General features: G+C 43.7%; 2 protein-coding genes across 4 annotated transcripts; both read right to left on the bottom strand.

Moving 5' to 3' along the window:
* Positions 1-32,170: 32,170 nt before the first annotated feature.
* Positions 32,171-113,903, bottom strand: peli3 (pellino E3 ubiquitin protein ligase family member 3). Of its 3 annotated transcripts, XM_057330131.1 has the most exons (8): positions 113,453-113,900; positions 73,296-73,375; positions 62,864-63,050; positions 48,618-48,747; positions 47,931-48,032; positions 47,613-47,828; positions 34,180-34,368; positions 32,171-32,961 (listed from the first exon to the last, which is right to left on the bottom strand). In XM_057330131.1, exons 3-8 carry the CDS (start codon positions 63,034-63,036, stop codon positions 32,344-32,346), a joined length of 1,428 nt encoding a protein of 475 aa, XP_057186114.1. In that variant the 5' UTR covers positions 63,037-63,050; positions 73,296-73,375; positions 113,453-113,900; the 3' UTR covers positions 32,171-32,343. The 3 variants fall into 3 exon arrangements, with proteins under 3 accessions (XP_057186114.1, XP_057186053.1, XP_057186194.1); XM_057330070.1 differs by lacking the exon at positions 73,296-73,375 and having other exon boundaries at positions 113,453-113,898; XM_057330211.1 differs by lacking the exons at positions 34,180-34,368; positions 73,296-73,375 and having other exon boundaries at positions 113,453-113,903.
* LOC130552148 (uncharacterized) lies at positions 97,977-100,227 on the bottom strand. Its single transcript, XM_057330340.1, has 2 exons — positions 100,080-100,227; positions 97,977-99,809 (listed from the first exon to the last, which is right to left on the bottom strand). Exon 2 carries the CDS (start codon positions 99,037-99,039, stop codon positions 98,203-98,205), a length of 837 nt encoding a protein of 278 aa, XP_057186323.1. The 5' UTR covers positions 99,040-99,809; positions 100,080-100,227; the 3' UTR covers positions 97,977-98,202.
* Positions 113,904-144,179: the final 30,276 nt, after the last annotated feature.

Raw genomic sequence — 144,179 nt, 5'->3', positions numbered from 1 at the left:
TCAACCATGTGTTCCAGTACTTTAGAATCCCTGAGGACATCATATCGGACAGAGGTCCGCAGTTTATATCAAGGGTATGGTGAGCCTTTCTATCACTCCTAGGTGTGACCGTCAGTCTATCCTCCGGGTATCATCCCCAAACCAGCGGGAAAACGGAACGGAAGATCCAAGAGGTCGGAAGGTTAATTCGTACATTCTGCCATGACAACCAGGAGTCCTGGAACCAATTCATCGGCTGGGCCGAGTACGCCCAAAATTGCCTTCGATCACCTTCTACCAAGCTCACACCTTTCCAATGCATATTCGGCTACCAGCCACCCCTGTTCCCTTGGTTGGGGGACCCTTCGGAAGTTCCTGCGGTTAATCATTGGTTCCAGGAGAGCGAGAGAGTCTGGGACGAAGCACACCAACACCTCTAGACAGCCATTCGTCGCCAGAAAATCTACGCGGATGCCCGGCAGAAGGAGACCCCGCAATACTACCCCGGGCAGAAAGTATGGCTTTCCACAAAGGACATTCGGTTGAGACTTCCCTCCCGAAAGTTAAGTCCCAGATTCATTGGTCCCTTTCCCATAATTCGTCAAGTTAACCCCGTCACATATCTTCTGAAACTCCTATCTAATTACCGCATTCACCCAACCTTTCACATCTCTGTTAAAACCATATCACTCACCGCCATCTGATCTCTCCCCAGAGCCTGGTACGACAGACACACCTCCTCCATCACTGGACATTACGGATGGCACCATATACTCTGTCCGGGAGATTCTGGACTCCCATCGCCATGGCAACCGCTTGGAGTACTTGATTGACTGGGAGGGATATGGCCCTGAGGAACGGTCATGGGTTCCTCGCGAGGACATCCTGGATCCCAACCTGATGTCCACATACCATCGCAACCATCCCATTGACCCGCACCCAGAGGCAGAGGCCGGCCATCACGGCGGTGAAATTTACGGCCCTCATGAGCGAGCCGTGGAGAGGGGGGTTCTGTCACGGAACAACCAGGCTCAGTCACCACACCGACACCACGTGACCCATCCCCAGACTTCTGATCACCATCACCTGACACTCATTTACCCTCCTCACGGTCTGTATATAATCCAGCACATTCCCTCACTCATTGTCTGATCTCGATTCAATGTACAGACTCCCATCACCTTCAGATTTAAGGACTTTCCTGAACCTTCATCTGTCTACTCTACGATATCCAGTTTTCCGTAGTCTTCAAAGTTTGTCCAGTCTTCCATGATCATCTCGAAACCCCTTTACACCGGATTACCCACTACCAACAAGAGTGTGTGCAATCTCCTGTTTCCAAGGACAGTAATACTTTTACTCATCTATCTTGCTCAGACTCTGATATCTACTAATGATATTTCACCTTTATCACTGTGTGTGTGAATAAAGCTCACTAACCATTCGTGCCTTCTGTCTGATGAATCATTCCGTTACATCAGATGCTTGTGAAACACCAACCTTTATGCATGCGCAGAAACCAGAGAACCTGAAATAAAGTTTAGCATGAAGCAAAATGTTTAAATTGTTATGAGATATGTAGTTTTATTTTTTCCTTAGCAAGCTATGTTAGAGATCGGCCTTGCCATATATAGCCACAAATCATTAAGGAGCGGTTTCCTGGACAGGTATCTTAATCTTATATTAACCAAGGCCTAGCCCTGGTTTAAGTCGTTTTTAAAAATATACTATACAAAAAACATTATTGTCTGTATCTTGAGACAAAACAATCGCACTGATATTGTGGCAAGGGGGGCGTGAGTCAGCGAGGTCTACAACGGGAGGGAGAGCTGGGAGATGAGCGGCGAGTAAATGGGGCAAGTGCAAATGACAAACACCTGTGTCTCATTTCAGTATGTGGCGTTGGGGAGCATAAAGCCTGCTGAGAAGCAGAGCAGGGGAGAGAGAGACAGGACTGCTACTGGCTGCCTGAGAACACTGGATTCTTCGAGAGAGACTGAAAGAATCTTTACCCGAGACTGTGGAATATATTTTTGATGTTTTTGTTGTGAGCGCGAGTGGCACAACGTCGTGTTACGCAAGTATTCTAATAAAAGAGCCAGTAGTAATCAAGCTGACCTCGTCCTCTTCCTTCCTTTTCTTGAACTTGTTGTAGATATATTTTAAGATATGTCAGTGCAAGTTGTTTTCGATTAAGACGCCTCTAACATTTAAGTTAGTCTGGGACTAGGCTTAAACCCTGTCTGGGAAACCGCCATTTAGAGGCCACTGCAAAATTGCTTTCAGTTTTGTGAATTTACTATCTATACGTACATGAAATTTTCGAGAAAAATTCTCATTTTTGTTTCATTTTGTGAACTACTGATATATTATTGACTCAAAGCCAATTTAATTAAACTTAAAAATGTAATGAAGTTTTTTAACTTAAGTTTTTTTAACAGTGCAGCTGAACAGTTTCAGATCTCCGCTTTGTAAACAATGTCTTATTCATGTCATTAACATTACAGAGCACCGGTCAACGGCCAAATCCTTTGAGCGGCAAGAAGGGCTTATATTTTCATTGGCTATTACAATGGCTTATATTACGTCTGCTCAGACCCTGACCTTTTTTATAAACGTTGCTGGGGATACACACACTCTATGATCAAATCTGTGCTCAAGCACATTTTATAAATGGCCCTGGGGGGTATTCCAGAAAGCAGGGTTAACTTACCATGAACTAAACTCTGAGCTAAACTCTGAACTCTTAAGTTACCAAAGCCAAACCTTGCTTACTCTGGGTATGTCGGTTCCAGAATACGGTGGCCCTGAACTGCAAGGTGAAAAAAATTCACTGTATGTAGAAAAATAAGAAATTGTGTTTTCAATCTTTCCTGAATCTGACGACTCTCTTTCTCTCTCTATCTCTGTCTTATTTTCTTACTCCTTGAAAAGTATTTTTTTTCACTCTTCAAAACTTTTTTCGCTCTTTAAAACAATCTTTTTTGCTCTTCAAAACTTTTTTTTCGCTCTTCAAAACTTTTTTCCCCTCCTAAAAACTTTTTTCGCTGACCAAAAACTTTTTCTTCGCTCTTCAAAAAAAAAATTTCTCTCTTCAAAACTTTTTTTTCTCACTTCAAAACTTTTTTTTGCTCTTCAAAACTTTTTTTTCGCTGTTCAAAACTTTTTTGTCACTCTTCAAAACTTCTTTCCTCCATACGGTGGCTCTGAACTGCAAGTGATTTGAAAAAATTGATGTTAATTCGTTATAACGAGATTTAGATTCCATCAAAACGAGATGTTAATTCGTAATAAGATATTAATCCATTATAACGAGATTTTAATTCATCATAACGAGATATTACAAGAGATTTTAATTTGTTAAAACGAGATATTACAAGAAATATTAATTTGCTATAACGAGATAGTAATCCGTTAAAATGGGATATTAATCTGTTAAAACGAAATTATAATTCATTAAAATGAGATACTGATCCGTTAAAACGAAATAATAATCTGTTAAAACGAGACACTAATCCGTTAAAACTGTTGTGATTCTGCCTCATCTTGTCATGTCTTTCTTGATCTTGTGGCAGAATCACGGCAGGATCCCTTGTTTTATGTGGCCTTGTTTTATGTGGAGAGAGTCATTTTGACCTTTTCGGCCTTCGATACTCTCTCCGGTCCTTGTCTGTGTTCCCACCCTTTTGTATCCCTCGTTATTGGTTGTTAATTAGTTCATGCCCCACACCTGTTCCCCTGTGATTTGTCCCCTTAATGCCCTTGTGTTCTCTGTCTTGTGTCGGATCATTGTACTCTGTCGTGTTTCGTGTGGGTGAGTTCTTGTCCTGTTAAGTGTAGCTTAGTCTTGTTTAATATGTTGTAAATGTTATTTTTAGTCTTGTTTAGTGTAGTTAGTCTTTGTTCTTATTATACTCTTGTTTTACTCCCTCGTGGTTTTTTGTTTTGTGTGTTTTATTATTTATTAAAAGTCTTGTTTAACCCCTTACCCTCTGTCTGCATTTGGGTCCTCTCTCCTTGTCTCACCTCACCCGAGATTCGTGACAGAATGTTCCGACCATTCTGGACCCAGCAGACAGAGGGATCTCAGCGGGAGGGGTCGATGCTGCCGGATTCCCTTCCAGGGTCGAAGCTGCCGGACTCCCTTCCAGGGTAGAGGCCACCGGGCTCCAGTCCAGAGTCGGGACCACCGGACTCACTTCTGGGGTCGAGACTGCCGGAACCCCATCCAAAATCGAGACCGCCGGGCTCCCTTCCAGGGTTGAGGTCGTCGGATTCCCCTCCAGGGTTGTGGCCACCGGTGTCCAGATCCCTGCCGGCCTCCCAGCTGGTACCCAGGCCTGTCGAGTCGACACCGTTTATGTGTTGTTCTTGTCCTTGTTTGCTGCCCAGCTGCCAGAGAGCACTGCCCAGCCATCGGAGATGCTGCCCAGCTGCCAGAGAGCACTGCCCATCCATCGGAGATGCTGCCCAGCTGCCAGAGAGCGCTGCCCAGCCACCGACATCCTGTCCTGTCATGTCGACATCCAGGTCTGCCCAGCCGGTGATAGCCGGCCTCCCAGTCAGCCATCCAGCCGGCGCCATGTCCAGTCCAGCCGGCCGTCCAGCCGGCGCCACGTCCAGTCCAGCCCGCCATCCAGCCGGCGCCATGTCCAGTCCAGCCGGCCATCCAGCCGGCGCCATGTCCAGTCCAGCCGGCCTTCCAGCCGGCGCCATGTCCTGTCCAGCCGGCGCCATGTCCTGTACAGCCGACCATCCAGCCGGCGCCATATGTTGTCCAGCCGGCCATCCAGCCGGCGCCATGTGTCGTCCAGCCGGCCATCCAGCCGGCGCCATGTACTGTCCAGCCAGCATTCCAGCCGGGGTCACGTACTGTCCAGCCGGCGTCACGTACTGTCCAGTCGGCCTTCCAGCTGGCGTCACGTACTGTCCAGCCGGCCATCTAGTCGGCGCCATGTACTGTCCAGCCGGCCATCCAGCTGGCGCCATGTACTGTCTAGTTGGCCATCCAGCTGGCGCCATGTACTGTACACAGCCGGCCTTCCAGCCGGCGCCATGTCCTGTCTAGCCAGCCTTCCAGCCGGCGCCATGTCCGGTCTAGCCGGCCTTCCAGCCGGCGCCATGTGCTGTCCAGCCGGCCTTCCAGCCGGCGCCATGTCATTGTTTGGACTTTATATTTATGTATCTTGTTTTTGCCATGTCTTGTATTGTTATGGTTTTTGTCACAGTCTGTCTTGTCTTGTTTGTGCCTTTTGGAGCGTCAGGATATCGCTCCTTAAGGCGGGGGTTCTGTCGTGATTCTGCCTCATCTTGTCATGTCTTTCTTGATCTTGTGGCAGAATCTTGTTTCTGTCTCACCCTCCTACAAAGTACATATATTTGTTTTCACTGTTTAATGTCTATTGTCTTACTCTTTTCTGTTATGTGAGGGCATTAGTTTGAGATTCTTCTTGACAAACAGAAGCATCTCTGCCTTCTCACACCCAATTCTGTTTCTTTTTCATCCATAACATTTGCAGCAGCAGAAAATAAATGTTCACTGTCTATGCTGGTGCAAAGGGCTGACATGTATTTCCTTGTAAGTGAGGCAAGGTCTGGGAACCGTGATTTGTTGCTTCTCCAGTATTCCAAGGGGCTCTCAGATCTAGGAATTGGGGGCTCTGAGAGGTACACATTTACTGTATCTAAAGTAGACCATGGACAAAGAAAAAACAATTTTAGGCTATATAACTTTTTGGTCTATTTTAAGAGACATTCAAGGCTTTATTTTAAACAATAAATGTAATGTGATTTCTTCGTACATTGCCAGCAAAGAAACATTGCCGCCATCTGTCTTGGTCTTCTTCACTTTCAGCTCATCCACATTCTCTGATCCAGATGCACAGCTCACCCTGGCAATTTTCTGTTACTTCTCTTTTCGTTGCTTGGTCAAAATAGCAGTCCTTATATCTAGGGTCCAAGATTGTGGCAAGATAAAACAGGGGCTCTCCGTAGATATGACTGAATCGTTGTTCTATGGCTTGCAGTAGAGTGGTCTTTGAAGTTTTAACTCCTTGATCTGTTGCAACAGTCTTGTTTAACAGACGGTTTAAGGCAACAATGGAGGGGATCACATCAGCTACTGTGGCTGTAGATGAGCTAATGTCTCTTGTCAGCTGTTCACATGGGTCAAGAATAGTCATCATGTTTTCAATTAATGTCCATTGGTGTATGCTGAGAAAAGCAGTTAATTGAAAATCTACTGCATATGCTGCAATGGCTCGCCTCTGCTCCAACAAACTTCTCAGCATATAGAACATGCTATTCCATCTCGTGGGGACATCTTAAAATTTTCATCCAACCACTGAGCCGTTAGGCTAAGCATACTGACCGGACTAACGTCAGATGTCCAAATGTCTGTGGTGAAACTTATGTGTAGTCCACTGTTCTCGATCAAATCATGAATGTGTGTGGCGACCAAATCGTACAAGGCAGGGAGAGAAACATTGAAGATGCGGCGGCTTGGAATGGTGTAATGTTCTTTATGGTCTTTAAAGGTCTTTATGTTTTTGATCATTATTCATTATTCACTATGTATTGCTCTTCGTTTTAAACACATTTGTATGAGATTCTGAAAAGCACCCTGCACAGCTGTGTTTTTGATGTCTGGCAGTGTTTATGAAATCTGGGGACTTTTTCCGGCCCCAACCCTACAGTATGACCAAATCTGGCATGTTCCGCCCCGTTACTATGACTATAATCTACATTGAGCAAGGCCACAGTTTTACCACAGGAGGTGAAGAAGGGGAAACAGGTCATGATGACCATTACATAATTGTGGTGGGCGAGGATATATAAAAATATATTTTAAAAATTAGGTAATAGCCAGCCTACCACGAATAAATACGCACCTTGTTGCCTGGGATATATTGGTGACAGAAAATAACAATTGGTTAATAAAAATAAGAGATAACGGGAATCTACCTGATTGGTTTTAGAAAGGACCACCTTTCAGACATTTTACTATAACTGTAGACTGAAAACACTTGGTTTTTAGATGACTTGGAACATCTCACTTTGTTTGACTCGAGCAAATAAAGTTAACCCCTTGACACCCGGACCTTCTTTGTCTGAGAGATTTTTTGAACTACAAGACTGATATTTTTCCACAACATATTTGGCGAGCCAGCCAGGAGTTGGAAAGAGGCTGAAGACATCTGACAACACCCGAGGGCATACCATCCGGCTGACTACACAGATCAAGCGCATTATAGGTGAGCATACTTTTGCTTATAGTTTAGATTTAACATCTGTGTGGTCTGCTGGAGGTGAGTTCTGGGTAGAGTTGGTGTCTATAAAAAGCCTCTCCTAAAAAGAAATCAAATTAATTTATTAAATATGCAGGAGGGTCCCGGATCTCAACGAGAAAAAGTATGAATGAGGATGGATGAATGAGTGCAGTAAGGAACTGCCTGTAGATTTAGTTTAAGAGATATAGATTACGCAGAGATGAATTACGTTAAGAGATATAGATTACGCAGAGATGAATTGCGTTAAGAGATATAGATTACGCAGAGAGGAATTGCGTGCCTTGAGACGAATAAGGCATATTTATTTTACGCAGAGAGGAATTGCGTATAGATGTAGAATTAAACCTGGGTCTTGTCTGTCTATACTGTCTGTGTAACGTTTTGTGTATCCAGCCTAGCTGGAGAACTTGTAAGGGAGGGAATTGTTGGCCACATTCCCAGAAAGTGTGTGTGTGGGAGTGTAACCATCCATGAAGGAAGCAGAGGAATGATAGAAGATTTTAATTTTTTTTAATACAGTATGTATCCTAAAAAATGAGTTCTAATACTGTTATGAGAATTTTTTGAGTGTTTTTCGCATTGAATAAAAGATTGCGGTATGGAAAATATTCAAAAGACTGATATTGCATATAATACATCTAATAATACCCCCCTGGATGTGATCCAGGCAAAAGGGCAGGAGGCTGATGGCCGTGACGGGTGAACCAAACAGCTGACTGCACAAAATAAGGGCCCTGAAAATAAGTTGAGCGTTTTGCTTATATAGTAGTGTTTTGTGCGATCTGCTAAAGGTAAACCCTGAATGCCGTTGGTCCTCGTAGAAAGGTGTGTGTGTGTGAGAGAGTGTGAGAGTGCATGAGACGTTCAGGTGATTACCGTGTGAGAAGGAGAGGTTTGGTGTGTAAGGCCTCTGTGTGTGTGCGAAGCTAAAGGAGTGGTTGAGAGAGAGAGGGAGAGCCAGAGGGGCTCTGTGTGTGTGCGTAAGTGTGTGTGTAAGTTTGTATGAGGGCTCAGAGAAATCTATGGATATGTGAGTGTGTAGCCAGGAAGTGAATGAGAGAGAGAGGTGGAATTGTGTTTGCCTCTGTGTGTTTGTGTGTGTGTGCGCGTGAGTGAGTGAGAACAGACGAGACGAGAAGCAGTTGATGTGAGTTTTGACTTAGTCCAATAATTTTATTTTCACTCTTAATTATATTTATATAGTTATATGGACGTCCTAGTATAAAAAAGAAATTAATTTAGATAATAATACTAATATAGTTCGCATTTATTTTCATGATTATTCATATATTGCTTAAGACATATTGATATAAATTATAATATAATTAAACGTTATTTGGAAATGATTTATGCACAATGCATATTTTTTCATATTAAGCCTATAATGAATTATGTTAACACTAGTGATAAGGATTGTATGATCTTTGAATAATAACAGCCTTTAAACATGAGATATTTAAAGAGCACCTGAAATATGAAGTGGGTTGGATTTGAACATAAATACAGACAAAAGAAGAGAGAATTTTGTTATTATTCTAAACCCCTTATCTAGTAATCCTTATGCTCCAGATAATAATTAAACATATATAATGTATGTTTTTGAGAGGTGCACCTTCTAAATCTCTCTTTAATGAACCATCATATGTAAATCAACATAATTACAAACTTGAGCTTTATTAAATGCTTACAGGCAGACTAATGCCATTATGTTATTGAAGGACATTTTTTGGAACAATTGCAAGATTGAACTAAGAATTGATATGAGACAATTAATTGTTGTGTATGAAGCTATATATTCACAGTAGCACAGACGAGGACCTCAAGAGAATAAGGAAGCCCCATGACCAATAGTTCCTGAGGTGGCTTTACCAACAATCGACTTCACAGTTGTGGAGTGACACCACCAGACTGACACATGCTATGGGAACTGCCCAAGTGTGAAAGACAGTTGACCACTGCAATTCATGATGAATGGTATACAGTAAATGTACACATTTCACAGTGAGTCAATTTGATCTAATTGTGTAATAAAGGGTTTGTTAAATATTGGGACGTCATGTTTCACGTCAAGATTTTTAATAAATGTTCTAATAGCTCCCTTAATCTTGTTAAATTTCAGAGAGCAGCACAGTCAGCTAGATCAAAATACCTGACCTTACCTGATTTCTACACACTTTCATAGACCTAGGAGTTTATTGTCAACAATACATTCAGTAATTAATCTGAAATCCCAGTTTTTTAGGGAGCCGTCAGCTGAGCTCTGTGAGAATTTTTTTACATTTTTTGTGGATAAAGTGAGTGCTATCTGTTTTTCTTTCGGCTCACAGCTCCCAGACCTGTGTTTGAAATTGCTGTCCAGTCCATTTATCTTTTACAATTTCCAACATGTTTCTTTAATGGAACTTTCTGATCTTGTTAGCAAGATGAAGGCAACCACCTCGTCACTCAATGATTTTCCATCAGATATGATAAAAGCAGCATTCCCAGTAACCAGCCCAAGTGTCTAGCTGTTGATGAACTCATCTTTGGGCACTGGTTTGGTTCCGAACTGCTTTAAGCATGCAGTTGTTCAGCCTTTGCTTAAGAAGCAAGGTTTGCATGAAAGCTGCTTTAATAACTTTTGACCTGTATCCAAGTTATCTTTTCTCTCAAAACTTTTAGAAAGTCATGCTGTCACAATTGACCCTGTTTTTAAATACAGCTAACTTGTTAGAACCTTTTTAATCTGGATTTTGTCTGCTTTGTTGAAAGTGTTCAATATAGTGTTGCACGATAGACCGGGGTTTTGACATTGGTGGGAATATAAAATTGGTCTGCAGAGTATTAAACAATATAATAATTTAATAATACTTAAAATAAGTTTGATTTGAAATGGTTTTCTACACATTGTTGTCACTCTCATTGCTACACTATTGCTGTCAACAAGATCAGTTTCCTCAGAAATACACCAGAATATACAATTAGCCACTCTGTATTAACTACTGTATGTTTAACAGCATCTACAGTCTGGATAAAACTATTTTTCATATACTTACATATTCATGCTTACATTTTTAAAACTACTGCATGTATGACTGAGTGCTTAATAGACCTCTATAACAGTGCAACCCTGTTGTAACTTTAATATAATGCACAACAAATAACATAATCATGTTTTAAAAGCCTAATCACCTGTGACCCTGACTCTCCACAGCATGACAGGACTGCTTCTGTCACCTGACCTGACACAATAATGAGTTAATGCATTCCATATGAGCACATTTATGGCTCAGATACAGCTTACTATAATCATGACAAATGCCATAAACAAAAGCAATTGAGAAAATGTTTAAGTGCTTATTTTGGTTTGTTTTACATTTATATCCTGTTCATGATATACATTCTATATTGCTTCACAAAGCAGAACTAATCACAGTTAGACAGAAACATAATTTGGATCATAATTTAATTTTTAGGTCAATTTTATTTTAATTTTAACAAATGCATATAAACAGTGGATTTTCATGATATTCAACTAAAGTTCAGTTCAAGATTCTGTTGTTTGGTTTTAAAGTTTTTAATGAACAAGCACCATCTTATTTGAAAGATCTTCTTATCCCTTTGTCATCTTCCAGACTTTTAAGATCCACTGACAAGGTTTTGTTATTTGTCCCTCGGTATCGGTTAAAATCTAAGGGAGACAGAGCTTTCTCTCTCATTGCCCGTGGTTTGTGGAACCAATTTCCTTCTGGACACCCATCTACATCTTCCATTATTGTTTTTAAATGAGGATGAAAACATATCTTTTCTCATTGACATTTTGATTTTTATTTTTTATTTTATTGCTGTCTGTTTTGTCCGTTTGTTAATTGGTATTTTATTTTACATTGAACACCACTTTGGATAGCTCTGCTATGCGGAAATGTGACTTACTTACTCCACTGGAAAAATCACTTTAACGGTTTTAAAAGATTTTATTAAGTTGATATAGCTGTTTATTTTGGTGATATTTATTAAGCACTGAAATATTTTTCCAGAGTGTGAAGATCGGTTTCTCTGGCTTCAGTTGTTCAACCATGAAATATGCCTAGTAAGATTAAGGTTGGATATGAAATTAAGTCTTGTTTTGAATTTATATTTGTTTGGACAACTTGAAAATAATACTATCATAATTATGTATTACAATCATCAGAGATTTTTTAATTTACTTATGAATGCACTAGATGCAATTGGAAACCCCCTTTGAAGTAAAATAACCTGGAAAATCAGACAAAAACTGTTTATTTGCAGAAAACAAAGTGTCTGTGTAATTGCTTGAGATTACGGCTGCACTACAAAACAAAGGGGATTTTATACTTGTCAATCTAATTTAAATATTTTAATACAACACAGTTAAGTTTGATTTTTTTTCTTTTTTATGTTCAGTCATTTAATGAACTTTATATCTGATGACATTTACACTAAGAATGGATATTAAAAGGGTTGCCATTTTCTTTTGATACATTTTGTTTTGCTGTTCGCTCTTTTTTTGTTTAGTTAGGGAGGCAGTGTATAATTGTATTTTTCTTTGTAAGTGTATATTTTCTTTTGGGAGCGCAGAGTGGTAAAGCCTTTTAGTGCCGGATAGGCAGGCAGATAGTTGTTTTTCTGTTTGTTATTTTGGCATATAACCCCTTCAAAGTTATTTCAATTCAACTGAACTACAATCAACTTTGTTGATAACATCACAGTTAATGTGGAAATATTATTCAGTTAAAAGTATGATTTAATTATCAATATAATCAATAAGTGTTTTCTTTCATTAAATCATTAAGCTGTGTGCTTTTATCATGTGCTTGCTATTTTACTCAGTGGAAAATTACTGGAAAAAAAAACAGAGTGTGTGTGCCAAGCAGAGTGAATGCAGGATAGGAGGGGGTGAAACCATAAATCTAACTAAGTCAACACACACACACACACACACACACACACACACACACAAACAGACACACACACACACACACACACACACACACACACACACACACACACACACACACACACACACACAAAGAGTCACACAGAAAAGAAATGTTATGAATCAATCCACTGCATATGTTTTAAGTATAATCATGAGTTGTGATGTGTTTTAATGAATCATAGGATTAAGAAACAACGCTACATAATTAAAAGCATTAGATGATTGAGTGTTTTCTTTTTACTAAAAGAATGTTGATATGTTGTCCGGCCATAAGAAACTGTCTCTAGGGAACACTCCCCGAAACTAGCGACTGACCACAGGATGTAAAACATGTGTTGTGAGAGATGTTGTTTTGCAGGAACTAACAAAGAAGGACGGAGTCAGATAAACGTGGTTCACGGTGATTGGTTGCTAAGGAGCAATACTCCCCAGAGAAAAAGGAGGAGTCAGAAGATGAGAACGACGTCAAATACTGAATAAATATGTGTGTTTTTTGAATAATCTGGGTTGTTGGCTTTTGAGAGAGTGTGGAGAGTGACTGACAACCCAAAGCTTTGTTACCCTTTTTACATCTGATAATAAAACTTCTGTTTAATTTTGGAGAACGTCTCCGTGCAAATTTTTGAGCATGCAGGACTGACCATTAAGTCCAACAATTGGTGACCCGTGACGTGATTTGACGAGAGATAGTGACGATTTTATGCCTTTTGGCGAGAACAGTCGGAACGGATTCATGTTCAACACACAGGTCGACCTAAAGATAAAAAGGTAAGCAGAAGCCTGTTTATTCAAAATTCTGCTATTGAATATACCTAAATTGCTGTGTAGAACTTGATGAACATTCCGAGTAAGTAAAAGTAAACTATAAAAGAAGTTTGAGAAATCAGATTTAAAAAGTAATAGTATAAGACGTTGGCTCGGTGGTACAGTCCACCAAGTGTGGGTTGGAGGCCCTTGAGTCAATAAACTCATAAAGTACCAAAGTGTGGGTTGGAGGCCCTTGAGTCGGTAAACTCATAAAGAACCATTGAAATTGTGTGCGTTGTGGTAATCGCGTCTGGGACAAAAAAGGCCAGGGTGAAATAAATCCCTTTGAGTCGGCGAACTCATAAAGGAATATTCCAAAATTGTCTGTTATATGTTTGAATGTTGTGCAAAGTGATGTGAAAACTGATTTAACCGTGTGAAAATAGATACTGTATAATTTTTGCAAACTGTGAATAGAATTTGTGCGTAAAATGGCTGAATTTCGGAAAGAATGTGATGAATATGGATGTCCACCAGTGTTGGTGCAGTGGCAAAAGGTTACATATATGCTTTTAGCACAGACAGAACCGAAAGATAAGAAACAGAGACAGAAAGAAATTGATAAGTGTTGGGTAGCATNAGCCCTGCTCTGGGTGTAGCATCATCAATGCATGAAGTGGAAATCACCAGATATGAAGTGATTTCGTTTATGAATGCCATGAGGATCATGATGGAGAGCATCAAAGAAGAACTACAAGGATTACATTTAAATGGCTGCAGAACCGTGGAGCAGCTAACAGCAGCACAGGGTGAAGTTTGTGCCACAATGGAAGAAACCAGCTGCATGTGCATTCCAGAGAATGACGTTGATGGACATATCATCTACAAAATAATAAAAAATCACTTTGCTAACTGGGACTTTCATAAAAAAAAGGGGTTGAATCAGAGACTTTTAATTGGTACTGGATTAAGAAATATATTTTTGCAAAAATGAGCAACTTGTTGTTGATGGTAATGTGTGTGCTGTTACAGATTCTCTTACTAATGTGCATTTAGTCGAATATAATGATATTAATTGATATCAGATGATAATGTACACAGTACCAGATAACAATTACAATGATGCTGTTGCCAATGTGGAGTAAAATGGTCTTTGGACCTGAGAAACATTGAGAGGTTTAAAATCAGAAGTTATCCGTGGTACGAGATAACTAATATAAGATGAGAAAGGCTTTTTACTTATCTAGCTTGCTGACAATTAAGTAATATGACAATTTAAAAGTTTTGGGCACCAATGATAAATTGCACACTATACGTTATATTTTTAAGCACTTGTATACCATATAAATTATGATACACATATTTTATTCCTGTTAGTTATAGTCTCCTGAGGTTATGGTATTTCGCCAATAACTGTGATAACAGTTATCACAGAAAATGAGAAGGTGTGGGGCCCCAAAGGTATGGGGAAAGGGGGTCCTTCGCCAGGGGGATCGGCCAGGGGGGAGTTGTCAAGAGCCTTAGCTCTAAGAACCAAGTCCGGTTGGGCTGATAGGGCGCAAATAGTACCACTTGATGCTCCTCTTCCCTGGCCTTGCACAAGACCTGTGCAATGAGGCTCACTGGGGGGAAGGCATACTTCCGCTTACCCCGCGGCCAGCTGTGCGCTATCCATGCCGAGGGGTCCCTCGGTCAGGGAGTACCAAAGCGGGCAATGGGTTGGAGCACGGGGAGGCAACAGGTCCCCCTGTGCCTGGCCAAACTGCTCCCATATGAGCCGGACTGCGTGGGGATGGAGTCACCACTCTCCGCGAGGCGTCGACTGACGAGAGAGCGTGTCGGCTGTCTGGTTCAGGTCGCCTGGGATATGTGTGACTTGCAGGGAGCTGATCACCTGCTGACTCCACAGGAGGAGGCGTCGGGCGAGTTGTGTTAGGTGCCGTGAGCGAATGCCACCCTGTCGATTGATATACGCCACGGCAGTTGTGCTGTCTGACCGGACCAGCACGTGCTCGCCCTGCACGAGAGGCTGCAGCCTCTTCAGTGTAAGTAGCACAGCCAACAACTCTAGGCAGTTGATATGCCAACGCAGGCGGGGGCTCGTCCACCGCCCCGACACTGCATGCCCGTTGCACACGACACCCCACCCCTGCAGGGAGGCAACCGTCGTCACACGACGTGCCTTGCTGCTAGAGGGGATCCTGTTCACCAAAAAGGTCATTGAAGACCAGGGGGTTGGGGTGCGTCAGCAGAGAGGCGTGATGACTATACGCCTGCTGCAGGTGTGCCACGCTCTCCAGGGAACCCGACTCTGTAGCCAGTGTTGGGGTGGTCGCATGTGCATCAACCCGAGGGGGACCACCCCCACCAAGGAAGCCATGTTGCCCAGGAGCCTCTGAATTGTTTCATGGGGACCGCTGACTGCCTGAAGTGCTTCAGGAAGTTCAACACTGACTGACCGCGCTCTGAGTCAGTCACGCTGTCATGGGGATGGAGTCGAGTTCCATACCGAGAAAGAGGATGCGCTCTGCACAGGGGAGAGTTTGCTCTTTTCTCAGCTGACCTGTGGTCCCAACCGATCTAGGTGCCAGAGCACTAGGTCCCTGTGTGTACACAACAGATCTCGTGATTGTGCCCATATGAGCCAGTCGTCGAGATAGTTCATACCCGCACACCTCTCTCCCCGAGGGGAGTGAGGGCGCCTCCCCCGATCTTCGTGAAGACTCGTGGGGACAGGGACAGACCGAAAGGGAGGACTCTGTACTGATATGCCCGCCCACTGTGTTTCTGCATAAGCATCCTGAACGGCAGCTTCAGTGGGTGCCTGTTCAGGGTACGCAGATCTAGCAACCCCCCTTTTTGGGGACGATGAAGTACGGGCTGCAAAACCCGTTGAACATCCCGGCTAGAGGGACGAGCACGATTGCTTGCCAGAGGGGTGGTGACCCTGGCCCGAAGCACAGGAGCATCCTAACCTCTGACTGAGGTTGAAAGGATGTCCTGAACTTGAGCGGGCATCTTGTAAGTTGTATCGCATAGCCGAGACGGATCGTATCCCGTAGTCACCGTGATGGTTTGGGGGCTCTAGTCAGGCTCCCAGGGACTGAGACAGGGGCTAGGGGTATGATCTGCTTCATCGACCTCCCAGGGGGTGGTTCGATGGCGAGCATTGCGGATCCCTTGCCATGGGGAGGCCCCCGGGGAGGAGATCGGCTCTGCTGCTTACCTGCCTGGCAATTATGTAGCACAACGCACTGTCGTTTGAGAGTGCTGAGGGCTACTGATTATCCTCAACATTGGGTCTCGCCGTGACGCAACGTCGAGTTGCCAAGCACCATCGTGTAGAGGGTGAGACCGGCTGTGATAAACACCCAGAGAGAGAAGAAATTCTTAAGAGAGTGGGCTGTTGGGACGGGGCAGGAACCGTCCCGGATCGACCACCCAGCGATGGAATGGCTGGTGTCGGGCCCGATGGCATTCTCGATCTCCCTGGGGTCTTCCCATGAGGGCCACTTCTGCTTTCGCCACGGCTGCAGATGGGGCGATGGTCTCCTCTTCGATGTCCCTTCCCGGGGGGCCGCCTGAGTTGGGGGCACCAGAGCCGGAGGGCGTCGAAGAGGACCAGGGCTGCTGGGAAGCAGATGGAGACACCGGAGATGCCGAGACCCTCCATGCTTTGGACGGGAGTCTAGGTCGAGCCCCCCAGGTGGCCGCCACCTGCGGGCACGAGTGCACCGCGGCGGCATGCTCCACCTGGGGAACATCGACGTATCCTCTAGCTGCCTCACCCTCGAGGAAAGAGAGGGTGACAGAACTTGTTTGACGTGAACGTGCCAGAAAGGGGCGTTCCAGGTCTTACTAAGTTCTTCATGCACTTCCGGTAAACACGGCACTGGGGGCGGGCGCGGCCTGGAGCCGCGCTCAAACCCGAGGCACCATGTAACCAGCCGCGAGCGCTGGGAGAGGCAGTGCGGGCACTGCAACCCAATGCTCACGGCGGTCCGGGAAAGCATGGCTGACATTTCGACTTTCGCCTCTTCCTGGGGACCCCCGAGGGAGGGAGCCCGAGGAATAGTTGGAGTCAGATGGCAGTAAGTCACCCCCCGATGCTGCAAGAGACATCTCATCACCATGCATCGTGTCCGAATACGTGGTTGAGGAACAAGACGGTGGGACCGTCTCCTGGGGAAAGGTCAGACGAGCTAGACGAGGTGCAAACGGTCCGTGAGCCAGTGGCTGGCGGATTAACGCTCACAGTAATCCTCATATCACCCTCGCTGCTTGCCGTAGCGGGCGGCAGGGCCGTAGTCCTGCCGTCACGGAACGGGGAGCAAACGAGGTGGTGGCTGAGTCCCGTGGGAACACAGCCACCTGTGACGCAACGTCTGAATCGTCAACCGCCCGCAGTGCGGGCAGGACGTAACCACAACGTCTGCCCCAGCGTACTGGAAGCAGACACCGTGTCCGTCCCCCTCCTCGATGAGTGTGTTGCACCCATGAGAACAGCGGGACATGCCACGCTGGAGAAATTTGCTCTTTTAGAGAAAAACCTAAACACTTCTGGAACTGCCGAGACGCTCAGGGGAAAGTCGCTGCAGGAAGGGACCGTCCACTGCACCAAGTCATAAGATTCCAGCAGTAATTCGGCGTAGAGTTTGAAGTCTCGAAGTCGATCAGTGTGAAGGCTCTGAAGAACAAAAGGTGAATGAATGCAGCACGCCGTCTCCCTTTTATACCCGGATGTCCGGGGGCGGAGTCCGGCATGCAAATTTAATTCGCCAATTTCATTGGCCATTTGTAAGCTAGTCAGAAGTTGATAGGTTCTCAAGAGCGAACCCCCATCTGTCGGCTCGACACAACGTAAATAATTTTAGTGTTTTGGACACTATAAGTGTTTCAGAACACTTATCAAATGCTGAGATGTGTATACAATAAAGTTACATTATAATTAAAGAGTTGGTTTTACTTTGTTTACACATCCATTGTAGGCCAGGGAAGGTCCCCTGTTGGATAGGTAAACATCAGTCAGGGTTGAAGGTCCCCACTTGGCATTTTTTATGTGACCTTTGTTTCTTCGAAATGAACAAAAACACTGGTCCCCTCTTGTTCAGTTTACAGCGACCGTCCCCTCTTAGTAAGGTATTTTTCTCTCATTCTTCCTCGTAGTTCCGTTACAGGGGGGTAAGCTTGGAGCTTGAGGTTTGAGCCCCCTCGGGTTCGAGCCCCCTTCAAGGACAGCAAGCCAAGTTTGTTTACCATTATCTGTTAAACTGAATGGGCAGGCGAACTCGTGAATCCTACGTTGGATGCTGCATTTTTATTGTCTTCATAAGTAGAGTTTCCAGTGGTCTCATTCTTAAGGTTCATAATAACGTCACGAGACAATGTTGTGAAGCAGTAATTATCCACTGTCTGTTATGGTATAATAACACCTGAGGACTCTTCTAGTCAGACAGTTAGAATGAGCATCTAAACACCACTATGATTTTCCACAATAAACTCTGCTCATTTTATTATATCACTTCGTCTCCTGCCTGCTGTTCTTCCCTCTTCGTCTCTGATTGTAGACACAATAGTCTTTTATTTTATATATGCATATTTTAGAATCTTTCAGACTGTAAATCTTATTATATTTTTATTGTCATTGTGTTGAATGTCTGTACTAGACGCTTCCAACACCAAAGAAAATTCCTTGTGTGTGCAAGCACACTTGGCAACAAAGCTCTTCTGATTCTCTGATTCTAAGTCTGCAGGATAGGTAGATCTATCATTTTTAGTTTCCTGATAACAGGATGGAATAACACTACAGTATTTGTACTTGCCCAAGAACAAACTAATAGAAGGTAAATGCATGGACTCAACATGGGTTAAGTTTAGGTTCCGGGTTAATACAGAGCTATTATCTAGTTAAGGTTATTATAGTAGGTACACGTTTTACATGCAGAATAATACTGGAAAACAATAAATGTATAGATATACCAGATCAAATATAGTTGATTCCATTTCATGACAATAATAATTGATTGTTATGCTGCACTATGAAAGCGGAATCATTTTTTGTGCTGCAATGTCATAACTTGCCTAATAGAAATATGTCTGTTTCAAAAATGCATAGGTATGACTGTTAATATTAGCCGCACTACACAGCAGTGCATTTTTTTAGTCTTACTAGTTACCTATACCTCACAGTGTCATGTGTGTACTACACTATAACCTAGGTGGTAATTTCAATGCAATGGTTATGTGAAATGCTACACTTTATTTTACAACCCTATTTCCATGCAGCATAACGGTGTAGATTGCTAAGTACTTACACTATGAGGTACTGTTTACGGCTGTATTTTATATCACATTTTCCAGTAAGTACTATACTTAGCATCTATATACAACTGCAAGTACAGTCCTTCTTTTCCTTTCGGCTGTTCCCTACAGGGGTCGCCACAGCGAATCATCTGCCTCCATCTAGCCCTATCCCCTGCATCCTCTTCTCTCAGACCGACTACCTTCATGTCCTCCTTCACTACATCCATAAACCTCCTCTTTGGTCTTCCTCTCGGCCTCCTGCCTGGCAGCTCTAACCTCAGCATCCTTTTACCGATATATTCACTCTCCCTCCTCTGAACATGTCCAAACCATCTCAACCTGGCCTCTCTAACTTTGTCTCCAAAACATCTCACATGTGCTGTCCCTCTGATGTACTCATTCCTGATCCTATCCATCCTCGTCACTCCCAAAGAGAACCTCAACATCTTCAGCTCTGCTACCTCTAACTCTTCCTCCTGTCTTTTCCTTAGTGCAACTGTCTCCAAACCATACAACATCGCTGGTCTCACTACTGCCCTGTACACCTTTCCTTTCATTATTGCTGGTACTCTTTTATCACACAACAAACCTGACACTTTTCTCCACCCATTCCAACCTGCCTGCACACGCTTCTTCACCTCTTTTCCACACTCCCCATTACTCTGGACTGTTGACCCCAAGTACTTAAAATCCTGCACCTTTCTTTACCTCTTCTCCCTGTAACCTCACTGTTCCACTTGGATCCCTCTCATTCACACACATGTATTCTGTCTTGCTGCGACTAACCTTCATTCCTCTTCTCTCCAGAGCAAACCTCCACCTCTCTAGACTTTCCTCCACCTGCTCCCTGCTCTCACTACAGATCACAATATCATCCGCAAACATCATAGTCAATGGAGATTCCTGTCTGACCTCATCTGTCAGCCTATCCATCACCACCGCAAACAAGAAGGGGCTCAGAGCCGATCCTTGATGCAGTCCCACCTTCACCGTGAACTCCTCTGTCACACCTACCGCACACCTTACCACTGTCCTACTGCTCTCATACATATCCTGCACCACTCTAACATACTTCTCTGCCACTCCAGACATCCTCATACAATACCACAGCTCCTATCTTGGCACCCTGTCATACGCTTTCTCTAAATCTACAAAGACACAATGCAGCTCTTTCTGACCCTCTCTGTACTTCTCCATCAACATTCTCAAAGCAAATATTGCATCTTTAGTGCTCTTTCTTGGCATGAAACCATACTGCTGCTCACAAATGCTCACTTCTCCCCTTAGCCTTGCTTCCACTACTCTTTCCCACAACTTCATTGTATAGCTCATCAGCTTAATACCTCTGTAGTTTCCACAACTCTGCATCTTGGACCATCTCCCTTGTTCTTAAAAATCGGCACCAAAACATTTCTCCTCCATTCCTCAGGCATCCTCTTACTCTCTAAGACCTTGTTGAACAACCTAGTTAAAAACTCTACTGCCATCTCTCCTAGACACTTCCATACATCCACTGGTATGTCATCCGGACCAACCGCCTTTCCTCTCTTCATCCTCTTCAAAGCTCTCCTAACTTCACCCTTGCTAATCCATTCTACTTCCTGCTCAACAATATTTGCCTCTACTACTCTTCTCTCCCTGCCATTTTCCTCATTCATCAGTTCCTCAAAGTACTCCTTCCATCTTTCCCTCACCCTCCTGTCACCTGTTAACACATTTCCATCTCTATCTTTAATCACTCTAACCTGCTGCACATCCTTTCCATCTCTATCCCTCTGCCTCGCCAACCGATACAAATCCCTCTCACCTTCCTTACTATCTAACCTTGCATACATGTCCTCTTAAGCTTTCTGTTTGGCCTTTGCCACCTCTATCTTAACCTCACGCTGCATCTCCCTATATTCCTGTCTACTTTCCTCCGTCCTCTCACTGTCCCACTTCTTCCTAGCTAACCTCTTCCTCTGGATACTCTCCTGAACTTCCTCATTCCACCACCAAGTCTCCTTGTCTTCTTTCCTCCTTCCAGATGATACACCTAGCACCTTCCTACTTGTCTCCCTGATCACTTTGGCTGTAGTAGTCCAGTCATCTGGAAGCACCTCCTGACCACCTAAAGCCTGTCTCAACTCCTCCCTGAAAACAACACAGCACTCTTCCTTTTCCAACTTCCACCACTTTGTCTTCTGCTCTGCCTTTGCTCTCTTCATCTTCCTCACCACCAGAGTCATCTTACACACCACCACTCTATGCTGTCTAGCTACACTCTCTCTTACCACTACTTTGAAATCGCTAATCTCCATCAGATTACAGCGTCTACATAAAATATAGTCCACCTGTGTGCTCCTGCCACCACTTTTATGTCACCCTGTGTTCCTGCCTCTTCTGAAAGTATGTGTTCACCACAGCCATCTCCATACTTTTAGCAAAGTCTACCAACCTCTGTCCTTCTGGGTTCCTTTCCTGAAGACCAAACCTGCCCATCACTTCCTCATCCCCACTATTCCCTTCACCAACATGTCCATTAAAGTCTGCCCCTATCACCCCTCTCTCACCTCTGGGAACCCTCTGCATCACTTCCTCAAACTCGCTCCAGAATCTGTCTTTCTCCTCTTGCTCACAACCTACTTGTGGAGCATAAGCACTGACAACATTCAACATCACACCTTCAATTTCCAGCTTCAGACTCATCAACCTATCTGACACTCTCTTTACCTCCAGAACATTCTTCACAAACTCTTCCTTCAGGATCACTCCTACTCCATTTCTCTTCCTGTCCACACCATGACAAAACAGTTTAAACCCTGCTCCAATGCTTCTACCTTTGATCCCTTTCCACCTGGACTCCTGGACACACAGAATGTCGACTTTCCTCCTCTGCATCATATCTACCAGCTCTCTGCCTTTACCTGTCAATGTACCAACATTCAAAGTCCCTGCTTTCAGTCCGAAACTCCTGCCTTTCCTCTTCTCTCTCTGCCTACGGACATGCCTTCCTCCTCTAACACACCTTCCTCCTCTCCTTCTTTGACCAACAGTAGCCCAATTTCCACCAGTGCCCTGTAGGTCAATGGCACCGATGGCGGTCGTTGTTAACCCGGGCCCCGACCGATCCGGTATGGAAGTCATGTTAGTGATTCGCATATTGAATTTGGCAAAAGTTTTATGTCGGATGCCCTTCCTGACACAACCCTCTCTATTTATCCGGGCTTGGGACCGGCACAAAAAGTACACTGGCTTGTGACCTCCTGTGGCTAGATTACAACTGCAAGTACAGTAGTGTTTGTTATTAGCTACCATGTACATATTGTACACTGTATGTGTCTATTATTACCTCACGCTCGCCTGTAAGTACCACATACCTTGTATACATACATCTGTAAGTACATTAGTGTTTGTTATTAGTTACCATATACGTAATGTACACTGTATGTGTTTTTAATTACCTCACACTTGCCTGTAAGTACCACATACTTACCATCCATACACATTTGTCAGTACAGTAATGTGCATAAACACACTACAAGTGCCCTGTACAAAGTACAATGTTACCTTGAGCTACAAATCAATTACAACATATGTACAATTGGTAAGTACAATAATGGTCGCTTGTAATTACAAAGTACATTCTCAAAAGTAAGTACCTTGTGTTAATACACATTTGTCTGTAAGTACACCACATTTACCATATGTACCAAGAAAATACACGTAAAAACATTGATAGCACTTTATTTTACAGTACGTGTATTTTAGGATCAGTTAGAAAAGAATATATAATGGAATAAGCCTTACTTTTTTAAAAAACTTTCAGGCATCATGGCATTCTCTCAAGTCTGTCATATTGCTGTTGGGTGACTATGGAATTCAACAGACACTGTACTGGAAATGGTCACAATACTATATGTTGATTAAAGGCAAAACTGGAGTGGTTCCTGCAACTGTTTATACTTAGGACTTTGAATTTGTTTTGCGAGTTATGAAACTTTACTTGACAGAGATTTTAGATTTACCCAATGTGATATGTGGCGTTGTATTCCATTAACAAATGTATGCAATTTGTCATGACGCACACAGATGGGCAGACTCAAATGCGGGGGTAACAAAGCTTCCCTTTCTGTCGAACCGACAGAATGGGGTTTGTCTTGAGAACCTATCATCTTCTGAGTATTTAGGAAAGGCCAATGAAAATTGGCGAATGAAATTTGCATGCCGGGCTCCTCCCCGGATGTCCGGGTATAAGAGGGAAGCCGGCGTGCTCATTCATTCACCTTTTGTTCTTCAGAGCCTACGCATCTGATGAGCTTCTCTACGATCTTGGTGATCATTCTTTCTGCTGGAATCTACGACGTAGACAGCGGACGGTCCCTTCCTGCAGTGACTCTCCCCTGGGCGTCTCGGCAGTTCCGGAGGTGTTCGAGCAAATTTCCTTTTCTAAAAGAGCAAATTTCTCCAGCGTGGCTTGTCCCGCTGTTCTCATGGGTGCAACACACTTATCGAGGAGGGGGACGGACACAATGCCTGCTTCCAGTTCGCTGGGGCAGACGTTGTGGATACGTCCTGCCCGCACTGCAGGCGGTGATGATTCAGACGTTGCGTCACAGGTGGCTGTGTTCCCACGGAACTCAGCCACCACCACGTTTGCTCCCCGTTCCGTGGCGGCAGGACTACGGCCCTGCCGTCCGCTACGGCAAGCAGCGAGGGTGATATGAGGATTACTGTGAGCGATAATCCGCCAGCCACGGGCTCACGGACCGTTCACACCTCGTCTCGCTCGTCTGACCATTCCCCAGGAGATGGTCCGTCGTCTTTATTCCTCAATCGGGTGCAACACACTCATCGAGGAGGGGGACGGACACAATGCCTGCTTCCAGTATGCTGGGGCAGACGTTGTGGATACGTCCTGCCCGCACTGCGGGCGGTGACGATTCAGATGTTGCATCACGGGTGGCTGTGTTTCTACGGGACTCAGCCACCACCTCGTTTGCTCCCCGTTCTGTGGCGGCAGGACTACGGCCCTGCCGTCCGCAACGGCAAGCAGCGAGGGTGATATGAGGATTACTGTGAGCGATAATCCGCCAGCCACTGGCTCACGGACCGTTCGCACCTCGTCTCGCTCGTCTGACCGTTCCCCAGGAGACGGTCTGCCGTCTTATTCCTCAATCATGTATTCGGACACGATGCGTGATGATGAGATGTCTCTTGCAGCATCGGGGGGTGACGTACTGCCATCCGACTCCGACGATTCCACGGGCTCCCTCCCTCGGGGGGTCGAGCCCAGGAAGAAGCGGACGTCGAAATGTCAGCCATGCTTTCCCGGGCTGCCGTGAGTGTTGGGTTGCAGTGCCCGCACTGCCTTTTCCGGTGCTCACGGCACCTCGGTTTTGAGCGCGGCCCCAAGCCGCGCCCGCCCCCAGTGCCGTGTTTACCGGAAGTGCATGAGGAACTTGGTAAGACCTGGAACGCCCCTTTCCGGCACGTTTCACGTCAAACAAAATTCAGTCACCCTCTCTCCCCTCGAGGTTGAGACAGCTGGAGGATACGTTGTTGTCCCCCAGGTGGAGTATGCCGCCGCGGTGCTCGTGCACGTAGGCGGCGGCCACCTGGGGGGGGCTCGACCTAGACTCCCGTCCAAGGCATGTGGTGTCTCGGCATCTCTGGTGTCGAGAGCTTACATTGCAGCGGACCAAGCTGCCTCCTCTCTCCACACTATGGCTCCTGCCAGACCAGGGCGTTGAGAGAGCTCCACGAGGGTAAGACCGACCCAGCGCGTATGCAGGAACTCCGCGCCGCCACCGACCTCGCTCTACGGGCGACCAAGGTGACCACGCGTGTCCTGGGTTGGACGGTGACCACGCGTGTCCTGGGTTGGACGATGTCCACACTTGTGGTACATGAGAAACTCCTCTGGCCGATCCTTGCGCAGATGAGTAACGCTGAGAAGGTCCGCTTTCTCGACGCACCCGTCTCGCAAGGGGGGGGCTGGTTGGTGTTACTGTCGAGCCACGGCGGCCCCGCTCACCCCCCCGCCCGTCGGGGGGGGGCGCGAGACCCGCATGCGCCCTCCCCCGGAGGGTTCTCGACAGTAAAGAAGCAGTCCTCCGTGCCGCGCCTCGGCCGTCGAGTCCCGTGCACTGTCTGCTTCCCGGCAGCCCTGGTCCTCTTCGACACCCTCCAGCTCTGGCGCCCCCCACTCAGGCGGCCCCCCTGGAGGAGACAGCAAAGAGGTGACCATCGCCCCATCAGCAGCCGCGGCGAAGCGGCCCTCATGGGAAGACCTCAGGGGGATCGAGGCTACCATTGGGACCGACCCCAGCCACATCGCTGGGAAGTCGGATAGGGACGGATCCTGACCCATCTCTCCATCTGCTGGCCCCCTCCGGGGGGCTAGCGCCCACTTACTCTCTAAGGAGAGTTTCCTCTCTCTCTGGGTTATCACAGCCGCTCCCACCCTCTGCACGATGGTGAATGGCAAACTCGACGTTGCATCATGGCGAAGCGCAATGTCGAGTATAAGCACCAGCCCTCAGCACTCTCAGTCAGACAGTGCGTTGAGCTGCGCAGTCGCCAGGCAGGAAGAACAGCAGAGCCGATCTCCTCCCCGGGGGACCTCCCCCGGCAAGGAATACGTACTGCTAGCCATCGAACCACCCCCCCGGGGGGACGATGAAAAAGATTGTGCCTTTAGTCCCCGTCTCATTTCTGGGAGCCTGTCCGGCTTCCCAGACTGTCAGGCTGGCTAGGGAAGACGATCCATCTCGGCTACGCGATCCAGTCGCCTCACGCCAGCCAAGTTCAGCATCCTATATACCTCAGTCAGAGGCTAGGATGTTCCCGTACTTCGGGCCGAGGCCGCCACCCTTCTGGTGAAGGGAGTGATCGAGCCCGTCTCACCAGCCGAGATGTTCAGCGGGTTTTACAGCCTGTACTTCATTGTCCCCAAGAAAGGCGGGGGGTTGCGCCCTATCTTGGGTCTGTGTGTTCTGAACAGGCACCTACACAGTAGCTGCCTTTCAGGTTGATCACGCAGAAGCGCATCCTGACGTCCGTCAGGTGTCAGGACTGGTTCATGGCAAATCGACCTGAAGGATGCGTACTTCATGTCTCGTCCTCCCTCGACATCGGCCGTTCCGACGGTTCGTGTTCGAGGGACGGGCATATCAGTACAGGGTCCTCCCTTTCGGTCTGTCCCTGTCTCCACGAATCTTTACGAAGGTCGTGGAAGCCACCCTCCTTCCCTAAGGGGAAGGAGGTGTGCGGGTACTAAACTATCTCGACGATTGGCTCAGTTTGGCGCACTCTCGAGATCTGTTGTGTACACACAGGGACCTGATGCTCCGGCACCTAGATTGGTGGGGCTACAGGTCAACTGAGAAGAGCAAGCTCTCCCCGGTGCAGTGTCTTCTTTCTCGGTAGACAACTCGACTCTGTCCTCATGAGCGGCCCTGCTCTCTATTCGCCCCTGCCCATTGGGAGTGAGGCACACCCCTCATGGGCACTGGCTCAGGGTGCCTCTCTGGCAGACATCTGCAGAGCTGCGGGTTGGGCTATGCCCAACAACTCCGTGAGGTTCTAATACCTACGCGCGGAACCGGTGTCAGCCCGCATCCTGGCAAGGTGTGGGACTGGCAGCCGGTAGGGCGTACGCCTGCGGAAGCCCTTCCCCCTCCGCCGGGAGCAGTGGCGATCCCGCCTCACTTCTTTCCCCTCGGGTAAAGAACAGGCATTCCATCCATCACTAAGCACCCTTCCAGGGGACAGGCTGGGCAGAGCAGCCCTGCCCCCTTAGGCCGGGGAACAGTTGAGTTATCTTCCACATAGCTCTAACCGGACCTAGTGCTTCAGACGTGGTAACCCCCCTCCGTGGGCTGTTCCGTCTGATGTATCCTCATGAATGGTTCCCACCTTGGCAACCCATGACCTCCCCAGGTGGACTCCCACCTTGCGGTTAACTCCTGCAGTCCGCACATTCCTCCCATGAGTTCTCCCCTGATGGTGAGACCATGTGGTGTCTCCACTTTTCCTCCATACGGTAGGTAGTGGCCTCTGCAGCGTTTTTCCCCCAGGGGGGAATAATGCTTACCCAGTGGCCCGTACGGTGCCGGGCGGCTTCTCGCCATTTAGAGAACTAGGCCTCCGCCCGTGACGGCCGGTGACAGGGGCTTCCCAACTTTGTGTAAAGCTCTGGGTCCCCCTTCCACTCAACTGAGAGTCATAATTTCTCGTTAGCGTGTTCGTCTGACTCGCCCAGGCCAGTCAACGTCGCTCCGCAGAGATTGTGACGCGGCTCAGTGCTGTGGCGTTTTCCATAGGAACCCCATTCTGTCGGTTCGACACAACGTCGAGAGACCGACAGAAAGGGAACGTCTTGGTTACGGATGTAACCTCGGTTCCCTGATGGAGGGAACGAGACGTTGTGTCCCTCATGCCACAACACTGGCCGCCAACCCCAGCGGTTGGGGGAGGATGCTTTAGGCTCCTCAGACCAAAGGTGAATGAATGAGCACGCCGGCTTCCCTCTTATACTCGGACATCCGGGGAGGAGCCTGGCATGCAAATTTCATTCGCCAATTTTCATTGGCCTTTTCTAAATACTCAGAAGATGATAGGTTCTCAAGACAAACCCCATTCTGTCGGTTCGACACAACGTCTCGTTCCCTCCATCAGGGAACCGAGGTTACATCCGTAACCAAGACGTTTTATTGCTTTCAGTGTGGCAAGAGCAATGCAAACAGTCCAAGACCCCTGGACTGGCAGCAAAACAGCCCTCGGGGAAAGAATCGACCCGGAAGGTTCCAGTGGAGAGACGTCACTCCCGTCCAAGGAGAAGCTGCCGAACTGGCGAGGGGACGAGAGCTGAGATTCCGTGAATAGCGAGATCCGGGCAGCCAATGACTGCTGCGGAGCAGAGAACAGAATAACAGAAACGGGGCAAAAAAGAGAAGCAAAAAGCAAACAGGCTTCAAGCAGCAAAAACTCTAATAGCTAGACATGACTACGACTAGGAAACAATGCTTCTATAGTACTAGACGCGCTAGCACTGGGAAGTCAGAGCTGGTGAAGAAACAAGCACGGTCTGACACAGGACAGGAGAACAAAGGGAAATAAATAGGAAAGTTAACTAAGGCTCCCTTTCTGTCGGTCTCTCGACGTTGTGTCGAGCCGACAGATGGGGTTCGCCCTTGAGAACCTATCAACTTCTGACTATTTTGAAAAGGCCAATGAAATTGGTGAATTAAATTTGCATGCCGGACTCCGCCCCCTGATATCCGGGTATAAAAGGAAGACGGTGTGCTCATTCATTCACCTTTTGTTCTTCAGAGCCTTCACACATGATCGACTTCAAGACATCAAACTCTACGCCGAATTACTGCTGGAATCTTATGATGTCATGCAGCGGACTGTCCCTTCCTGCGGCGACTTCCCCTGGGCATCTTGGCAGTGCCAGAAGTGTTCGATTTTTTTCTCTAAAAGAGCAAATTTCTTCAGCGTGGCATGTCCCGATGTTCTCGTGGGTGCAACACACTCATCGAGGAGGGGGATGGACATGATGTCTGCTTCCAGCACGCTGGGGCAGACATTGTGGAAACGTCCTGCCCACACTGCACGTGGTTGACAATTCAAACGTTGCGTTCACGGGTGGCTGTGTTCCCACGGGACTCAGCCACCACCTCGTCTACTTCCCGTTCCATGACACCAGTGGCTACGGCCCTGCCGTCCGCTACGGTGAGCAGCGAGGGTGATATGAGGATTACTGAGAGCGATAATCCGTCAGCCACTGGCTCGCGGACCGTTCGCACCTTGTCTCGCTCGTCTGACCGTTCCCCAGGAGATGGTCCCACCGTCTTGTTCCTCAACCACGTATTCGGAACTGGTGCGTGATGATGATGAGATGTCCCTTGCAGCATCGGAGGGTGACTTACTGCCATCCGATTCCTTGGAGCTCCCTCCCTCGGGGGGGTCGAGCCCAGGAAGAAGCGGACATCGAAATGTCAGCCATGCTTTCCCGTGCCACCGTGAGCGTTCGGTTGCAGTGCCCGCATTGCCTCTCCCAGTGCTCGCGGCTGGATACATGGTGCCTCGGGTTTGAGCGTGGCTCCAAGCCGTGCCCGCCCCAGTACCGTGTTTACCGGAAGTGTATGAGGAACTTAGTAAGTCCTGCAACGCCCCCTTTTCGGCATGTTACACATCAAACTAGTTCTGTCGCCCTCTCTTCCCTCAATGGTGAGGCAGCTAGAGGATACGTCGATGTCCCCCAGGTGAGTTTGCCGTCGCGGTGCACTTGTGCGGTGCACTTGTGGGAGGCTCGACCTAGACCGTCCAAAGCATGTAGGCTTTCAGCATCTCTGGTGTCGAGAGCTTACATTGCTGCGGGCCAAGCTGCCTCCTCTCTCCACGCTATGGCCATCCTGCAGGTCCATCAGGCCATGTCGTTGAGATAGCTCCATGAGGGTAAGATCGACCCAGCGCTTATGCAGGAACTCCGCGCTGCCACTGACCTCGCTGTACGGGCGACCAAGGTGACCGCGTGGGCCCTGGGTTGGGCAATGTCCACACTTGTGGTCCAGGAGAGACATCTCTGGCCGAGAGATGCAGCAGTTCTCGACAGTAAAGAAGCAGACAGAGGCGTCTGCTTCCCAGCAGCCCTGGTCCTCTTCAACTCCCTCCGGCTCCGGCGTACCCCTGGAAGAAGAAGTCGAAGAGGAGACCACCACCCCGTCAGCAGCCGCAGCGAAAGCAGAAGCGGCCCTCATGGGAAGGCCCCAGGGAGATCGAGAATACCATCGGGCCCGACCCCAGCCATTCCATCGCTGGGTGGTCGACGGTTCCTGCCCCATCCCAACATCCACTTTCTCAAAAAGAGTTTCCTCTCTCTCTGGGTGTTTATCACAGCCGCTCTCACCCTCTACACGATGGTGTTCGGCAACTCGACGTTGCTCACGGCGAGACCCAATGTTGAGGATAATCAGCAGCCCTCAGCACTCTCAGTCGATGGTGCGTTGTGCTACATCATCGCCAGGCAGGTAAGTCAGCAGAGCCGGTCTCCTCCCCGGGGGCTTCCCCAAGGTGAGGGATCCACACTGCCAACCATCAAACCACCCCCTAAGGAGGTTGATGAAGCAGATTGTACCCCTAGCCCCTGTCTTGGTCACTGGGAGCCTGACAAGAGCTTCCCTAACCGTCACGGTGGCAACGGGATACGATCCGTCTCGGCTACACGATCCAACTCGCCAGACGCCCACCCAGGTATCGGGGCATCCTCTCTACCTCAGTCAGAGGCAGGGATGCTCCCGTGCTTCGGGCCAGGGTCGCCACCCATCTGGCGAAGGAAGCGATCGTGCTCATCCCTCTAGCCGAGATGTTCAACGGGTTTTACAGCCCATACTTCATCGTCCCCAAAAAAGGTGGGGGTTGCTAGATCTGCGTACCCTGAACAGGCACCTACTCAAGCTGCCGTTCAGGATGCTCACGCAGAAGCGCATCCTGGCCTCTATCAGATGTCAAGATTGGTTCATGGCAATCGACCTGAAGGACACTTACTTTTATGTCTCACTTTCGAGGGTGGGCATATCAGTACAGAGTCCTCCCTTTCGGTCTGTCCCTGTCCCCACGAGTCTTCACAAAGATCGTGGAAGCCGCCCTCACTCCCCTCAGGGAGAGAGGTGTGCGGGTACTAAACTATCTCGATGACTGGCTCATATTGGCACACTCGCGAGATCTGTTGTGTACACACAGGGACCTAGTGCTCCGGCACCTTGATCGATTGGGACCACAGGTCAACCAAGAAAAGAGCAAGCTCTCCCCGGTGCAGAGCATTCTCTTTCTCGGTATGGAACTCAACTCTGTCTCCATGACAGCTTGAACTGCCTGAAACATTTCTAGTAATCAGCGGTCCCCCTGAAACAATTTCAGAGGCTCCTGGGACACATGGCATTCTCGGCGGGGGTGATACCCCTCGGGTTGATGCACGAGACCGCTCTGACACTGGCTACAGAGTCAAGTTCCCTGGAGAGCGTGGCACACCAGCAGCAGGCGTATGGTCATTACATGGTGGTGATTCTTACGGCCCGGCTACATGCCCAAAGTTCCCGCTATGGACCCCTAGAGAACCAGGCAGTGAACTTGCAGGTGCTCCCCACCGAGGAGGAAGACCCAACCCCATCTGTGTTATGTCCAGTACGCGCGCTGCGCCTTTACTTTGACCGCACGCAGAGCTTCAGAAGCTCTGAGCAGCTCTTTGTCTGTTTCGGAGGTCAGCAGAAGGGGAGGGCTGTCTCGAAACAGAGACTGGCGCACTGGATCGTGGACACCGTCGCTACGGCATACTGATCCCAAGATCGCCCGTGCCCATTGGCAGTGAGGGCACACTCTACCCAGGGGTAGCCTCCTCGTGGGCACTGGCTCAGGGCGCCTCTCTGGCAGACATTTGCAGAGCTGGGGGTTGGGCTACTCCCAACACCTTCGCGAGGTTCTACAGCCTCCGCGTAGAACAGGTATCAGCCCGTGGTCTGTGTAGCGCATTTTCTCAGTGAGGAAATAACGCTTACCCAGTGGCCCTTACGGTGCCGGGTGGCTTCTCGCTGTTAGAGAAACAAGGTTCTGCCTGTGACGGCCAGTGGTAGGGGGCTTCCCACCTTTTCGGTAAAAGCTCTGGGACCCCCCTACCTCTCCACTGGATGGTCACAAATTTTGCGATGGCGCTCACGTCTGACACGCCTAGGCCAGTCAGCGTTGCCTCGCTAGAGATTGTGACGCGGCACAGCGCCGTGGCGTTTTCCAGAGGAACCCCAGCTCGACACACAACAGAACACACAGAGGTAGGACACGGGAACCCAAGTGACCGAGATCATGACACAATTACCATTCACATATCCCTCTCCTGCGTAAAGGTGTTCTTACACAAATCAATCACAATTAATGTTTTTTACAGCTTTTATTGCATTTGACTTTTTTACACATTCTGCATCACAAAGCATATTCCCTTTTACCTCTGCCTTTTTACTAGCTCTTTTTTTTACTCGCATTCATTTTCCATATTGTGCCCATTTCTTAGAAATCCTGTTTCAAAGTCTGAATGGCAGTTAATCCAACTCAATCGACTGGCCCTTGGAAGATAAGTTTGATGTGGCCTTGTTCTCCAGTCAACCATGTTCCACAGAAAGGACAAGCTGCATGAAAAGCATGAGTTCCGTGCGGCAGTGGAATTTGACTCCAGCCTTGCACTGTCTTTTCTGAGCACACGTGACCGCAGGGGCAGAAAGCATGTGTCGGGGGCCCTGCATCCAGGTACAGACCCCCTTCACACCCGAGCCAGAGAGGTACGTAGGGGCCCACCCCCCTGCACATGGGGCACTCACGATGTCCGGTAGTGGCTGGAGCTGTCCCACCAGCCCCGATTAGTGCCAAGGCAGAGGATCCAACTTTCTCCTTACGAAACCCCCAGTTGTGGTAGCCATGGACATGGCCGCAGTTCATATAGACCCAGGGCTGTTTCTTGTCAATAGTGGCACGTTGGGCGAGGCTTGGGAAGGCAAGCGTGTTGAAGCCAACAGGGCACTGGGGACGGGCGGCATTCAGTTCTTGGCGAAGGGACTCTAGCTGTTTTAGAGTCGGGGTGTGACGAAGACCGCTGGGTGTCCGCCAAAGCAGAGTTGCCCCACAAAGATCGATAAGAGAACCATCTTGAAGCATGTTCGACTCGTTATCCACCTGTGAAGTAAAGAATCACACATTAAGGAATGTAAACATTAACTGGTTCAGCTAATGTGCATTTGGCTCTTTTTTAACAGCTGCCATACAGTTAAGAGTCAATCACTGTTTATGCACAATTATTTTTTTTTAAATCTCATCACCTATGGAGTGTTCACCAAACTCTTATGAGAGTTCAGACTTATGCGAAAGATCATCGATGTGATTTGGCAACTATAAATGCAACACAAACGTAAATTGTTTACATTTATTTAGCAGGGATGCAAACGTGTCACCTTTCGGCGAAATTTGCCGTTTTGGATCCAAAATGGGCCATTATTGTGATTCATCTAGATCTGATGAGTTTTTGAAAATGGGGGTGGGGGGTCTGTGAGTCTTTGGACGGGGTCGCGGACTCGCGGTAAATGAAATTATGAGAATCATGTCCAGATGTTGTGGTAAGGATGTTAAATCACAAACCAGTTTGCAAGTAACGTTTTAAATGCTGCACACTCAGATTGGGCGCACATACTCAACTCATGAATCAATATTAGATGTAGTCAAATTGCGCAGCACCTGCACATTTCTGACTTACTTCAACACAACATCACTAAGCAACAAGTAAAGGAGCGCTGGTTTCTTTGCCTTGAAAGGAATGGTGCCGACCTAAGAAACATAATATGGGGTAAGTTCGTTAACACTGTGACAACTGCAATCACCGCATTTACGGAGAAGCCCTGATGTGTAAAAGGAACCATACTGGACAACTAGTTGTTTGTCAAGTCACTCCATGTAACTGTGCTAATGAGTGCACAGAGTTGACGGTAAACTGCTTCGTATTCAAAATGTTTTGCACAGCCGATCTATCTACACAATAGCCATGCTACAGTTTGATGTGATAGTCTACAAGCTTTCATAGACACCACAATGTAATGCCAGATTTCTTGTGTAACATACTGTATGCACGTGAGTGTTGCGTTTAGTTTTTAGTACAACATTGCAGATAGGATCACACCTAATGTTGTTGTTACAAGGTCTATCCTAGACACTTAGCATACCATGGACTATTCTGATTATGTGCACTGAATAATATGAAATACAAATTGTTATAATTATTGTAATATATACATATACTGTATGTATGTATGTATAGCTTTGGGGGGGGGGGTTGGCATCATGGTCACCTCTTTTTACCCTGATGAGTTTGCATCCCTGATTAAGTGTGGACCTGTTTCTCACCAGTTTTCCTCTTTGCTGGGCAGACCTTGTCTCTCGAAGAGCAAAAACATTCCCACATACTGAGATCTCTCTCCACACCCCTGGAGCGGGTTCAGACACATACTCCCCCGCTGGATGCATTACCAGCACCCCGTTGGTTGTTAGTCCATCCATTAAACCATCAGATGTCCTCCATTTAGCAGCTCGCTCCTAAAAATCAGTCATATCGAGAGGCCTTCTTACTATTTTATGAATCTTTAATAACAGTTGTTTATAACATATGTTTTGCATTATATAGTATATACACTGACTATCAAAACTAATTTTAGGGTTATAATCCACAGATAGACATTGGTGGCTTTATGTTTATAGCTATAGGTATTACACAACACGCCTACTACTTGGAGCAGCATTATGAAATGTGAGTCTGAAATATTTATTCCCAGTTGAAATTACAACAGAAATTATTTTCTCTTTCTCTTACCACCTTCTCAGACTGGCAGTGGGCAGAGAGCTTTTCAAGGACATTTGTGTGATGCCACAGCCGTGCTTTGATAAGTCAAGCTTTACTACCCAGTACTGTCCTCAAGGCATTCATGTATTTTGAAAGTAAATGTGAAGGTACTGGACAATGAAAGTAAATGGGGACTGAGGATGTTTAAGTTTAAAACAACATGTTTGAATTGTAAAGGACTAAGGATCCAGTATCTTCTGTTAATAAAAATCAATTGGTGATTTATTTATTGTTATATAATAGCAAATTAATTATTTTCATCTTAGGCATCTTGAGCACCTCAGTTATATACAGGGGAAGAAATCCTACGAAACCTTAGCAATTAGATAGAAAACTACTCTGTTATAAACCACTCAAAACACTTTAGCAACCACAGAACCAACTTTTCCACAGGCGATGGAGCGCTTCCACGTGCCTGGCGCACTTGAATGCGGCATCAAGTTATTTATATCTATGGTTGTGCTGTTATTATTATTTGAATCAAACGTATTTAGTTTCTTAGCAGTTAATATGTCTTGTGCATGTGGACAGTGGTTGATTTGAGCCCCAAAACGGCGAGCTGTAACATGCATTTTCGAGTATAAGATGATCTTTGAAATATCTATAAAAAAGCCACCGTCACAGTTGGGTTTCACTGTCTGACATCTATTTTATGTCGTTTAGTTTAAAGATAGAAAGAAACAGCTATTCTTGCATTAGTGATCTTAAAACTTAGTTAAACTTAAAGTAGTAGATATGTGTCAGGTAAAATGCCAAAATAGATGGTTCCCTTTCTGTCGGTCTCTCAACGTCGTGTTGAGACAGAATGGGGTTTGAACTTGAGAATCTGTCATCTCTGACTTGACTTTTAAAAGACCAATGAAGTTGGCGAATGGCATGATCATGCCAGTCTCCGCCCATTACATATGGGTATAAAAGAAAGATGGCGTGCCCCATTCATGCACCTTCTGTTCTTCGGAAGCTGCATGCTGAGCAAATTCTTCTTTGACAGCATAATACTGCTGGATTTACAACGCAAACAGCGGATTGTCCCCTCTTCTGTGACTTTCCCCTGGGCATTTCGGCAGAGGTGTCTAAAAGAGCAAATTTCCTTCTCTCCACAGCGTGTCTCTCGACATGTCTCGCCGCTGTGCTCGTGGATGCGGCGGGCTTATCCTGGACGGGGACACACACGATACCTGCATCACATGTTTGGGTCTCCAGCATGCTGAGGTAGCGTTCGTGGATACTGCCTGCCCGCACTGCGAGAGTATCAAGGTGTTGTGGTCACGGGTGTCTGTGTTCTGTCTGAATGCTGCCACCACCTCGTTTGCTTCCCGATCGACAACGTCTGCCGCTTCGGCGAAGCCGTCTGTCTCGGCGAGCAGTGAGGGTGATATGGGGATTCCCATGGACGTTAATCCATCAGCCACTGGCTCGCGGACCTTTTGTGCCCCGTCACGCTCGCCTAACCCCCTCACGAGACGGCATGAGGATGAGCTGTCTGTCGCGGCATCGGAGGGCGATTCACTGGACCTCCCGCCTTTGGGTGGTCAAGCCCAGGATGAATTGGACGTGGAGATGTCGGCCATGCTTGCCCGGGCCGCCGAGGGCATCAGGTTGCAGTGCACGGTATCGCCTTCCTCTCAATGCTCGCGGCTGGATGCGTGGTATCTGGGCGCAGGACGCGGCCCCGTTGCCATTCTTCCTTGAGGTGCATGAAGAGCTCATGAAGATGTGGAACGCACCCTTCTCGGCGCGTTCCCGTCAGATGGGCTCTGTCACTCTGACTTCCCTCGACGGCAGGGCAGCTAGGGGCTATGTCAACCTTCCCCAGGCTGAGCGCGCTGTCGCGGTGCACCTTTGCCCGCAGACGGCCACCATCTGGAGAGGTCGGCCTAGGCTCCCCTTCAAGGCGTGTAAATTCTCGTCCGCACTTGTGTCGAGAGCTTACACTGCTGTGGGCCAAGCTGCCTCCGCCCTGCACGCCATGCCCATCCTGCAAGTACGCCAGGCCAAGGAATTGAAGCAGTTGCACGAGGGAAAGTCCGACCCAGGGGTTATGCAGGAACTTGGCACCGCCACTGACCTTGCTCTCTGAGCGATTAAGATGACGGTGCGAGCCCTGGGTCGCACGATATCCACCTTGGTGGTCCAGGAGAGACACCTCTGGCTGAACCTTGCACAGATGCGCGACGCCGAGAAAGTCCGCTTTCTCGACGCGCCCATCTCGCAAGGGGGGCTGTTTGGAGATACAGTCGAGGACTTCGCACAACAGTTCTCGGCTGCTAAGAAGCAGACAGAGGTGATTAAACATGTTGCCCTGCTGCGATCCGGCAGCCTTCAGGCCGTCGAGGTCCCATGCAGCGTCTGCTCCCCAGCAGCCCTGCCCTTCCCCAGCATCTGCTCCGGTGCAGGTACCCCCTCGCCAGGCGGCCCCCCAGAAGCATGAGACCCCGCAGAAGAGAGCATCGTGTTCCCGTCAGCATCCGCAGAGGAAGCAGAAGCGACCCAGATCGGATGAGCCCAGGGGGATTGAGAGCCACAGACCCGGCGTCAGCCATTCCATCGCTGCCGGGTCCGAGCGGGACGGTCCCTTCCCCGTCCCCTCCCTCTGGTGGGCCTTTTTCAACTCCTTCACAAAAAGAGTTTCCTCTCTCCCTGGGCTTTTATCTCCACAGACAGTCGCAGCCTCTCCCCGATGTTGCGTCATGGACTGTGGTACCGCAGCAGACCCACAGGCATGAGCGCTCTCAATCAGACAGCGTGGTTGCCCTGCAGCCTTATTACAAAAACTCCAACTGGTCCAAAACGCGGCAGCTCGAGTTCTTACACGTACAAAAAACTATGAACATATTAGCCCGGTTCTGTCAACCTTGCACTGGTTACCTATAAAGCACCACATTAACTTTAAAATCTTGCTTATTACCTATAAAGCCCTACATGGTTTAGCTCCTCAGTACTTGAGTGAACTCCTCTTGTATTACAGTCCTTCATGTGCATTACGCTCTCAGGCGTCCTGTCAGTTGGTAATACCTAGAATTTCAAAATCAAGTGCAGGTGGTAGATCCTTTTCCTATCTAGCGCCTAAACTTTGAATAATCTTCCCTGCATTGTCCGGGAGGCAGACACACTGTCAGTTTAAATCTAGACTAAAGACGCATCTTTTTAATCTTGCATACTCTACACATCCATAACATAAATCCTCTGAGGGTTTAGGCTGCATTAGTTAGATCAACCGGAACCAGAAACACAACTGATGTACTTGTTGCATCAAAGAGTGCAGAATAGTACTCTACTCTCAGCCAGTCTTGTCTCATTGTTCCAAGGTTACCACAGCGAGCAGGATGCAGTTCATGGCCAGACCTGATGGTATAGCGGAGAATGGGAAGCGGCGACCTGACAAGAGATGAGATGATAGAGCTGCATAAAGAAGGACGCGGTGACTTGACACGTCTTCACTAAAGACCAGACCGCTACAAGATGAGTGCACTCAAAATGGCTTTGACACCAGCACCCGGCACTACCCCTCAGATTCCACCTCAGAACATGAACATCCATGCTTCGCCGTCTGTCACCGCCAGTCCCATGGTCGCAACAGCTCCCTACTCTGGTCTGGCAAAGGATTGCAAGGGGTTTATTCTCCAGTGCACCCTCTACTTGCAGCATAACTCACACTTCTACCCATCAGAAGCTGCCAAGATCTCTTTTGTCATCTCCCTACTCACTGGAACAGGCTCTGCAGTGGGCGGATTCCCTCTGGTCCCAAGCCGGTCTACCCATGCAGTCATTATCACAATTCCGGCAACACTTCTGTGAAGTCTTCAGGCGGTGCCATGGAGACTCCTCAGTAAGTGCTCAATTATATTCTTTACGGCAAGCAAATCTGTCTGTTTATGACTATGCCATCAGGTTCCGCACATTAGCAGCCACGAGTGGATGGAATGAACCAGCGCCTCTTACCACCTACCATCTCGGATTAAATCCGCAGCTCCAGCTCCACCTAGGATTTGCTGTCATCATGCCCCATTTGTCCCCCTACATACATTGGTGAGTAGCATCCAAAATGCATATGTTTCTCAAATTCCTTTGCACATTAAAGTATGCTTGTCCATGACTGATTCTGCTCTCATTTTGACAGCCCTCATTGACTCTGGGTCAGCCGGCAATTTCATCATCGGCGCCCTCTGTCGCCAGCTCAACCTCAAATAGGAAAACATCCCCATCCACTACTAAATTCAGTCAATCCTGATTTCAATCCAAATTTCAAGTGGGCCCGGTGCAGCTGCAATGCTTGCCATGAGGAAGACATCCATCTTTTAGTCCTGGAGCAGGCCACCAAAGAGATCACTCTGGGTCGCCCGTGGCTCATAAAACACCAACCGGAGATCTGCTGGAAGACCGGAGAGATTCTTAAATGGGGCGAACAATGCTTTTCATCATGTTTTCCTACCCTGGCCTCTCTACGACTCGCTACATGCTATAGAGATCGGAGAAACTATCTGTAAAGATCCCAGAGTGTTATCGCCAGTTCAGAGATGTTTTCTTCCCCATCCGGGCGACCCAGCTACCACCTAACCGACTTAAAGGCGAGTGAGCAAGTGCCCCATGGAAAAATCGACTCACCTTCCATCCCGAGCAGAAGGCCATGGAGGAGTACATCTCCGAAGCCCTGGATGAAGGTTACATTCATCCTTTGCGATGCCCTGCCGCCTCACACTTCTCCTTCGTGGCCAAGAAGGATGGGGTTTACAGATTTGCATAGATTACCGAGCCATGAACCGTATCATGGTGAAGTTTCGTTATCCACTTCCCCTCGTCCCTGCCGCCTTGGAACAGCTGAGACGAGCCACCCTCTTTACCAAGTTGGACCTCCACACCACACATAACCCGGTACGAATAAGAATGCCATATGGACTTGTGAATTCTCCTTCTGTTTTCCAAGACTTTATGCACAATGTTCTCAGAGACTTCCTCCACAAGTTCGTACCCGTATATATCAATGACATCCTCATCTACTCCAAAGACCATCAGGAACATGCAGCTTCCACCAGCCATCCATCCAGTTTCTTGGTTTTGACATCTCACGAGAAGGAATCACCGTGGACGAGGGAAAGGTGGCTGCAGTACGGAATGCGCTCACTCCCAAGAACATCAAGGAGCACCAACACTTTCTAGGCTTTGCACATTTCTACCACTGGTTCATCAGAGATTTCAGTTCCACAGTCACCCCACTCACCAACATGTTGAAAGGCAAACCAAAATCCCTGTCCTGGTCTCCCTTGGCCACCGACGCCTTCAACCTGCTAAAGGATACATTTTTCTCGGCACCGCTCTTACGTCATCCAGAACCCTCACTGCCTTTTGTCGTAGAAGTGGATGCCTCATCTACCGGAGTAGGAGCGGTGTTGGAGCAGCGGCAGGGTAATCTGCCTATACTCCATCCATGTGCCTTCTACTCTCACAAACTCACCCCGGTGGAAAATAATTATAACATCAGGCACAGGAATTTATTAGCTCAAACTCGCCTTGGAACAGTGGAGACACTGACTGGAGAGAGCCAACCATCCGTTCATAATATACACAGAACAGTGAGACAATGCTTCGGGTGGTCCGGTATGGCAGCGGACGTGAGATGGTTTGTCCAGAGCTGTAGAGAGTGTGCAATCTCCACGAGTGCTTGCAAACTACCCAAAGGAAAACGTCTTGGTTACGGATGTTACCTCAGTTCCCTGATGGAGGGAACGAGACGTTGTGTTGAACCGACAGATGGGGTTCGTCCTTGAGAACCTATCAGCTTCTGACTAGTTTAGAAAAGGCCAATGAAATTGGCGAATGAAATTTGCATGCCGGACTCCGCCCCCAGATATCTGGGTATAAAAAGGAAACGGCGTGCTGCATTCATTCACCTTTGGGCTGAGGAGCCTGAGAGCCTCTCACGACTGTTGCAGTGGGCGGCACGCGTTGTGGAATAAAGGACACAACGTCTCGTTCCCTCTATCAGGGAACTGTGGTTACATCTGTAACCAAGACGTTCCCTTTCTGTCGGCCTCTTGACGTTGTGTCGAACCGACAGATGAGGTTCCTATGGAAAACGCCATGGCGCTGTGCCGCGTCACAATCTCTAGCGAAGCAACGGTGACTGGCCTGGGCATGTCAGATGTGAGCGCTACCGCGAAATTGTAACCTACCAGTGGATATGTAGGGGGTCCCAGAGCTTTTGGAAAGGTGGGAAGCCCCTGCCTTCGGCCCTCACAGGCGGCGGCCTTGTTTCTGTAACAGCGAGAAGCCGCCCAGTACCGTAAGGCCACTGGGTAAGCACTACTTCCTCAAATGGGGGACGTGCTACAGAGACCACTTCCTACCATAGGGAAAAGTTTAGTGGAAATACCAACATGGTCTCGCCATTTAAGGGAGAACTCATGGGAGAAATGTGCGGACTGAAGGTGAAGGGTTACCAAGGTGGGAACCAATCATGAGGATACATCAGACGGAACCGCCCGATTGGGGGGGTTACAACGTCCGGTAGCACTAGGTCCGGTTAGAGCTATGTTGTGGATAACTCAGTTGGTGCCCGGCCTAAGCGGCAGGGCTGCTCTGCCCAGCCCGCCCGCAGGAGGTGCTTGCTTAGTGCCCTGCAGGAGACCCTGCAGTATTACCCTTGGCAAAAGGTGTGGCTCTCTACGTGGAACATGCGGATGAAGCTTCCATCTAGAAAGTTAAGTTCCAGATTTGTTGGTCCCTTTTCCATCATCCGTCAAATTAATCCTGTCACTTACCTTTTGAAACTCCTTCCTAGTTTCCGTATCCATCCAGCATTCCATGTGTCCTTACTCAAACCATATCATTCACTGCCCTCTGATCTTTCAACAGCACCTGGTCCGTCTTAAGAGCCCCCTCCTCCTTCTCTGGAACTAGAAGACGGCACCATCTACTCTGTCCGTCACATCGGTACTGTTACGGAATCACCAGGCTCTCACACGACTCCCTCACTACACTCGCCCTCACCAGAATTCTGATCCCCATCACCTGCACCTCATCAACCATCTTCCAAGTTGTCTAAGTCTTCCAAGTCATTAAAGTATTCCAGGTCCGTCACGCCCTCACCCAGCACCCCCCGAATCCCAAGCCTGTCGTCCACAATCTCCTGCAACACAAGGACAGTATCATTACCCAGTTCATCCAACCAGTGATCTATACATATTAATACTTACCTGTTTACCTGCCTGTGTGTGTTAATAAACAAGTTCTTACCCATCGTCTGCCTAGTGGTTCTGTTACACTTAAACCCTTTTTCAGTATTTGCACCTCTGCTAAACTTCACAGAATAACAAACAGAAAAAACAAAAAAACTTTTGTGCTGTGTTGGAACAACTTGTGCCCAACTTCAGAGCTTGTTCAGGAAAAGTTGCTCACACTACACAGAAGTTCTGGATTTATGACCACCAGGTTAGTTGGTTACATTTCTTGATGCCTGATTAACATACTACAGTTAGTTTTGGATTAGGGTATCTTTGTTAAACTTTTGGGTGAGATAAAGTGTTATATGGCTTTGTGATTAGTATCCACAGTGAATAAAACCATCTCACTTAAAGGTACACGTTGATGTCCGATTCAGATGGGTCGATGTTCTTCGTGGAGTCCCTGCCTGTATATTTGAAGATGACTCTTCAGAAGATATGGTATGCAAGTGAGCTTACTGTTGAGAATTTATATGTCGGTTAGTCGTGGAATACATTTGATATTTTTCACAATTCTTGTATAATCTGACCTAGGGTCTTCAGAGCTTGATTTTGTAAGAGTAGGGTGTTAAATGACACATTATATGTCTTTGTGCAGCAAGATTATTGTTTAAAATGGTCAATTCGTATGCATATCAGGGATATTCAAATCTTTTGAAATCTATGTCACGCTTAACCTTTCCGAAGTGATTGCGTAATACGGAAGTCGTGGACGCGGATCCTGGAGGACCTCCTAGGCAGAGCAAGTATGTTATATTAAACATATATTTATGTTTAAAAAGTATATCATTTTTCAATTTTCTTGGAAAATGACCAATCGTTTTGCTAGACAACACCCTTATTCATCGGCTGGTGTCATTTAGAGCCTTTTGAAGCTGTGATGAAACGGAAATTTGGACCTTAACCAACAGCCCCCCCTCCCCCCTTTAAGTGCATTATATGGATAAGAAGCCTAGAAGCCTTTCCTCAAAAGCCTCAATTTGTTTTCGACAGATGAAATAAATGCACGGACAGCTTGTATGACATGTGGGTGAGTCAATTATCATGAAATTTTAATTTTAAAGTGAACTAGTCCTTTAATGTACGGAAGACAGAGGAGATGATTTTGACCCTAAGACAGTGTGTCACCTTAATTGAAAATGAGACTATTAAACAGGTTAACTCATTCAAATACTTGGGACTATTTATTGATAAACTTTTGTGGGAACAAATATGTACTTTCTGCGAAGGTCATGTTAATGTTTTATCTTGCTTGTATTGAAACTTTGCCGATTTTCAGGCATAAAGCATTTACCCTCCCAAGACCGCATTTAAAAGTGCATCAGGGACATATCCGGGACAAGCATTTACTTGTGTTGCCAAATCTTTCAAGAAAAAAAGCGCAAGCCCAAAATAAATCTAAATGCTCTGTAAAAAGAGACTAAAATATTGCAACACGCACTTGTCCATTTTATTTCTTTAATAAACTCATTATGAGCCTAAGTCCAGCAAGTCCAAAAGACAGGTTTAATACGAGAAACATGGTATGACTGTAAGAAAGCGCTCTGTGAAGCCACAAACATTAAACACATACAGTACAACATCTACTATATGCAGACGGTAGTTTTGTTAAAATTGCTGAACATAACATACTACTTTTGTTAAAACAGTCAAAACAGCGGATGCTAAACACATGTCATAGCAGATCTTTATTACGGTTACCCATGTCAGTTATCACAATGTCGGTGAGTGATGATGCATATGTAAACTTTGCCACCTAGTGGACATGAATAATAATGCAATTAAATGGAAAGAGAACATAACTGCATACACCCAAACACAAGGCTTTCCCAAGCATGGGGCTGGGCCCAGTGCGAGTTGCAGATGTGGGGCCCTACCTGGCTGGTGCTTTTTCTATCTTAATATCAAATCTTATAAACAATTTTAAGTGCAGTGTTTCATTGGTCAAATACGCAAATAGAATTTCAAGGCGCAAAGTCAATAATAGTATACATTTAGATACATTGCATTTGTGTGAAGGGAAACAATCTCAATCTCTCCTAAATTAATCATCATCTTTCAAATTACAAGTACAAGCAGGCAACAACAAATAAAGTGTGCAAAAACATAACACAAATCAAAGTTATATAGTACATCAGTAAAATAAGCTTATTTAAGAGGTTTTCCTCATAAATGTATTAAAAAACAAAATGTAAACTTGCGATCATTATGATGGTTGTACACAGGTTTGGAAGCCAAGTGCTCGAAGTGCCAGTCCGTGCCTGAATCAATACTGCACAGTACAGGACAGCCCGGTTTAAAATAATGTGCAGTCAGCGGTTCGCGTCGTGCTTTTCTTGCGATTGCCTCTTATGGGTTTTCTTTTCGCAGGAGGAGTGCGTTCAATGCAAACGCACAAGCATTTGCCATTGTCACTAACAACAAAACCTGATAAAAATATCCTGCATCAGAGAACTGAAAACACAAAACAAAATGCGCGTTTTTAGATGTTTTAGATCACGCATACTCTCATTTGCAGCTCTCACTCACGGTACACACAGTACAGGCACCCATTTTACTCCGCTGTGCAAAGCAGCGTCAGGGTTAAACACGTGCAACAGTATGACTTATATAGCGCAGATAATTATTTACTCATACTTCAAAAAACCAACTAAAACACTAAAATCAATTCAGGATTTGTAATTTTTTTAATTATTATGATTTATATTTTTTAATTTCCCCTTGCCGCAGGGCCCCCTAGAGGTCGCACCAATTGCACTGCTCAAAGGAAGGTCCTGCCCAAACAAAACAATAATTTTGGGGATTCGCTTCCGTATTTAAATGCAGTTGTCACTCCTGACACTTTACATTGTGTTCATGGCCAACAATCTGCGTGGTTCTGTGGGAGTTTGTTAGGGATGCACCGAAATCAAAATTAATGGCCGAAGCCGAATAAAAATTAAACACTTGGCCAAAGGCTGAATACCGAACACGGCTTTTCGCATTTCTTCAAAACAAGTAGGCTAAATTAAAGCAAAAATTAGAGTCCCCCTCCCTTCTTGAATAGCCTATATTAGGCCTTGTGGCGAGGGGGCCTTGGTTCGTGAGGTCTGCAGCAGGAGACAGAGGCGGGAAACGGACAAGTAGGTCAAGTGCACATTATGAACACTTGTGTCTCGTTCCAGTGATTGGTGAGGAGCCGGTAAAAGCCACCTGGAGGAGACGAACAAGGGAGAGAGAGAGCGGCTGAGAACTCGGCACTACGCTGGAGACAAACCAGCAGTGATTGGGCGAGCCTGATCATTTTAGTACCTAAAACGGACGGCTCTGTACGGTTCTGCGTGGAGTATCGCAAGGATAATGCTGTGTTGAAGTTCGATGCATACCCAATGCCGCGGATTGAAGAATTGCTTGATCGACTCGGTTCGGCTCGCTTTTATTCGACACTGGATTTAATGAAGAGATATTGGCAGATCCCCTTATCTCATCTATCTAAAGAAAAGACAGCTTTCACCATGTGGTTCGGATTGCACCAATTTGTCACCCTTTCTTTCGGCTTATTCTGATCTCCGGTCGCCTTTCAGCATCTCATGGACGGCACATGCCGCTGCTTACTTGGATGACATCATCATCTATAGTAATGACTGGCAGCGGCATATGCAGCATCTGAAGGCGGTCCTGAGTTCGCTGAGAGGAGCCGGGGTAATGGCTAACCCGAAGAATTGTGCAATTGGGCGGGTGGAGGTCAGGGATCTGGGCTTCCACTTGGGTCACGGGCAGGTGCGTCCCCAAATTGATAAAACGGCAGCAGTTTCGACTTCTCTGAGACCCAAGACCTGGGGATGGCGGGATATTATAGGAGGTTTGTACCTAATTATTCGGACCTCACCAGCCCGCTGACTGGCCTCACTAAAAAGGAGGCACCAGATCCGGTCCAGTGGTCAGAGCCGTGCCAGCAGGTTTTCACCAAGTGAAGGCTGCTCTGTGTGCTCTGCTTCGGTAAAATTTATTCGGCCATTTCACTTATTCGGTTGCCAAACATTCGGTGCATCCCTATTCCAACATTATCCACCAGTTTTTTCGTTCATCAGCTAGAAAAAAAGTGATCTCAACGATATCGTTCATTCTCTTTATCTTTATAGTTGTGATGTGAACCCCGCTTTCTCCTAAATGAAGAACTTTTTTTATATTTATAGACAGCTGTGTCTTCTGGTATTGTCAAGCAGCTTGGCCCCTTGTCATCTAATGTACGTGACCGTGTTAGAAACCTTGCCGTTGTCTTTGATCATACGTTGTCTTTTGATATTTTGGGTTGCCAAACATTCAGTGCATCACTAGAGTTTGTTGTTCAGAACGATTAAAAAAATTGAGTAGTGTGTGATCCTCAGTCGTGTAGTGTGTGATGCCCGTTTTTTTTTTTTTAAGTTTAAAAGACGTTTCTGTTCAGATTTAAAAAAAATTGTGTTCCAGCCTTTAATTTAGGATACTAAAGTTTTACTTACTCATATTTGATGAAATTTCTCAATCCTACAGTACATAATAATTTCCAACCTGATCTCCTCGATCTGCGTATAAATAACACAACTTTACGCTTTCCGATTGCGTGTAATACATAGAGCAACGGTCAATTTTGCGTGCATATGATATGCCAATCCTTTAGTTGCTTTCAGTCGTTTGTCTGGCGTCATAAGACGCGTTCAGTTCTTTGCAGTTCTAAACTTAATGATTTTATAAATACGGGTTATTCGTACTTTAATAAATATTTTAAAGCACTTAACCCCACTCCTACCCTAAACCCACCCGCTTCCCAACAATATAAAAACGATATATTTTGCAATAAGCAAACGGTTGCATTGCATTCCGAGTCTTCTATAGCCGTATGATATCGTTGAGTGAGCACAGTAGGTCTAAATCGCTGATGATGATCACACTCCGGGAATGCACGTTTCAGTCCCCATTCCGGCAGCAATTTTGAATTTGTGCACAATCGGGTCTGAGTTTTTACGGCGGATGGAGAAGGGTATCGCCTTGTTCTTCGGCCTCGAGAGCTCCGAATAATTGCACTTTTGGAATAAATAGCGTCTAACCGTATCTGCCTGTTGTGTTTTATATTGTATAATAAACAAACTGTTAGGTTTAGGGGTAGAGTGGGGTCGGTTTACGTGCTCAAACGTGTATAAATTGTGTGAACGAAATAATAAACTACGAAAATACGTAGTATTTTTTTTTACAAAATACGATGTCCGATTAAAACAACAATCATGCCTTTCACGTCATGATGGCAAAATTACACCACAATATACAGTATAGTTTCAACATGTCATTGGATGCGTGTGCTCTCCAGTGAAGTTAATGGAAAAGATTGCTGTATTATACGCAAGCAAAATTGGACTTTGGCATATGCATTACATGCAATCGGAAATTGTAAACTCGTGTTATTTATATGCAAATTGATGAGACAGGGTTGTCATTTCTGGGGCTACTCCCATAAAAACTGATCCCAAAACACGTCCAAGACCCAACACCTCTTAAATATTTACATTTTCCCCAGCATTCTACTTTAATTCTGGAAACTTGATGGTTAAATGAATATAACGCAAAACAAACAAATCAGTATGAAAATGATGTGCCAGCTTCCTCTGTGTCACTGCTCAGTTCTGATGTAAGTAGCCCAACTGTGCCATTGTCTCTTTCTATGTGTTGACAATGATCTTGCATTAAAAAATGCAGTTATGACTTACCCCAAGAAAGATGTTTTTGGAAGAATCAAAGCCTGCAGCATATATCCTCGCAGTGTATGGAGCGCTACGCTCACACATGATGCGGCAAGCGTAGCGGGAGATAGTGCTTTGTGCTGACTGTCCTCCCTCTCCGTTGGCTCCTCCCTGCCCTCCACCACCACTACTTGTTGTGTCTGTCACCACAAAGTCTATCATGCTCTCCGTGGAACGGCCAATCTTAAAAGACACAGAAATACAGGAATGTATTACACATCCACAAAAGCAAACGTAAACTGTAATGAAAGAAATGGTGATATATGATAGATTTTTCTTTTTTACCTGAAACATGTCTGTGTTGGGATCATGTGTATATTCCACAATAACAGAGTGACTTCTGGACAACGTGAATGAAATGCTGTGCTGGCTTTTGTTGCTTAGGGCCTGCAAACATACACACATCATTAATTAATAGGCCTTGTTGCACCTTTTCATTCATTTAAGATTTCATTCATTTAACAAATACTAAAGTCCCTAATGTTATGTAATATTTCTGCAAAGCTGAAGCAGATTGCTGTGTTATGCAATAACTCTCACAACATGGTGGGTCATAAGGACAGTTATGTTAAAACAGATTTTAAATGGACATTTTTTGGAAGCCAGGATAAAGCAGTTTGAGACAAGTATTATGTCTTCTGAAGTAAGGGATACTTTACAGCCAGCCATTGCAGAATAAACCACAACAGGGTAATCAGGGACTGACACAAGGCGACTGGCTATTTAAAGTGATAGTTCACACAAAAATGAAAATTCTGCAATTATTTACTCACCCTCTTGTCATTTCAAACCTGTATGACTTTCTTCCTTCCGCAGAACACAATAGAAGACATTCTGAAAAAGTTTATTGTCTTTGTAGTATTTCACAGCATCCAGCTATTCTCTCTCATCGTATTAATTCTTACTGCAAACTCACAACCTAAAACTATGCTAACTTTCACTGTAGCACCTCTGTAAAGTAAAAGCTGTCACCTTTGACACCAGAGGAGTGGAGACATTGTGGATAACATCGGGTTTGACACCATTGGCTTTGAGTCTTTTGTAAAGGGCCAGTCGACTCCTCCTGCGGCCCTTGTCCCCGCTAGCTAGCGAACCATTATGCCTGCATGTAACAAGACCACAAGAGTATGATTTATGCTTAGCTTTGTCTACACAATAAAATAAATAAATTGATCAAAAACATTAATTGCTTTAATTAGAACCTGCAAGCTGACTAATTTTGACAGAGATGACACATTGAGGACAGATTATTGTGGTTACGACAAAAAAAGGCAAGCGTAACTTGCTTTCACCTAAGATCAATGGCATGTACATAAAAAAATTAAATGGCAATAATCTAACTCTCCATCAATACTATTCACAAAATGGCTAATGCAGCTCTTTTAGCATGTCAATAAGGGAGCAAATGTTTGAATTCCTCCAGACAACAATCAATAGTCCAGATGCTCTATTTCAACACAAAATGTACTCTGTCCTCTCTGATTCTCTCACTTTGTTTAAAACAAGGGTTAAATTCTATCCCCCTTTGACTCTCCTGGCACTAGAAACATTCAATTTCCTTCTCTGTTTCACGGCTGTGTGATTTTAACAACATCTTTATTGTCAGTCAAATTAAGTGCAGCTGCAGCTAAATCTGTAGCTGAAATCGTCTCAGTTACGACTGTAACCTCTGTTCCCTGATGGAGGGAACGAGACGTTGTGTTGAGAGACAGACTGGGGTTTGATGTTGAGAACCTATCATCTCCGAGAGGAATTTTAAAACGCCAATGGGCTTGGCAAATGGCACACGCACGCCAGTCCCCGCCCCATGCATACGGGTATAAAAGGGAAATGGCGGTGGCCATTCACTCGTCTTTTGGGCTGAGGAACCTGAGCAGGGGTGACTCTACCAGTACTGGATTTGGTTACAACAGACCGCTCCACCCGGTCTGTTACCATAATTGCCAATGCTTAATGATGGATGGAATGCCTGTACTTCACCCTAAGGGGGGGGGGAGTAGGGAGGCTAAAATAGCATGCTAGACTCTTCTGGAGAGGGGAGAACGCGCTTTCGCAGGCGTAGGCCCAACCCAGTTGCTGACCTTACACGCCGGCAGCGGGTAATTCACGGGCTGACACTGGTTCCACGCAGAGGTTGTAAAACCTTGCGAAGGTACTGGGCATAGCCCAACCCGCAGCACTACATATGTCTGCCAGAGAGGCGCCCTGAGCCAGTGCCCACGAGGAGGCCATACACAGGTGGAGTGGGCTCACACTGCAAGCGGGCATGGGCGATCTTGGGACTGGTATGCCAAAGCAATGGCATCCACGATCCAGTGCGCCAATCTCTGTTTGGAGACAGCGCTCTCCTTGTGCTGTCCCCCAAAACAGACAAAGAGCTGCTCAGAGCTTCTAAGGCTCTGCGTGCGGTCCAAGTAAAGCGCAGTGCGCGTACTGGACACAGCGTGTTGGAGGTTGGGTCTTCCTCCCCAGAGGGGAGCGCCTGCAGGTTCACCACCTGGTCCCGAAAGGGACGTAACCTGGCCGGGGTCTCAAGATAACGTGAGTACTACTGGGCCCGAATTCTAGGCACCCATGGGACACGGAGAATGCCTGGAGGTCCCCCACCCTCTTGATGATGACACATCCTCCACGGTGTCACCGAACAGCCCAGCTTGCGAGATGGGCGCATCCAGAAGGCGGCCTTCTGGGTGTCGCCCATCTGTGCAAGATTGAGCCACAGATGCCTCTCTTGGACCACAAGTGTGGACATCGACCGACTCAAGGTACGTGCAGTGGCCTACGTCGCCCGGAGTGCGAGGTCAGTGGCCGTGCGTAACTCGCTCATGTGAGTTGGGTCGGCCTTCCCATCATCCAGGTGAAGGACCGCTATAGCGTGGAGGGCCGGAAGCGATCTGTCCCGCAGCATTGTAAGCCTTCAACACGAGTGTCGAAGAAAGCTTACCAGCTTTGGAAGGCATTCTAGGTCAAACCCCTCCAGGTGTCAGCTGTCTGCGGGGGGATGTCGACATAGCCTTTGGCCGCCCCACCATCCAGGGAAGTAACAGCACATGAGACTGCTAGCCGGGAGCTCATATGGCGCATTCCAGGACTTAGTGAGCTCCTCATGCACTTCTGACTCAGGGATGGGTCTGTCACACCCAAGGACACAGCTGCGAGACATGCTCGCAACTGTGAGAAATTTGCTCTTTTAGGTCTGTAGCTCGCTGCCGAGACGCCCAGGGGAAGTTCGCTATCGAGAGGGAGAAATCTGTTGCTCTACGTCGTAAATCCAGCAGTCTGGAAGAGTCTAGATCTCGAAGAGATCAAAGCGCTTGACATATATGTCACGCAGGTTCCAAAGAACAAAAGATGAGTGAATGGCTGCCGCCATTTCCCTTTTATACCCGTATGCACGGGGCAAGGACTGGCGTTGCGTGTGCCATTCGCCAAGCCCATTGCCGTTTTAAAATTCCTCTCGGAGATGATAGGTTCTCAAGATCAAACCTCAGTCTGTCTCTCAACACAACGTCGAGAGACCGACTGAAGGGGAACTATTGGCAAGTAAGGAAAACCAGCCTCAGGTGCACCAGAACAAAATACTGTGCCAGATGATGTGGAGCATATTTTTCCCAGAGTAAAGATGTTAAGTAAACTCATATTTATTTAGGGTAATTTTACCCTTGAACTCCAACTGAACTTCTGCATTCAACTTAAACATGCGAAACAGCTGCTGTTACGATTAAACCTTTCACAGGGAAGTTTAAACTTTTCAGAATAACCCCCAGGAATGAATTTTTCATTCAGGTGACTGTTAGAACGTATTACTTTAATATTTTCATGGCGATGTTGCAATGCTTATCATGTGACACACTGCAGAGCCACAACAGCTGTATGACTGATGTAGCTTATTGCTTTCACGTATTTTTCATTTTTTTATTCAAAATATTGACAAACTTTTTAACTATGTCATGAATTATCTGATATGCCAATTGTCATATATGTTTTTAAAGTGTCAGGAATTCTGAACATCGAGAAAACATCAATGGTTGGTATCACAGTTGTCGCTGAAATGGAGTGAAGGATTTTAACAACGGGGTATCACGTGTAGTCATCCACAATGACTAGCAGGTATTCACCAGATGGTAGTGGTCCATAGAAATCTGCACTCACATTTTGCCATGGAGCTTCTGGTAAAGGGGACATTTTGAGTGGTTCTACACGAGTAAGTGGCGTGGTTGCCTGACAAGCGATGCAGTTATTGATCATGACTTCGACTTTGTGATCCATATTGGGGAACCATACTTTCTCTCGTATCAGGCTTTTTGTCTTGGCGATACCTTGGTGGCTTTCAGCAAGCTGCAACACTCTTAGTTCTAGAGCCTTAGGAATGTTCCAGAACAGGAAGCCCTATTCTGGAACCTCTGAGAATAAGATCATCAGTAGGTGAGACAGTTAGCTCAGAGCAGACATTCTTGTAGTGCTTCATGGTGTCTGCATGTGGTGTACAGGTTGCAGCAATGTGCCATGAGTTGTTTTGTACATGCAAACATACCTGCTGTAGGATAGCATTTTTTTGTCTCTGTTTTGATCTTGTCTAGAGTCATAGCTCTTGTGTCGATTGCAATGCCATGAAGTTGATGTATTCCTTGGCCACTTTAGATGCTCTACTGTTATGCTCAGTCTCGAGAGGAACAGGATGTCTGGACATGAAATCAGCTGGATTGTCAGTTCCTTTCCTATACTGGATTGAGAAGTGCTACGGTTGAAGTCTCAAACCCCATCTTTCGATCTGGGGTTATTTCAAATCAGTTCCAACGGCTTGTGGTCGGTTACTAAAATGAAAGGAGTACCATGAAGGTACAGGTGAAAATGTTCACAACCCCACACGATAGCTAGAGCTTCTCATTAAGTCTGTGAATAGCGTTTTTCAGTGCACGACTGGCATACGCTATGATGTGTCTTTGTCCGTCCGGCGTTTGTGATAGGATGGCCCCAAGGCCTACTGTACTAGCATCTACCACGAGCTCTGTGCCTTTCGAAGGGTCGAAGTATGAAATGGTGGTGGCGTTGGCCAAAGTATATCTGAGATCTTGAAGGGCTTTTTGGTGCGTTTCTGTCCACTGCCATTGCGTACCTTTCTTTGTTAGTTCACTTAGAGGTGCGGTTATGGTTGAAAAGTTTTTTATAGACTGTGAGCAATATTTTGCCATGCCGAGGAGGCTTCAAATTTCTGCGGGGTCTTTAGGCTCACTCGCTTGTTGTATCGCTGAGATTTTTTTAGGATCCGCAGAGATGCCAGCGGCAGAGAAGATAAAGCCAAAGAACTCAATTCACTTTTAGCTTCGTCGTGAGCTTCTTGTGGTACGCCGTACACAATGATGTCATCGCTAAGGTTTCTTACGCCTCTGATGCCTTGTAAGGTTTGAGCTACAGTGTTCTGAAAAACTTCCGCAGCAGAAGATATGCCGAAATGTAGGCATTTATATCTCTGTAATCCCAGGTGTGTCGTGAATGTAGTGATGTACCGGCTGTCGGGGTGCAGTTCTAGTTGATGATAACCTGCTCTGAGATCAAGTTTCGAAAAGACTTTGGCACCATTCAAATCTTGAATTACATCATCAATAGTGGGCTGTATAAGTTGGCCTGACGCATGTCAACATGTCCTGACCTTGTTGGGGTCTTTTGGCTTGGGTGGAGTCCCATTGGAGAAACCCATGGAGTTGGACCTGTTACTGTTTCTATGATGTCATCATCTTCTAGCTTTTGTAACTCAGCTTCCACTTTCCGTCGAATGTGAAACGGCATCCATCTATGTGGCTGACATGTCGGCTGGACATCGGGATCAATGTGGAGCTTTACTTGGAAGTTTTTGAGTTTTCCGATTTCTTCGAAAAGTTCTGGATTAGCGTCGATAAGTTCATCTGCTACTGTGCTTTTACCTTGTTGCGGAGCAACAGTACCAATGATGTCAATCAGTCCAAGTTCCTGTGCTGTTCCGTAACTCAGAAGGGTTTGTCTGTCATTCTCGATAACGTAAAAATTGGCTTTTGTGCTTTTATGTGACGCTTGAACATTGGGTAACACTTTACAATAAGGTGCTATTTGTTAACAATTATTTAATGCATTAGCTAACATGAACTAACAACGAACAATACTTCTACAGCATTTATTAATATTACTACATGTTAATTTCAGCATTTATAAATACATTATTAAAATCAAACGTTGTCACTGTTAACATTAGTTAATGCACCATGAACTAACATGAATAGCTGTATTGACATGAACTAACATTAACAAGGATTAATAAATGCTGAAAAACGAAATTGTTCATTGTTAGCTAATGTTAGCTAATGCATTTACTAATGTTAACTAATAGCACCTTATTGTAAAGTGTTACCGAACATTGCACTGGAACTCAACTCTTTTTACAATTTTCATTGTTACAAAGCAGCTGTACATGATACATATTGACTATAAGCAAAACAATTAAAGTTGTACCTGTAAAAACAAGAAAAATGTGAAAACAGAAGTCAGACATACCCACATACAAAACACTCCACACACACAATATGCACACGTACTAACACACATAGACATAGACACACACACACACACACAGACGTGCTTGCACACACACACGTACACAGACCAGTACGCACACACACAAACACGCACGCACAGTGAGACCGCACATTTAAGATAAAGGAGAGAGAAGCACAAGTCAAATATAACAGACTATAAATTCCTATATGCAATATCAATTAAGTAAAACTTTAAAATTCTAATTCTAAAGCAGCCCCCCCGGCCAGGCAAATAGTGCAAAAAACAGTATGCAAACGGTGGCGAGGAACCCAAAACTCTAATCGAGAAAAAAAACCTCAGGAGAACCCAGGCCCAACCAAAAGCTGCTGCCTCTGCACAAGCTCGACAGAGCTTGCACAACAAGGCTAAATAAAAATAAATAAACTTTTACCTTACTAATAAGGTAAATTATAGTTTTAAGATTATCATTAATAATCTAATAGCATTTGAAGTTTTGTGGTGAAGACATGTCAAGAGACCGCGTCCTTCTTTATCCAGCTCTATCATCTCAGCTCTTGTCAGGTCGCCGCTTTCCATTCTCTGCTCTACCATCAGGAACACACCACTAATGGGCAGAGCTGCATCAGAGCCATATGCAAAGTTCTGGTTGCTGTTGGTTCAAGCTGAGGCTGAGGTGTGAGTGTGTTGAACACTGTTCTGCTGATGATGTTTACTGCAGCTCCTGAGTCTATCAAAACTCTGATCTTTGTTCTGTTTACATTCACATGTGTCTGAGGTTGTTGCTGACAAACTGTGGTATTCAAGACAAATACGTATACATCATCACTGCTTGATAAGTCCTCACGTATGTGGCTAGTGCTTGTTGCCGCGACTTGTTTGAGTCTCGTTGTGCTGTTGCGTTGTCTGCGCGCAAAATCATTCTGTTGTTTGAAGTTATTTCTTGTGTCGTGTTCAGGAGGTTTCTTGGAGCTTGAACGACACATCTTCGCAAAGTGATTTAACTTTCCGCATGCCCTGCATTCTTTTCCTTTTGAGGGACAGACGCCTTGATGTGGGTATTTCCCTCCACAGTTTCTACATTGGGTGTTGGATGTTCGCCTGTAGGTGGTTTTAGATTCACTCTGTTGCTTTTGATCACGTTGTAACGAGTTAATGCTAGCTGCTGAGTTTTGTTCAATGCCTGTAGCTTGCTGTTCAGAAAGTTCTAGAGTTCTGCCATGATCTAGGACAGCCTCTAAAGACAGATCTGGTTCTCTGAGTGATTTTCGGCGTAGCCTGGATGAAGTGCAGCTTTGTATCAACTGTGCCTTTATTTCTCGATCAACATCGGCAAACTCACAGTCTTTTGCAAGCATCCTGAGTCTGGTTTGATACATGTCTAGATTTTCACATTGTTGTTGCACAGCTTTTCTGAATTGATACACTAGATACTGCATGTTCTTTTTGAGAGAAGTTGCCGTTTAGTTTAGCTTTCATTTCTGCATAGCCATCATCATCATCTGGAAACGTGTCGTATATGTCATGTACTCGTTCGCCAGCGAGGTGTAACAACAGCGCTTATTTTCTGGGCGACAAGAAAGTTGTCAAACCGCTGCATCCACTTGTTCCACCGAGTTTCTAGCGAACTGGGGTCTGTTTCTCAGTCAAACGGCTGAATGGCTGTGTTGTTTAGCATGGACTGCATGGCTTCTTGCAGATTACTTAAATGTACTCACTCGGTAGCAAGCAAGTCGCTGGAGATGGCTTGAAAATACACTCAGAGCGCTTTTAAATCCTCGTCGCCATTGTAATGGTTGTTGTTTTATCCCTTTGCGTTGAAAGTAACCATTAAACACAGATGTACGAACACACAGTAATCTTTATTCCGCCATGCGCTCCACGTAATACGTCCTTACGTATACCCGCACGCAACGTATGGGCGTGGCTTTGCTTGGCATTAACACAGAACATTACAAACAGCATTGCATATTAGCTTTTAAAGCTAATAAACTGAACTGAACTAAAGCATACTTTAAGACATTGAAACTGAAAGGCTAATTTAAATGGTTATTATAATCCTCAAATTGGAGGAGAGCCAATGGTGTATGACGTTTTGACAAAAAAAACTAGAAATACAGGTCATTCGTAAAATTCAGTGGAAGTTAATAAATAAATGAAGATTATTAATTTAGACAGATGTGTCAAAAGCAGGCTTTGAAGAAAAAGTGACAAAAAGGTAATGGGGTCTGTTCACCAGTAGAGCTTTACTATGGAATTCCAGAATTGACTTAATTAAAAATAAATAAATACAAAAAAAATCCATGAAGAAATGTAAAAAAGCAAAAATAAATGAGTATTTATACTTTTATTTCCTTATTTATGGGTAATTATATATTTTTTCACGCTTATTTATTTTTTCATTTATTTATTTATACATTTGTTTATTTCCACTTTTATTTATTTCCACATTTATTCATGTATATATGTATTTATTCCTACATTTATTTATTTTTACATTTATTTATTTATGTATTTCTTTGTCTGTATGCTAATGAGTGGGGGCGTGTTTCTCCTCAGACATTAGCAATCGATCTCAGAGCGGCGGTGCTGAAGCTTTGAGGCCACAGGGACACCTTGTGGTGTGACCAAACAAAACGAAGTTGCATAGAGAAGGCAATCTAGTCATTTAATATCACCCTAACTGTATGTAGATAGGGTTACCACACATAACCTACATACTCTTTATTAGGGACATTGCCGTAAAACATTATCCGGTCGAGATTTCTGAAATGTCTTTGCACACATGAACAGAAACTGCACAACAACAGGTCTGCTATGAGACACTTGGAAGAATACACTTGGACATGGAAGCGCGTGAAATTATCCACTAGTGATCACATTTATTGTAAATGCGCTGGATGGAGCTGATAAGAGCTTGAGTTGTTTGTCGATGAGACTCGCACAAACGAGCTCAGAACACCGAGAGAAACCAGCGCATTTCACTGAAGTCTACGCAAGCATTATGATCAATGCGTTTGAAACGCGTCTGCAAATACAGTTTACATTCGCGTTTCCTAACTTTGCAATGCATAACACGTGGCATTTAGAATGCTTAAATTATAACGCATATTTCCATAGGAGTAAATTGCAGGTGGACGGGTGGGTCATGTCCCCACCACTTTTTGCCAAAGTCAATTTTGTTGCTTTGTAAGCAGAGGCAATTTCTAACAACTCCGCCCATCAGTTTCAGATTGGAATAGACAAAGTGTAAGAAACGCACAGGAACATTAACTTCTCCAGTGGCGTAGAGCGTAAAGCGTGTGTTACCTACTTCATGTCATCGTGGGTTCGGGACTGCTGTCCGCTGAACTTTTTCCCTGTCACATATCAGATTGTAAAGGTATTTATTTGTAATAAACGATGAAAATATTTGAAAATGGCTGTTCAAGTCATACATGTACCAAACATTTTGCGCTTAATTGCACTTTGATGCTATATATTCGTCCTTATTGTTCTCGACATGCCGTTGCTATGGTCTATTGCAAGATTAATTACATTTTGATACTTGATAGAAAACTCAAATAAATGGAAAAAGTCACAACTTTGTAGTTTCATGAGTTCAAAACAAAATTTAGAAAGTTTGTTGTATATTTGTAGCCTATCTGGCAATGCCCGTATAATAAGTGAAAATAAGATTTTTTTAAAGATATTATTTTTCCATCTGTTTCCCCTGTATAACTTACTTGAATGTTTGTCCTTATTAGCAGGGGGTTACCAAATGTCTCAATCCTTGACCCAGCAACAGGTAATCTGTGTCAAACACACATTTTTAACATGGGGAAAACACATTTGTTTCAATAGTTTTTATTTTATCACAAATTAATACGTTTAATTACGTACGGCAACAGCCATCCTTACATATAATAAAGCACAACATGCTTTAAATCAGGGGTGTCCAAAGTCAGTCCTGGAGGGCCGGTGTCCTGCAAAGCTTAGCTTCAACCCTAATCAAACACACCTGAACAGCTAATCAAGGTCTCACAAAGCAGACTAGAAACTTTCAAACAGGTGTGTTGAGCCTAGTTGGAGCTAAACTCTGCAGGACAGTGGCCCTCCAGGACCGACATTGGGCACCCCTGCTTTAAATGATCTATTAATGAAAACATGATATAGTTTAAAAACAAATGGAAGCAAATCTGATATGTGGAAATTTAGAATAGTGAGTTTAGCAGATTCGTACGGTGGCGTATTGCTGCCACGTATTTTTCCACTCAATTATGTCGTTAAAACGAGATATGTCGTTAAAATGAGATAATATGTCGTAACGACATATTATTTCGTTTTAACGACATATTTGAGTGGAAAAAATAAAATGTAAGTGGCAGCAATACGCCACCGTAGTAAAGGGATAATATGACGTCTCATAATAATTACACATTAATCTATTACGTGAAAGTGACATGTTTTCTAGCTGGACATAGGTAAAATGTCATGTTTTCGAACCACGGCCCGCTGTACGGTACACTAAAAAAATCCGTAAAAATAGGGCACTATATACTGTATTTATATGAAGGAATTTTCTGTATTCATTTTTACAGTTGTTTTACTTGTATTTTACATTTTGCACTGCATTAAATTGCATTTTAGCATTAACGGAAATGTCCATAAAATAAAGGAAAATGTACTGGTAATTTTCTGCAACTACTTTATCCGTTTTTTTACGGGATTTCTTTTTTACAGTGTAGCCAAAAACAAGAGAGCGATTTCTCTTCTGAGTTGTGCTTACGGATACAGAATATTTAATAAATGTTTGACTGACAACAAATCCAGCCTGAATACATTTCAGATGTAGTAGTTTATATCCACGAAGCTTCCCATAACGGTCTAGTTCATCAACGAGGAATAATGCCACTTCCAATGGGTCCGCTCAGCTACCACAGTAACGACCGGACCATATTCGTTGCCATGACGTACCAAATAACGTTTATGGGCCATGACGAGTACATCCCAACAACCAAACAGTTAAAATCGTTTTTATAATTGTATTTAAACACATCGTCCCTCGCATGGAGGATTAAATTAATTTGTGATTTAATCTGTGAATTAAAGATTCAATTTTATGCATAATTTAAATAATTTTCTAGTTAAATATGTATTATACAAAATATGACGATTAATAAAACTTAACACAGCACTGTACATCAGCATCAGACACTTCATTCAGATACGCTACTGAAGTAAATGACATAAATAACCAAGGACTTCAACTCAATGTAGAGGATTCAAAGCAGATATTTATTGACAAAGATTAATAAATATTATCTTTAAGCTTAATATTACATTCTTGTTTTACCACAAGTTTAGCGGGATGTCCGTTTTTTAGATACAACTATCAAAAGCTTCTACAGTCACACTCGCAAACATCAGGGTCCGTTCATTTAAACGCGCCAAATCGATCGAAAATGTGTTTACTCTCACATCTGTGAGGTATAAAGAAAAAAAGTTAAATAACCGTTAATGTTTTAATGATGCCAGAGTGTAGCTCTTTGCAGAACAGAGAACGCGCGTGCTGGACAAGCACGCGCATTAAATAAATAGGAACAGTTTTAATTGTTTTAAATTATTAAACTCCAGTTTAATAGCTCAGTTAATAGCACCAGTTCAGTTAATGAACCATCTCGTCAAAAAACTGAATTAATTTACCGAATTCATGCAATTCCGTTTGAATTGTCTATTAATGAAACCAGTGAGAAAAATATGTTGTTTAAAATGATATAATATCTCGTTAAAACGGGAAAAATATGACGTTTACACAAGAAAATTATTTCGTTTAAACGACATATTATCTCGTTTTAACGACATAATTGAGTGGAAAAATACGTGGCAGCAATACGCCACCGTACGAATCCGCTAAACTCACTATTCTAAATTTCCACATATCAGATCTGATTCCATTTGTTTTTAAACTATATCATGTTTTCATTAATAGATCATTTAAAGCATGTTGTGCTTTATTATATGTAAGGATGGCTGTTGCCGTACGTAATTAAACGTATTAATTTGTGATAAAATAAAAACTATTGAAACAAATGTGTTTTCCCCATGTTAAAAATGTGTGTTTGACACAGATTACCTGTTGCTGGGTCAAGGATTGAGACATTTGGAAACCCCCTGCTAATAAGGACAAACATTCAAGTAAGTTATACAGGGGAAACAGATGGAAAAATAATATCTTTAAAAAAATCTTATTTTCACTTATTATACGGGCATTGTCAGATAGGCTACAAATATACAACAAACTTTCTAAATTTTGTTTTGAACTCATGAAACTACAAAGTTGTGACTTTTTCCATTTATTTGAGTTTGCTATCAAGTATCAAAATGTAATTAATCTTGCAATAGACCAACGGCATGTCGAGAACAATAAGGACGAATATATAGCATCAAAGTGCAATTAAGCGCAAAATGTTTGGTACATGTATGACTTGAACAGCCATTTTCAAATATTTTCATCGTTTATTACAAATAAATACCTTTACAATCTGATATGTGACAGGGAAAAAGTTCAGCGGACAGCAGTCCCGAACCCACGACGACATGAAGTAGGTAACAGATGCTCTACGCCACTGGAGAAGTTGATGTTCCTGTGCGTTTCTTACACTTTGTCTATTCCAATCTGAAACTGATGGGCGGAGTTGTTAGAAATTGCCTCTGCTTACAAAGCAACAAAATTGACTTTGGCAAAAAGTGGTGGGGACATGACCCACCCGTCCACCCGCAAATTACTCCTATGGAAACATGCGTTATAATTTAAGCATTCAAAATGCCACGTGTTATGCATTGCAAAGTTAGGAAACGCGAATGTAAACTGTATTTGCAGACGCGTTTCAAACGCATTGATCATAATGCTTGCGTAGACTTCAGTGAAATGCGCTGGTTTCTCTCGGTGTTCTGAGCTGGTTTGTGCGAGTCTCATCGACAAACAACTCAAGCTCTTATCAGCTCCATCCAGCGCATTTACAATAAATGTGATCACTAGTGGACAATTTCACGCGCTTCCATGTCCAAGTGTATTCTTCCAAGTGTCTCATAGCAGACCTGTTGTTGTGCAGTTTCTGTTCATGTGTGCAAAAACATTTTAGAAATCTCGACCGAATAATGTTTTACAGCAATGTCCCTAATAAAGAGTATGTAGGCTATGTGTGGTAACCCTATCTACATACAGTTAGGGTGATATTAAATGACTAGATTGCCTTCTCTATGCAACTTCGTCAACTTCGTTTAGTTTGGTCACACCACAAGGTGTCCCTGTGGCCTCAAAGCTTCAGCACCGCCGCTCTGAGATCGATTGCTAATGTCTGAGGAGAAACACGCCCCCACTCATTAGCATACAGACAAAGAAATACATAAATAAATAAATGTAGAAATAAATAAATGTAAAAATAAATAAATGTAGGAATAAATACATATATACATGAATAAATGTGGAAATAAATAAAAGCGGAAATAAATAAATGTATAAATAAATAAATGAAAAAATAAATAAGCGTGAAAAAATATATAATTACCCATAAATAAGGAAATAAAAGTATAAATACTCATTTATTTTTGCTTTTTTACATTTCTTCATGGATTTTTTTTGTATTTATTTATTTTTAATTAAGTCAATTCTGGAATTCCATACTTTACGTCTAAGCAAAGCCATTGTGTCATTATAACAACTATAAAGAGTGAGATCTCACTGTCTGCTGCCAACTTTGAATTACGTTCACTGAAACACGCTCCAATTTTACCAATAACATGATCCAACAGACAGCCCAGATAGACAGCCTGTATCTCCACTTTATCAATATGCACAGAAAAATTTCCCGGTCCGCGAAATGGAAAACAGTATACGCTCGTTTCTTGTTAAGCAATGCCTGTGGATGCAAGCATCCTTTGTCAAAGACATTTAGCTTGTGTTTTTGATCAACAGTAGTACTGCGCAAGACACTGTTGTCTGTCAAGTCTGTCGACAAAAAAATGGAATTTGAGAAATTAAACAGACCCTACATTTTTTAACCTCTGCTCTTGTTGCTTCCTTAATCAATATTAACCAAATTAAAATTTCTAATGTTTTTAAAATTATTTTGTTTATTATCATTTTAAATAGTGAGGGGACATAATGACTGAAGTAGCCAGGTTATGCCCTCTAGGACCGCTTGTGGTGTCGACAGTGGCTGCCAAGTGCCACGACTTCCCTAAAGGGAATCCTAAAGGGAACTTCGCAATTTTGTTTTAATTTAATCTTATTTAAACATGTACAACGTTTAAGTGGTATGACTAGACTTCTTGAAACACTCTGTATTTAGACATTTTCATGTATTTTTGCAACTTTTCAAATGCCTTTCAGCAATAGATTTACAGTTATATAATTGTTCCAGACATTTTTTGTATTTATTAAAATGTATTTAATTGTCAGCGAAGAGCATATTTATTATGAAATATGAGACATAATCTACACATGTGGAAATCGACAAAGCTCTCTTTGACCTCACAAATGCTGTCACTTATTGATCCAGAATGTTCTGTTTACCCTTAAACTTGACAAAGCTGTGATTACATGCTATTTAAAAAATATATATGTATACTTATACACTACTTATAAAAAAGGAATTAACCACCTTTTTTAAATATTACAATATTTCAGTCTGCTGGGGATGTTCACTTACCCCAGTACAATCAGCTCCCCGTACTTGATGGGCTCCTTGTCCTCAGGGCAGAGAGCATTATGGGACTGGGATCCTGAGCCCAGAGTAGGAGATGGCTGGCTTTTATTGCAAGATGGCCGCAGCTCTAAAGATGGGGAAGGGCAAAGAGCTTCAGAGCTCCCTTCCAAAACCATTTCCACCAAAACAGCTGTAAGTGGGTAAATAAGAAAGATGTTGTTGATGATTACAACACATCACCTTTAGTTTTTTTTTCTCACACACTGAACTGTGCTCACCAATTTTATCTAGGAAATTCAATTCAATTTTATTTATACAGTGCTTTTCATAATTCTTATTGTTGCAAATCAGCATTACATACATCATAATAAAATAATAAATAAATAATAACAATATCAGTAGTACATGAAAAGATAAAATATAAAGATAGTATATGGTATTAAAAATACAAATTTTCTCTATGCAATGTACATTGATGAAACATAACTGAAGTAAATACTACAGTGCTGTGAAAAATATTTGCCCACCTTCCTAATTTTTTCTTTTATTGCATTTTTGTCACACTCTGACAAAATGATAATATTTGACAGAGATAATATGAATAAATACAAAATGCAATTTTTGAATAATGATTTCATTTATTAAAGGAAAAAGCTATACGAACCTACCTGGCCCTATGTGAAAAAGTAATGAAAGTGAAAGTGACCTATTAGTCAGATATGGTGACCCATACCCGAAATGTGACCTCTGCATTTAACCCATCCAGAGAGTAGTGAACACACGCACAGCAAGTGGTGAACACACGTACACCCGGAGCAGTAATTGCCCCCCCCATTGTAAAATCATGAATAAACTGTGAATAATTCAGTTCAAGTTTATTAGCCACACCAAGGCATGATTACTGTCAGTACTGTCAATGTTCCTCAATTAAAACAATTCTGCAAAAAAAAAGAGTAGGCTAAAATTCTTCCACAGCCAAGGGTGGCACAACCAGTTATAAGGTTTAGGGGGCAAATACATTTTTATCATAGGGCCAAGTAAGTTTGGATAGCTTTTTTCCTATAATAAATAAAATCATCATTTAAAAACTGCATTTTTTATTTGCTCATGTTATCTTTGTCTAATATAAAAATTGGTTAGATGATCTGAATCATTTAAGTGTGATGAAGTACAGTATGACACAATAAAATACTATATTCATATATTGACATCCATTTACTGTAAATAATAATTTGGAAAAACCTTTGGGAAAAAAGACCATTAAACATTTTTACAGATTTTATAATTCATGCACATCCATCTTTCCAAATCCTTAATGCATGCACATCCATCTTCCCGAATCTATTTAGCATAATCAATCAATCCCATATGTAAACCCCTGTTTTGCAGAAAGATGACAGACAACTCATATGAGCCAGGCACTGCATTGACTGTCAGAGTGCAGTGGTAAGAGGTGGACTGGAGGTAGGAGGGTGGGTGAGCTAGGAGAAGGAGGGATGGAGAGAAAAATAGAAAGAGAGGACAAAAATAGAAACAGAATGGTGGGGCAGGTGATGAAGGTGAGGAGCAGGGAGGTACAGTCAGATAAAGAAAAGCAAGGAAAAGGGAAAAAGATTCACAACTAATATAGTGTGGTGTAACAGTAGTGTACAGTATATAAAACAGCAGATTATAAATAATGGAAGATTTCTAGGAATGCACAGCACTCTTACATGCCGAAGAAAATATATAGTGTGTGTGTGTATGCTAGGATTTGGCAGGTTGATGGATTGCCTGCTCTGTGCCACATAGTTTCTAATCAGCCCACAACCTGGGGGAGGAAGGAGGGAACGGGAGAGATATGCGATGGCGATTAACAGAAACAGAGGCATATAGAAGGCTGGTTATGAGAATACGGAACATTTTGAAATTGCATATTTTAAAGTAAAACAATCTATACGACTTCTGCCAAAGGGACTAATGGCTGTAATAAATTGACAAGCGCTTTCTCCTACTAGTCTAACTGTTCTAACAATTTATTTGGGGCCTTATCAATAATTCATCAGGTTCTGCTTTATTAAAAGAGTCAACTCCTACAGTGCAAGTACTTTAAATGTCTTTCTCCTTTATACATGGATTAAAGTGAAAAAAAACTTTTGGCAGATTGTTTTTTTCAGGCCAAGTCATATTCCTTTAACCGACACTTTATCTAAATAGTCGAAACCAATAGCGTTTTAAAGGGAGATGTTTTTTCAGGCCAAGTCATATTCCTTTAACCGACACTTTACCTAAATAGTCGAAACCAATAGCATTTTAAAGGGAGATGTTTTGAACCACTTTACGTAGTATTGCCAGTTTGCATATTTTAAAAGTTATTTTTAATCTATGAAAAAATGATACTTACCTAGACAAATAATCAACCATCTATAACTTCTCAGTGCACTTTTTAATTTATCTTACAAGACCAAACCATGTTTTCTGAAACTCTTAATAATTAACTTTTCACTTTTTCTGCCTTTTGGCTGTGAAACCATATTCCTGAAGCTTGGCTACACCTGACACCCGTTACAGTGTTTGACTAGCTACAGTGACTAGTTACAGTGTTTGAATAGCTTTTCCAAGGCGACCGTTAAGAAGGTAGCCTATCACTTTAACATTTACATGGCGACGCGGAACTGCTTATCATGTGGCACACCGCAGAGCCACAGCAGCTGTATGACTGATGCATTGCTTTTACATAATTTTTCTTTTTTACTCAAAAAAATTCACAAACTTTTAACTATGTCATGAAATATCTGACATTGCTATTGTCAGATATGTGCATGTGAATGTGTTGTTTAAACACTTTTATAATGATCGCGTTAGTTGAGCTATGAGCGGGCGCCGCCATGTTTGTTTCTGTCGTGGTCTGAGATCTGTCGGATTTACATCACGTGAATTCATTCACTTCTCTTTAAAAACACAAATGCAAGTGCCTGGTGAACTGGTAGAAGAAATGAGTGATCTTAACTATTGCTTACATTGCAGATATTGTGTCTGATGTGAATAAAACACATCCCTCAAATTACATTTGAGGAGATTGTTATTGCCACTTCCATAGACATCAGTGTGTATTGTACAATATCTAAATGTATTTTGTGCTTTTAGGCACAATATGTCTGAAGCCTAAATTAAACATTATGTGGTTGAAAGCACTGCATAGTTGTGATATGTGACAGGATTGAGATGGCTCTGGCTCAGTGCCAGCCAAAGCGCTGAATGTCCTAATCACACCGGTGTGATCGTACGCGGCGGAAAAGGGTTAACAACACTATGAAAAGTGAATTTAAGACATTAAGGACAGGCTGGAACCCTGCAATTGATGGAAATCTGTCGTAGACTCTGTGCAATTAACGGAAATCCATCGTAGCGACGGAGAACTTTAATCCATGTTTATATCTGTCTTTCCTTAGTTTCAACCTGTTCTCATCAATCTGCGTATAAATAACAACACTTTACACTTTCCGAATGCATGTAATACTCGTTGCAGAGCAGACAAGACAAATTTATATATTGTGGTGTAATTTTGCCATCAAGACGTGTAGGGTGTGTGATTGTTAATTTAATAAGACATCGTATCGCACAAGGTCATGTTATTTATATGCAGATTGATGAGAACGGATAACAACTTCCTCTGATCTGCTTTTACGTCTTTTTTCTGTTTATACTGTATCATCTTCAATTGCCTTCTCCTTTTAACTCTCCTCATTCCCACAATCCTCTGTCGCAGCCTCTGCAGTGGGGTGAGAGAGTGTGAGAGCATACAATAAGTGAGTGAGTGGAGTACACAGAGAGAGTGTGAGAGAGAGAGAGCGAGAGAGGTTTGATTTTTAACATGTACATTTATTCAATCAATTGCCATAACATAAATACCAAAAGAAAAAAAACAGAACAAACACATCAACACAGCAAAACGTTAAAAATTAAGTCTTCCTCCACCACAGCACAAAGTACTTTATTAAAACTGTAATCGTCTCGGTAACGACTGTAACCTCTGTTCCCTGATGGAGGAAACGAGACGTTGTGTCGAGACAAAATGGGGTTTGAAATTGAGAACCTATCATGTCTGATTGTACTTTTAAAAGGCCATTGAACTTGGCGAATGGCATGGCATGCCAGTCTCCGCCCCATGCATACGGGTATAAAAGGAAGATGGCATGCCCATTCATTCACTTTTTGTGCTGAGGAACCTGAGAGGCACTCTCGGTCGCTGCAGCGGACGCCGAAGTGTTGTGGCATGAAGGACACAATGTCTCGTTCCCTCCATCAGGGAACAGACGTTACAGTTGTAACCGAGATGTTCCCTTTCTGTCGGTCTCTCGACGTTGTGTCGAGACAGAATGGGGTCCCTATACAAAATGCCACAATGCTGAGCCGCGTCAGGACTTCCAGCGGAGCGACACTGACTGGCCTGGGCGAGTCACAAGTGAGCACTACCGCAAATCGTAACCCTCCAGTGGTGTAGTAAGGCATCAGTTCGAGTGTGTCAATGACGAGAGGCTCTTACCAACGGCCGTACAGGCAGTGGCCTTCCTACTCTAGAGACAAGATAGCTGCCCGGCACAGTAAGGAACACTGGGAAGTGCTACACCCTCACCTGAGGAGGAACGCTACAGAGACCATATCCTGCCGTAGGGAGGTAATACGTGGAATTCCTACACGGTCTCATCAGTGGGGAGATCTCATGGGAGTAGTAGTGGGGGCCCCAACCAGCGGTGCACAGAAGCGGTGGAGTGCACCGAGGGGAGGTCACAGGTTCACCAAAAGGGGAACCAACAGCGAGGAAACGTCAGATGGGACGACCCAAGGGGGGAGTGTGGAGCACTAGCTCAGGTATAGGGTTCACCTCATGAGGGATAACTCTACCTATACTGGACTTGGTATACGGGCCGCTCCACCTGGCTCGTAAACCAAAGAAGTGCTTTTGTGATGGGTGGGATGCTTGTCCTTCGCCCGGTGGGGGAAGCTGAAATAGTGCACCGACTCGCCTGATGAGGGGAGAAGGCGCTTTGCAGGCGTACGCCCAGCCAGCCGCCAGTCTTACCTGTTGCGTGCAAGACTCGTGCAGACACGGGCTCTACCTGAAGGTGCAAAATTGTTGGGCGTAGCTCTGCAATGTCTGCCAAAGAGGCGCCCTGAGCCGGTGCTCACAAGGAGGCTACACCTCGGGTGGAGTGATCGCTGTCACTGCAAGTGTGCACGGGAGATCCTGGGACTGGAACGCCAGAGTGATGGTGTCCACGATCCAGTGCACCAATCTCTGTTGGGGACAGCTCTCCCCTTCTGCTGTCATCCCGAGCAGACAAAGAGCTGCCCAGAGCTTCTGAATAGCTACTCAGAGCTTCTGAAGCTCTGCTTGCGGTCCAAGTAGAGGCGCAGGTCGCGTGCTGGACACAACATGGCAGGGTTGGATCTTCCTCCAGTGGGGAGCACCTGTAAGTTCAACACCTCGTCCCTGAAGCGAGCGGTGGGAACTTTGGGTACGTAGCCGGGACTCAGTACCACGGTGTTACTTACTCACTTATCCTCTTAATGCAGGCGAGCGTCACTAGGAGAGCCGTCTTCATCGTGAGATGAGGTAGAGCGTCTTCTCCCAGGGCTCCATGGGGCCCTTCTCAGGCCCTCGAGGACACCCAAGAGGGTACAGAGCGTGGACGGGGAGTATTCAGCCTCCTCGCGCCCCTGAGGAATCTGATGACCAGGTCGTGCTGTCCAAGACTTACCCGCAACAAGCGTGTGATGTTCAGCAATGGCGACATACACCTTGAGGGTGGAAGGGGAGAGGTTGCTCTCACCTTCCCTTGAGGATGTACAGTACGACACAGATCGCACAACTCTGCGGATCTTCCCACGGGAAGAACACCAGGACGAGAAGAGGCGGCACTTGTAGGCATACAGGCGCCTAGTGGCTCGTGCTCTGGGCCTGACAAAAGGTGAATGAATGGGCACCCCATCTTCCTCTTATACCTGTATGCACAGGGCGGAGACTGGCATGCCATGCCATTTTTAAATACAATCAGAGATGGTAGGTTCTAAAGTTCAAACCCCATTTTATCTCGACACAACGTCGAGAGACCGACAGAAAGGGAAACAAAAGTTTCCAAATCCCTCATCCCCTTATTGTATTTAAACTCGACTGAATTTCTAGATTTAATAAAGGCTTTAAATAACAAAACACTATCTTGGGCATGTAAATTATTGATCTTATTTCTCCTTGAAATGTATATTGCCATTTTTGCTTACCCAACCATAAAATGAATAAGCTGCCATTTGAATCTTTGATTGCGGTTGTATCCAGCCCCCAGAATAAAATCAGTGAATGTGAAATTTTAACCCTTCAGGTAAAGTTGGAGTGTCATTTCTCCATTTACCCAGTATTTTACTCATAAGAATTTCTAGGGGTACTAATAATTGTGGACAGGGTGTATTGCTCTCTGTGATATTCCCCCTACTTAAAATTGTTTTACTTTAATGAAATGTTGGAATATTGTATATTTTTTAAATAAAAGATCAAAAGGAGAAACAATGTAGATTTATTTTTACAGCCTTCTTTGCTCATATTTACCAAGGGTGCCAATAATGGTGACCAGGACTGTAGAGCACACCCCTCCCTTTGACCTCTTCCTATCTTAAAAGAGCCACCATTGATTTGCAGTACGCTTTCAATATCTTGATACATCTTGGTACAACACTTTGATAATTCCAATGTTTTCAGGTTTTCCCTTTTTTTCCCCTTGAGATGTTGCCTTGCCGCAAAGACTCCCCGCCATTCATGGTTGTTGGGTAAAACACACACACACCCAAGCATTCGCATCCCCAACTCTCTTTCGTGCACTCGTTCTGAGTGAGCATTGCACTTTGCATTTAATTTCTTTTTCAAGTTTAATTACATGTGTTGTTTGAATTGATTTCTTAAGTATTTCGAGTTGCCACGACGTCACCACGACGTGCCTCGAAACCTGCAGAAAGGTCATTGAAAACCAGGGGGTTAGGGTGCATCGGCAGAGAGGCGCTCGGTAGTCAGCCGCGCTGTCATGGAGACAGAGTCGAGTTCCATGCCGAGAAAAAAGATGCTCTGCACGGGGGAGAGCTTGCTCTTTTCCCGGTTGACCTGTAGCACCAAACGATCAAGGTGCCGGAGCACCAGGTCCAAGATGAGCCAGTCATAGAGATAGTTGAGTACGTGCATGCCCTTCTCCCTGAGGGGAGTGAGGGCGGCTTCCACGACCTTCGTGAAGACTCGTGGGGACGAGGACAGACCGAAGGGGAGGACCCTGTACTGATATGCCTGCGAGACATGAAAGTACGCGTCCTTCAGGTAGATTGCCATGAACCAATCCTGACATCTGATAGACGTCAGGATGCGCTTCTGTGTGAACATCCTGAACGGCAGCTTGTGTAGGTGCCTGTTCAGGGTACGCAGATCTAGAATGGGGCGCAACACCCCGCCTTTCTTGGGGACGATGAAGTACGGGCTGTAAAACCTGCTGAACATCTCGACTGGAGGGCCGAGCTCGATCGCTTCCTTTGCCAGAAGGGTGGCGACCTCGTCCCGAAGCACGGGAGCATCCTTGCCTCTGACTGAAGTGGAGAGGATGCCCCAAAATTTGGGCGGTCGTCTGGCGAATTGGATCGCGTAGCCGAGACGGATCGTATTCCCTAAGCTCTAGCCAGGCTCCCAGGGACCGAGAAAGGGACCAGGGGTTCGCTCTGCTTCATCAATCTCCGGGGGGTGGTTCGATGGCTGGCAGTGCGGATCGCTCATCGTGGGGAGGCCCCCGGGGAGGAAATCGGCTCTGCTGACTTACACTCTGCTGGAGTGTATGCCCGATATTGCGTCTCGCCGTGACGCAATGTCGAGTTGCCGAACACAGTCCTCTGGAGGGTGAGAGCGGCTGAGGAAAAACCGAGAGGGAGAGAAACTCAGAATATGGGCGCAAGGCCCCCGAAGGTGCCCAGCAGGTGCTGGGATGGGGCAGGAACCGTCCCAGACCGACCGACCAGCAATGGAATGGCTGGGGTCGGGTCTGATCTGGTCTTGATCTCCCTGGGCTTGTCCCGTCAGGGCTGCTCTGCGGCGGCAGGTGACGGGACGGTGGTCTCCTCCTCTACATCTTCTACCCGGGGGCTGCCTGGGTAGGGGGCGCCGGAGCCGGGTTCGTCGTCGAAGAGGGCCGGGACTGCTGGGGAGCAGACGCCGCCCGGGACCTCGAAGGGCGGCCGGGTCGCGGCGGGCAATCCCCCGGGGGGCAGGTCTGCTTCTTCACTGCCAAGAACTCTCGACAGTATCACCAAACAGCCCCTCCTTGCGAGTTGGTGTGTCGAGAAAGCGAACTTCCTCAGCGTCACACATCTGCACAAGGTTGAGCCAGAGGTGTCTCTCCTGGGCCACTAGATGAAAACTCCAGCTAGTTCAAAACGCAGCAGCTCGAGTTCTTACACGAACAAAAAAGTATGAGCATATTAGCCCAGTTCTATCAACATTGCATTGGTTACCTATTAAGCAACGCATTAACTTTAAAACTTTACTGATTAACTGCAAAGCCCTACATGATTTAGCTGCTCAGTACCTGAGTGAGCTTCTCTTGTATTACAGTACTTTTGTTGGGCAGTACACATTCACTACTCTCCCAGGGCTCCGGTCAGTTGGTAATACCTAGAATTTCAAAATCAAGTGCAGGTGGTAGCTCCTTTTCCTATCAAGCGCCTAAACTTTGGAACAGTCTTCCTTGTACTGTCCGGGAGGCAGACACACTCTGTCAGTTTAAATCTAGACTAAAGACGCATCTTTTTAATCTTGCATACACTACACTTCCATAATACAAAAGGGTCTAAGGGTTTAGGCTGCATTAGTTAGATCAACCGGAACCAAGAACACTTCCCATAACAACTGATGTACTTGTTGCATCAAAGAGTATAGAACAGTACTTTACTCTCAGCTGTCTTTTCTCATTGTTCCAAATTTACCACATCTGCTAGAGCTGAGAGAGGGAAGCGGCGACCCGACAAGTCCTCACTACAAAATTTCAAATGCTATTAGAATGTTAAACCTATTATCTATCTTTTTACTATGTTTATTTTCTTTTTATATAGCCTAGTTGTGCAAGCATTGTGGAGCTTGTAGAGATGCTGCAGTTTTTGCCAGAGGGGAACTGGTTCCCCTGGTTGGGCCTGGGTTATTAGTTTAGTTGAGTAAGTCGCTTTGGATAAAAGCGTCTGCTAAATGACTAAATGTTAATGGAAGTAACGTCTGAATTTAGAAACATTAAAAGTATTTAGTAACATTAAAACTGCTTCTTCACTGTATGAATTAAATAAACACACTGATTTAAAATAAAGAAACTAAACTTCTTTAGTCAAGAGCAGTTCATAATTTTGTATTTTGTTGTTTCATTAACATTGAAGACAAAAACAGCAGCAGGTTTTTAGTCTATACGTAAGGGATAATGTAATGCAGCCAGAGAATAAGCCCTGACAGTGTGATCAGGACACGACGCGAAGCGGAGGGTCTTCTTGTATTACACTGAAGGGGTTTATTCCGCAATAACAACAGTCATTTTAATTCACTGATCCGATATAGGGATATATATCCGACTGTTTACTTTCACTTAAGACAATAACGGACTGTTTTCATGTGGTTTTGACATAACCTTGCATTTCACAGTAACTAATATAAGATGCGCAAAAAAAACTATAGATAACTTGCTTGTAGCCTTGTGCTGCATGAGAACTGGCATCTACATGTGCGCGCACTTCGAGTGAGAAATCGATAGAAAGTTTAAATGGGCAAACGTTTTAAAATGCGTAAAAATAATAATGACAGTAAAAGAGATTACATGTGTTGGGCTGCATGTTAGGACAGGTGTGCGCAGCCAAGACTCAAGTACACTGTTGCGTATATGCTTTCGAAACACTCTTGCAGTATAGTTTGATGTTATGTGCGTTGAAGTTGGAGACACGTTACAGTTAAAGAGGCCCCACCTCCAAGCCCGAGGCCCTAGACAACTGCCTGCTCTGCCTGTAGGTAGCGCTGGCCCTGTGTAAATGTTACACTCAAAAGAGTATTTGGAAAATTAATTGATCCTTCTGCAGATGCCAGTAAGAAAAAGGACATTTACAATTCTCTTGTAACAGTATTATACTTGGACTAGTTGACACGGCATACAGTGTACGGTGTTCGTATCTTCAGATGTTATTACAATACAGATAGTACTCGACTCAGTTTTTGAAATAAATACTTTGAGAGTTAATAGATTGAACAATTAAATTAGCCGAGTTAATAGCAAGATTAACAAACTGTAATACTCCAGAAATAACGGTACATGCTAATGATAGCGTTATATGCATTAGCTAAACACAGACATAAGGTACACAAATATTTCTTAACGTTAAGACAAAAATAAATATTCACACTTACAGGTTGTGATTCGGTGGAGCTAACAGGTCCAAATAAGGTTGGTATTGCCCCCTCTTTCAAGGATAGTCGTTTCACATATCCTGCAGTGAACGCACCAAGATTATTTAAGCAATTTTTGGTGAAATGACACGCGCACAGTAAAACCCTTGGGTTATACTCCTTTGGTATCGTTTGAAAAATGAATTGTAACCATTGTTCCCTCAGAAGTTCTTCCTTTGGTAGTTGAAATAAGATGGACTTAGTTTCACAACGTAGAACACAGTTTCTAGACATGATACACATGCATCATGAATGAGCGACAGTGTTTTGGGGGAGGAGACTAGTAGTGAAGTTTTCGCGGCAGTCCCAGCAAAACGCAGGCGGGGACTATGTGTAGTGACGTAGATACGCGGCGGTTAGAGACTCGGACTAGCTCATGTCTTGTTTGCATGATTCAGAGTCGACTCCCATTTTTACAAGCCAATAACTTATTATTGTTATCTTTTCACATTCGGACTTACAACTTGGCAGACAGCTTACTTTCAAACACGGCAACATAACACACTGCATGAAATGTAATTTTCATGATCTCATGCTACTTACTCTTTAATAGCGAATATACTGATCTATGGATCTAATATAGTTTGACCACAGATTTACAGTATATAAATGACTGGATTGCACATAGAACGCTAAACCAACTGCAGGAGGTGAATCCACCAGAAGTGGGCGTCATTGAGTCAAAGTAACAATCTAAAATAACCCGTTTTGCAACGTACCATGCACACAATTCATTTTTAGTTTACATGTATTTTAAATTAATTGTTACTTGTGCTGTTTTTCCAATGTTTAGGTTTATTTTGGGCAGGACAGCGATGTATAGAAATCGTTAAGGTGAGTGTATATTGCATAAAGTTCTGTTGTAATGGCAGGTATAAATGTTTATAAATATAACTTCATGACTTTAAGAACATACACAGTCTATATTTATCTGTATTTAGAATGAACATAATTGTCAAATGTTGAGGTGTCTTGTCCGTCCGCTGATCTGTTATGTACGCTGCGATTCTTCCGCTTTATCTTCAGCATTGAACGTGACTCTTACATTCACGCATTACGGCCTTGTGGGGTGGGGCACTGATTGAGAAGCGAATGGCTGAATGAGGGGAGGCGAAAGGCAGCGACTGGATGCGCCGCTTGAACAATATAATGTTTCTACACATTAAATCTATAATGCAAATCGCAAAATGTGACTATTTGGTCATAGTCTAGAGCACTGCAAAGTCAGTGTCAAGGCCTGACTAGATGACTAGCATTGCTATGGTAAGTTTATCTTTACATGACTCACATTACATTTTGTCTCACATAGTAAGAAATGTACATTTGGCTACATCAGGGGTGTCCAACCCTGTCCAATCAAACACACCTGAACCATCTAATCAAGGTCTTCAGGGTTGCTTCATAATTACTGAGAGGTGTGCTGAAGCGAGGTTGGAACTGAAGTCTGCTGGATGGTAGCTCTCCAAAAGCAGGGTTGGACACTCCTGGGCTACATTGTTTGAAAAGGGTCTGGCTGCACAATTGCACTTGCACCCTTACAGAAAAGTCACATGAGTTTCACACATTTTTCACATGTGATCACATGGTTTTTACATGGGATCACATGTGGCCACACATAACCATGTGTGAACAACATGTGAAATTCATGTGGACAACCTAACGCCACATGTGGATAATCTGTAGACAACATGTGATTACATGTGGACACCATGTGATCACATGTGGGCAACATGTCACCACATGTTGCAACACATGTAGCACATGTGGAAAATATGTTACCATAGGTTATAACATGGCCTAATGGTTAGAGAGTCGGACTCGTGACCAGAAGATTGCCGGTTCGATCCCCAGGGCCGGCGGGTAACGACTGAGGTGCCTTTGAGCAAGGCACTTTATCCCTACTTGCTCCCCGAGCGCTGCAGTGAATAGCTGCCCACTGCTCCGGGTGTACGTGTGTTCACGACTTGCTCTGCGTGTGTTCACTACTCTCTGGATGGGTTAAAAGCAGAGGTCACATTTCAGGTATGGGTCACCATATCTGACTAATAGGTCACTTTCACTTCACTTCACTTTTTCACTCTCAGACACCTTCGCTTCCTGTGCAAGTGACGTCATTTGCATTCGAACACCTGCACTCTTCGCGCGCTGCTTGCGAGCAACGCCATTTTCAACAGACGAGAACATCTTGCGGTCATTGCCGTAAATTTAAATATAAATGTTTTGTCCATGTATGACAGTATATTATTTCAGGTAAAAATCCGGTGAGTGGTATTTGGAGCAGTCAAGTGCGCTGCTTGGTTCTCTTCAGCTGCCCAAAGTACTCTGCATAGAGGACCAAGATGTTTTAGAGGCCATGGAGACATTACAAAAGGCTGAATTTTCAGAGGACAGAATTGCAGCTCTGGAACCCTACAGTTTTGTCTTAATATGCACATATTCCTTGAACATGTTGCTGAAAGTGCTCTGTCAAGTTGAAACCAAAGAATGCATAATGCATAATGTGCCATTGTTTCTTTTTGCATTGATTCTTTTGCTTTTACTTATGTAAGTGTTACTAGTTTTGTAAGACTATGGGGTGGTTTCCTGTACAGGGCTTAAGACTAGTCCTAGACTAAAATAAATGTTAGATCTGTCTAAACTGAAAACTGATTGCAATGACACATCTTTGAATACATCAGTGCCATTGTTTTGTCTCAAAATGCACACATGTATGTGGTATGTTTGTAAGCATTTTGTCTGCCTAGCTAGCTGTAGCTGTAGTGAGCTTGCTGTGTCTGTTAAGTAGCTGTTGTTAGAACCTAGCCATCTAGCTTGAGATACTTTCACGTAGCACTTTGAAGCCTTGAGCTGTTAATTGAGTAGATGGGCTCAGCTGTGAAGCAATCACTGACCCAGTAAGCAATCAGGGAGCCTGTATTATATTAGCACTGATTTCTGACATGGAAGCTGCAGCCCTCGTGTGAAGACCGACAAGGTAAAGACCTGCGTCTACCTGGCGACTCCAGCGACACCGACATGGCACACCACATTAAGCTTTTATTTAATTTTTCTTTCCCTTACTTTCCTACTGTCTATTTTATGCTGCTAATATGTGACCCTGGATCACAAAACCAGTCTTAAGTAGCACAGGAACATTTTTAGTAAAAGACAAAAATACATTGTGTGGGTCAAAATTATCGATTTTTCTTTTATGCCAAAAATCATTAGGATATTACGTTAAGAGTGCTCACTAGATCAAATAAATTTAACTTTGCTTTTTTTTGCGCGCTCTTGTTGGCAAAATACTGCAACTTAATGCAGCATAAAGTCAACAAATTAATTACTTTTTAACATGTCCTGGTACTGCAATGTGCTCTACCTTGTCATTGTCAAACATTTAAATCCGCAAATATTGTAGCCTATTCTGCTCTCTGCATAGTGTAGTCTCACGTGTGTGTCTCCACTTGCTGTAAGTATTATTTTTATTTCCGCCTCTAGAGGTCGCTGTTTACTCTGTACTCTCTCATTGCATATCACAGTTTACTCTGTACAGTCTCATTGCAATTCCAGTTTCATTCTACATCCCACAATGTACCGCATTGTTAAATAGGATTTACAGTGTAACTACTTTTTACAATACTGTACCTCTACAGTACATATCTGTAGATAAAGGGGAACAATATGTAAAGTTTAGGGGACAAAAGGGTAAGAGTAAGGAAAAAAACATTTATGAGGGAACTGCATACCATATAAACATCCAAATCAAACCGCTCTTGAACTACTTGATTATAGTCTCAAAAGATCAATATTGATTTTGCACATTTTACACATTAAAACTCATCAAAATAACTCATAGTGACCAACAATCCTAAAATCAATCAAACAGAATTGAATCCTAAAGTCAAAACTCTGTCAAATTTACAGTTGACAGACAGTCTACGTGCTGCTGTTTTGCTTGGGCAAAAAACACATAATTTCCCCTTATTTCATGTTTGCTATAATAATAAAATAAGAACCCTGTACTTAATTAATATCCACAGTAACTTATTTATGGGTAGATTATGATTACAAAAATTTAGTGTACGTTCACGCCAAGATTGTTGTATAGCATACAACATTATATTAAAATAGTTACCCCATAGTTTTAAATTACTTACAGTATAAATATTTTTTTAATTTCCTGACGCCAAACTTTGCATATTGTTCAGCTTTACCTACAAATATGTACTGTATAGAGAATGTGAAGCTGACATCATGCCCTATGTTGCAGTGGCGCCACCATCTTGGGAGGATAATACACCACTGCTATTATTGTTTTGATATGTACTGTTACTTGTTTTGTTTGATATATGGAGAAATCGAAATTGAAAGAACCAGGGACATTTCCTGAATGACTCTGCGTAATTGCAGTTTTTAACAACAAGACCGACCTACCATAGTTTTATTTCCCAATCAATCAAGAAAAACAAAACACTGCATTGAACACACTAGCAACCATCCTCCCAAGATGGCGCAACATTCGATGCAGCCTGACGTCGATTAACAAGCTCTATAGGTACATTATGGTTACAATTAGTTACGCTGTAAATCCTGTTTAGTTATGCGGTACATTGCGGTCCGTAATCTAAAGCGTTACCCAAATTTCTTCAATCTACTTTTCTTGTACTGTGAATTGTTTTTCACTTTTACCCCTCATTAACATACCAATCGAGCAATAATTGCTTTCCAATCAGGAAAGTAGTCTACAACCTGAACATTCTTCATATTTTTTGTCTTTTTCCGAAAGAATCTCAATTTTTCAAAGGTGTAAAGATTTTGTTGATTTTCCAAGCTACGGCTTTGTTGTCAGATTCTTCTTGTGTACTGTATTCAACTTCATGACTCTTCCTGACTTCCTGTTCTGCCACAACATCATCACTTACTTTTCTTAGACTTCTTAAAGTGTTCCCTCTTAGTAACTGAAGCTTTTAAAAGGAACTCATCCTTCTCAAGTGTTCATGTGCTTCTCAGTCAAAATAAACTCTGCTACAGCCATAGCGTTACCATTACCAACATTACCTTCATTCTCCTTGTCTATATTATTAACACTTCCTGAAGCTTTAACCCCACTGACATCATTGTTATTAGTGTTTTCATTATATTCAGGCTGTTCCTGCAAGTCTATATCAGAGTTAGCGACATCATTAACATTCTCGTCAGAGGCTGCGTTATCAGCCCGCATGGGGCATGCACGCCCAGGGCTCTAGACTAACTTTTGCACTGGTTGCACTGGTGCACCTAAATTTTGCACACAAAAGTTAGGTGCACCCAAATTTTCGACCGCATCGCATTTAACACCGCAGTTTTAAAAGTTCACTTTTTTTTAAATCGCTGTCCATATAGGCAAAATTGACTTGTAAATGATTAACTAACAATCTGGTCAACATAAAGTTCTTTATTTGAAGCACAATTCTACAAGAAAGGTAACTTACTGAAAAAGTGTTGGTGCTTAAAGTGCTTCACTGAACTGAAATGTAAACTTAAAACATCTCAAGATAAATGGACCAGGGCTTGACATAACCTGGGAGGTTGATGGCTCCATGTCAGAGCATTGCTTATGATTTTCGGACCGATCAGGCCTTAACTTAACATTATTCACGAAAAAGTTGTCAATCGTTCTTTTCATCTTCTCTCATCATCCGCGGCTCCATCCACTCTGTTTAACTGAAGGGCCTATAGGCTCCTCACCTCTCTGTCTGACTGCAGCACACGCATTTTCAAACGTACACACCAGAGGTTGCGCTAGACTTTTTTATTGTCCGTCATTTTGATTGACAGGCTCGTAAAAAATCTGTCATAATTTATTAATACCCGTCACTATGGTACAAGGTGGCATTAGGTGGTAATTAGTATGTTCGTGACGTCATCACACTGTACTTGCGTCTCGGAACTTGTATTTTAATACAACTGAATGCCCAATAAAGCCGTTGTTGTTTATATTCATCTGTATATTTAATGTTTTAATGTTTATATTCATAAGTGATTCGATCTGGCAAAACCCAACACATGGTGCAAATTTATATATTACAGTTTTTGATACCATATTCAAGCCCCTTCCAAATCAGTTTTTATTTTGCTCATAACCTCGGGTATGTAACAAAAGTTATGGCTGAAGTCGGCTGAAGCGCTAGGATGTTCAGGAACGTACAACAGTCCAGTATCACAAGTAAAAGTCCCTTTACAGTGCAAAAGACTTACTCTAATAACAATTTAATTAAAAAAACATTTCCTAGTGTTGAAGTCTATAAAAATACTGTACAAAACCGTTTGAATAAAACGAAAGTAAGAAAATGGTGCAGGGCACACTTAAAGAACGACAGCTCTGCCATTATCACTACACAAGGAAACTAGCAAACATTACGGACAACAACTAATAAGCAGTGAAGCAAGTCTTACGTTGTTTATCATGTGCATAGTGTCTGGACTTCTGATCATCCCTTGTATGTTTTGCGATCGGATAACTCCCGGTGCTGCAGACGGGGAGCTCTGTCATCTCACGAAAACACTGTATGAAAAAACTTTGCATGCCGTAGTTTACACAGGACTGGCGGGAAATGTGCATTGATACTCCTTCATTCTTCATGTTATGTGGTTTACTTTGATAGGTGAACTGTCTTTCCCGCGTCCCAGTGCGACATCCGATGGGTTTTCCCAGATCACATCACATATGTCTAGGTTTCCATCCAAAGTTGCGAATTTAGCTTATGCGCAAAATTGGAATATCGCATAAAACATTTTCGAATAAGCACCGTTTCCATCCAAATAGTCAACCGTCACTTCCTAATAAACTGCCACTAAATATCAGTAAGAAATGTAAGAGAAGCCACTGAATATAATGATTTTCATGTAGAATAATACTTGCGCAAGCAGACGATTATGAAACACAATAAATGCGGTGCTTTTGTGGATGCCTGCTGTTTGCGAAACACAGTTGTGACAGTTCTAAGAGGCAATTACAGAAATACTTCACGACTTTGCTCAGGCATTTAAGAATGACTATAACAACATTTCTGATGCTGTGTAACAAGATCAGTACTCTGGTTAGTCAGGTTACGCCCGCCGTCTCATAGTGCAATTACGTGACTTTTTGGAGGAATTTATTCGGCAAATGCGTTTCCATCTCCCATTATTCGCATTAACCCTTTTTCGCAAAAATGAAAAACCACCTCAAGCGAGCGTAAAAACTTTTTGCGAATTAAGGGTTTTTAATTCGAAATTTGGCGTTTCCATCACTCGTTTCTGATGCAAAACTTCAAAATGCGAATAAAACTAGAGTGATGGAAACCGTTTAACGCGACCTCTGGTACACACACGTACAGGAAAATCTGGACCACTGCCAATCAGAGGGGGGTCCGCCCTTCACTATCTCTGATTGGTTTAGACCACGATATGGGCCTAATGTGTGTCTGTTGTTGAATCACAAGGAGACTTTCAGAGTCACAGAGACTTTTTTTCTCCCTCGAACGGCTGGTCGCACCGGTGCGACCTCAGATTTTTTTTAGTCGCACCATTGAGAAATAAGGTCGCACGTGCTACTCTAGAGCCCTGACGCCTCATATGACCAGAGGTGGGTAGTAACGCGCTACATTTACTTCGTTACATTTACTTGAGTAACATTTTGGAAAATATGTACTTTTTAAGTAAAATTAAAAGTGTGTACTTTTACTCTTACTTGAGTAAATTTCTAATAGAAAATCTGTACTTTTACTTCTTTACATAACTTACATTGCGTGACGTTCCTTCATTTTAAAATACGCTTTTTAAAACGCATTGTGTATTTCAAGGTTGTCGTGTCTTTTTACGGGCATTCCCAAGTGATCGATTCTTTTGAGTAGATTCTTTTGAAAGCATTAATTGAACAATGGGCAAAACCATTTGAATAGGCTAATGAATCAGTTCAAATGATTTGTTCAGTTCGCAGCACGATCTGAATCATCTGAAGCAGGATTACTCACTCCTCGTAGCGCGAAATTTAAGAACACGCAGAACACAAAGAGCGTTGGATGAAGTGGATATTAATCTATATCTATACAATTAAAACTGCAAATGTGTCATATAGTTTGCCAGCAATGATAAATGCCCGCCATATGCGCGCACCCGCGCGACCTGTTCGTCAGACACAGCAACATGCGCGTTACCTGTCAGACACAGAGACGTGGGCTTGCAGAAATATACAGTACATTTGAAGAAAACTTGTTGATGGGCGTGTGGTTGACTGTTTACTGTTTGTTTACAAGTAAGAGCGTTTCACAACACACACGTTGTAGGAGCCATTTTTCTACTTACCACTAGGTGGCGTGGGGTGACTTGTATATGAAGGCCAAACAATCATTGGCCTCAGGTGTGAGGTTGGTGGAGGAAGCTTACAGTTTTTGACCGTGTAAACGGGTAATTTAAATAAAGGAATTCTATGCTTTTATTCTCAAGTTTATGGACCCTTTCTTTTACCACACGCGTTAAAACTTGCTCATGTTAACCACCAACATTACGTCTTAAAGGAAGACTTAACATTAAGTCAAAAACTTCTTCTAATGGACTGTGAGCACTAGTAGAAGCCGCTACCACTTCGATGGGACGGAATCTACTTGGAACCTTCAGACTACTATGGATTTATTATAATCCAGGAGGAGTTTGCCAAGGATGATTACGTGCACGTTTGTGGATTATATTTGCTTTCCCGTTGGATTCGATTACGGATGGATTGCTGTGTCTTCGATTTGCATCGGATTCAAAGGTACATATTGTTGCAAATTTATGGCCATTGACTTTGTGCACACGAAATATATGCGTAAATCCAATGCATTGGTTGCTTAAAGCCTAATAACATTTCCAGTTCTGCATGACTGTGTATTTTAAGAAAGATGGACGAACAGTGTTTGGATGTGGAAGAATCCACTGAAACAAGCAAGTGTGGTAATGATAACGAGCCTGAAAGCCGAAAAAGGCCAATTAAGTTAACCGCAAAGGCTTTGGCTGAAAGACTCGATTCATTGCAAGGTCTGAGAAAGACAAAGTTGAACAAAGCGCACAAAATAATAGAGACTATAAAAACGTTGATGCACAATGACAGAGAATACGTGTCTGAGGTACAAAAGGTTTTTGAAAACTTTAATGAGTTATGTTTACAGGCTCGTGAAGCACACGACTCTTTGTTAAAATTGTTGCCAGATGAAGAATGTGAGAAACATGATATATGGTTCAAAGCAAAATTGATTGCTATTAATGAGTTTAGAGAATATGTGAATGTTTGGTTGTCTGAATCTGTGTCATGCCAGATAATAACTGACAATGCTTATGATGTGAATGTCAATGATGATGTTGTTCCAGAAGATAGTGTGTCAAATGTAGTTACTGCCTGTAGTAGACATAGTTCAAAGGGTGGTAGTTCCTCTACTTCATCAGCACGGGTGCATGCAGAAGCGGAAAGAGCTGCACTGGTAGCACGTGCTGCTGCATTAAAAACTAAGCATGCAATTGAAGCTCAACAGGAGGACTTGAGGAAAAGAATGGAGCAGCTGGAATTAGATGCAGAGATTGCAGCAACAAATGCTAAAATTGCTGTCCTCAGTACCATTGGCAGTCACAGTAAACGTTCACATGTTGCTAGTTCTCACATTAAAGGAGAAACGTTAACAAAGGATCAAACTTCAAAGGATGTCTCAGGAAAAGGAATTACTAACTCAACAAGACCAAAGATACTAAATCCACAAGCCAATGAATGGGTGCCAATGTGTAAAAACCCAAAAGATACAACTGGATACAATGTTTCATTACCACCATTTAAGCCAACATTAATGCAACAGCAAGGAGCCAATACCCAGCAGCAAAGTAATGCCTTTCAACAACGTGATTTTCATTATTCTGTACAACCTTCAAACAGTAACATGACAACAGATCAAGCTACAAGTACTCTTTCACTGCAACGGGAACCTCTGTACGAAATTCTGAAAAAACAGGGGGAGTTAACTGAATATCTAGTACATCAAGCCCAACCTAACACTCTTCCTAAGCAAGAAATTCCAATCTTTGATGGTAATCCACTTCATTACGTATCATTTATGAGAGCATTTGAGCATGGGGTCGAAAACAGGACTTCCTGTAAAAAGGACTGTTTGTATTTTTTTTAACAGTTCACTACAGGACAACCTAGAGAATTGGTGCGTAGCTGCCAGCATTTAGCTCCAGATGTCGGCTACTCTTTAGCCAAGCGTATTTTGAGAGAGCAATTTGGTGATGAGTATAAGATAGCTACTGCATATATGGAAAAGGTTTTGGGATGGCCTTTGATAAAGACTGAAGATGCACAAGGTTTATATGCATATTCACTGTTTTTGCGTGCATGTTGTAACATCATTAATGATGTCTCATATATGCAAGAACTCAATCTGCCAAGCAATATGAGAACTGTGGTATCAAAGCTACCTTTCAAGCTGAGAGAACGTTGGAGAGAAAGAGCCTGTGAAATAATGGAATTAAATAAGAGTAGTATTTTCAGACATCGCAGGGTTTATTGAACGTCAAGCCAAGATGGCATCTGATCCTGTATTTGGGTGCATTCAGGATAAACAACAATCTGTAGCCAAGACATCTGTTACTAAGTCAACAAGAGGGAACAGTTTTACTACTAGTGTCGTTTCTTCAACTCCAAATAGGAACCAGCAGCATGGAAATCTTTCTGTATATGGGACAAATGAAAGGAAGAGTTGCTTGTTCTGTCAAGGAAATCATGATCTTGCAAAATGTTACAGTTTGAAGAGGAAATCTCAACGAGAAAAGATTGACTTTTTGAAAGGAAAGGGTGTTTGCTTTGGTTGTTTGAAGTCAGGACACGTAAGTAAGGAATGCGACAACCGTCTTGTCTGTGAAGTTTGTGAGCAAGTACACCCCACAATTCTACACATTCATAATAAAGCACCAGTTGAGAAATCATCTAAGGAGGATACCGAAAAGAAGAAAGGTTCAGTTTCTGCCCAAACTTGTGGCAATACAGGGGCTGGTAACGAGAGATGTTTACTGTCGATTGTACCAGTACAGGTTAAAGCAGTCAAAGGTGACAAATTGATTCAGACTTACGCCTTTCTGGACCCAGGAAGTTCAGCCACATTTTGTACAGAGAAGCTGATGAATGACTTGAACATCAGAGGGAGAAAAAATAATATTTTCCTGCGTACTATGGGTCAGGAACAATCTGTATCTTGTAATGCTGTTACAGGTTTGGAGATAAGCGGTATTGGCAGCAACAGTTTCTTCCCTCTCCCTGAAGTGTACAAACAGAAGAAGATGCCTGTTAATTCTGACAATATTATAACTCAGAAGGAGCTATCCAAGTGGCCATATCTAGACAGGGTAAACATTCCCCATATTGAAGCCAGTGTTGATCTACTGATTGGAATCAATGCATCTCAAGTAATGGAACCTTGGGAAATAATAAACAGCTATGGTAATGGGCCTTATGCTGTGAGAACCCTATTGGGGTGGGCAGTTAATGGACTTTCTGAAAAGGATGACGAGCATAGGGACGAAATTGGTTCACCCACTGTTAAAGTCAATAGGATTTCGATTGGAAAACTTGAGCACCTGCTCCACTGTCTGTATAATCAAGACTTCAATGAGAACCTGGTCGATAAGAAGGAGATGTCTATAGAGGATAGGCAGTTCATCAAAATAATGAACGACTCTGTCAAATTACAATATGATCATTACAGTTTAAAGCTGCCCTTCCGTAAGGATAATGTCCAAATGCCTAATAACTTGTGCATTGCCAGGCAGCGATGTAATGGTTTAAAGAGGAAGTTGGAAAGGAATGAAAGATTTCATGAAGAATACACCAATTTCCTTGGTGATGTTATCAAGAAAGGCTATGCAGAGATCATGCCATTGGATCAGTTGAATCGCGATGATGGAAAGGTCTGGTACGTTCCTCATCATGGAGTATTCCATTCAAAGAAGGGAACTTTGAGAGTTGTATTCGATTGCGGAGCAACATTTAAAGGAACGTCACTCAACAAGCAGTTGTTACAGGGTCCTAATCTTACAAATTCACTTTTAGGAGTCTTGTTGCGATTCAGACAGGAGCCCATAGCCTTGATGGCTGACATTCAAGCAATGTTTTATCAAGTCAAGGTGGCAAAGGAAGAGGTAGATTTACTTAGATTTTTGTGGTGGTCTGAAGGAGACTTGAAACAAGAACTTACAACATACAGGATGATAGCTCATCTATTTGGAGCTGTGTCTTCTCCAAGCTGTGCTTGTTTTGCTCTTAGAAGAGCTGCTGAGGATAATCAATCACAATTTCCATCTGAAGTGGTTAAAACTGTCTTTGATTGCTTTTATGTTGATGACTGTTTAAAGAGTGTCTCCTCCGAGGAAGAAGCTATCGCTATGGTAAAGGATCTTTCTGATTTATGTCAAAGGGGTGGTTTCTGTCTGACCAAATGGATTAGTAATGATCGCAAAGTATTGCAATCTATTCCAGAAGAACACAGAAATAAGGACATACAACATCTGGACTTGGACAGGGATCAACTTCCTGTGGAAAGAACCTTGGGTCTCCACTGGTGTGTAGAAATTGACACATTTCAATTTAAAATGAGGTTGAAACCTCAACAATGTACAAGAAGAGGAATAATGTCAGTTGTGAGTTCAGTAAATGACCCTATGGGATTTCTTGCTCCTCTTACACTAACTGCCAAATTGCTCTTGCAGGAGATGTGTAGGCAGAAGTTGAGTTGGGATGAAAGCACACCTCCAGCACTTCAGAATCAATGGACTCATTGGATTTCTGATTTGAACAAGGTGAAAGACTTTCAAGTAAACCGGTGTCTTAAACCCGCAGATTTTGGACAAATTACATATGCCTGCTTACATAATTTTTCAGATGCCTGTGAAAGAGTATATGGCACTGTTACATATCTCAAGATGATGAACAAAACTAATAAAGTGCATGTGTCATTTCTGTTGGGTAAAGAAAGAGTAGCACCTCTCAAACTTTTGACCATTCCTCGTTTGGAGTTAACAGCAACTGTCCTTGCTGTAAAAGTGGATGAGATGTTGAGAAAGGACTTGAGACTAAAATTGGAGAATTCAGTCTTTTGGACTGATAGCATGACAGTGATCAAGTACATTATGAACGAAGACAAATGCTTTCAAACTTTTGTTGCCAATAGAGTGACTTATATAAGGGAGAGAACTCTGCTTAGTCAATGGAAATATGTTCCCACAAAGGAAAATCCTGCAGATGATGCCTCTCGTGGTATGCAGATCAAAGCCTTTATGAGCAGCAACAAGTGGATCAAAGGTCCCAGCTTCCTATGGAAAGCAGAAGACTATCAAGCATCTCCAACAGAGAGCGGCATAATTCAGGACAATGACCCAGAGGTCAAAAGAGATTTTAGGGTAAATGCTGCCACTCTGCAGGAAATGCAAGTTGCTACTAATCAGATTATTACCTATTTTTCGGATTGGAGTAGGCTTAAAGTAGCAGTTGCTTGGATGCTCAAATTGAAAGGGTTATTGAGAAAGTTATGTTTCCAAAGGAAAGAGTTACTGGTATTGGATACAAATTTCCCTGGTACCAAATCTAATATCGAGGAAAAAATGAAGTCGTTCAAATTGAACTTAGGTGCACAGTCTTTGTCATTAGAATATCTTTCCGAAGCGGAAATGGCCATTGTTCGCTTTAGTCAACAACAGCATTTCCAAGAGGAGATCAAATCATTAAGCCACGGTTCCTGTAGAGGCAAAAGGACAAGCAGTCTATACAAATTAGACCCTGTATGAGATAATGAAGTCAAACGGGTTGGAGGACGACTCAGAAAGGCAGCTTTACCTGATGAAACTAAACACCCCATCATATTACAAAAGGATCAGCACATTTCACATGTTCTACTTCGTCATATTCATGAGCAATTAGGTCATTGTGGTAGAAATCACATGCTGTCTAAATTAAGACAAAAATACTGGATTGTGAATGCAAATGCTGCGGCAAGAAAGGTTATTTCCAGATGTGTTCTGTGCAAGCGTTATAGAGGAAAGGCAGGGGAACAAAAGATGTCAGATCTTCCTCCTGAACGAATAATGCCTGATCATCCACCCTTTACAAATGTTGGAGTGGATTACTTTGGCCCTATTGATGTTAAAAGAGGACGTACTACTGTAAAACGCTACGGAGTAATCTTTACTTGTATGTCAAGTAGAGCTGCGCACTTAGAAGTTGCTTACTCATTAGATACTGATGGATGTATAAATGCTTTACGGAGGTTTATTTCTCCAAGAGGTCAAGTAGTACACATCAGATCAGACAATGGGACTAATTTCATTGGTGCTAACAGAGAACTGAAGGAGTCTCTTTACGCATGGAATAATCATCAGATTGACAGGGAATTACTTCAAATGGGAGTTCAATGGAGTTTTAACCCACCGTCAGCCTCCCATTATGGAGGTGCATGGGAGCGCATTATTCGCATGATCAGAAATATTCTTTGTTCTGTTCTTCACCAGCAGACATTGGATGATGAATCGTTACATACTGTCCTGTGTGAAGTGGAATCTATATTAAATGATCGTCCAATTACAAGGTTATCTGAGGATCTCAATGATCTGGAAGCCCTTACTCCAAATCATCTTCTTCTCATGAAGGGCAAACCTGCCCTACCACCTGGTCTTTTTGAAAAGAAGGATATATATGTGAAAAGGAGATGGAAACAAGTACAATACATAACTGATCTTTTCTGGAGAAGATGGATTCGAGAGTATCTACCTCTCCTGCAAAGACGTCAAAGTGGATGGAAGAAAGTACAAGTTTGAAGCCTGGGGATATTGTGCTAGTACTCGACCAAACTGCCCCTCGTGGTTCTTGGTCACTTGGTCAAGTACTGGAGACTTTTCCAGACGATAAAGGCCTTGTTCGTACGGTAAAAATCAAAACTAAGAGTAGTGTTTTGGTAAGGCCTGTGAGAAAACTTTGTTTTTTACTGGAACCTTATGATTAATATGCACTGGTGTTTATTTAAAGATATGTCATAAAGTTGAAACAAATGTTTGTACATTTCCATTATAATGGCTCCTTTGTTTTTTATAATTGTTATGTTCTTATGGCATAATCAATTAAGGGGCCGGTGTGTAGGAGCCATTTTTCTACTTACCACTAGGTGGCGTGGGGTGACCTGTATATGAAGGCCAAACAATCATTGGCCTCAGGTGTGAGGTTGGTGGAGGAAGCTTACAGTTTTTGACCGTGTAAACGGGTAACTTAAATAAAGGAATTCTCTGCTTTTATTCTCAAGTTTATGGACCCTTTCTTTTACCACACGCGTTAAAACTTGCTCACATTAACCACCAACATTACGTCTTAAAGGAAGACTTAACACACGTGACACAACACGAGGAAACATGAGCTTGTTCAAAAATGTGTATTTCATTTAAGAGAGCACTGCAGATGTTCTAGATCATCTTAGGAAATGCTCTGAGTTTAGTTAATGCTTTAGTTTGACATGGTCTATTATTCTAAATAAGTTGTGTAAACTACATTGACATCAGGACTAGATGAAATTTACAGAAATGCTTGTCTCTTCTGTGTTTGTCTATTCTTTAGTCTCTCTAGTACATTGCAAAGATATTTGCTTATGATAATTAAAAATATTGATTAAAATGTAATATTAAAATATTGGCGTTAATATAAATTTTATGTAGTAGGCCTATATAATCAGATACAAAGTAACTAAGTAACTAGCTACTTCAGTAGTTTTTTCATTGCATACTTTTTTACTTTTACTTAAGTAATTTTTAAAATAGTGACCTTTACTTTTACTTGAGTAACAATTTCTCTATTATTCTCTATTTACTATTAAAATAGTAAAATTCCATAAAACGCCATACATTTACACCAAATTGACATTTTTCCATGTTACTGACAAAAACAAAAGTAATTATCATGAAATCTGAAAATGCACTTCTGTCCTCTAGTGGTGATCTTTCTCTGATGAAGTGAGTTTGACGGCTTGAGCAGAACATGTTGTTTTTATTCATCCAATCAATCACAGTAGAAAACATGAACCACACCCACTATTCTTCCTCATTCAATATTAAGTTTCATTGTGAAATATGTCAGAAAACTGAAGACAATCACCAATTCTGCTTCACAGGGACTTTCACAAATCAACATGCTGCAGAACATGAATGACTTGATGTTTCATTGTTATTTAAAGTCACCATTAATGTGATCAGTGTTTACTTTAGTTGGGCTCTTCGCCCTTGATCTAATATACTGTGCTTTCTCTTTGGGCTGGGGAATGAAGAACACCCAAAAGAAAAAGTGAACAGATTTGTTTGTCTGGTTGATGATGACGTTAATCGTCATCTAGTTGAGTGTTGGTTTTATGTGATTCATATTTTTGTTGGGTTTTTGTTATATATGTGTGAATGAGCTTTGACTGAAAGCACAGATTTCTTGTGATAATATTATATGAACAGATTTTGAAAACATAATTTACATTAAAATACAGGAGATGGTTTTTCACACATAGACATTAATAATCTATGTATGAATCTCAACAGTGGTGATATTAAATGAAAAGCTTCATGTTGCAATGCATGCTGGGAATCATGGATGAGTTTTGAACTATGATGGTACCCAGAATGCATTGCGTTTATCTGAATAGTTTGTTAGTTATCACCATTGTTGAGATGAACAGGCTGAATCTCGATGTCTGCGTATCTCTCATGGTTTTGACATTTTTAATGTGCATGATGTGTTTAAAAGTCCTTCATAATATCACTTAACACTGTAATGTCTGTGAGCATCACAAAAGCACTTATAACCAGTGAATACATGAATGGAGACAGGCCAGTAGATGACGACTCTCACCATCAGAAATAACATGAAATCATTTTCTCAGCTTTTTTCAGCCATAAAAGCTAAAGAAAACCTGAAGGTAAAAGCAAAGGGTCAAGAGCCCAACTAAAGCAAACACTGATCAACATAATGGTGACTAAACAACAACCGTCAACGTCTAAACTTGTGTTAATTGTCAATAAGATCTTTTGTAAACGCACAACAGAAATAAAGTGAAGGTGGTGATGGTGTTTGTAGAGTAGTTTAATGGCGATTTCTTACAGAAAAGGCTGGTTGCCAGAACACTTCTGTCATAACTACAGAATTTCTCTGTTAATTTCACAGTCAGTTTGTACAGATCACATCACTTCAGTTCACAGTGTACAGACGTTATTTCTGTTGATGGTCAATGTTTGGCACCCTGTGCTGCCGTGCAGTTCACTATTTCTTTACAGTGACATCGCTGTAGAATTAAACTGTAAATAACCTTCACATATACTGTGAAAAACTGTAAAGGACTTTCCCACAATTCCCTGTTTAACTCTGCACAACATGTCATATTAGAAAGTGTAGAAGTGTAAAAATAGAAAACAGCAGCGTTCTCACTCACTCCCAGCATGCACATCCATCTATATTAGGACACAGATGAAGTGGGTTCTATGACTTATGAGGCTTACTCAAGTAGCCTATTTGGCCATCTACTTTTCATCAGATCATTAGCTATTTCAAATGATTTTACCTCTTTGCAGACTTTACATGGTGATGCAGGGCCGTAGCCAGCCTTGCGGAAGGCGTGGATCTTTTTTGTTATTAATTAATTTTGAGGTTCAAATACTTGTATGCTCTAACTCTAAAGGTCTTTGCACATACAGTCCGAAATTTTCGTATGCGTTTTTTTCGTATTAGGCTCTCGTTTGTACGGTGTCTCTGAATTGTTAAAAAAGGCCACTCAAAATGCTTGACGGATGCGAAAAACGCAGAAAATCGAACCCGGTCCGAATTTTTTTTATGATGGACGAAAATATCGGAGGCAGTGTGTAAATGTGATTGACACAACATGAGGTCGTATTTATTTTTTAACGTGCGGAAATTTCGGATGCAAATTTCGGACTCAATGTGCAATGGGCTTAACACTGTTTATGTGAATGTCCCATTCTCAATACAAACGGTAAAATGTGTAATCGGAGGACCACTATGAATCCAGCTGCTCATTACAAATACTCAGAAGAACTCCTTGTTCTTTATTAAGGGTCCATTCGTTTTAACAGTTTTAACACATGAATCTTCATGACTCCAGTGTTACCTAGGGTTAGCCCTTTCATGGCCATGGCCAGGGTTTGAAAATTAGTGAGGTCTGTGGTGGGGTGTCAATAATTATACCTAATATTACCAATAAATGCTACAAAGCATTCAACTTTAATAAATATAATGAATAATAAAGTTAACAAATTATAAACTTATTATTATGTTACAAACAGGGCTGTGTGATACTGTGGCTAGTGGTTTTCCAAAATGACTAATTGGTTTGAGTGGGTCTCGAACCAGCGTCTGTCCCGTATGGGAGACGAGCGTTCTAACAAGGAGGCTAAGCGTCTGTCGATAGTGCAATTCTATTTTACAATTTACTTGCACAGCTCTCTCTCACTGGTCTCTGTTACACTAGCCACCCGGCATTTTCACTGTCAACAATTTTGTTTTTGGGAAATTATTTTATATGACTAAAGTTGACAATGGCATGCTGTGAGATCATGCGTCGAAAAACATGCCCAAAATAAAAATGAAAATGTTCCCGTACATTGTTGAAAAAAAAAATGCAAAAATGTAGAAGTTAGTTTGGCAAAAGGTGGATTCGAACCTGATCAAAACTACTATTTTTGTCATACGTCTTAACTCACTGCGCTACTGAAGCTGCTGATAAGGTAATGTCATTTTTGCACTCATATTTTTTGTGCTTCCAACGCCCATGATCCTAATTATTGGCAGTTATTTAAAAGGACACATTTTCATTACAAAAATTCACAAAAAAACAGACTTCAATTCTGGACCTTTGACAGTGAGGGGTGGGTCGTTCGAACCACCCGAACTCCCCCCTGGCTACGGGCCTGTAATGTGATCGAATTAATAAAGAAGTATAAATACCATGGCATCATTATTGATGACACACTTATCTTTTCGTTCTCACGTTACTCAACTAAAATAAAAAAAGAAAAATGGTTTTTACTTCAGAAACAAGTTTTGTTAATCTTTTAATATAAGAAAGAAATTAGTCTCTGCTACTTTTTGTCTGTGCTCAACTATGGTGATGTAGTGTACCAGTTTGCTCCATATTCTCTTCTCTCTTCTTTGGATGCTATTGATCATGGTGCCCTAAGATTTATATCTGATTGTGAGCCAGAGTCTTCCATGCGGGCGGGTGAACCACTAATATTTTATTTAACGGGTGGAATAATTATTCACGTGTCATTTGCGGTTCGGGTGTGGGTTGGGAAATAATATGCACTTCTCATAACAACATATTATTGTGTTGGCTGTTTCCCATATTGATCTGTTCGTTGCGGCCTTCCACACTATCAACACTGGATAATGAACAGACTTTTTCATGATTCCCATTTACATTTTTATTTTAGTATTTAAAACAGCTCAATTGATCCTAGTTACGAGCGCTAGGCACTAGTGTTGTCACGATACTGGAATTTCTAACTTCGATTCAATACCTAAAAAAATATTGATATTCGATACCATTTTCGATACCACGGGGAATAAACTGCCATAGCAATAAGGCCCTAATAAGCAATAGCAATATAGGCCTTTTTAAATTTTATTTGAAGTTAAATTGAACAAGACTAGACAATGAGGTATATATTTTTACTAGTGCTGTCAATCGATTAAAAAAATTAATCGGATTAATCACACATTTTTTCTGTGATTAATCACGATTAATCGCACACAACAATTATATTTTAAAATATACTTTTACATTTTAATAATTTCACATTTAATCTTCAAATTGATGTAGAAACAACATATTTCTTTAACAGCATCATTTTATGAAAGCTAACATTTTGATATTAGTATTGTAACTGATGTCTCTATTAAATTGATTATTTTAACATTAATTATAGCCATTCAACAGTATAATTGAGAGCTCATGTAGGAAATTGAAGGACACTTTACAGTCTTTAATGCTAAATTATAAATTAAATGCAGAAGAATTCTCATTAAAGCTATAAAATCACATTGATTTCTTCTTTTATTTTGTTCTTTGATTAACATTAGTGACAGGAGTCACAGCAGCACGTTTAAGAACGCGGCCCCTTTAAGAGCTGTCTCAGTACGCAGATCTGACCGTCACCGCACTCCCATTTTCACAACTCTTTGCATTCATTTAAGATTTTATTTTACACTTTGAAGTCTGTGCTTAAGAAAATGCTAGACAAAACGGGCTTTCTGACATAATCTTGTGTGGTTTTATCTATTCAAGCACGAAAGAGAACTTAACACGGATGCGCTGTCTGACAGAGATTCACCGACGCAGCCGTTACTGTACACACCAGACTGGACCTCTCGTTGCGTTTTGCCGCGTCCCACAGTTTAGAAGCTGTCTATCTTCATTGAACGCGTCAAAGCAACTGTTTAAAATCACGCTTAAGTGGTTTAAAAGCCTGTACACGAATAAGAGCGTGATTACATAATGTAACGCTAGACAAAGGATGTCAAAACAAACGGATGCTGCGTTAATTGCGATAAATATTTTCTCACGCGTTAATTTGAAAAAATTAATCGCATGCGTTAATGCGTTAACGTTGACAGCCCTAATTTTTACATTATTTATTAATTGTTAATCTAATGTTAATTTTACGAATACATTTACTATTTAAAATCAAAGTTGTATTTGTCAGTATTAATGGACCAGACCCTGTTGAAAAAACCAGCCTATGCTGGTTTGGTATGTATTGATGCTGGTTTGCTGGTTTGTGCTGGTTTAAACTGTTCATATGCTGATTTAAGATGGTTCTTAGCTGGTTTAAGATCAAACCAGCATCGATCAAAACCTTACCCAGCATATACTGGATTTTTCAACAGGGGAGCTTACATAAATAGTTGTATTTTTTAACTAACATTTAAAAGAGATTAATAAATCCTTCAACAAATGTAGCCTATTGCTCATTCATTGTTCGTTAATGTTAGTTAATAGCCTACATTTTTATTTGGCTAAATTGGCTTTTATTCACATAGGCCCATACTGTAATCATTGATCAGCGCACATATAGACAGAAACGCAAACTTAAACGCAAGAACTGTTGCAGAGACTCCGCATATTTCTAACATTAACAACTTTTAACAGGAGCGAAAGAGACGAGTGGATGAAATCATTGAACAGCGCACATACATAGAGCGCTATGGTAAACACTGGAGTGCAATCGTGTATCACACGCGAGAACTGTTGCGGAGACTTTACTCGCACCAGCATTATTTCAAACATCAAATTAACCAGAGCGAACGAGACGAGTGGATGAAATCATTGATGAGCGCACATAAAGACAGAAACGCGTGCATTAAACATGAGAACTCTTGCGGACTGTGTACTAACATAAACAACATATAACCAGGGCGAATGAAATGAGTGGATAAAATTATTGATCAGCGCACATACATGGATCGCTATGGTAAACACGGGAAGCGTAACGAGCGTGCACCACGCCAGATGTGTTACTGAGACTGGCCATCTTTTCTAACATTAACACTATTTAACTGCCGCAAACGAGTCAAGTCTGTGAGAGGAGGCCGGGCTCTGTTGTTATGCGTTCACATGCAGTGTGTGTTAACTCACTGTCGGAAAAGAGAAAGAGAGCGGGAACGCGCAGCTGATATCGATACGTGGGACATGGGTATTGGAACCGTTTCAGATTCTTCAGTATCGATACTTATCGAAATATCGATATTTTTGACAACACTACTAGGCGCCTCTCACTCTCTCTCACATTGCATGCAGCGTCTTGACAGCGCCTCTCTCACATGAAAGTGAACGAATTAAAAGGTGGCGGTGTTTTCAATATGCGTTCAACAGTCACAATCATTGATGTTATTAACATTTATCATGACTTAATGAAAGGTTAGCAGAAATTGCCGCTTGGTGTGAGTCTGTGTGAGAGCTCTCGCCCTCCCTATGGTGCGGGGTGCGCATGCTGTAGTTTTAACTCTGTGTAACACCAAAATGTATTTTCTCATATTTCTGAATTTGCGCCGAATTGTCTACGCTATACACGATCAACAATAAAACTATCACTCGCATTTAAAATAAAAAAGCGCTCATAACAGAGCGACAGCCATAAAGAATAGCCTCTCTTCAATGTAAATGTATGGTGATTTTGTCAGACGATGTCACATTTATAAATCAGGATTTTAGCAGCAGTTAAAGTAACTTTTTATTGGGTCGGGTTTAGTCATTATTTTATACTCGTTTTATGTCTGACAACAGAACAGATGATAATCTGTCAAAATAACATTCAGTTGTGTTAAAAACCATATAACGTGATCAGAGAGTAGAAGCGAAACAGATTTCAAGTGCCAAAACTAGACCAAACGCAAACATGACGTTAGGCAGTATCCCGCCGCCGCTAGCGCCACCTGTAGGGGATGTGCTCATAGTACTTAAGACGAGTGCCAGCTAGCTGTTTCCCGTTTATACAATAATGGTTCCCCATATCTGATAAAGTTCACCGCTTCTCTTTAGCCGTTCCTATTGGGTCAACAGACTCGAATGAACACCCCAACTCCGAGCTACACACCGGCATATGTGGGTAGTGTGCGGGAACGATGACACTATATGGAGTGTTGAGCCCCTCTAGGAGGTGTTTTCATGCTCTTAATTTAATAGTGTGTGTATGGTGCATTATGAATGGCTACGACCCGGAGCACTGTCCCGTGTCGGACATTCTAGCCCTGACTGCGGTGGCGAGAGTGCTACAGAATATTGTTTTTACTATGGCTGTTGTCGCGGCTATCGCTGCTTTTTATGCATTTCATTCAGATCTGTGAGTGTAACAGAATGGCTGAGACCCTTTGCCCTCTGTACTCTGCTCCGGCCTGAGATTTTGCTTTGAGAGTACTGGCTATACCTCTGGTCGATCCGCTGCATGCGATCTGTTAAAGGAAGCTTCCATGTAATTACCCTTACTGTTTTGCGCATCGGGGATTTACAACGCTCTCCGTGCATGATGTTGAGTGTGGGCTCGGTGATAGTATGTCACACGTAGACCACATTATGTGCCCATCACTCTAAATGCCATTCCGTGTGCAAATGGTATACTCTCTGCATTTCGCTCAAAATATATACGGTGCATGCCGAGCGATGGCTTCCGACAAGGCCATCGCTCGGCATGCACCGTATATGTTTTGAGCTTGCGGGTTTGTCTGTCCGCTTCACGCAACGCCGACTATTAGCAGCTTGCTTATGTAACTTGCAGGCAGTGATTTGGGAGGCTTGTGCAGTGCTCTGCAGCAACGTACTAGCTGTTTGACTAATGCTGTGTGTGTCAGCTAGGTCGTATAGGCAGTGAAGGGGGCGGTCCTCCCCCTACCTATCACTCGCACGAGCCTGTGCTTTATATGACTTCATGTTCGCTGTCACTGTCCAGGTTATGACTCGCATGATCCTGTGCCTTACACAGTATGTGACCGTTTCCTTCTCCGTCTCTGTCTTTACTGCTTGGGGATGCAAACATACTAGGTTGCGCCTGTTTCCATCCTCACTACAGTAGGTAGTCAACCAGAATGCTCTCTACCGCCACGTTGAATGCTGCCGTTGGGGAAGGGCGGCAGTTAAAAAGCATTTACATGTGAAACTAGTTTGCAAAATTTCCGCCAGGAGGCGCAAAGGGAGAGTTTGCACCTTCAGTGCTTAACCACATGTACTGTGAAACAGTGAAATTCAATGTGATAAATTCATTATAACATGACAGGAGGCAACACATTAAAGATGAAAACAAGAGTTATTCACATTTATAATATAAAAAAGCGATATAGGCGGAGAATTGAACCAAATGCAGGACATAGTACAGTAATCATTAAATCATTAGAACAAAAATCATTAGAACAAACGTGTTATGATCACAGAGGTTCATATGAGGATAATTTTTTTCTGCCAGTCTAAAGTGACTGCATATGCCTGATAGTTATAAGAACACATTATTATAATAAAAAAATAACCATGCACTGTCTTTTCTGTCCTTATACGAGCAAACTGTTGAACCGTTTGATTGTTTTTAAAAAGTTCCATAACCACAGTTTAATATGTCCCTATTTGCGGGTAAGCTTTTATAATAAACGTATCTTTATTTAAGGATAATCTCATTTCCACCACAGCGCAAACGCAATGAAGTTCAATATAAAATTTCATAATAACATTAAACAGTCTTCATTTAACATATCACCAGAGCCAGACGGAATCTGCAGACTTTTTTTGTTAATTCCGCACAGAATTTTTTGAAAAATCTGCGGAATTATGCGGAATAGATTTTTAATGTGTTAAAAAGATCTGAGGGAATGGGCCTTGAAAAAATTACAAGTAAAATAAAAAATAATAATTTCCTAACTTTTATTTGAGGTTTACAATACAAATGTAATTGGAATAACCAGTTTTCAAAACAAAGCCATGTCTCTTTTATAGTACATCACAAAAAGGATGCAGAAAATATATGTTATTTTTTTTAACTACAGTTAATTACAAAATAGTCTGATAGAAACACAAGAAAACAAGTAATTTAACAGAAAACAATTCTGGTGTTTGCATTTATAATCATTTATTATCATTCATAATCTCTAGTGTTCAACTTTGCAATCAGAATCATAGAGGAAAAAAACTCTCTCAACATCTACTGAAGTAATACAGAGATAAAGGTACATTACATATCACAAAAAGACGCAGAAAATACTCCGTATTGATATAAAATCTATTGTACAATTATAAATAACAATTACATATTTAAGACAATAAATAAGTACTGGCTGGTGTGACAATCAGTTAATTACAGAACAGTCTGATAAACATAAGAAAACAAGTGACCCAGCAGAAACAATTATGGGGTTTGGAGCTGATTTATGATCCCTGGTGTTGAACTTGGCAATCAGCATCATTTTAATATTGTCCTCAGTTAGACTGCATCTGTGCTGTGTTAGAAGTGAAGAACAGAGAGAAAAAAGTCTCTCAACATCAACTGAAGTAGTAGGGAGATGAAGGTACATTGCAGCCAGTGAGGCAAGTGCTGGCATTCTGTCTTCCCTAGCAGCCCACCACTCTACTGCGCTAACTTCTCCTGCATCACTTTTGTCCATATAAATGTAACAATGCCACTCTTCTGCAGACACTTTGCTCAAAGCAGGAACAATTTCGCTATAATCTTTAATTTCAGATTTGAAACCAGAGACCTTGGCTGGATCAAAGATTGGGAGGGCTTTGAGTAGTTCAATGCAAGGATGTCTGTCCATCACAGCCTGTAACTTTATGGAACATTCTGCCATTGCTTCCTTAAACAGCTGTGAACAAGTGTGCCACTCTTCGTCATTTAACTCCTTCAGTTGATCTCTAGTGCGAGGACGCCAGTCCTCAGCCTCTGCGGTGGACCCATACTCAAATAGCATGCTGAGGTACTCCAGCTGACTATAGATGGTAGCAGCCACGGGTCTGGAGGTTTCTTCCAGTTTGGTGAAGGTGGCAAGTATATCAGAGCTGTGCTCAACAATGAAGGTGGCCTGGACTTTCAGAAGCTTTCTGCTCTCCTCCAACAGATCTTTAAGGTCCCGCACAGCTTTGGAGGACAGTGGCAGTGTTGCTATGAAGTCATGCAAGGTATCCATGTTTTCGGCCAGGTATTGAATCGCTTTTATCTAGGATCCCCATCTAGTCTGGACAGCAAACACTGGCATGAGAGGAGACAGGCCCTGCTGCATCATGAAGTCCCTCTATTCAAGACGACATCTGGGTGCCTGGCAGAAAACTCGTTTCACCAAACCACACATCCGATTGAGTTCTCCAAAGGTGTCTGGAAACACTTCTAAAACTAACTGCAGCAGGTGTGCCAGACAAGTCATGTGTTTGGCATTGGGAAAGAGTCCACAGAGAATTGTGTAAAAAGCTTTTTTCATGTAACTTGCAGAATCTGTGACAAAAGCACATACATCATTAAAGCTGATGTTGTTGGAGTTAAGACAGGAGATGACAGCCTGCGAAACGGTGCTGAAATTAACCTTATCTAAAAAAAACTATATCTGCTGCAAGAGGTCGTTTGCCCACTGGCTGGAGGAGAATAGCGAGGACACAACAGCCACAAGCATCTGTTGTTTCATCTGCAATTACATACACAGGGCTTCCATGTACAGCCTGCTTGATGTTCTCCAAATACTGAGGAAATAATTGTGGAAGATAGTCAGAGCGTAAATGAGATGGACCTGGAATTGCCCCTCCCTGTTTGCAATCCTTTGAAAAAATGACGAGAATTTAGAAGTTTTTTCAAGAGGGATGTCCGCTTCAATGAGGGTCTTCAGAAAATCAAAGATGAATTGCTTTCTTTCTGCTGTCAACGGCGTCTTTGACATACAGGAGGACAGAGTCTGTGCTCTAATTGATGCTGGGGAAAAAGTATTTTAATTAGAGTTCAATTAAAGAATGAATGACAAATATATCAATAATTTCTTTAAAAGCAGAGGCTTTGTTCTCTCACATTCTCTCAATTCTCATATATATTTTATGTATACTCATAGAAGAAAATATTCCGGGGGACATCACAGTTTTGTGAAAATGATCAAAAATGCTGTCTGGCAACTTAAGCCGTTAAGAAAATGACACTTCTCTCTTTTTTACCTCAAAATAAAAATATTACTTAAAATAAAAAACTTACCTGGAGCACTCGCCTTTCAATTTTTGTGGCAAACGGATCTGAGATGATCTAGTGCTGTCTGTCTTCTCAGGTAACCAACAGACAGGGTTTTTCCTGCATAGAGAAATTGAAGGCGGCCGCCTCCATCAAATGTCGTGCCACCTCAGTCTCTCGCCAAAATTATGTTGTGAGTCTTCACAAGAAATGCTGCGTGCATTTAACACAGTCATTTGTAACTGCAGTCGCGACATTACGCCACAGTGGAGGCGCTGTTTCGTTATCAGCACACTGAGGCGATAAAAAGAGTTGCTGAACAAGAGCCAGCCTGTGTTTCACGGCTGTTTGTTTTGCATCCAAGTACGTTTAATTTCTTGATATTTCTTAAATTAACATGACGTACATCATTCTAATGTTTTTAGCCGTGCAGTTGGATCGTTGAATCAGCGTATACTGTACACAGCGAGCTCGCCAGTATGAACGCACATTGCGTTCAGAACAGACTCATTTGAACCGATTCATTTAAACTATTGAACTTTTCAGTCTCTAGCGAATATAAGAGATCCTTGAATCATTTAAAGTGAACCACAGAGAATGCAAGATGTGAATGAGCTTTGCTCATTTAGACAGACTGGTTAATTCAGTTGGCTATTGTGGGCTGAAAAGTTAGTTGAAAATGATAAAAAAAAAGCTTTATTTGATTAAAAAAACATTTCTGTTTGGTTGAATAAAAGTAATGTTTTATACAACTTAATAATTGTCATTTTTATCTAATTTTATTTGAACTTTTAATATGTCAAACTCAAAGTCACTTTGGTTAAGCCACGTAAAGGTACGGTAGGCCTATGTGTGTGTGTAAAAGATCAGGATGGCACCACCTCCACCTCATTTTGAGCCAGGAAAAACCCTGACAGAGTGCATGACAGACTTTACAGAACATCACTCCCCATCCTCATAAAAGTCATTCCCTAATTCTTTCGCTCTGTCTCGTGCTGTAATTTTTGCTGACAGATGACGTTTTCTTAACTCTTCCACTGTGAATTTTATTTTACTCATTTCAAATACAAAATTCTTCCGTTTCAATAAAAAACCGCAACAGCAATCAATACAGCCTTTAGTCTCAATTGGGTGCGCGCGAGCCGTGTGCAGTGCAGACCGATAGTGTGTGACATCATGTCACTGCAAGATCAAACACGTGATACTTTGATATCATGTTGTCATCGCTTTGCACCGCATAAAGTGAAATACAACTATGACGGGAACTAAAATCCATTCCGCGGATAGCTGCGGGCATGGATTCCATGTGGCCCTGCATATCACCAAGTAAAACAAAACAGTAAACATTTTGATTTGAACGCGCAACAGCGCATTTAAAGCCAATGCGGGCAGAACCTTAAATGTAATATTCGTTTTCAAAGTGTACAATTGTTTTTTATTTTAAGCTAATTTACAAAGATTACCATGAGAGATCATTTTACACTAAAATGTGCGTCAGTGAAAACCACCACATTGATCACGCAGGAGTGGCCAGTTTGCACCAACTACTTCAAAATGCCTATAAAGATCATAGCGGAGCGTAGCCTCCTTGGTAGCGTGTCCGTCTTCTAAGCTGGTCTGGACGATTGTCGGTTCGAGGCTCGCTCGGAGCGCGTGTAAGTCCTGTGACAAGCAGCTAAATCAGAAATGAGTGATACCAAGCGACAACGTCGCGAACGAGCCGAAAATGGTTAAGCTTAACTTCCCTTAACTTATCCCATTCATTCTCTATGGTAGTGCTTAACACTACGGATGCTATATATTTTTGGCCACACGTAAATTTCATGGCGCTGTTTCTACTCTTCCGTGGCGGGGCATTTAAGTGTCGAACAGTCATCTGTCAGTCATTCGCTGTGTGGAGGAGGGGAGACCCGTTTTACAATCGGAGAATGCGATCGGAGAGAGATGTTTTTACTTCAAAAATAAACGCAATAAACTGATGAACCAAGCAGGTAATGCTGTTATATTTTATTGGAGTGTTTTTGCTTGTAAAGTAGAAAGTTTATTTCTTTCTTCGTCGATCTCTTAATATGTAACTTAATCAAATGAAATGTTGTTGACCCTAACGAAAATTGACCATGGTTTTACTACAGTTAAATTTGAAAACATGGTTAATTTTCGTAAGGGGAGAAAGGTTGCAATACAGTTTATGATACTTATTATGTAATCTAGCGATCTATCTTACGTTATCTGTCTATTGATCTGTTTCCATACTTGCATACATACCCTAATGAAAATAGACCATGGCTTTACTACAGTTTTAAAAACATGGTTACTGTGGTAAAACGATGGTTACCACAAAATATCCATGATTTTTAAAACCTTGTTTTTTTTAAAAGTAATATTAATCAGTAACGTTACCAAAAAAAACGTTTACTACACTTGTAATTTACCACAAAAACATGGATAATCTCTCTCTCTCTCTCTCTCTCTCTCTCTCTCTCTCTCTCTCTCCTCTCCTCTCTCTCTCTCTCTCCTCCTCTCTCCTCTCTATCTATCTCATACATATGAGTAGTTGACAAATAAGTGTGTATGTGTCCTATTAATATGTATTATGTTTTCTAAATCTTGCTATGTCACACCATAGGAGTAGGACATGATGGATTATTTGTAAACTACCCATACACACACACACAACACACCACACACACACAAATAAAATGTAATTTATTCTTGTTATGTCAAAGTTTCATTTTCAGCATCTTACTTAAGTCTTCAGACTCGCATTATAATTCAGAAACTTATTACACGAATTTTGCTCAATTTCAGGAATGCTCAGATGATCCCTCTTCTGCTGAGACCCCTCTTGCTGCAGAACCAGAGGCCACCCCACAGACTGTCTTATTTCAACCATTTTCTACTTCAAGTCCTGTGACAGTGAAGGAACAAAGGTCTGAGGAATTTCTTTCGGATGGAGGTAATTACATTATTGACACAGGCATTCATGTGTGTAACCTGTCTGCCTCATATACAGTATGCACAAAAAGACCCTAATACTTTCAGTAATTTTGCATTTTGTGAATCTCCTTTAGAACTGCCGAGCACAACGCCCTGCCTATTGCTGCTTCTCCTCGTGCAGCCCGCACTGGACCTATTAAGACAAGAGGTCAGAGTCTTTGTGTTGGACCATAACAGATGGCCAGAGCCAATGAGAAATGCCATTGATGGTTTGCTGGCCAAGCACCATGGGAGCAAGGATCTCCTTAAAAAGGTGGATGCAGAATATGCTGCTATGGTACAGAGTGCCTGCACTGACCCAACAGCCTTCTACACCCAACCACAAAGCAGCACATAAGCAGGTACATAAAACACCTTGCTAAAAAGAAGAACACAAACGCCTCTCTCAACACCAGCCCAGAAAAGCTTCTTGAGACACAGCAGTTATGGCAGCGTCTTCACTCAGGAAGCGAAACCATTAGTGTTCCAGTGAAAACACTGCCACCTGCCCCATTTAATCCACCAGCAAAGAGCGTTCCTGAGGCTGTCCCCCTGGACAAGGCAATGCTTGAGAAGATGGTAAAGGACATTGTAGAGAAGCAGCAGGCAGTACAGCATCAACAACAACAACAGCAGCAGATCCAAAAAACGCTAACTAGATCTTGTTTAGCTTGTGGCCAGCCAAAGTCTCGTTACCTGGGTGATGGCTCCTCAGTACATTTATTTTATCAGGCTGGTGATGTTAAGTACTTCTACTGCTCCAAGAAAGTATTTGACAAATACTCAGCAGAAGGCTTGACAAATCCCAGAATGTCTTTTGAAGATTTTGCAAGCACTCCTTCTTCAGCGTGAACTGGAGGCCTCAAAACAGAGAGGGGCAGAGAGGAAGAGGGTGATTGAGGAGAGAAGCAAGAAGAAGTCAGTAGTGGAGCATCCTACTGGTCGTCTCTGCAGATTCTGCCACCAGCCACTGAAACAAGGACCGAACAGTCCTCATATTCACACTGGTTTCCCTGGAGTGGCAGGCAAATACATTTACTGTCCTGCTAAAGTGTTTTCCTGTATCAGGCTCAGGGAATGACTGAGAAATGTCATGGAGAGACTTTCAGCAGTCTCCATTCTTGTGCAAGATTTTGTGTATGTATGTACATTATATATAAATAAACATATTGTTACACTTAATATTTATTTATTTACTTTGATTTATTTCCTTTATTTCAAGTTGTTCATGTACACTGTAAAGGCATTGCTTGTGCAAGGTTTTGTGTATGTATATACAGTATATATAAATAATCATATTGTTACACTTGTAATATTTATTTATTTCCTTTATTTCAATGTGTTCATGTATGTATGGAAGGGAACAGAGCATTGTAGTGCCGTTCCAAATACACAAAAACAGTTAAACAAGTAATTCAGATGCTGAGAACACTACCACTGCCCATTCTCCCAATGCAGCTCAAAACTGAGAGTTTTTTGTTAATGATCATTTTTTAATTACTTATCAAAATAAAAATGTAAAAAGTACTACAAATTTTGCACAGGAAGACAGGAAACCATGATCACCTAATATTCTATTGCATTCCTTAATATTGTTAATAAAAAACACATTTTCTTTGTTTTTTGTACATATTTCTTTTTAAAAAAACATTTACAAATGTGTCCAAAATAAAGTGAATGGATCTTTACAAATAAAGATGGCTGATGTTTCTAAAACATGATCAGAATGTTCATTCATTCAATCATTTCATTTATTCACAATCAAATATTTTATAGTAAATAAACAATAATATAATGTAATTGTTTATTCAGAATAAATTTCCTTTACATTTTGGACATGATACACAGTTTTTAGTTGAGATAGTTTTTACAAGATTACTTATAGTTTTGTGCACAATGTTACTTTTTTAATACATTGAGAACATAGAGATAAGAAAAATGATCACAAGCTCATTTGATATTTGAAGCCGAGGTGGGATTCGAACCTCTAATTGTGTGTATTTTTTTTCGTCACGCCTCCCGGGACATTCCCCTGTTCCTATTGGCTAGTCAGTGCTCTACACCTACGTGCGACTGGCCGGAATGGGCCTACAAACTGTTTTCAGCCAATACGTGAGAGTGAATGTGGCACAATATCACTATTTTTATAATTATAAATGAACGCGGACCGGAGAAAGTAAACTGCACAAGGCGAGAATGTAACAAATTATTATTAATGAGCTAGAACAGAGGCCCGTGTGATGACGTGAACGAAAAAACATAATATTTGCCAAAATATGCAGTTTATAGACCGTTTCATCGTTATTAAATAAAAGTGTGACGAAGTAGTGTATTGACCTGCGTTTAAATGACAAGCATTGAAATGTTTTAATTCTCTCCATGTCAGTAGGCTACAGGCTTTTAAAAACAGATTCCACTTCTCAGTTGATGGGGGATGGGGACTGGGAGAGGTGTGAATGTCTTGCTTTTTGAAAGAGCAGAGTTTAGAATTAATGTCTTACCTGCAGGGTGACAAATAAACGTAATATATAATAAAATATGCTTTTTATAATCGTAATGCTCCTAATTTACATAACATATTAAATTATTTTAAAATTACATTCTACATATTAAAACACTGTAATGACATGATTTCCCCCTGCAGTATGAGGTGGGGGTTGATGGAGGTTGTGTGAGCAGTAACAAAGAGCTGAATATTAAAAGGCATTTAAAGTGCAGGGTTCAGATAACTGGAAAGTATACCCTGGCAACATTCATTTCTAAAATCACTGGCAAAATCACACTTACACAACATATTTCCGATCATTAATTAAACCTGATATCAATTATAGCATACATATAGTTTCCTAAGCTTAAACTGCGCTAGAAATCCCCTTTTAAATGCTGCTTCATGCGAATTGCGAGAGCGCCGTCTCACATTGAGCCTTGCAAGTCATTCAAGAACCGAATTATTTCGGCACGTACCAGTTTTAAAATGTATTCCAAATAAGATGTTTACTTGTCAGAAGTTGAGCTACAAAACAAATAGACTGTTTCTGATATTTTGGCTGACGATGCGAAAAATATTCACAAAGAAAATAACTGGCTAAAGTCGCAAGTTTCTTGCCTCACACCGCACTGACCTCATTTTGCTTGGTCGATTTAATATTATGATCAGTTTTAACTTTCTAATGGTAAAATGGTAGTTTCTGAAATGAACGATAAGCAGCATGCTTTTAGTTTTGACAGACCACGATTTCAGGTCAATACAATTCTTGAACGGGGCTTGTCTCTGAACGTGCACTTGCTGCGGCTGCCAGATTTAAAAGAACTTTAAAAAGCCTGACATTATGAAACGCCTACTGCAGAGACATTTCTTGATTTATGACAACATATCCCCAATGTATGTGAATGTCGCCTACCAACATGTACACGTGAATGTTTATAACTTAATCCTGGGTTAACATCGGAGAAACCCAGCTGTGTTTGCAGTGGTATTTATTAGGGATGTAACGATTCACTCAGCTCACGATGCGATGCGATTCACGATTCTGATCTCACGATGCGATTTATTCACGATTTACTCACGATTTATTTTTAAAAAATGAGTTGAAACAAATTAGAAATGAACAACTTCCCTTGCATTATTTCTTAAATGCTTAACGTTTCTTTGCATAATAAAATAATGTTTTATTTCAAATAACAAAACTAAACTGCGATTTTATAACAAATTAATAATAGAAAAAGTCTCTTTAACATAAACAAACTAATACTGTCTGTGCTTTTCTTGGATTTTTTGCATTTAATAAATATCAGCATCCACGTTTAGGTTTGCAGTGAAAATAGCGGCCCCTGCTGTTCAAAGAATGTATTGCGATTCAGTTCAAACCTCAACCGAATTGAATCGTCACTCATTATAACCGATTTTCAACCGGCTCACGGTGAATCGTTACATCCCTAGTATTTATTCCATATGGGGGATAAATGCTGATAATCCAAAACTTAGGGCTGCATGATAATTTATCGCGATACCACTAAATCCTATTGAAACCAAGCTGGATGCGATATACAATGTGTCGATATTTTTTTAATGCGTAGCTTGTCCGTGAAGTAGAGCTGAAGATCTTTGCCTGAACCCGACGGACCCGACGTGACCCGACGGGTTCGGTCGGGTTCGGGCTTAATTTCTATCATTTTACACGGGCTCGGGCCGGGCTCGGGCTTGCGCGGTAAATGAGCGGTCATGTGATGCGTTCCGATTAGCGCGACAAAGATGCAAAAATGGATGCTGAGGGTTGCAACACATTCTCACTCCCGACTCGTCACATATTTATGCTCGGTCAGCGCCCTTCGGCGTCACTTTTGAACGTGCAGGGTACTCCTTTGATGTCGTTTTTCGACGTGAAGGGCACGCGAATTTCACGTCATTATGAAAATGTATATTAGATATAATTTGCAATGATGATGTTTCAGGGTTTAATTTAAGTATAATGGCCAGGATAATTGCATTTACATGACACTATTCAGACAGTTTGAGCAAGTAATGTTTATTGAATGTTTAAAACAGTTTATTTATCGTAATATAAAACACATAATACAAGCAGTCACAATGTCGTTCAAAAATACAGATATTCCAAGGGTACCAACGCGAAACGATCGATTTGTATGAGGAACAGATGCGAAAGCGATCACCGTCCGCCGTAAATCTCAAATCCAGTGAAGAACGACGTTCAAAATTTGCCGCCAGAGGAAGTTACGTCAGCTTCGATGCCATTGGCTTTCCCGTGTCTCGTGTCCGATCGCGTCATTTCGTTGGCTTTGAACGTGAAACGGTATTGGCTCCCGCAACCGACTGCATCTAGCTGCTCCGGTTTATCTTTTGAATGGGAGCCTCAGCCGAGTTCATGTATTCACGGACACGCACGGCATCTCCATAGTAATGTTATCGTAAGGCTTTGGTGCAAAAAGGTATGTGAAACGAGTTGTTTGTTTTATTTTGTAATGCTTTTGGTCAGTTTGTGTAATAAATACCTGTGACTGTACTTTTATTCGCGTGTTGTGTTTTATATGGCTGAGAAGTGGTTAGGGTTAGGTTTAGGGTGAGGTTGAGGTTAGGTGCTACAAAATATTAAAACCATAAATAATTATGAAATGCTAAGAATTGCACGCATCTCGGTCTGGAGCATTTAGAAAACAGCAACGCAGTTCCCTGTTCGTCGAAAAACAACGCCAAAGGGGTACTCTGCGCGTTCAAATGTGACGCCGTGGGGCGCTGACCGACCGTAAATATGTGACGAGTCGGGAGTGAGAACGGGTTGGCTGAGGAGGTGAAATGGAGGCTTGCCTCTGGCGATTACGTTTTGGTTGTACCAGCAACTAAAGCAAAGTCTGAGGTGTGGAAAAGTTTTGACCATGTGCATAATGAGAATAATGAGCCAGTGGGATATGTGAGATGTTACGATGTTACGATGTTACAGAGGCATTATTTATTTCTTTGTTCCAACATCCAAGTGGCCTGTAGCCTACGTTAGTCATTAATAAATTATGTTAAAACATGTATAAATGACTCATTCTTGACAAAAAGCTGTGTGCGTGCGCACATTTGAATAGCCTAATGTCGGGCTGTAAACGGGTTCGGGCTTTTAAAAAGCTGTCAATCAAAATGTACTTGTCGGGCTCGGGCCGAATTCTGTCGGGCTCGGGCACTGTCGGGCCTAACTTTTAAGGCCCGATTACAGCTCTACCGTGAAGCATGGCTCTGGGATCAGTAGGACATGCTGCTCGATCTAAAAGCAGTGCGAGTTTGAGTCGCTTATAATGTGCATTTGAAAAAGCAACACCCTTCAAACATGACCATTATAAATATACTTTATTATCATAAAAATACCTGATGAGGCTTGAGTAACAGTGATAAAAATATGTCCATAGGCATTTCATGGATTCTAGAATGTGTTATGGTCTTCTTCTGCAGTGCGTATTTGGAGTTTCCGCACGAGCGCCCTCTGGCTTTCGGATGCAGCAGCATTTTCCCGTACTTCACTCAAAAGCTGTGCATAAATCACGTGATATTTATCGTCCGTTTATCGCAACAGCCCTAAACGATATTATAGAGCACATTCGGTTTTAAAGGAAATAAAGCTAAATCATGTTAGAGTTGGGTTTTGCGTTTTTTTGACGTGCATCGCAATACACATAAGCAAACACGCGCAGAGTTTTGCACGGGCACTCTGATCTCACTCGCTGTATTTCTCAATTTGCACAAAACACAGCGCAAATACAAACATTAAAGCTCTGCATGCAACCCAGCATTAAATGAAAACACTCCTTATATATTGAAAATGATTCAAACCGAATAAAGCATTGATTGAATGCATAGAGCAAATTTAAAATGTAAACCCTTGTTAAATTAAATTATGTATTTATGACTTGTATTAAATATAAGTATTAGTGCCTGTGAATTTAAGTTCTTGTTCAACAATTCAACAATTTTTGATATTGTAGACAGCGCTTGTCTTTTACGTCTAAACGTCTTAACTCTTGCCCGTCTGCTGAGTGAGGCAATGAGTTTGACGCATCAACTCGCGCTGAGTGAAGATCTGTGAATAGACTGCAACTCAGCGGTAAACAAGAGTCAACACACATTAAAGAAGTACTGCCACAGAGACGGAAGGCTCATTCTGGTTGAGTACCTACTGTATGTACACCGGTTGCCTCGGCCCTGTGTTATGCTTAGTATACAGGGTTTGTTCTGCCCTGCTCGGCCCCTGCACTTGCCATTTTTATACTTGTTATTCTGCTATGTGTATTGCTACCCTGCTCAGTGTAGTGGCATAGCGTTCTTGCGAACTATGGTGGTGTGGTATGTTATTCCCCAGAGTTCTGAGTATTTTGATTGGATCCTGTAGCAGAATTTGGTATCCAATCGTCTTAGAGCCTATGTAAGGTGTGCGCTGTCAGTGGGAGTAGTGCCATGTGCTACTGTCAAGAGTATGTGGTGCATGTTATGTGTTAGCTCTGCTAAAGTTGAGCAGTTTTTCGCTGTTCTCACGGCGTGATTGAACACATTACCCACTGCGTCAGCGGAAGTGATGCAATTGTGCCCAAGCATAGAACCGTTTCTGATTGGCTCCCGCTTGCGCGGCATGCAATGGGCATAATGCTCGTGTTTGCGGCTACTCTGATTGGCTGAGGGGGTTTCCCTCACACTTGCCCTGTGGTTCCGTTCTTTGCTGCTCTCATGGCGTGATATATTTATATGGTTCCCCTAGTATTCCACGCAATGTTGAGAGAACTCTCTTGAAAGGGAACGTCTCCGGTTACTCTTGTAACCTTGGTTCCCTGAGAGGAGGGAACGAGACATTGCGTAAACCGGTGTGTTCACGTGCTCAGATCGTCACGCTGTAATGTTCAGTCGAAAGATTCTGAGGGTTGTCCAGACGGTGTACTAAATTGGGGCGGTGGCCACGCCCCTAAGTGCCGTCTTGACTGACATTGGCCAGTTCCATTTTCATTTCTACTGGCGTTGTGCAATAAGGCTTCAGTATAGGTTTGAAGAAGGGGATTCCCCTAGTGTTTCACGCAATGTCTTGTTCCCTCCTCTCAGGGAACCGAGGTTACGACAGCAACCGGAGATGTTTTCTGCTCAAACGTAAGTTTAATGCATTGTTGTTGATTATATGCATTGTTTGTGCAGATAAATAGAAGAAAAGATCCACCCTTTATTTCTTGTAACATGAACAGTGCAAAGTAACTGTGAGTGTTATAGTCTCTAGATGCTGCGTACCAAATTTCGTGCAAATCAGGCAAACCGTCTAGGAGGAGTTAGGAAAAGTAGGGTTTTGACATCATATAGTACATTGGCATGAGCCAAAAAATAATTTCGTTTCTAGGATGTACGGTTCAAAAGTTATAGGCAAAAACGTATGTGGAAGTTTGGACTTTTGGTTGCGCTATGGAGTTTGGCTTAGAGACTCCATATTTGCTATGGCAACAGTTCAGACTGTCCTCTATGTGTGTGCCAAATGTCACAACTTTCCCATGTACGGTTCTATGGGCTGCCATAGACTTGCATGGCAGAAGAAGCAGCAGAATAAAAACACTAACAGAAGCAATAGGTGTCTAAGCCACTTCGTGGCTTGACCCCTAATAATAATACGAACACTACAGAAGCAATAGTGTCTATGCCACTTCGTGGCTTGAACCCTAAAAGAAAACTAACGGATACACTAGGGGTCTTCCTGGTGCCTTTTCTGCATTAAGCTTTACTTAGCCTTGACGGTACCAGAGCCTTTAGTGGCTTTGGTATAATTTTACAGAAAAAAGGTAAGGGAAACTATTGTTAATATCACATGAACAATATAGGCTACTTTTAACAAATTTTGTATAAATCAAAACACATTTCATAAATCACTAATCAAATATAGAATAGCTTCTATAAGCTAACAATATTTTAGTGGATTCACTCTATCCCGTCTCTCCCAAAACTCTGCCATATTGAGTTACTACATGTTTAAAAATGCATTAACCAGGAATTTCTAATATTTTGTTGCTTGAGAAAATAAATGGTTTTGTCTACATCACGTAGATGTAATGTAGGTGCGGTTCGAGTCACGGCATTTTTGTCAAACGGGTAGGGTCGGGTAGGGAATTAAATTAGTGCTGCTGTCGGATGTCGGGTGTTCTTTTAATTACCGCGGGTGTGGGTTTATCAAACAGGACCCGTGAAGGACTCTGCTGTGAGCTGGCATGAATGTGTCAACCTGTCTTTTACACCTTGGTAGATATATTATTGCTGCTGTCAGTGACTCAGTGGACACGACTACCCAACTTTATTTACACATGACAGCAATGAAGGAATACAATACAGTGTGGGAATTCAGAAAATATCTAGAGTGGAGTGCACTCTACTGTCTGCATGTTAATGTCATGTAGTCTCTTGCATTGTATTTTAGCAGATGTGAAGAAAAGCATCAGACTGCAGTCTGCATCTGTGTAACAGTTTTAGCATAATTAATTTATAAATTAAAAACACCATATAAAACGGTGTTGTCCACTGACTGTACAATGTTGTTTGCAGTGTGCTATAAAACTTTCATCTGCAGCAGGTGTGTCTGTGTGGGTGATGATAGAATGTGTCTAGTGCTGTCTGACCCCAAGTTATCCTGTCTGGCTGAACAGAGGAAAGTGCTGCAGCCACCACATGGAGGGAATGAGAGAATGTACGAGAAGTTCCTTTAGAGGCACTATGATTCTAAACAATGTTAGTGACCTTCAGGGGAAGATAACTCCACAGAAGCTCTATCAATTACACCCTTACTGATCTTACTGTTACAATAAATGAGCATTCAAAAAAATACATATATAAATTTCAGTTAATTTTGTAAATAAATGACCCACAAGGCCATTCAAAATGTAAATATAAACAAATCAACGTATTATTTACAATAATTATTACATTAATTAATAACATTGAAGCACCTTGATATTTTACTGAATTAGGCTAGATACTACTTGTATTTCCTGACTAATTATTAGAATTGCAGCAGATTAGAAAAACATACCACTTTTGAAAATGAAATCTTTAAGATACCCTGTTGAAAAAAAAACAGCATATGCTGGTTTGACCAGTTTAAACCAGCTAAGGACCAGCACATGTCCATCTTAAACCAGCACATGACCAACTTAAACCAGCACAAACCAGCATCAAAACATACCTAACCAGCATGCTGTTTTTTCAACAGGGTAGTGTTGACGATTCTTCATCAACAACTCTTACATCACAAAGGCATAGGGTTTTTTGTTACTTCTGCAGGTTGTAAACAGGAGCACATGCTACAATCGATAATTATACAATGTCCGTTAGGTCCACATTATATGTCATTTTAAGCATCAGTAGGCAGAAAATGCTCGTGTTATATTCTTTTACTCGAAATATGATGAGCCGTAGACCAACCCGTGCTCAGGTCACTTATCGCAACGGATTGCGTCTCAATCAAACCACAAATCTGAAGATTCAAATTCTAATTATATTATAAAAATATGTAATATGCAGTCGGAGTGCGTTTTATTTAGTGTTAGCATGATGCAGGTGTCACATGATATCCATTTCAATTCAATACGTCTGTTCGAAAAATGCATTACATAACATTATATAATCTATGTCCTATTTGGTATTCATTGCTACTGTTGTATGCCATATGATTAATTCTATAACTGAGATTGTTTATATCGTTAAACTGAGCCATTTCAGTATATTAGGCCTGAACTACCCAAGGGATTCCACTGCATAAAAATAATTAACCAACTACATAAGATATCAAGCGTCTACACGGAGCATTGATATAGGGATAAAACTCTGTAATAATAACACAGAATACAATATAACAGACCTAACAATGCCATAAATACGGGTAAAATAAAGTCAATTGTACTACTCTATTACATACCTGATGATGTTAAAGACCAGTGCCTTGAATATACTTGGCTTGTCAATCCCCGTGTGGCCTTAAAATGGTACGTTGTGTTATTAATTCATCACTCGTTGTGTTAAATCGCCTGGTACACTCATCACGTCTTGTGGTTTGCATCGCCACTCTCGGATGTCTTCAGTTACTCCGAACACAGCGCGCATCTGAATCCTAGAGAAGAGTGTTTTGACTTTAGCCCAGACGCACAGCTATTACGCCCATCTCCTCTTCGCAGTTGTTTCGTTAAAGAAATCTAAAGAAGGATTTTGCCCTCGCCCACATCATTGCGTCTCTGCGGTTGGTTAGGTTGCCACGGCTCACGTAGACCCGCCTCCGTTTACGAATTTTTAAATCCTGCTGTGGAAGGCGATGAGTTAATATTCATGAACCGTCGCAATTGAATAGCTGGACGGTATACGTGTGCCAGAAGCTAATTAATATTCACAAGCTAGCTCTCGCCATTAGTTGAAACAGGTCGTAGTCTTGATTGATATTCATGAGCCGCCCTTGGCAGTAGTCTGGAGATGGCGAATTTGAAACCACCCATTTTGACATACGCCACTGTGACGCTCAAGAGGGATTTGACAGCAGGAACATCTGCTGTTTCCACATTTAGGGTACACCTACCTGTGGAACAGCATCCAAGGTTACATGGTATGGTTTTTCTGTTGCATGTGCATATCCTATATTTACACAGTACGTGTTAGTAATAAATGTGGACTGTCTATTAATACCCTACATTTAAGTAACAAAGAGAGCAGGATAAAGTCTAAATAATTGACGTTATATATAAGCAATGTAAGGAATAATTGACGATGGGTCGTTGAATTCTTAGAAAATAATGCACACCACCCGACCTAGGGGTGTATGAGGTGTGAAAGCTGCATGATGTGTGGATAGTGCAGTATGGCGTTCCAAAGGGTCCTAAAAAATGACTTTGCAGCACACACTCGTCTCACTGAACGTCTCACTCCACGTCTTAACTGTTTTTGTATTCTGCTATTTATTACATTGAATTCAAGACGCAGACGAGACATTGATGTAACGCAGACGTCACGTAAATCACGTGTGGCCGTGAAGCATCTATGCAGACGTCACGCGTCATTCACGTGTAGCAGTGAAGTTATTTGTTTTCATTTTTGCTAACACGTATTGTAACACGCTACTCTACACGGCTTAATGCAGAGTGTCAAGCATCTACTTCATTATGGCATTCCAAAGGGTCCAAAAAATGACTTTGCAGCACACACTCGTCTCACTGAACTAGGGCTGAAACGATTCCTCGAGTAACTCGAGTTATTCGAATACAAAAAATCATCGAGGCAATTTTTGTTGCCTCGAAGCCTCGTTTAATCCATTTAACTACAGTACACACAGAGCACTGCGTTTCCCCACGGACCGTTATTACTGACGCACAGCCCGCTAAACTATTCATGTTACAGGGCTCTGAAGTCTCATGCAAATGCATTCACCGTGAGACACACGCGTTTTAGTATGTTCACACGCTCACACGTATTTCTCATGCTGATAAATAACTGATAGCTTATAGGGCTGTGACGGTTGCCGTAACAACCGCACCACCGCGATGGTAAAGTGCTATGACGGTGGCAAACTGCCACCGGCGGTAGTGCACGTCACTCTGACAAATATAGGTGTAATAAATATGAGAGTTGCGATAACGATTGCTAGTTGTAGCCTTTCAGTTGTGGATGGTTTTATTTAAAAGATTTTAAATTAACAGAAATTATTGGCATACGTTTCCGTTGGTGCGTTCGAGCGCAGGCCTGCACGGCAAAACCCAGGTTATTCTGCTGGTTTTGCAATGGATCTTATTGTGAAATGAACAGATACGTAAAATCAAAACTGGCTATGACCCGCTTGCTTTTTTAGTCGGAGCGCGTGCAGGTTTTGCCGCGGTTGCGGAGAGACATCTCTTCATTTGCGCTCCTGTGCACATCTTCTGAACGCGCATTTAGTGCAGCTGTACACATTTTAATCTGGACAATGTCAACAAGTAAGTTTCACATCAACGAGTCGGAAAAAGTAAAGTTTTTATGGCAATCTGAATAGGAAAGCCAATGTAGGTTTAAACAGTTTGTTTCAAATGGAATTGTTAAGGACTGTAAGGGTTAATACGCCAATGACTGAAGTTACTGCAACAAGAGCTTTTTTATTTAGTATTTAGCTTTCTTATATCATTTAAGTTTTCATTATTTACTGATGTTTATTTAAATGTTTTATATGCTGTAGTGTGCCGTTTCACTGATGGATTTGCGCGTTAAACATTGACGGATGTTTCATCCTCATTTATTTCAGATATCATATTTCAATTATTTAACAATTTCAAGTATTTAAATAAGGTCTATATTTCTCTTCCACTCGTCATGTGGTTGCTACACGCAAATATAATAATATAAATATTATTTATATAAATAATATATATTTCTCAACCACCGCACCACCGCGGTCGATTTGTCTATTACCACCGCGGTGGTAAAAAACTGCCACCGTCACAGCCCTAATAGCTTATTGAAATGGTGAACTGATATTTTACTTAGTTTTAGTCTATTTTACGAGTGAAACTTGTTTTCCGGCTGCATTGAGTCCATCAAACTAGATGCGGACTAGTGGACACCGAATCCTGTTATTTACACATTTCATCTGTCTGGTCTGCGTGACTGAGTGAATGAACTGCACAGTTTAACGTGCTACACGCGTGATGCTCATGAATTTGTCTGCGTCTGCGCTGAATGAGGACATGAACTTCACCTCCAGAGTTGCGCTGAGAGTTTATTTCACAAACATGTTATTGTTTGAGTGAAGAAACAGACATACTAAAAAATAAGGGTCTTCTGACAACCTGCCAAAATAAAAGTCATAGGCTATTGTTTGAAATTATTAGTTCCATTTTTATTCATGTTTCTTATTTATATATTTGTATTATATTGCATTTTGAATTTAATATGGCAATGGAATGTACTAAATGGGTTTAGTTTTCACAGATATTAATGTATGCTATTTCAGCAATAAAAACTAATTGTTCTAAAAAGGAAACAAATTAGTTGTTTTACTCATTTTAAGAGACCTGTCTTATTTTCTCTTGTATATTTAGTATTGCTTTTTAATAAAGAAAAAGTACTTATTATCCGAATACCCGATTAATCGATGGAAAAATCAGTAGAATACTCGATTAGTAAAAGAATCGATAGCTGCAGCCCTACACTGAACGTCTCACTCTACGTCTTAACTGTTTTTGTATTCTGCTATTTATTGCATTGAATTCGAGACGTAGACGTAACGCAGACGTCACGTAAATCACGTGTGGCCATGAAGCGTCTATGCAGACGTCACGCGTCATTCACGTGTAGCAGTGAAGTTATTTGTTTTCATTTTTGCTAACACATATTGTAACGCTACTCTACACGGCTTAATGCAGTGTGTCAAGCGACTACTTTGTTAACTTTCACTTCACTCATTCCTCTCAATGAACGTGACGTCTGCGTCTGTCCTAGGAACTAATGTTTATGTGTTGTTTCCTTGACATTCTGTTAATTGTGTTGCGCACTGGTAAGGATCAGCTGTCAATCTTAGTTTATGCTGTTTGTTATGCTTTGTGTAATGTGTTTGTGCAATACATTTAAGTCCAGAACCATTTTATATCTCATTATTATATGTTGTGCATGTTATTGCTGCTTTCTGATGTTTATATGGTTCTGATGCGATCGATTATTGCTGCTGAGTTTTCCGATATAATCATTGAAAACATCATTGTCCATGCTGTAGCGTTGCATTCCTAGGGAATTATGTAATTGCTTACAGCAAGATTATTCAGCGCACTACTATGTTATTGTTAACTCCATTGTGACTTTTGATTTGTTTCATTTGTTTACATGCAATTGTTTAGTTTTTAGCAAAGCTCAGCTTTAGCGTCTTTATTTTATCAAACATTATTTTACTTGTTTAATGTGTATGTATTTGCAAGGTTTTACTAGTTTACTGGCACATGTCATATTATTGTATTTGTGTTTATTGTATATATAGTGTTGAATATAAGTCGTGGCCTCGCAAAGCGCGTTAGCGATTCGGACTCGTGACCAGAAGGTCGCCGGTTCGATTCTCAGGACCGGCGGGTAAGGACTGTGGTCTGCCTTTTTATGTAACTGATTTAAAGATATACTATAATATGTATAGCTTGCATGTACTGTAAATCGCTTTGGATGAAAGAGTTTGCCAAATGCGTAAATGTAAATAAGTTAGGACCAGTCTAACAGAAAAAAATTGATGACTAACTTGTAAGACCAGTCTGAGCAGCTTATGCAACCTACACAAGACTTGAAGAACGCTGAAGATCAAACTAAGTAGTATGCTGTAATTATGGTTATAGGTAACATAAACTGCACAAAAACTGCACTACTGCGTGGATAAAATAAATCTTCAACAGTGGGCCAGTGAGATGTTTAAAGTTCTGCCTTTGACACGGCTTGGGGCCATCATTTATGGAAATGAGACTGATTTTGACAATTTATGGTCCCTCTTCTTATTGTAGTCTCCCTTAGAATATATCACAGGTTTGTAAAAAAGGCGTTGTGTGCTTAAATTGGAAAGTTTACTGTTTTTTATTTGCTGCTGGATGTAGTGTCATGATTCTCAGGTGAGACACAAGGACAAAGGTACAGAGGACCCAGACGCAGACAGTGGGTAAGGAGTTAACAAGACATTTAATAAAATATAAATACAAAACAAAGACCCACGTGGGGGTAACATAACAAAACATGGGTATCAAAAGGACAAAGACTAACTACACTAACAGGACAAGAACTCACCCACACGAAACACGACACAGTACACAATGAACCAGCACAGGACAATGAAACATGAGGGCTATATAAAGGGGAGCAAATCAAGAGGGAACAGGTGCGGGACATGAACTAATTAGCAAGCAATAATGAGACGAAAGGGCGGGAACAGAGACACGACACCAGAGAGAGAGGGAATTTGGAAGGCCGAAACTTCTCTTTCCACATAAAACAAGGGATCCTGTCATGATTCTGCCACAAGATCAAGAAAGGCATGACAAGATGAGGCAGAATCACGACAGGTAGGGCTGACGGTAAGTTTTTTGTTTCTTACCGCGAAGACGCAACAAATCATGCGGTTTGGCAGTTAATCGCACCCAACAACACACCTCCACAAATATACCATTTATAATATTTTTTATCAGAGTGCAACATAAAAGAGGGTTTTTCTCCGCAGAAGCTGCAGAAAGAACAACAGGGTAACAATATAAACGCACTTGAAACTTTGAATAATTTATCGTTTTCTAACAGCAAATTCTAATTAATATTATATAACTATTAATTAGGCTACATTTATAAAAACAACCTTTTTGAAAGCGCAACACAAAAAGGGAATATCGGGCTAGCCTGTAGTACAAGTGTTCGGCTGTTGTACAACCGCTTTAGTGAATCGGCAAGGTCTTAGTGTTTCGTGCGAGGAAAACCAACATGTTCACTTTGTCTGGTTTTAGCGAGGCTCTTAACTAGCGATGTGCACGAATGTTCAAATACTGGATCCGCAATAACTTCGAATAAAAATGCTATTCGAATATTCATATTTTTCATAAGAATAAAAACTGCGTCACCACAGGGTTAAGTTACCTCTGCAGAAGACCCTAGAGTTGTCACGTCTTATTTAACACTTCTTCCCTTCATCTGTAATGAATTTATAATATACAGAAAATATTAAAAAATCATATGTTCCTAAATCTTTGTTCAGATCGCAAGCTAGTTTAAATATTTTAAGTTTACACACCGGATGCTCGGATCGCATTTTATGCTCGGCTCACATCACCATATTAAAATGTTTTAAAAATGTGAGCCATAAAATTCGTTAACATTACTTAAATATGAGTTTGAATAAGAATACCAATGTAATATTAAATGATTCATTTATTTATTTCCATAACTTGTTCAGAGCGGTTGTTAGAAATATATTAGGCTAACTAACGTCTCGGTTACGTTTGTAACCTCGGTTCCCTGATGGAGGGAACGAGATGTTGTGTCGAACCGATAGATGGGGTTCGTCCCTGAGAACCAATCGCTTCCGACTACTTAGAAAAGGCCAATGAAAATTGGCGAATGAAATTTGCATGCCGGACTCCGCCCCCGGAAATCCGGGTATAAAAGGGAGACGGCGTGCTTCATTCATTCACCTTTGTTCTGAGGAGCCTGAGACCTCTCACGACTGCTGCAGAGGACAGCACGTGTTGTGGCAAGGAGGACACAACGTCTCGTTCCCTCCATCAGGGAACCAAGGTTACAAACATAACCGAGATGTTCCCTTTCTGTCGGTCTCTCGACGTTATGTCGAACCGACAGATGGGGTTCCAATGGAAAACGCCATAACACTGTGCCCTGTCACAATCTCAACGAAGCGACGGTGACTGGCCTGGGCGAGTCAGCCGTGAGCGCTACCGCAAAATTGTAACCTACCAGTGGGTAGGTAGGGGGTCCCAGAGCTTTCTTGAAAGGTGGGTAGGCCCCTACCTTCGGCCTCACAGGCGGCGGCCTTGTTTCTCTAACAGCGAGAAGCCGCCCGGAACCGTAAGGCCACTGGGTAAGCGCTACTTCCTCAAGTGGGGGATGCGCTACAGAGACCACTTCCTACCGCAGGGAGGAGACTAGTGGAGATACCACCACAGCAACGTCTGGTAGCACTAGGTCCGGTTAGAGCTATGTTGCGAATAACTCCGGAGATACCCAGCCTAAGGGGCAGGGCTGCTCTGCCCAGCCCGCCCGCAGGAGGTGCTTGCTAGTGATGGATGGAGTGCCTGTTCTTCACCCAGTGGGGGAGTACGCTAGTTAGTACGCTGGGTGGTTTCGAGGGAGGCGAACAGGTCTACCTGGGCCTGACTGCTTGAAATGATCCAGGCAGTTCAACACCGACTGGGCGCGTGCTTTGGACAGTCGCACTGTCATGGTGACAGAGTTGAGTTCCATACCAAGATAGAGGATGCTCTGCACAGGGGAGAGCTTGCTCTTCTCTCGGTTGACCTGTAGCCCCCATCGATCTAGGTGCCGGAGCACCAGGTCCCTGTGTGCACACAACAGATCTCGCGAGTGTGCCAAGATAAGCCAGTCGTCGAGATAGTTGAGTACCCGCACACCCTTCTCCCTGAGGGGAGAGAGGGCAGCTTCCACGATCTTTGTAAAGACTCGTGGAGACAGAGACAGACCGAAGGGGAGGACTCTGTACTGATATGCCTGATCCTCGAAAGCGAACCGTAGGAATGGGCGATGACGAGGGAGAATCGAGACATGAAAGTAAGCGTCCTTTAGGTCGATTGCCATGAACCAATCCTGACATCTGCCAGATGTCAGGATGCGCTTCTGCGTGAGCATCCTGAACGGCAGCTTGTGCAGGTGTCCGTTCAGGGTACGCAGATCTAGGATGGGGCGCACCCCCCCCGCCTCTTTTGGGGACGATGAAGTAGGGGCTGTAAAACCCCATGGACATCTTGGCTAGGGGGACGGACTCGATCGCACCCTTCGCCAGAAGGGTGGCGACCTCGCCCCGTAGTACGGGAGCATCCCGGCCTCTGACCGAGGTGGCGAGGATGCCCCGGAACTTGGGCGGGTTTCTGGCGAACTGGATCGCATAGCCAAGACGGATCGTTCTCCTCAGCCACCGTGACGGTGTGGGAAGCTCGAGCCAAGCTCCCAGGGACCGCGACAGGGGGACTAAGGGTACGATCTGCTTCATCGACCCCCCGGGGGGTGGTTCGATGGCTGGCAGTGCGGGTCTCTCGCCGGGGGCGGGCCCCCAGGAAGAAGACTGGCTCTGCTGGTTCGCCTGCCTGGCGATGCAGCTCCACGCACCGTCGATTTGAGAGTGCTGAGGGTTGCAATGTACATTCGATGTTGCGCCTCACCATGACGCAACGTTGAGTTGCCGAACACCGTCGTGTAGAGGGTGAGAGCGGCTGTGATAAACACCCAGAGAGAGAGAGAAAAACCTTTAGAAGTGGGTAGTTGGGACGGGGCAGGAACCGTCCCGGATCGACCAACCAGCCATGGAATGGCTGGGGTCGGGCCCAAAAGGTGTTCTCGATCTCCCTCAGGTCTTCCCATGAGGGCCGCTACGGCTTCCTGCTGATGGGGTGGTGGTCTCCTCTTCGACGTCTCCCGGGGGGCCGCCGAGTGGGGGCACCGGAACCGGAGTGTTGAAGAGGACTAGGGCTGCTGGGAAGCAGAGGGTGCATGGGATCTCGACGGCCAGGGGGCGGCCGAGTCGCGGCGGGGGAGGATATGCTTGATATCGTCTGTCTGCTCCTTTTACTGTCGAGAACTGTGGCTCGGCAGTATCACCAAACAGCCCCCCCTTGCGAGATGGGTGCGTCGAGAAAGCGGACTTTCTCGCAACCCATTTGTGCAGGTTTTGGCCAGAGGTGTCTCTCCTGGACCACATGTGTAGACATCGCCTGACCCAGGGCCCGCGCGGTCACGTGTCGCCCGTAGAGCGAGGTCGGTGACGGCGCGGAGTTCCTGCATAAGCGCTGGGTCGGTCTTACCCTCGTGGAGCTCTCTGAACGCCTTGGCCTCAGGATGGCCATAGCGGGGAGAGAGGGGACAGCTTGGCCCGCAGCAGAGTAAGCTCTCGACATCCTGGATGCCGAAAAACCTACGTGCTTTGGACGGGAGTCTAGGTCGAGCCCCAGGGGGACTCGACATATCCTCTAGTTGCCCCACCATCGAGGGAAGAAAGGGTGATGGAACTAGTTGACGTGCACGCGCCGAAGGGGGCGTTCCAGGTCGTACTAAGTTCCTCATGCACTTCCGGGGAAACACGGCACTGGGGCGAGTACGGCATGGAGCCGCTCTCAAACCCGAGGTACCATGTATCCAGCCGCGAGCATTGGGAGAGGCAGTGCGGGCACTGCAACCCAACGCCGGCGGCCCGGAAAAGCATGGCTGACATTTCGACATCCGCTTCTTCCTGATCTCGACCCCCCCGAGGGAGGGAGCTTCAAAGAATCGTCGGAGTCTGATGCCAGTAAGTCACCCTCTGATGCTGCAACAGACATCTCATCATGGATTGAGGAATAAGACGGCAGACCGTCTCATGGGGAACGGTCAGACGAGCAAGACGAGGTGCGAACGGTCCGCGAGCCAGTGGCTGACGGATTAGCGCTCACAGTAATCCTCATATCACCCTCGCTGCTCACCGTAGCGGGCGGCAGGGCCGTAGTCCTGCCGTCACGGAACGGGAAGCAGACGAGGTGGTGGCTGAGCCCCGTGGGAACACAGCCACCCATGACGCAATGTCTGAATCGTCAACCGCCCGGAGTGCGGGCAGGACGTATCCACAAGGGCTGCCCCAGCGTACTGGAAGCAGACCTCGTGTCCGTCCCCCTCCTCGTTGAGTGTGTTGCACCCACGAGAACAGCGGGACATGCCAAGCTGGAGAAATTTGCTCTTTTAGAATGCAGACGGTGTGGCACCGTCTGCTAACTCGAACACCTCTGGAACCGCCGAGACACCCAGGGGAAGTCACCGCAGGAAGGGACCGTCCGCTGCACCACGTCGTAGAACTGGCAATCTGGAGTTGCTAAGTAGTAGCGAGAGTTGATCTTCACAAGCAAAGGCTCCGAAGAACAAAAGGTGAATGAATGAAGCACGCCGTCTCCCTTTTATACCCGGATTTCCGGGGGCAGAGTCCGGCATGCAAATTTCATTCGCCAATTTTCATTGGCCTTTTCTAAGTAGTCGGAAGCGATTAGTGAAGCGCTATCAAGCGCCCCCGACTGGCTGTTAACGTTAATGTAAGTCTGACATGCACCTACATGTAAACAATTATTAACAGAAAATAATTGTATACTTTCTGTTTGCCACTGTTAGTTAAAGCAATAAACACACCGCCAAGTAATAAATACATGTTCGCATGAATTTTACTGATCTTAAATTAAGATTTTATTTAAACTAGCAACTAAATGCCTCTTTATATTTAAGGATTTTAACTTGAGGTTATTTAACATAAAAATATAACTTAACACAATTAATACTTTTAATTTTTTTTATTAACATTATAAACAATAAAGCCAAATATTCTTGTCAGATCTGGGTTTTGTTACAGGGAGTTTCTCCGCTGTCGGTTTGTTAACCGTCGACTTGTTGAACAGACTTTCACAGAATAAAATAGACCTATATGTTTGTTTTTCTTATCAAGAACATGTAAAACTAAATAAACAAGATAACCATATATCGTTGTGTTTTGTTCATTTAGTTTTGTATGCCTGGTTTTTGTATGATTTCGCTTTGCGCATGTTTAAATGCAGTTTTATGTATTTAAAAAAAAATTCAAACGTTGCTAATCTTTTCACCATTAAAAAACCTATATGCAGGATGTAATATTAGTGCGTTATGAAAAATGTAAAAAAATTATGTCTTTATTAATTTAATTTAAATAAACGAATATTCGTTTTTTTATTAGCTCAAATATTCTAATATGAAACTATTGAAAAATGCCCATATCCCTAAAGTTTATTTAATTGTGTTTGTTATTGTATTCATTGCTAAACTGATCCATTTTTGTTAACACATAAATTAAAAGGTTAGTAGACAGGTGGGTGCCAATTTATTTTCTTTTGTTCTTGTTTTCTCCTGTTAGTAAGGAAGGTAGGGTATTTTGCTGTATTTTGGTTCTTTTTTATTGTGTTAGTCTAGTTAGTTACTTTTCCTACTAGGTAGAGTGTCTTTTGTTTATTATTTTGGCTTAACCCCCCTCTTGAAGCTTGAAACCCTTCAGCAATTTTGTTAATAAAATAACTATTTTGCTTCCTTTGAGATTTGAGGGTTTTTTTCAGATCTTTTTTTTAATTGAGTGATCTTAAGTCTTGCAGCTGACACACACACACACACACACACACGACACCATTTTTATTCTGTTACGTGCCTCCTTTTGAACCCTAGACTTATGGGGGTCGTAACAGGTACAGTGCCAGTGTCTGCATGGGAGAGGTGGCAGCAACGCAGAAGAAGGTAATGTCATGCGATCTTCTGAAAAGTATTAATTGTGTTAAGTTATATTTTTTATGTTAAATAACCTCAAGTTAAAAGCCTTAAATATAAAGAGGCATTTAGTTGCTAGTTTAAATAAAATCTTAATTTAAGATCATGCGAACATGTATTTATTACTTGGCAGTGTGTTTATTGCTTTAAATAACAGTGGCAAACAGAAAGTATACAATTATTTTCTGTTAATTTTCTGTCACTAAGCTCACGGAGGTGGAGCTGGACTAAATCAAGCTCCGTCCGTTTTGCGCTGCAGATGCAGACGTCACGTTTAGCAGGCGCAGTTCATGCAGAGGAATGAGTGAAGTGGCAGACACAGTTCAGTGAGACGAGTGTGTGCTGCAAAGTCTTTTTATTGGTCCCTTTGGAACGCCATAAGTGCAGTGCTACATATTATCTACCGAAGGAGACAGTCGCGTACTTTTACGTGAGAGAAGGATACGTCCCCACCATAGACGCGGGATGTAATACACAGTCATAGGTGACATTGCCAACAAATTATACATCCATAGCAGAGCTGGGGCCCGTTTCAATAAGGTTCAACCAAAACCGAGTTAAAATGTGAACTCTAAGTTGATTTACACCGAGATGAGAAACTTTGAGTTTTTGGTTTCAGAACAGCTGATTTGAGTTAGTTCTATCAACTCTGGGTAGGCTTACCTTAAGTTAAGCGCTTGCACCACAACTACGACAAGCCATGATCAATGGAGCTTTGATATTCCAAAGCACTGTGGGAACGGCACACAAAAAAGCAACATGGTGGCAGAAAGCGCTTGAGAGTGAGGCACATTTTCCGCTCTGCATACAGTGGATTTACTAATGGGCTGAAAATGAGTTAAGTTTAAATGAATAAATAGATATATGTACCAATAAACAAACAAATTAATTAGTAAATGAATGAATAAATGAATTAAACAACAGAAATAAAACAGAAATAATAAAACAATTCTCATGTTCTCACTCCCCATCAGTGCTCTAGTAATGAGTGTGAAACATCATGGTGTATAGGATACAGGCCCGGATTAAGAATTCAGAGGCCCCTGGGCACAAGTGTTTTATGGACCCCCCCCCACATACACATGCACACAATAAAGTTTTTAATTAGCCTACCATGCGTATAAACACCTCTATCTTTTACAGGATTACATTGACACGTTACAAACTATGATCACAACCTGAAGGACTATATCAACACCTGTACACATCCTCCATCATACTTTACACCTCATGATTGCAACAATGCTTTTCTGGACCAGCAACAACAATATTAAGACATTTCCCAGCATACTGTAACTCACTGGCATATGCAAGCAGCACACACTACCACACCTCTACCAAATCAGTTCTATCAGATTCTTCCATAATTCACACACAAACATGCAGGACATGCAAAACTGTTCTTAAGAGAAAATATAAGAACTTTCTTAAGATAAATTACAGAAGGTTTTTAAGAATATTCTTAAGTGCAATTTTCAAATATGTTCATCTTTATTTTTCTAAGAATAAATGGGCAGTCTTTGTCAATGGTTGTACGAGTAATTTGTCTATTTGTTAAACTTTATTTGTACAACAAGCACCTTGCGACTCACGTTCTTATTTAAGATGTAATGTGTTACAGTAAACGGCATTAACGAGTATTATAAGTATAATTCTTTAGCCTATATATTACGACATCATCATATGTGTGCGTATGTCAACATTTTGCAATGTATGTAAAAGCACTGTGGATTATCTAATAATGAAGGCTTAATATTGGTAAAGTAGGGCAGTAACTGATCAACATTATATCAATATAAAATCATTCATAATTGGCAAGGAAGCACCACCAAATAAATGTAAAAAACGCGTACCTTTTAAGATTTAAGACAGCCCGCAAGGGTATATCAACTCATGTTTACAACAATAAATCCGTTCTCATTGACATACTGTGTTTTCAGTTTCTGTTGTCAGTTCATGACGCGACATCATCTAACTCACAATAAAAAGCGGTGATTTCGGCTAACGTTATATGATCTTTCACACAGCCTCATGGTAACCATGTGCATATTTACGGATGAAATTTGTTCATGTTTATATATCCAAACAGTCGATAACAGTGACAGGTTGTTGGAAACGCTGTTTTGTACTCATTTTATTCACGAGTCACCTGTCGTACGGTGGTGCTTCTTCCTGCCACTCACTGTACAGAGTGACGCCGAGAGAAGGGATCCCTGCGCCGGGAAAGAGAGACCTCGCGCTCGCGGGCCAGCACTGGCGACATTTTCGCACTGAATGAAAACTAAGGTTTATCCAAGAAGTGGATAGATTTGTCGCTATGTGCTTCTTCTGAACAAAAGCCGCTAGATGGCTCGTAAAAGTGACTAAATCAAAAGACAGATTTTCTAATTCAGAAACAATGTTTTGTGTGTGCACCTCAATGTGCATGTGAAATTTTCTTAGCCTTGCCTGGGCCCCAAGCGCGCATGGGCCCCTGGGCCTGTGCCCATAATGCCCATTGGATAATCCGGCCCTGATAGGATACTTGTTAGGGTGTCAGACTTTCATATCAAAGTCAGACTGATCAGCGGTTCGAACCCTGCTCGGAACAAATTTGGGTAGGAATGGCTGCATGTCCAAACTAATTGTTAATTAACTTTATTGCTTAATTCATGTCTATATTTATTAATTTCTTTCTTCATACACTTTATTTATACACTTTATTAAGTCATTTCTTATCCTCCGAAAACTACCATTTGTGAGGGCATGTAAGGGAAAGAATATGCTCTAATGTAATACACAGCCACGATGGCTGCTGTTATTGATGTAAGGATGGATGAGATATATTTTGATATCTAATTCACTGTAAAGAAAAAATGGTACAGTTTTAATAAAAATGCACAGGGAAATTACAAAATTCCACTCGGGTCCTAAATTGCTCTACTGAAATCAAAGTACATCCCTATGAATTAATGCAGCCTCTTCACATACAGGATCATCTACAAAAGCACAAATGACATTTTAGTCACTGAGATGGAGATCGCTCTCTGTGTGATCAAAATGTGTGCCATGAATGACTGTATTATTGAATGAATGAGGTACACCACTTGCGCTTTAGAAAGGGGGAGGACCAAAAGAAAACCAAAGAAAACCTGCTCCCGACCAGGTTAGGTTCACAGAGTAAGTTACTATATTGGTTACTGAACCTGAGTATGTTACCTCTCTTTTAGAAACAGGCTTGAGCTACCCCGCTTTCTCTGGTTTGACATATCTCACATTCTAAAATGGAAAACGTCTTGGTTACGTTTGTAACCTCGGTTCCCTGATGGAGGGAACGAGACGTTGTGTCGAACCGACAGATGGGGTTCGTCCCTGAGAACCAATCGTTTCCGACTGCTTAGAAAAGGCCAATGAAAATTGGCAAATGAAATTTGCATGCCGGACTCCGCCCCAGACATCCGGGTATAAAAGGGAGACGGCATGCATCATTCATTCACCTTAGTTCTGAGGAGCCTGAGACCTCTCACGACTGCTGCAGAGGACAGCACGTGTTGTGGCAAGAGGACACAACGTCTCGTTCCCTCCATCAGGGAACCGAGGTTACAAATGTAACCAAGACGTTCCCTTTCTGTCAGTCTCTCGACGTTGTGTCGAACCGACAGATGGGGTTCCAATGGAAAACGCCATAACACTGTGCCCTGTCACAATCTCAATGAAGCGACGGTGACTGGCCTGGGCGTGTCAGCCGAGAACGCTACCGCGAAATTGTTACCTACCAGTGGGTAGGTAGGGGGTCCCAGAGCTTTCTTGAAAGGTGGGAAGGCCCTTACCTTCGGCCTCACAGGCGGCGGCCTTGTTTCTCTAACAGCGAGAAGCCGCCCGGAACCGTAAGGCACTGGGTAAGCGCTACTTCCTCAAGTGGGGGATGCGCTACAGAGACCACTTCCTACCGCAGGGAGGAGAATAGTAGAGATACCAACATGGTCTCACGGATGGGGAAGAACTCATGGGAAGAAAGTGCGGCTGAAGAGAAAACAGCGAGGTGGAGGTCCACCCGGGGAGTTCATGGGTTACCAAGGTGGGAACCAACATGAGGATACATCAGACGGAACCGCCCTACTGGGGAGTTGCAATGTCTGGTAGCACTAGGTCCGGTTAGAGCTATGCTGCGAATAACTCAGGTGATACCCGGCCTAAGGGGCAGGGCTGCTCTGCCCAGCCCGCCCCAGGGGGTGCTTGCTTAGTCATGGATGGAGTGCCTGTTCTTCGCCCAGTGGGGAAAGAATGGAGGCTAAATCGGTATACTGACCCACTCGAGAGAGGGGGAAAAAACCGAACAGGCGTACACCCTACCAGTTGCCGGTCCTACATGTGGCCATGCAGCACTGCACCCCAACCCTGCAGGGAGGCGTCTGTTGTCACCACGACATGCCTCGTAACCTGCCCTAGGGGTACCCCTGCCCGAAGGAAGGCCACGGAAGACCAGGGGGTTAGGGTGCCCCAGGAGCCTCTGAAATAGTTTCAGGGGAACCGCCGACTGCGTGAAATGGTCCAGGCAGTTCAACACCGACTGGGCGCGTACTGCGGACAGTCGCGCTGTCATGGTGACAGAGTTGAGTTCCATACCAAGATAGAGGATGCTCTGCACAGGGGAGAGCATGCTCTTCTCTCGGTTGACCTGTAGTCCCAATCGATCTAGGTGCCGGAGCACCAGGTCCCTGTGTGCACACAACAGATCTCGCGAGTGAGCCAAGATAAGCCAGTCGTCGAGATAGTTGAGTACCCTCACACCTCTCTCCCTGAGGGGAGAGAGGGCGGCCTCCACGATCTTCGTAAAGACTCGTGGAGACAGAGACAGACCGAAGGGGAGGACTCTGTACTGATATGCCGACCCTCGAAAGCGAACCGTAGGAACGGGCGATTACGAGGGAGAATCGAGACATGAAAGTAAGCGTCCTTCAGGTCGATTGCCATGAACCAATCCTGACATCTGACGGATGCCAGGATGCGCTTCTGCGTGAGCATCCTGAACGGCAGCTTGTGCAGGTGTCTGTTCAGGGTACGCAGATCTAGGATGGGGCGCACCCCCCCGCCTCTTTTGGGGACGATGAAGTAAGGGCTGTAAAACCCCTTGGACATCTCGGCTAAGGGGACGGACTCGATCGCACCCTTCGCCAGAAGGGTGGCGACCTCGCTCCGTAGTACGGAAGCATCCCGGCCTCTGACCGAGGTGACGAGGATGCCCCGAAACTTGGGCCGAACACCGTCTGACAGAGGGTGAGAGCGGCTGTGAAGAACACCCAGGGAGATAGGAAACTCTTTTTGTGAAAAAGTGGGCGCTAGGCCCCCGTGGGGGGGGATGTAGGAATGGGGCAGGAACCGTCCCGGATCGACCGTCCAGCGATGTCATGGCTGGATACGAGCCCGATGGTGTTAACCTCCCTGGGGTCTTCCCGTCAGGAATGCTTCTTCCTCGAAGGTTGTTGACGGGGTGGTGGTCTCCCCTTCGACGCCCTTTTCCGGGGTGCCGCCTGGGTAGGGAGCGCTGGAACCGGAGCTGGCTTCAAAGGGGGCCGGGGCTGCTGGGAAGCAGAGGCCGCACGGGAACTCGAAGGCCTACGGGCGGCCGAGTCTTGGCGGCGAAGAATATGGCTAATCGCCTCCGTCTGCTTCTTCACCGTCGAGAACTGCTGAGCGAAGTCCTCGACAGTGTCACCAAACAGCCCACCCTGCGCAATGGGCGCGTCGAGAAAGCGGACTTTCTCGGCGTCGCTCATCTGCGCAAGGTTGAGCCAGAGATGCCTCTCCTGGACCACCATGGTGGACATCGCCCGACCCAGGGCCCGCGCGGTCACCTTGGTCGCCCTTAGAGCGAGGTCGGTGGCGGTGCGGAGTTCCTGCATTAACCCCGGGTCGGTCTTACCCTCGTGGATCTCTTTCAACGCCTTGGCCTGATGGACCTGCAGGATGGCCATGGCATGGAGAGAAGAGGCAGCTTGGCCCGCGGCAGTGTAGGCCTTCGACACCAGCGATGCCGAAGTCCTACATGCCTTGGACGGGAGTTTCGGTCGACCTCTCCAGGTGGACGCCGCCTGCGGGCACAGGTGCACCGCGACTGCACGTTCCACCTGGGGCACGTCGACGTAACCCCTAGCCGCCCCACCATCGAGGGAAGAGAGAGCGACAGAACCGGTTTGACGTGTACGCGCCGAAAAGGGGGCGTTCCACGTCTTCGCCAGTTCCTCATACACTTCCGGGAAAAATGGAACCGGGGTTGGGCGCGGCTTGGAGTCGCACTCAGAGCCCAAGAACCACGTATCCAACCGTGAGCGCTGGGGGAGAGGCACCGGAGTACACTCTAACCCAATGCACAAGGCGGCCCGGGAAAGCATGGCCGACATCTCGACATCCGCCTCCTCCTGAGCTCGTCCCCCCCTAGGGGGGATCTGCAGAGAGTCGTCGGGATCGGATGCCAGCAATTCACTCTCCGATGCTGCGATGGACATCTCATCCTCATCACGCATCGTGTCCGACTGCATGAAGGAGGACGCTGACGGTGTAGCACCGCCATCTAGGGAACAATGAGGCGAGCGAGACGGGGTGCGAGCGGTCCGCGAGCACTTGGCTGACGGATTAGCGCTCGCAGAAATCCCCATATCACCCTCGCCGCTCGCCTTGGCGAACGGAATGGCCTTAGCCATCCTCGTCACAGCCCGGGAAGCATGCGAGGTGGTGGCTGATTCTCCGGAGAAAACAGCCACCCGTGACCGCAACGTCTCTATGACCATCTGCCCGCAGTGCGGGCAGGATGAGTCCACGAAGGCTGTCTCAGCGTGTTGGACCCCCAAACACCTGACACAGACATCATGCTTGTCCCCATCCTCGATGAGGACACCGCACCCAAGAGAACAGCGGGACATGCCACGCTGGAGAAATTAGCTCTTTTAGAACGCAGACGGTGAGTCACCGTCTGCAGGCTCGAACACCTCTGGAACCGCCGAGACGCCCAGGGGAAGTCGCTGCAGGAAGGGACAGTCCGCTGCACCACGTCGTAGAACCGGCAATGTAGAGAATTTGCTAAGCAGCAAGAGAAGATCTTCGTAACCGAAGGCTCCGAAGAACAAAAGGTGAATGAATGATGCACGCCGTCTCCCTTTTATACCCGGATGTCCGGGGCGGAGTCCGGCATGCAAATTTCATTTGCCAATTTTCATTGGCCTTTTCTAAGCTGTCGGAAACGATTGGTTCTCAGGGACGAACCCCATCTGTCGGTTCGACACAACGTCGAGAGACCGACAGAAAGGGAACCCAGAGTTTCCCTCATTTCAAGGATAATATAGTCAGAGTTTTCCTTTCTGAAACGGGCCCCTGTTGTTAAACAAATCTTAAAAAGTTAAAAGCCCCACCCTACTGTCAACATATTTAAAGATAAACACATAAATTCAAAAATTATAATCTAGAAATATATAATATTTTGCTTTACTCTTGATATTTTTAGTGTATATTGATGTGAACATTTTGTACTTTTATTTAAGAGATTTACCCAAACAAGAACATTCTCATCTTCATGTTGTTCCTGTTAATGTGTGTGGAAAATATGTAGCCTATTTGAAGACTTATTATACAACATTTATGCATTTGGCAGACGATTTTATCCGAAATGACTTACATTGCATTATACTACACAATCCCCTGCGATCGAACCCATGACCTTGGCGTTGCTAGTGCAATGCTCTTACCACTGAGCTACAGGAAAGCAGACTTCTCCATTTTACTTATAATAGACATTTTTTTTCTTCAGAAAACTATCAAAACCAATAATATTTATAAATATAATTTTATCCTCCACTTTGTCGATTTGATTGTTTATCTATTTGTGTCTGTTCCAGCTCCAGATTCTTGTTGACTCAGTATTTGTTTCCAAATTCCATCACTTGAGGGCGCTGTTTGTTCTCTGCTTGCCTAATTTCTGAAATAAAGATGTATAGTGTGTGGTAGATTTAAGACAGTATACAATACATATACATTATTAAATAACAATACAACAAACATCTACAAAGAAAACTTTATCCGTCAGCTGCTACATGGACATGCTGCAGGCTTCATCGACCACCAAAAGAAGGACAGGGTCAGAGAGAAAATAAATATATTTTATTTTAATTTGTTCCGCTATATAATTTCAATTTCAAAGAATAATGAAAATGTAAAATTCTCCTAGAAGTAGGAGAAGACAGTGCTCCTGACCAACATGTATCTACATTAAAATGAAAGAAAAACATTAACCTCAACCTCTCCTAGACAGAACTCCTAGTTATACCGGCCCACCCATCAATTGAACACCACCTTACCATTCAGCTCGGATCCTCAACTATAATACCCGTCAAGTCTGGGAGGAACCTGAGGGTGATGTTCAACGACCAATTGAAATTCACCTCCCACATCGCAGTAACCTCTCAAACTTGCAGGTATGAGCTCTACAACATCAGGAAAATCAGGCCATTCCTGTTGGAGCTTGCCTCTCAGCTTCTTGTCCAAGCTCTGGTCATGTCAAGATTGGACTACTGCAATTCTCTACTGGCTGGCCTTTCAACCAATGCAGCCAAGGCCTTGCAAATGATCCAGAATGCAGCTGCACGTCTAGTTTTTAATCAGCCTAAAAGAACCCATGTAACACCCCTCCTGCTTTCATTTCACTGGCTGCCAGTTGCCGCCTGCATCAAGTTTAAATCGCTGACACTGGCCTTCAGAACGATAACGGCAAATTCGCCCCTTTAACTTAACTCACTGCTCCAGGTTTGCATCTCCTCCCGTCCTCTTCGGTCTGAAAATGAGCGACGCCTGGTTGTTCCATCACAGCGAGGCACCAAATCGCTTGCAAAAACCTTTCCTCAATCGGTTCCGCTATGGTGGAATGAACTGCCAGCCTCCACCCGAACTGCAGCATCCTTCACAACTTTCAAAAAACCGCTCAAAACATACCTGTTCCGAACTTATTTGACAAACCAATAACTGTCTAAAAAAATTATCTTGTTGTTCATTCTCTCCTTTGCTTACTCCAGCTTGAATCCTCCTAGTAGCATGGCCTTGAAAACTAACGGTACTGTTTAGCGTGTTGACAAAATGTTTATATGCTCTCCTCCTTGTAGGTCGCTTTGGATAAAAGTGTCTGCCAAATGAATAAATGTAAATATGTAAACTTTATTATTGTGTCAGGTACAAGTAGACCACAGAGCCAATAAAATAATTCTAACTAGAAGTGCAAATACGTTATATGTGTATTAGGGCTGTGCAAAAATATCGATACATGTAACTATCGCAATATTTTTTTTCGATAGTGTAACGATAGTGATACCTCTACTATAATATATATAGGTGAAATATATAAGAACGCTTCAAGCTCTCAGAGCTGATGTGCGGGTGTGCTTTGGTTTTCAAAATAAGTAATGGAGTAATGAGTTATATCAAATAGTGCTGTTTGTAGGCTTCGCAAGTCATGACACAATTTACCTGGCTACTGCAGTGCATTAGACAAAATGTTTATTAAGAAAAGTAACAATGACATTTATTGTGCTTTCACGGATGTGACACCTGCGCATTTACAGCACGGATGAACCAGGGGTTTTATTCTTTCCATGTTCATTGTTTTAACTGTATGCGCCACAACAGCTAAGTGACTTGCGTGACCCACCTTATTCCCCTGTGCTACCCACTTGAGGGGCGCAATCCACAGTTTGAGAACCCAAACCTCTGATCTAAAGGTCCATGCATCGCACATCATGGCCACTCTGCAGAGGTAAGGGATGTTTTTACACTTATCCTTACAGAAAACCCCAGGAGGTGCAAAGCATGTTGTATTTCTAGCTCTACATTTTACATTTTCTATTTAAAGTATTGCAATATATCGCAAATGTGTGTCGTATTGAAATACATAGCAATATATTGTATCATGACCCATCTATCGTGATATGTATCATATCGGGAGGCACTTGCCAATACACAGCCCTAATGTGTATATACAGCAAAGACATATAGAGTGCCAAGTAGAAAGCAGAGACAGGCTCAATGCAAATGACTATAAATTCAAAACAAGGTGCAGGGAAAATATCATTTTTTTATAAATATAATTAATTTGTATTTAGTTAATCTAATATATTAATAATATATATTAACCTTAATGTTAATTAACAGTTAGATTGCTGTTATTGTGTACCGTTGCAAGACTTAGAGAAATTGTATTTTGAGGCTTTAGCAACACTATTTCTTGAAACCCTTTTAAAGTGACAAAACTGATTATAGACAAAGGCAACATTACTCCTTACTGTCATCTGTCTTTTCAACTGACCCTTAAATGTTCAAACCTCCGTTGTGAAGTATGGAACAGTACTATAACAATGAACTACTTGCACTAAGCATGTGCGTCTAACTTGAAATCATGTGGCTCGCTAGTTTCCAGTTATATGTATTTACAATGTGCGATTGATGCATGTGAACCCTGAAGTGTTGGAAAGAAGGGTTTAAAGTCCATAATCATATTGACACTGAATATGAAATATAATATCAAAAGGCATCAGCTTGAGCAAGTTGAAAGGTGAGAGGCTCTTACCATCAGCCATCACAGGCGGTGCTCGGGACCTCGATGGCCGGAAGGCGGTCAGGTCGCGGCAGGGCAAGATTTGTTTGATTCAATTCAATTCAATTTTATTTATATAGCGCTTTTCACAATGTGCATTGTTCCAAAGCAGCTTTACAGGAGCAAACACAGCAACACAGAAAGGTAAAACACAGCACAGTGCATGGTGTTTATAGACCAAGCAAGATCATTATATTAAATAATATCTAATAAATAAATGAATAAATAAATAAATGCTGTCTCCCGGTGAGCAAGCCAACACTGCACTGCTGTGGCGAGGATGGCCTATGTCTACTTCTTCATCGTCGAGAACTGCTGTGAAAAGTCCTCGGCAGTGTCCCAGAACAACCTGACTTGCGAGATGGGCACATTGAGAAAGTGAACCTCCTCTGCGTCTCTCATCTGTGCAAGGTTGAGCCACACATGTCTTTCCTGGACCACAAATGTGGACATCGTGCCACCCGGCATCGGTCTTTCTCTTATCCTTTTAGTTCCCTTTCTGTCGGTCTCTCGACGTTGTGTCGAACCGGCAGAATGGGGTTTGTCTTGACAACCTATCATCTTCTGAGTATTTACAAAAGACCAATGAAAATTGGCGAATGAAATTTGCATGCCGGGCTCCTCCCCGGATGTCCGGGTATAAGAGGGAAGCCGGCGTGCTCATTCATTCACCTTTTGTTCTTCAGAGCCTACGCATCTGATGAGCAGCTCCAGATCTTCACTGGTCTTCCAGTTCTTCGCTGGTACTCTGCTGGAATCTACGACGTGGACAGCGGACGGTCCCTTCCTGCAGTGACTCTCCCCTGGGCATCTCGGCAGTTCCGGAGGTGTTCGAGCAAATTTCCTTTTCTAAAAGAGAAAATTTCTCCAGCGTGGCTTGTCCCGCTGTTCTCATGGGTGCAACACACTCATCGAGGAGGGGGACGGACACAATGCCTGCTTCCAGTACGCTGGGACAGACGTTGTGGATACGTCCTGCCCGCACTGCAGGCGGTGACGATTCAGACGTTGCGTCACAGGTGGCTGTGTTCCCACGGGACTCAGCCACCACCTCGTTTGCTCCCCGTTCCGTGGCGGCAGGACTACGGCCCTGCCGTCCGCTATGGCAAGCAGCGAGGGTGATATGAGGATTACTGTGAGCGATAATCCGCCAGCCACGGCTCACGGACCGTTCACACCTCGTTTCGCTTGTCTGACCGTTCCCCAAAAAAGACGGTCCGCCGTCTTATTCCTCAATCATGTATTCGGACACGATGCGTGATGATGAGATTCTCTTGCAGCATCGGGGGGTGACGTACTGCCATCCGACTCCGACGATTCCTCGGGCTCCCTCCCTCGGGGGGTCGAGCCCAGGAAAAAGCGGATGTCGAGATGTCAGCCATGCTTTCCCGGGCCGCCGTGAGTGTTGGGTTGCAGTGCCCACACTGCCTCTCCCGGCGCTCGCGGCTGGCTACATGGCGCCTCGGGTTTGAGCGCGGCTCCAAGCCGCGCCCGCCCCCAGTGCCGTGTTTACCGGAAGTGCATGAGGAACTTTGTAAGACCTGAAACGCCCCTTCCCGGCACGTTTCACGTCAAACAAAGTTCTGTCACCCTCTCTTCCCTCGAGGTTGAGACAGCTGGAGGATGCGTCGGTGTCCCCCAGGTGGAGTATGCCGCCGCGGTGCACTCGTGCCCGTAGGTGGCGGCCACTTGGGAGGGCTCGACCTAGACTCCCGTCCAAAGCATGTGGTGTCTCGGCATCTCTGGTGTCGAGAGCTTACATTGCGGCGGACCAAGCTGCCTCCTCTCTCCACGCTATGGCTCCTGCCAGGCCAGGGCATTGAGAGAGCTCCACGAGGGTAAGACCGACCCAGCGATTATGCAGGAAATCAGCGCCGCCACCGACCTCGCTCTAAGGGAGACCAAGGTGACCACGCGGGCCCTGGGTCGGACGATGTCCACACTTGTGGTCCATGAGAAACTCCTCTGGCCTATACTTGCGCAGATGAGTAACGTGAGAAGGTCCGCTTTCTTGACGTACCCGTCTCGCAAGGGGGGGCTGGTTGGTGTTACTGTCTCAGGCTAGGGCCCCTGCCACTAGGCGGCTGTATGCCTTAAGTTGCGCCTCTTCTCATCCTGATGCTCTTCTCGAGGAGAAGACCCGCAGAGTTTCTCAATTGGGAACGGGTTGTCCTTCCTAAAAGAGAGACTCGACAGTAATTTCTCCCCTTCCACACTGAAGTATATGCACTCGCCATATGGCGCTCATCACAAACCAGTGGCTGGAAAGTCTCTGGGACAGCACGACCTGATCATTTGGTTACTAAGGGGCGAGAAAAGGCAGAATCCGCCTCGACCGCACCCCGTACCCTCTTGGGACCTCGAACGATCCTGGCAGGCCTCCAGAGGCCCCCCTTCAAGCCCCTAGGAGACGCCGTTCTTTCTCTTACGATAAAGACGGCTCCCCTGGTGGCGCTCACCTCCATCAAGAGGATAGGGGATCTACAAGCATTCTCCGTGTCCACTGATTGCCTAGAGTTCGGGCCTGGAGACTCTCACGTTATCCTGAGATCCCAGCCCGGCTATGTGCCCAAAGTTCCCACCACTCCCTTTCAGGACCAGGTGGTGAACCTGCAGGAGCTCCCCACTGGGGAGGAAGACTCAACCCATCCGTGTTGTGTCCAGTACAGCTGCACCTCTACTTGGACCGCATGCAGAGCTTTAGCAGCTCTGAGCAGCTCTTTGCCTGTTTTGGAGGTCAGCAACAGGGGAGAGCTGTCTCCAAACAGAGATTGGCACACTGGATCGCAGATGCTGTCGCTATGGCGTACCGATCCCAGGCCGCCCGTGCCCGCTGGCAGTGAGGGCACACTCCACCCGGGGTGTAGCCTCCTTGTGGTCACTGGTGCAGGGCACCTCTCTGGCAGACATCTGCAGAGCTGCGGGTTGAGCTACGCCCAATACCTTCGCGAGGTTCTACAGCCTCCGTGTTGGACCGGCGTCAGCCCGAGTCTTGCAACAGGTGAGACCGGCGGCCAGTAGGGTGCATGCCTGCGAAAGCGCCTTCCCCCTCCTAGGTGGGACAGTGCGCTATTTCCATCTCCCTTATTTCCGCATTCCATCCATTACTAAGCACGTCCTTGTGGGGGTCTGGGCAGAGCAGCCCTGCCTCCGTAGGCCGGGTATCAGAGTTATCTAGCTTATAGTTCTAACCGGACCTAGTGCCCCACATGAAGTAACCCCCCCCAGCAGGGTGGTTCCGTCTGATGTATCCTCATGATCTGGTTCCCATCTTGGTAACCCATGACCTCCCCTAGGTGGACCTCCACCTTGCGCAACTCCCTTCAGTCCGCATATTCCTCCCATGAGTTCTCCCCTGCCGGTGAGACCATGTTGGTGCCTCCACTAAACTTCTCCCTACGGTAGGAAGTGGCCTCCGTAGCGCGTTTCCTCAGTGAGGAAATATCACTTCCCCAGTGGCCCTTACGGTGCCAGGCGGCTTCTCGCTGTTAGAGAAACAAGGCCTCCGCCTGTGACGGGCGGTGGCAGGGACTCCCACCTTTCCAAAGCTATGGGACCCCCTACCTCTCCACTGGATGGTTACAATTTCACGCTAGCGCTCTCGTCTGACATGCCTAGGCCAGTCAGCATTGCTTCGCTAGAGATTGTGACGCGGCACAGTGCCGTGGCGTTTTCGATAGGAACCCCATCTGTCGGTTCGACACAACGTCGAGACTGACAGAAAGGGACCGTCTTGGTTACGTATGTGTTCGCTGATGGAGGGAACGAGACGTTGTGTCCTTCATGCCACAACGCTTGCCGCCCCCTGCAGCAGTCGAGAGATGCTCTCAGGCTCCTCAGCACAAAAGGTGAATGAATGCAGCATGCCAACACATGGATGTCAGGTCACAGATCCACGTGTTCACTGTCTGCATGTGAGTGTGCCCCACCAGCTGCCACTAATCTCTCCCCCGTTAGTCTCAGTGTTATCACCTGGTGTTCATTAGTTTTGCCCCTTTATATGTCCGGCCAAAACAGTGGTCGGGCCCTGCTAAGAAGAGGCACGGGTCAAAGAGAGGTCCGCGCGGCAATGGCGGATCATCCTCGACTGCTATGCCGTCGTCCTGACGGATCTGCAAAGAAGAGGAGAGAGTCTGTGAGTGAACCGGCCCCCAAGCGCCGCTTTCTGCATTATTTTTCCCCCGCGGTTGCGGGCAAATATTGTATGGTTCCAAGTGTTGTTTGTGTAAATGCAATAAAAACACATACCTCCTCACAAAACGCCTCAGCCAGCCCATACTGCGTTCCTTGCCCTGCCACGGTGCAGTGCGAAGCCGCAGTTAATGTCTGCTATCACCAGCCCCCCCTCATCTACAGCCGCTTCCGTGGGAGAGAGGCGGCTGGATTCTTACACACAAGCCATTCCCCCACCAGTGCATTTAGCCTCGTTGGGGCAGAGAGCTCACCCAGGGAGTCTGTTGGCTGTCACACCCGAAGAGATTCGGCCATTATGTCTGTCTCTGGATGCGTGGAGAGCCATTCCAGGCATCTCTCAGTGGCTACTGAATATAATAGAACACGGGTATTCCCTGCAGTTCAGACGCAGACCTCCCCGCTTCAGTGCCGTGGTTCCGTGGTTACGCTAGAGAAAAACGCTCCTGTGCTGAGGCAGGAGATTTGCAGCCTGCTCGCGAAAGGAGCGATAGAGAGAGTCCCTCAAAACGTGTCCAAGAGAGATGGAGGTCTCCGTACGATTCTGGACCTGAGACCCATCAACCGAGCGCTTCACAAGCGAACATTCAGAATGACTACTCTAAAACAGATCCTGGCACAAGTGCGTCCCGGGGACTTGTTTGCATCCGTGGATCTGAAGGATGCGTATTTTCATGTTCAGACAGCCCAGCGCCACCGGCGATTCCTGCGGTTCACTTTCGAGGGCTCAGCGTACCAAAGCAGAAGTGCAAGTTCACTCCGAGTCAGTATATAATGTATCTTGGGGTATGTTTCGACTCACTGGAGATGTGCACGGATGTGCACAGAGTCCATCTCCTCAGCTCTGCGCATTCGCAGGCCGGGTCGGTCTGTTCCCCTGAGGGAGTTTCAGAGGCTTTTGGGTCTCATGGTGTCGGCGTTTTCGGTCTGCCACCTGGGTCTCCTTCCCGTGGAGGGCATGGTCCTCGGGTCGTGCGCACATCCTGGTCACGCGCTGCTGCCTAAGTGCTCTGAGACCGTGGCACGACCCGAGCATGTTCAGTCGGGGAGTTCCCCTGGGACTAGTGATGAGGCGCACAGTGGTTACGATGGATGCATCATCCTCGGGCTGGGGCGCGGTGTGCAAAGGCATGCCGGCGTCGGGTCCTTGGTCACAGTCACTGAGCAATTGGCACATAAATCATTTGGAGCTGGAGGCAATGTCCTTAGCTCTTCAGACTTTTCGGTCGTGGCTAGAGCAGAAACATGTCCTGATTCGCACTGACAACATGTCCGTGATTTCGTACATAAATCACCAAGGAGGGGTCCCCTTTTCAAGCAGGCTGCGAGGCTCATGCTGTGGGTGGATCGGCATCTACTCTCTATCAGAGCAGCGCAAATCCCCGGTCATCTAAACCACGGAGCGGACATGCTTTCTAGGGAGGGTCTTCCACACGGGGAATGGAGGCTTCATCCTGACTCAGTGCAGCTGATTTGGGAACGCTTTGGGAAGGCGGAGGTGGATCTATTCACGATGAGCGAGAACACGCACTCCCCGCTGTTGTTCTTGCTGGTCTACTCCCCCATGGAAGGCGACGCTCAGACAACGCATTGGCCGGACATCCAGCTTTACACTTCATGCTTGGCCGCTTCAGGGGTTTTAAATACCCTCCCTCAGCTTGTACTTGGCAGTATTTCAGAGTCTCGTGCGCCTTCCACCAGGCGTTTATATGCTCTCAAATGGGGAGTGTTTGCGAAGTGGTGCAGTGATAGCAGTATCGACCCGGTGCCCTGCCCTATGTCTAACATTTTATGCGTCCTGCAGCACAGGCTGGATAATGGAGGCCTCCCATCCACGCTGAAAGTTTATGTGGCTGCCATTGCATAAAGGGGGTCCCCCCTCCCGTCGACAAAACAGTGGAGGGCCAATGTGGGCCTAAAACTCCAGGGCTGTTTTTGCTTCCCAATCCGCCCCTGGCTGGTGGTCAGATTTCTAAGGGGAGCGAGGAGACTGTTTCCGCCGCGATCTCTTTCGGTGCCTCCGTGGGACTTAGCGTTGGTAGTGAATGCTCTCTCTCTTCCCCTGTTCAAGCCCTTGGACGCGGTTTCCATAAGAGAGCTCTCTCTAAAAGCCATTCTCCTTCTCGCCCTTGCTTCGGCTAAGCACATAGGGGATTTACAAGCGCTCTCAGTCAACGCTGATTGCATTCGTTTTGGAGCCTGCAACTGCAGCGTCACTCTCCGGCCGAAATCGGATTATGTGCCAAAGTCTCTGTCAGCCCCATTTAGAGTGCAGGTCATGTCCTTGTCCGCTCTGTCTTCCGAGCCTTCTGCCTCGCATGATGTTAACGCTCAGAGAGCGGTCTGCCTGGTGAGGGCTTTGCGGGCTTACATTGATCGTATGGCCGGGTTTTCGGCAGTCTGACCAGCTCTTCATTTGCTATGGTGGGGTGACTAAAGGAGGGGCTGTTTCTAAACAGAGGCTCTCTCACCGTGTGGTGGACGCTATTACCTTGGCGTATGAGAGTCAGGGACAGGTTCTACAGATTGGACGTGTCCTCTTTGGCGTCTCAAGTCCTCTCGGTGAGTTCTGATCGCTCTTTTTCTCCTATCTGCTGATCGCTTATGCTGCACAGTTGTTACCACGTTGCTGTTGACTCTGTACTTTGGTGTACTATTATGTCCACCCGGGAGTCCGTACTGGCTCTTACTGTTGTGGTGTCTGCCCTGTCATAGGGCAGACACTGCCCTGTCATCGCAGCCCGCTAAATTTTGCATGAGCCCGATCTGGCAGTTCATTGGTCTATCTAAGCCAATCAGCTGTGGGCGCTCAGGGAGACTTCGCGATTAGTGGAATCGGTGTGCATTACCCCGTGCTTGGTGTGTTTAACCTAGTTGTTTGGGCTGATCTTGCTACTCTCATGGCGGGATTGTATATTGTTCCCATATGCGTAGCCTCCGCAATGTTGAGAGACCGCTCTCGAAAGGAAACGTCACGGTTACTGTTGTAACCTCAGTTCACTGAGAACCAGGAACGAGACATTGCATAGTCCGCTGTGTTTGACGCTGAACAGCCATGCAGGCGTTCTCTCGTAGATTCTGAGGTATTGTCGCTATGCACCGTATTTATACTGCCAGGGGTTCATCAGTATTTGCATACTGTTGCATGTCTTGCGACAATTGGCCAGTTTCCTGCTTCTCAGGGCACTGAGGTTACGACAGTAACCTAGATGTTTTCTTTTAAAGTTGTTATGTTGAAATGAATGTATGTTCGGTGCAGGTTTAGAGATTATGCCATTTTGCACAAGGCATTGGTTTCCTTCATTAAATTGTTGTCAGACATTGTTACTGGTTGATCTTAAATATTTCATAACAAAGCAACTTAAAGGACATTACAGAACAGCATTAAAAGATATCTTTTGTGAAGGATTACTTGTGTCGTCTTATAGATATGAAAAGACATGTTTATCCATATGAGAACATACTATATTTTGTTCAATAAAAAAAATTCTATGCTCATTTCTTTGGTCTGCCAAAAACTATCTATTCATGTTTTTAGGTATTTAAAGGGATACTTCACCCAAAAATGAAAATTCTGTCATCATTTACTCACCTTCGAGTTGTTCCAAATGTGTATAAATTTCTTTGTTCTGATGAACACAGAGAAATATATTTGGAATAATGCTTATAACCAAACAGGTCTCAACACCCATTGACTACCATAGTAGGAAAAAAACAATGGTATTCAAAAATTCCCCAGAACTGTTTGCTGTCCTACATTCTTCAAAATGTCTTCTTTTGTGTTCAACAGAACAAGAAAAAATGATGAAGTAATTTCTCCCAAATATGGAAACTGTGAAAAAGGAGGTCAAATGGGTTTTATTAATAACTTATACTTTTGTTAGTTATGAATTTTATTCTAATTTGTAATTTTTTTAAATCACCCAATTTATAGTATTTAATAATTATTTGGGACAATATTCAAAACCGCTGTCATAAGCAAATAATAAAAAGCTGGAATTTTGTTAGACTTATTAGATAATATAAATTATGTTTCTTGTTTTGTTTTTATTAAAATGGATGGATTGAAAATTGTGCATTTTTTATTTCTTTTTTGTCTTCTTTGTTGTTTGGTTTGTATTATCTTGTATTATTTTTCTTGTCTCAGCCCCTCGTAAAATTGATGTTTTTGAATGTAAACTGTATACAATCTTGTTTTGTAATGTTTTTGTTCAACTTTAATTAAAAAAATCGCTTTTTATCGCAGATGAAATCGATGCAATTGAATTGCCAATGCAATTTTACATGAAGGTGGTTATGAGGACAATATATTTCACATAGGTGTGTTTTTTCCACAGATAATTCACAAAAAATACAAACCACTTAAGACTTATTATTGGAACGCTTAAGAAAAAAGATATCAGCTGACATTCTAGCCCAATGAGAATTTAAGCTGTGTCGTCAGCAAGTCGTTTCCCATTGTGCTTTTCATCAACGCAGTCGGGGGGAAGCAACTGCGCTCGCCTGCGGATTTCGTTCAGGCCGCCGCGAGAGTTTTTTGGGACACGTCAGCATGACATCAGATCAAGTGGAACGTAACTTCGACTTGATGCGGCGCCGAAAGATCAGACAAGCGGATGACATCAAAGTACCGCGAGAGCGATTCGAAAAAACATTAAAAGTTTGCTATCGAATCGCTCTCGCGGTACTTCGATGTCATCAGCCTGTCGGATCTTGCGGCGCCGCATCAAATCGAACAAGCCTTTGGACAGATTTCTAACCGGCATGCATCTTGTCCTGATCGCCAGTGATCGATTCTGCGCAGAATTTTGCAGTCTCGAACAAGCTTGGCTTCTCTCAG

Source organism: Triplophysa rosa, linkage group LG1 (assembly GCF_024868665.1).
Source record: "Triplophysa rosa linkage group LG1, Trosa_1v2, whole genome shotgun sequence".
In the NCBI taxonomy this organism is placed as follows: domain Eukaryota; kingdom Metazoa; phylum Chordata; class Actinopteri; order Cypriniformes; family Nemacheilidae; genus Triplophysa; species Triplophysa rosa.
The sequence above is the reverse complement of the archived record's forward strand: the minus strand, read 5'-3'. Positions and strand labels throughout refer to the sequence as shown.

Excerpts from the sequence above, each read along its gene's own strand:
- peli3 (XM_057330131.1), bottom strand. The coding sequence starts at position 63,036 with ATGGTTTTGGAAGGGAGCTCTGAAGCTCTTTGCCCTTCCCCATCTTTA. Across the intron at positions 48,748-62,863 it reads GGGGAGCTGATTGTACTGGG|GCATAATGGTTCGCTAGCTA; the intron begins GTAAGTGAACAT and ends TGTTACATGCAG. Across the intron at positions 48,033-48,617 it reads CCACTCCTCTGGTGTCAAAG|GCCCTAAGCAACAAAAGCCA; the intron begins GTGACAGCTTTT and ends GTATGTTTGCAG.
- LOC130552148 (XM_057330340.1), bottom strand. The coding sequence starts at position 99,039 with ATGGATACCTTGCATGACTTCATAGCAACACTGCCACTGTCCTCCAAA.